The 144,179-nt window shown below is 41.0% G+C and overlaps 6 protein-coding genes across 13 annotated transcripts in view; 3 read left to right on the top strand and 3 right to left on the bottom strand.

Moving 5' to 3' along the window:
* LOC144206587 (exocyst complex component 3-like protein 4) overlaps positions 1–17,889 on the top strand; it is a 38,849-nt gene extending 20,960 nt beyond the window's left edge. For both annotated transcript variants that reach the window (XM_077731637.1, XM_077731636.1), the window contains exons 11-15: positions 1,797–1,923; positions 7,985–8,107; positions 9,503–9,655; positions 9,724–9,845; positions 16,444–17,889. In XM_077731637.1, coding sequence (XP_077587763.1) covers positions 1,797–1,923; positions 7,985–8,107; positions 9,503–9,655; positions 9,724–9,845; positions 16,444–16,660 — 742 coding nt within the window. In that variant the 3' untranslated portion in view covers positions 16,661–17,889. The remainder of the gene's footprint in view (positions 1–1,796; positions 1,924–7,984; positions 8,108–9,502; positions 9,656–9,723; positions 9,846–16,443) is intronic.
* A 4,400-nt stretch (positions 17,890–22,289) lies between these two features.
* LOC144206322 (tumor necrosis factor alpha-induced protein 2-like) lies at positions 22,290–38,602 on the top strand. 3 transcript variants are annotated; one of them, XM_077731250.1, is made up of 14 exons: positions 22,290–22,403; positions 22,962–23,126; positions 26,097–26,427; positions 26,647–26,973; positions 28,288–28,393; positions 28,462–28,584; positions 28,650–28,744; positions 29,507–29,599; positions 30,829–30,955; positions 31,030–31,149; positions 34,361–34,516; positions 34,634–34,755; positions 37,479–37,640; positions 38,355–38,602. In XM_077731250.1, exons 1-13 carry the CDS (start codon positions 22,394–22,396, stop codon positions 37,618–37,620), a joined length of 1,917 nt encoding a protein of 638 aa, XP_077587376.1. In that variant the 5' UTR covers positions 22,290–22,393; the 3' UTR covers positions 37,621–37,640; positions 38,355–38,602. The 3 variants fall into 3 exon arrangements, with proteins under 3 accessions (XP_077587376.1, XP_077587375.1, XP_077587374.1); XM_077731249.1 differs by having other exon boundaries at positions 38,321–38,602; XM_077731248.1 differs by lacking the exon at positions 38,355–38,602 and having other exon boundaries at positions 37,479–37,769.
* Positions 38,603–41,645: 3,043 nt separating this feature from the next.
* LOC144206041 (uncharacterized) lies at positions 41,646–79,809 on the top strand. Of its 3 annotated transcripts, none has more exons than XM_077730729.1 (21): positions 41,646–41,885; positions 42,578–42,712; positions 42,793–42,901; positions 49,172–49,554; positions 50,098–50,237; positions 50,329–50,491; positions 54,621–55,163; positions 55,256–55,347; positions 57,285–57,508; positions 59,198–59,580; positions 61,085–61,225; positions 63,183–63,326; positions 66,023–66,258; positions 68,698–68,931; positions 69,009–69,099; positions 71,335–71,478; positions 73,753–74,021; positions 74,140–74,233; positions 75,990–76,047; positions 76,124–76,223; positions 79,423–79,809. In XM_077730729.1, the coding sequence occupies exons 2-21, from the start codon at positions 42,616–42,618 to the stop codon at positions 79,477–79,479; spliced, it is 3,702 nt and encodes a 1,233-aa protein (XP_077586855.1). In that variant the 5' UTR covers positions 41,646–41,885; positions 42,578–42,615; the 3' UTR covers positions 79,480–79,809. The 3 variants fall into 3 exon arrangements, with proteins under 3 accessions (XP_077586855.1, XP_077586854.1, XP_077586853.1); XM_077730728.1 differs by having other exon boundaries at positions 55,232–55,347; positions 73,756–74,021; XM_077730727.1 differs by having other exon boundaries at positions 55,232–55,347.
* A 1,928-nt stretch (positions 79,810–81,737) lies between these two features.
* Positions 81,738–124,048, bottom strand: LOC144206040 (dynactin subunit 1-like). Of its 3 annotated transcripts, XM_077730724.1 has the most exons (28): positions 123,900–124,048; positions 120,863–121,102; positions 116,005–116,083; positions 115,852–115,883; positions 113,582–113,602; positions 106,006–106,029; positions 104,616–104,738; positions 103,152–103,349; positions 101,111–101,315; positions 100,975–101,053; positions 99,530–99,689; positions 98,698–98,802; positions 98,261–98,452; positions 98,060–98,176; positions 95,883–96,035; positions 94,653–94,813; positions 94,344–94,581; positions 94,066–94,278; positions 92,259–92,423; positions 91,287–91,418; positions 91,090–91,218; positions 89,813–89,955; positions 89,623–89,756; positions 88,844–88,944; positions 87,155–87,344; positions 83,900–83,973; positions 83,738–83,827; positions 81,738–83,509 (listed from the first exon to the last, which is right to left on the bottom strand). In XM_077730724.1, the coding sequence occupies exons 1-28, from the start codon at positions 123,930–123,932 to the stop codon at positions 83,372–83,374; spliced, it is 3,669 nt and encodes a 1,222-aa protein (XP_077586850.1). In that variant the 5' UTR covers positions 123,933–124,048; the 3' UTR covers positions 81,738–83,371. The 3 variants fall into 3 exon arrangements, with proteins under 3 accessions (XP_077586850.1, XP_077586851.1, XP_077586852.1); XM_077730725.1 differs by lacking the exon at positions 113,582–113,602; XM_077730726.1 differs by lacking the exons at positions 113,582–113,602; positions 115,852–115,883; positions 116,005–116,083; positions 120,863–121,102; positions 123,900–124,048 and adding an exon at positions 106,882–107,179.
* A 4,975-nt stretch (positions 124,049–129,023) lies between these two features.
* On the bottom strand, positions 129,024–133,398 carry LOC144206796 (putative N-acetyltransferase family 8 member 5). Its single transcript, XM_077731954.1, has 2 exons — positions 133,213–133,398; positions 129,024–130,090 (listed from the first exon to the last, which is right to left on the bottom strand). The coding sequence occupies exon 2, from the start codon at positions 130,084–130,086 to the stop codon at positions 129,433–129,435; it is 654 nt and encodes a 217-aa protein (XP_077588080.1). The 5' UTR covers positions 130,087–130,090; positions 133,213–133,398; the 3' UTR covers positions 129,024–129,432.
* Positions 133,399–137,224: 3,826 nt separating this feature from the next.
* Positions 137,225–144,179, bottom strand: part of slc39a8 (solute carrier family 39 member 8) — a 19,568-nt gene continuing 12,613 nt past the window's right edge. Inside the window, exons 5-8 of the mRNA XM_077731337.1 lie at positions 142,514–142,669; positions 138,276–138,468; positions 138,021–138,205; positions 137,225–137,812 (exon numbers count right to left, since the gene is read on the bottom strand). Coding sequence (XP_077587463.1) covers positions 137,666–137,812; positions 138,021–138,205; positions 138,276–138,468; positions 142,514–142,669 — 681 coding nt within the window. The 3' untranslated portion in view covers positions 137,225–137,665. The remainder of the gene's footprint in view (positions 137,813–138,020; positions 138,206–138,275; positions 138,469–142,513; positions 142,670–144,179) is intronic.

Raw genomic sequence — 144,179 nt, 5'->3', positions numbered from 1 at the left:
CCGCTCAAAACAAAACAGGGAATGTCTTCCGTGCACAGAAAACACTCCATGTCTCTTCAGTCCTAGGGAAATCATGCCTATCCTAAATTAATTATTTTATCTAAACCAGCCAGGTACAATTTACCTAATAATTTGCATGAATTCTATTTCCGAATTGTTATTTTCATGTTGCATATCATTACCAACCAAATAATTCTTAATACTTAAGGTCTATTTTGCTAATCACCACCATATTGCTAACCCACCCAAGGATAGCTAAATTCACTGGCTGAATTCCTGTTGCAACCAATTCGTCTCACCCTCACCAAGGAGACGTTGTTTACTCAAGAGAAGAGCCATTTTCTGTAGCTAAATGTTACCAATATTAAAATCTACAATAAGTGAATTAGAGAAAATAACCTTCTACTAGGCATTTTCTAATGACGTCTTAGGTAAGTCTTGTCCTGGTGTGATGAGATTCGTCACTGAACCTCGGGCGACGGGGACCAATCCCTAATGGCCCCTTCCCTCAATGAGGGATGTGTTATGATCCTGGGTAATGGCCCCAAAGCAGGCGAGATAGATAGTCGAGTTCTTAGTGCACCTTTATTGAAATATGCTTTGTCAGCAACAATATTCAGTCCGTGTCCTGGTAACTATCCTGGCGGGTCCTTCTCCTTTCTTAGTCAGTATCTTGGCGTCGTCCTTTTCCTATCCTGGTCAATATCCTTGGGTCGTCCTTCTCCTTTCCTGGTCAATATCCTTGGGTCGTCCTTCTCCTTTCCTGGTCACTTGCTTGGCGATTCCTGGGCATACATGGGTCATAGAAATTATACATGGAACAATGGTCATTTACGTGAAGGTACTTCAGCGTGCTGAAATGACGATCCGGCAACTGGTTCAGTCTCCGGTGGCCTTATAACTTGGCAGACCGTTGATGGCCTCCACCTGGCGCCACTCTGCTCGTTGGGGCTGGGCCTGTGATTGGTCGAACTGGAACACCCAGCCACCAGTCACGTCGGAGGCCTGACAGGATGGCTGACATCAGTTTCTTGGCCTCTCGATTCCCCGTCGCCCCGATGCCACAAATCTTGAATCCCGGATTTCAGGACAAAAATGTCCATTCCATGATGAACGTTCAACAAGGTCGCCAAGTAAGCACGCCAAGACAGATGAGTGAAATTTTGATGCTTCTGCAAATGGAGAGCCAAAGGGAGAACAGACAAAGTTACTCTGCGTAAGACTCCGGTCAATGTTTGACTGTTTCCGTTCTCCAATCTCTGACTGCTTTCTGCATCAACAGGTTAATTAGGGCAAGATTGCGTGACATACAAAGTCTCTATGACTAAGATGCAGGGCTGTGACACCGATGAAGGCTGTGACACGGATTGAAGGCTGACACAGGTTGAAGGCTGACACAGGTTGAAGGCTATGACACGTGTTGAAACATTCTTTTTGTTTACTTAAGATTATTTGACAGTATACATGTGCATCTATGCATATATGTATATATATATATATATATATATATATATATATATATATATATATATATATATATATATATATATATATATATATATATATATATATATATATATATATATATATATATATATATATATATATATATATATATATATATATATATATATATATATATATATATATATATATATATATATATTTCAGCAACACGGTTATTTATTTATTAACATATTTATTACATATGTATGTATGTCTAAAATGTATTTTCCTGTGTCTGTATTCTTACCCTCTTAATCCTGTGACATTGAAATTAATCTAATGTTCGTTAGGCGCCATTTGGAGGACGTGTACGCTGAGTCCACCCCGCTAATGGTAGAAGAGGTGGGCAAGGAGGTGCGGCGTCTCATCCTTGGTCTCCTGGAAAGTGTCCAACATCAGTTCAAGGATGACGTCAAGGTGCAACAGCGTCTTTTTCTAGTTTATTTGTTCCCATTGTTTTGCAATAGCTTTAATGTAGTCATTTTGTTTAAATTGGCTTTTTACTTCAAGAAAATGGTCCTAGTGCAGTTTTATTTAAAGTATATACTGTGCACTTTTATTTCATTTTTCGTTATTGCAAGAAATGTTATCGAATTTATTTGCTTTTATATTAAAAACTATTTAATTGCTATCCCTAAAAATAAACTTTGTTTTCGATTTTCCTTTTAAATAATTTTGTAACCATTATTTTTTTCTCTACATTGTAAACTCATTGGCGGCCTTTGATGACAGATGACGTCACACAAATATTATGCAAACGCTCCAAAGAAAACTGTTTCATCTCATTTGGGGACATTGATGGCATTATTTAATTGCTGCTAACCTTACCTGGCCAATTGTATTGGATATCGATCACCATCAATATCAGTCAATGAGGAAATTCAATTTTAGCTTGATTTTGTAGCAAGGAGGGATTTGAGGTGACTTTATTCCTCTGATCTCTCCCATCTCATTTCATAAACCGATTTATCTTCACTAGGGTCCTGGGGGGTGCTGGAGCCGCTCTCTGTTCGCTGTTGGTCACCAGTCTTTTAGTCGCCGTTAGGATTAGGGTTATGGTTGTCAAATGTACTTAGTTATTTAACCCTAACCTTAACCCTAACTCTAACCCTAACCCTAACGGCGACCAAAAGACCGGGGACCAACGGGGACCAAAAGAGCAGCGACCAAAAGACCCGCGACCAAACGTCCGGTCACGATGGCGGGGGACACCCTGAATTGGTGGCCAGTCAATCGCAGGGCACAAGGAGACAAACAACCATTCATGCTCACACTCATCACTAGGGGCAATTTAGAATGTCCAATAAGCCGACCGTGCATGTCTTTGGAATGTGGGAGGGAACCGGAGTACCCAGAGAAAAACCATGGGGAGAGCATGCAAACTCTACAGGGGGATCGACCTGGATTTGAACCCATGTCCCACAGTTTGAGGCCGACGCCCCGGGCCGCCCCATTTTCATTCCTCTTTACTAGTTAATTTACAACCGTGGCCATATTATATTTTTACTGTGGCATACCTGTCAACTTAACTCAAGTTTTTCCCATATTTTATACGTTTTTTGATCTTTTCAAATTGTGTACGCCATACATGAACTTTTGTACGAGATTTTTAAAGTACGTTCTAAAACCGATCTCGTTTTACCCATTCTGGTTCAAATCCGGATCGTCAAAGTCACTGGCAGCAGAGGAAAACGTCATCGGCGACTACTAATATCGTCATGTTTTAAGCATGATAGGCGCACGTGTATCCAATCATTAATAAGGGGAGCAATTGGCCGAGCTTGACAGGTATGCTTTGGAAGAAGCAGAAGTCAGAAAATGTCACAAGAGTAAATTGTTTTTAGAGAGGAATAAAAGTGGAAGTTTGCAGAAAAGGGAAATTCCTACTTTGAGAAGGAATTGATTTTGGACTTCCCCTTTTCCCTACTGTGCAACTTGTGAGCTAGAGTTACCCACTGATAGAATTACGTCTAAGTACTCCCAAATTCAACTTTCAATAATGGATGTTAAATAATTGTAAATGAAATGTTAAACATACGTATTCTACTCATCAGGCAGAAATGACGCCGTACTACCAAAACTCTGAAGTGTTATTGTTGTGTAACCTTGACTGTTAAGGACGATGTCTGACGAAATGAAATCAATAAATATAAAATTTCATTAAGATTGCAAGTGACTATTTTTGTTAATGAAAAAAAATTAACTCCGACCTGATCGTATTAACAATTAGTCGACAATTGTGCCCGCCGTGCACATACGTATATGGATGCCAGTGTGTGTGCATGTGTGCGTGAATATAATCATTTTGTTTTGTGAATGTTTTTTGGCTGTTGTTGTTGTTGTTGTTGTTGTTGTTGTTGTTGAGTCACCCAGGGCGCCTGAGGATAATCCTCAGAAGCGCTAGACTCGCGTGTGGGAGGCTCCGTAGTTCTCCGAAGGAGAGTCCCAGCCGGCGGTGGTAACGGGCATTCTGAAGTGCTGGGCACCGCAGCCAGAGATGCTCGGCCGATTCTTCTTCTTCACCGCAGAGACGGCACCGATCGTTTTCGCACTTCCCCGTCAGATGTTGCCATCTTCGGAGGGAGGGATGGTGGCCGGACCGGAATCGAATAAGGTCATGAAGGTCTTTCTTGGATAGCTGGGACTCTTCCTCCGGATTGGGACGGGAGGATGTGAGGGAGATGACGCGGGGATGTGTTGGTGAGGGGGGTTTGCAGCTCCTGTGAATAATAGCTAGGTGTGTTTGTTGTTCTAGCGGAGCCGTTGGTTGGGGGAGGGTGGAACCAAGTTTCGCCTGTTCATCTGCTATATCATTGCCTGTGAGATTGCAGTGCCCAGGGACCCAGATTAGCTGGATCTTTTTGGATGGGGGAAGGGCCGCAAATTTGGAGTTTAGGGCAATGGTGGGGGGGTCAAGGTTGTTCAGGTTATTGAGGGCTAGGAGGAGACACTTGCGGAGAGACGGGGGCCGAGGTCCAGTTGTCATTCTGCCCGAGCCAGTCAATGGCTGCGTTCAGTGCAGTCTTTTCGGCTTGGTAAGAGCTGCTAAGGGACCCCGTTGGTGCGTGCCAGGAGTGGATCAGGGCGTCGCATCGGAAGACTGCTACTCCTGCTCCTCCATTCTCCGTACCGTTGTGGGTGGAGCCGTCGGTGTAGATATATAAGTCCGTTTTATCTAGTGCCGCAATAGTTTTGGTGGCTGCGTCTAACTGTTGGGTGGGGGATGAGGATTTCTGTGTGGGTGTAAAATGAATAGGTGGAGGGAGGGGCGGTGGCCACGAGATATTAGGGTTGTGTACTGTCTCCGCGCCTGCCGGGATGAGGTTGAGGTTGGTGAGTGTAGGGGTGGTAAGAGTTCGCCAGTCACCCCTCTTAAGGCGTTTAGGGCAGGGTGTTTCGAAGAACACTCTCCTGTCATCATTGGGGGGGAGGTGGGACCAGTCGTCCGCCTTTTTCAAGCTGGCTAGTCTTAGGCGGTTGGATAGAGGTGGGAGCTGGGCCTCGTGGAGGACGGCATCAATGGGAGTTGTGCGTAGTTGACCCGTAACGGTCCGTGCCGCGTCCGACTGTGCCCTCTCTAGCTTCTGGATGTTGGTTGGCGAAGCCCATGGTGCCCACGCAGGAGCTGCATATTCTGCGAGCGATCTGATGGTTGCGATGTAGATCGTCCGCATGTCCATAGGTCGCCATCCCCAAGACGTCCCCGTCAGTTGTCGCAAAATGTTGGTGCGTTGCCTCATGACTTGACTCAAGTGCCGTATGTGTTCGTTGAATGTGAGACGGCGGTCATATTGGACCCCTAGGAAGGTAGGGGTTGGGTTGAGCTTGAGTCTGGCACCCCCGACGGTGATGTTTGGGCACCATGAGGATTCGGCAGCGTCCATTGTAAAGAACGCTACCTCCGACTTGGATGTATTGAGGGTGAGGTGGTTATTCGCAGACCATTGGTGGACTTTGGCGGCCTCGGATTCTAATCTCGTCGCCACTTCTTCTTTGTTACGACCGCTACAGACCAGCGCCAAGTCATCAGCGTAGCCGGAGACGAGGGTGGTAGACTCAAAGGAGTTAAGCAGGTCGTTGATGTAGATGGTGAAGAGAAGCGGTGACAACACCGATCCTTGGGGAAGGCCTTCCTTGAACGTGCGGCAGCGTCCTGTAGTACCGTTGACCCTCACGCGTGCCGTTCGGTTAGTGAACCAGGTTTTGATCCACTCAACATACCGGAGAGGAACACCGATCGCCAGCATCTTCTGGAGTAGGTTGGCACGCCACACCTTGTCGTACGCTTTGCTAAACTCGAAGAACGCAGCAATGGAGCGATGACGCTGCTTAGACTGGAACCCATCCATGACGAATTGGGACAGCCGTAGGCATTGGTCGGTGGTGGAGCGGCCCTTACGGAAACCCGCCTGCCACGGGCTAAGAATGCCCTTCTCCTCCAGCCAGTTGGACAGGCGGTTTACTATGAGTCTTTCCAGGGTCTTGCTAATAGTGGAAGTAAGGGCGATTGGGCGGTAACTTCCGACTAATTGAGGGTCCTTGCCTTTTTTGTGGATCGGGATGATCTCCGCCGAGCGCCAGGGTTGGGGACACCATTGGGTGGTCCAGCTGATGTTGAGGATCTGGAGCAGAATAGGGTGTGCTTCAGGGGGGAGGTACTTCAGCATCTCTGGGGCGATTCCATCTGGGCCAGCAGCTTTGCCTGGTTTCAGTTGGTTGAGAGCTCGGCGGAGTTCATCTTCGGAGAATGGACACTCGGGTGATTGCCGAGGGGAACCCTGTAGTCTACGAGCATCCCTTCGAAGCTCTCGTACGGTCCTCCTACTCGACTTATCACTCTTGCGCCCACTCACCTTTGCGTACTCAATGACGAAAGCCGTTGCCTTGGCCTTGCAGATGCGTACTCACGATCGTTATAGATGAGCGTCTTGCTGCCTTTGCTCGATTGTGGTCTCGTCAGGGATTTGACCACCGCCCATGCTTGTTTGGAGTCCCTGGTTTCCGAGATTTTTTGGAGGTGTTTGGCTGTTGTTTAAGTCATTGACATCCAATTCAGTTGTATTAAATGGACATCTATTTGGCATCATTGACGGCGCTACACAGGTCTGAATCTAGATATGACTCTAGCACTATCAATGGCAGCCAAATGAGTCCCCTATGAACTGTTAATGGTGCTACTGGTAGATCTGAGAATACTACTTCAGGTACAGGTTAAGAAAGAGTGAGATCAATTTTAATACGAAATAGATTTGTTACCGGACTGCAAGATGGTTGGAGAATGCTCAAACAGCTGTAAACCTCTCACAGTCTGTCGTCCTCGCAATTCTCTCTCAATGAACACTGGGTCAGTCTTTATATAGGAACACAGGGTAAAATTTATAAGACAGGGATGTAGGACAGAGTTTATGTAAACAAAAAACTAGGCTAATATGGTTAGACATTTGCAGGTTTAGGTTGTATGCAAACCAGATATTTTTATAGCTCATTTTTATAACATTCTAAAGCGAGTTGGCCATATTCCAAAATACAAGGAAACAATTGCAAACCCTGTTAGCCAGCCTATGTTACATTTAGTCAGGTGAACAAACAATTGCAAGGCCAGCTAGTTAGCTTATCCTACGTTCCACTGTCTTAACAAACAATTGTAAAACCACTTTGGCCACATGGCTCGACATGAACAAACAATTATTAAGCTAGTTGGCAGGTCTACCCCACAGCTACAGCAAATGACTTTAAAATGATAGCATAACATATTTCTGAGGGACAATCATTCGGAAAAAAAAGTAACAGAAAACACTTAAAATTAGGATCTTAATTATTATTAAAGTCTGACTTTAAAAAAATTAATCCTCATAACTGAAGATGTGTTGGGGTTATTTGGTGTTTTGATTGGTTTGTTTGCTTTTCGCCTCTAGTATCCCTCCAGGCTTTCCTTCTTCTTGTAACCAGCTGCGTGTACTTTTTAATCATTCATTGTCTCTCCATTTAAACCCTGTTTTCTTTAGCCATTATAGGATGGACTGCTTTGTCTGATTTACCCTGCTCTGTTTGTATCATGGCAAGTTCTCGTGCCATGCTCTGTTTCAAGTTCCTCTTTTTCCCGTGTCTTCCCATCAGGGTTTATTTTGTAAATTGATTTATAACTCCTTGTTATTTTCTTAAGACATTTTGGTGTTTTCATTATTGTTATTATTGGTATTGTTATTATTGTTATTATTGTTGTTGTCAGTATTATTATTATTTGTATAATCTTTTCTTATTTTAAAGAAAGGGTTTATTTTTATTTCAACGATATATTTTCTTTTTTAGTCATTTTAGCAGTACTCGTGTTGCTCTGTAAAACTAGATATAGGCACATCATTTTTTGGTAAAAATCAAAAACAATTATGAGTTTTACCAAATGGGACATTTTGGAAAATATCAAAAGACTGAACTTCAAATATTGTGATGACAAATGTGTCGTACTTTTTTGTTGCAGCCATTCTTACGGAGAATGATGACGAGAAAATGGCTGACTAATGACGATGACTTTAAAAACCTTGCCGCTCGCACCGAGATTCTGGCACAGTACTGCCAAGCCATGCGGCCACCACATGGCCAGGTGAACCCTTTAACATTAGGGTGTCGAACCCTTTTTTTTTTCTTGGTCCACGTTGTCACGGTTTCATTCAAGAACCATTGTCTCCCTACTAGCCAGCCACAATTAATCAATTGAGAGCATTAGCTGATAGTCATTAGATCGTTTATAGACATATTCTCTTAATCCTCTTTTTTGATCTTTTTAATAGCAAATATTCCGTTTTTTCCTCCATTTGCAATTTTTAAATAAAAATGGGAAACAATAAATAACTATCTTTTAATATTTTCTTTTTATTAAAAAAGAAAACCATTAAATAAAATATTCAGTTGTGTTTTTAATGTTTGACTTAATGTATTTTTTAACAAAAAAGGGAGAAATCATCTATTTTTACATTTAAAAAAATGTTAGTTTTTAAAAAATATATTTTTGAGGATTTAAAAAACGTTGCAATTACCCCATGACTACTCTGATTTTAGATTAAACATTTTTTTCAAAATGTAAAACGGGAAAAGATAGAATTTTTAAATTTTTATGTTTTAATCCATTGATTTTCAAAAGCTCAAAGTGGAAAACGAGAAATATTCAGTTTTAATTGTTCCCTTTGCGATTTTTTAAAATATTTTTTTCTAAAAAAGATACTGCAAAGAACTAAATATTATGTTTTTGATTAAAAATTTATGTAATCCATTTTCTGAACCGTTTTATCCTCACTAGGATAGTAGGGGGTGCTGGAGCCTATCCCAGCTGACACCCTAAATCACTGGCAAGCCGATCGCTGGGCATGAGGAGACGGACAACTATTCACGTTCACACTCATACTTAGGGGTAATTTAGAGTGTCCAATTAGCCTACCATGCATGCATTTTGAAAGTGCGAGGAAACTGAAGTGCCCGGAGAAAACCTACGCAGGCCTGGGGAGAACATGCAAACTCCACACAGGTGGACCATCCAATCCATTTGGCCTGTAAAGGCCTCCCATTCAAAATGGATTGACCATTGATCACCATCTGTGGCATTGATAACATGATCATACATTGCCAAGTGTGCATCATTGTCAACAGAGGTGTGGTTGTCCTTTTTTTTTTAAATTAAAATAGCTAAATTTAAATTCAATTTTTTTTTTAAGATTTTAAAGATTTTTTTTAATCTAAAATATTATTTTGAAATACCTCAAATTAATTTAAAACTGAAGACATAAATTTTGAAGAAAAATATATAATCTAAAATGAATAAAATAATTAACTTTTGCATGTACAAATGGATTTGATATTTATCATAGTTAAAGTACTGAATATAAATTCATTTATTGGAAGGTTAAATTTGTGGCTGGCCTGGCCTTATCTGCAGTTCGTGCCACGTGTTTGCCAACTTTGGAGGGATGCTGTTTTACAAATGCAGAGTCCATGTTTTGGACAGGAGATGGCGAGCCGGGCGCACTACCACGTGGTGAAGGAGTACGTAGGCCAGCTGATGAAAAACAACTTTTCGTGTAAAAATCATCAACACGACAAGGCAGCCGCGAAAATCCGAACCCAAAGCTCCAGGCTGGCAGACCTCTTCCGGCGCATGGTATGACAGCTCTGACTTGATCGTCGGCAAGACAATTTGTACAGACAATTTTGCATGTTGTTGGGCAGGGCTCATGTGAAGAGTGGCTGGACCCGGTCGGCGAGTACCTAAGCGACATCGTGGGCCAGAAGAACAAAGGTGACATCAAAGACCACCTGCAGCCGCTAATCCAACAATACCCTGATTTTAGGTAAGCGCCATTAACTCTGACTGCTACAGATGATGATAGATGGCCAATCGTGTGTATTATTTCATTCTACTGCTTTGATTGGAAGTTGTTCATTGCTAGTAGACAGCCAATTCAATTGAAGTGAAATTGTTCATTTACTGCGAGCCCTCCCACAGCCGATGAATTGGATGTCGGTTGCCGTTGATGAGAGCCAACGACTTAAGACAGCTTAAGAGGCAAAATCATCATCTGCGGCCTGAGGCATTTTTTAAAAAAATATTAGCGTAGTAGCCGTCAAACAAATAGATGCCTTGATACTATACATTTAACAGAAACCTGCAAACGTCTAGTAAAGTCACATTTTTGGATTGGGCAAGTAAAGTAAAAGCTGTTGTGAACCCTGACAAATTTAAATGAATAGGATTCTGTAGGTCATACTCAGAAACACGGTGTCTTTCTTTCATTAAATGATATTCTGGCTCTGATGGTTCAAACTCGCACAATTGAGTTGACAGAGAAAACATGCTAAGCTAAACTAATGCATAAGCTTCACTGCAAGTGAGCGCTGGGCGGGTGATTGACTTATGGCAGGGACACACCTACAAAAACATAGCACTGATAGTACAAGGTACTAATTTAAAAGTCTTATTTCACGTACTAAATATTTTTTTATTCATTCAAATCTTTCTATGTTGATAACCTCAGCTTTTTACTCCAATATATTCCTTTTAATTTGACCTTACTAGAACTAATCTCATCTCAATTTCTGAACCGCTTCATCCTCATTAGGGTTACGAGGGGTGCTGGAGCCTATCCCAGCTGACTCCGGGCCAAATGCGGGGGACACCCTGAATCAGTGGCCAGCCAATCGCGGGGCACGACGAGACAGACAATGATTCACCTAGGGGAAATTTGGAATGTCCAATCAGCCTACGATGCATGTTTTTTGGAATGTGGGAGGAAACTGGAGTACCTAGAGCAGGGGTCTCAAACCCGCGCCCCGCGGGCCGCATTTGGCCCGCGGGACAATAATTTGCGGCCCGCGTCTTAATATGCAAGATTAATGTCCGTGCGGCCCGCAAGATTGATATGAATGACATGTTCAAAGCTGGATGAACCAATCACGGTGAAGTATATGGCTCTGGAGGGTGGGACATTGGCCGGGCTGTCCAGTGCCTCGCTCACTCCGCTCGGTTCAGAGAGCTGCCGTAATCCAATACGATCAGAGAGCAAAAGTGCGCATGCGCCACAGACCCGCGCGACTGAAAGTTAAACGGTCAAATCGAAAGTGCGCATGTGCCACAGAACCACGCGACTGAAAGTTAAAAATTCAATCCGAGACTCATTCCTAGTGTAAACACATATTACAGCCCCAGAGATGTCTGTTTCAAAGCCTGCCGTGAAGAGAAAGGTCAGTGATGAGCACAGACAGTTTCAAGACAAGTGGGGAGTGCAATATTTCTTTGTTGAATATGGGGATGTGCTCTACTTCACTGAGGTACGTTGGCTCTGCAGGGGAAATGTATTGAAGATATTTTTTGAGTTGAGAGCAGAAGTAAAAGACTTCATTGAGATAGATGGGGTTGCTGTTCCTGTGCTAAGTGATCCCAAATGGCTCATGGACTTAGCTTTTCTTGTTGATATCACACATGAGCTTAATGTACTGAACAAGAAGCTGCAAGGCCAGGGGCAACTTGTCCGTGCTGCCTATGACAACGTGAGAGCATTCTGCACTAAACTTTTGTTATGGAAAGCCCAGTTCTCTCAGGCAAACCTTTTCCATTTCCCGGCATGCAAGGCTCTTGTGGATGCAGGCACACCATTCAGTGGTGAGAAATATGTGTTTCGAAGCTGCAGGAGGAATTTGATCACAGATTTGCAGACTTTAAGACACACAAAGCCACATTTCAAATTTTTGCGGACCCCTTCTCCTTTGATGTGCAAGATGCCCCTCCTGAGCTTCAAATTGAGCTCATTGACCTGCAGTGCAACTCTGCACTCAAAGCCAAGTTCAGGGAGGTGAGTGGAGAAGCAGACAATTTTGGGCAATTTTTGAGATAGTTGACCCCCAGTTTCCCTGAACTTTCCCAAATGTTCAAGCGGACCATGTGCCTTTTTGGGAGCACAAACTTGTGTGAGAAACTCTACTCCTTGAACTACTTGAACTTCAATAAGTCCAAGTATAGGTCCAGACTTACTGATGAGCATCTTCAAGCTCTATTGAGGGTCTCCACTGCTTCCTCCCTTAAACCAAATGTGACTCAGCTATGTGAGAAGAAGCGCTGCCAGGTCTCTAGCAGCAAGAAGTAAGACAACCTGTGTCCAGAATATTTCATGTTCAATGTTCCATACAAGTTCAGAATGTTATCTAAAGTGTAAAAAACAGGGAATGCCTTCCGTGCACAGAAAACACTCCATGTCTCTTCAGTCCTAGGGAAATCATGCCTATCCTAAATTAATTATTTTATCTAAACCAGCCAGGTACAATTTACCTAATAATTTGCATGAATTCTATTTCCGAATTGTTATTTTCATGTTGCATATCATTACCAACCAAATAATTCTTAATACTTAAGGTCTATTTTGCTAATCACATTTATCAATGTGTAATCCAGTGGGGAAAGAAGTCAATCTTTCTCTTCTTCACTGGATGGTTCAGGATCTCCAAACTCGGGTGTAATCTAAAGAGCTGTTAATACAGACATTTGAAACGGAATAAAAATAATTAGTTTTCTCTACTTAGCCAGCCACTGTATATCTACCGTATTCTCATTATTATTATTTTTTTTTATTACTTATTGATTTATTTTTTATTAATATTTAAGTTAATTTATTTAATCCATTATTTTTCGTTAAAAAATAAAGATATTTGATAACGTTGGAATGTTTTATCAGCGCTTTTCTTGTGGAAATACTGATGCTGCCCAGTCTCACTCAGACTCTGTCTCTTGCGGCCCTCAGGTAAATTGAGTTTGAGACCCCTGACCTAGAGGAAAGGGGAGAACATGCAAACTCCATGCAGAGCTGTAAGGCTGATGCGCTAACCATTCGCTCCACCGGGCAGCCCGTTTAAGAGCTTTAAATCTAAATTCAAAGATCAACAAAACAAACAACTAAAATTAATTCATATGACATAAGAAATCTTAGTTAGTAATGAAAAGATAACATTAATTAAGTTTGGAAAACAAAGAAAATGTTATTTTGTGGTTAAAATAATATTCAAAAAGTTTTTAGGTTGAAAGTGCAAAAATAAATAATGTATTTTCTCGCATATAAGCCGTATTTGTAACTCCAAAAAATGATGACTGAGTCAAGGGTACGGCTTATTTATGCACAAATTAGACGTGACATGCACAAAACTGCAAGGTGACAAAGATTAAATGCCATAACGCAAGACAATGTGGCCAATATGGTCTTTCATCTCATCTCATTTTTTGACCTCCTTTATCCTCACTAGGGTCGCGGAGGGTACTGGAGCCTAGCCCAGGTGACATCGGGCCAACAAAATTAATTTTGACGTCTATTAGTGAAATTGAATGAAAAAAAATCGTATCTCGCATAAAACATGAACGAACTTACTTGTGGCTGGCATTGCTCGCTCAGGGCGCCGCCATCTTACCTTTTACCGGTAGATAAATGTGCTCTGACTGGCCAGACACGAGTAATCTTGATACATGTGTTTGTAATGTTTACCATGTCAGCACATCCCAATCCCTTCAATGCAACACACCTGTATACCTACATATACACCTACATGTACACCTATATATAAAGGCACATAATACCCAGATGCAGTCAATATGTAGGTAAATACGGTAAATAAAATTTGGCAAATCTTACAGTAAAATACACAAAAACAAAGCTGAAATATTTGGGAAAATTATCTCAAAAAATATGTAAAAGTTTAAAAAAATATTTTTAATTAACTTAACTTGGTTGAAAGTATTCATTCATTCATAATTTTCCATAACATACATCCTCACAAGACTTGTTGGGGCTGCTGAAGCCTATCCCAGCTTGGTACTGGGACCATTAAAATATGGAAGTTGTCTAATAAAAAAAGGGAAGGGTTTGAGATTATTACTGCAAGCATGAAGAGATGAGGCAACTTGCTTCCTGTTTGTGGCAGCTGAAAGATGACTAAAAACCGAGGAGGAAGTGCAGATGAAATATCAACACTCTCACATAGGCATACAAAGAAAATCAGAAATAACAGTTAAATGCCTACTCCTCAAATCAAATAAATAAAAACAATCCAATTAAAATGTATAAAGAATATTCCAAAGGTTTTCATTTTTTGTTTTGTTATTTGTTCATGTTATGAACCACTTTATCCTCAAAAATTGCAGGGGGTACCTGAGCCTATCCCAGAATATATACAGTGTTCCCTCGGTCATCGCGGTTAATGGGGACCGGGACCACCCGCGATAAGTGAATTTCCGCAAAGTACGGATTCCCCTTCAAAAATGCTTAATTTGAATTTAATTAAAAAAAAATAAACATAAAACATAAAAAATACAAATGAAAAAAAATATATATATATATATTTTTTTTTTTCATTTGTATTTTTTAACTCCCCTGTATACAGTACACCATATAGAATACGGGTAGAGAGAATGAAATTCATGTTATAACAAAAAAAATGTAAAATATGTTGTTTCAATGTATTTATTTGTATTATTATTATTTTTTTCTTCCAAAAAAAGTCTGCAAAGCTCTGAGTCCGCGGTGGCTGAGCCGGGAAGAAGCAAGGGAACACTGTATACATATATGTCTGTATCTATGTGTATGTGTGTATGTGTGTATGTGTGTAAGTGTGTAAGTGTGTAAGTGTGTAAGTGTGTAAGTGTGTAAGTGTGTAAGTGTGAAAGTGTGAAAGTGTGAAAGTGTGAAAGTGTGAAAGTGTGAAAGTGTGAAAGTGTGAAAGTGTGAAAGTGTGAAAGTGTGAAAGTGTGAAAGTGTGAAAGTGTGTAAGTGTGTAAGTGTGTAAGTGTGTAAGTGTGTCTGTGTGTCTGTGTGTCTGTGTGTCTGTGTGTCTGTGTGTCTGTGTGCCTGTGTGCCTGTGTGCCTGTGTGCCTGTGTGCATGTGTGCATGTGTGCATGTGTGCATGTGTGCATGTGTGCATGTGTGCATGTGTGCATGTGTGCATGTGTGCATGTGTGCATGTGTGCATGTGTGCATGTGTGCATGTGTGCATGTGTGCATGTGTGCATGTGTGCATGTGTGCATGTGTGCATGTGTGCATGTGTGCATGTGTGCATGTGTGCATGTGTGCATGTGTGCATGTGTGCATGTGTGCATGTGTGCATGTGTGCATGTGTGCATGTGTGCATGTGTGCATGTGTGCATGTGTGCATGTGTGCATGTGTGCATGTGTGCATGTGTGCATGTGTGCATGTGTGCATGTGTGCATGTGTGCATGTGTGCATGTGTGCATGTGTGCATGTGTGCATGTGTGCATGTGTGCATGTGTGCATGTGTGCATGTGTGCATGTGTGCATGTGTGCATGTGTGCATGTGTGCATGTGTGCATGTGTGCATGTGTGCATGTGTGCATGTGTGCATGTGTGCATGTGTGCATGTGTGCATGTGTGCATGTGTGCATGTGTGCATGTGTGCATGTGTGCATGTGTGCATGTGTGCATGTGTGCATGTGTGCATGTGTGCATGTGTGCATGTGTGCATGTGTGCATGTGTGCATGTGTGCATGTGTGCATGTGTGCATGTGTGCATGTGTGCATGTGTGCATGTGTGCATGTGTGCATGTGTGCATGTGTGCATGTGTGCATGTGTGCATGTGTGCATGTGTGTCAGGTTTAAGACCATATACATTCAATAATATCGGAGCAGAGGAAACACACAGCCAGTCGTGATGAGAATTTAAACCACTTCATATGAAGGAGGACGCCAGTGTAGCCAGAGCAGAAAGATAGTCTATCTTCCTGAATGACCGTTTGGAATTCCTGGCGACTCCCTACAAACAACCTGGTTTTATTAGAGACAAGTCATAAAAATGGGAGGCGTTAATACAAATGAAGGAGGTGGAAAGCAAAAGGTGTAGTGCACATTTTAACCAATAGGTGTAAATTGAATTCTATTCTAGTAACTTAATACATCATAGTGAAAAGGGTGCAAGACTAAATATAAGTATACAAATATATTTCACAATGTGTGCATGTGTGCATGTGTGCATGTGTGCATGTGTGCATGCGTGTATGCGTGTATGCGTGAATGTGTGTATGTGTTTGTTTATGTGTGTGTGTGGGCGTGTATATATATATATTTTTTTTCCTTTTTTAATCTTTGTATGTGTGTGACCATTACCTGACATTGCTTAACTCGTTGGATGGGAGATATCGAGTCCATTATAAATTAAATAGATTGGATTTCTATTGACGTGAATAGGTCTTTTTGATACCAAATTCTCTCTTTTACTAACTACCTTCACACATACTCTCTAACCTGACCTTTCAGTGTATGAGTCAAGCTATGATTTTTTTTTTGACTTTCGCTGAACAGTTTAAAAAATGTTTGTAGTCATGTTTTCAAATGAAAACCAAAATGTAAAAACTAATGAAAAAAAATATTTAAAAAAATTATTTTTTGTGACACTGCTAGCTCGAGGCACCTGGTGTCCTTACTAGCCTTCCGCGGCATTATGCGCGGTCGCGAGCATCAGCGCATCCTGCTGAAACTCCACCTGCTGAAGAGGACAATGCCCGCCGGCGACCCTGATGAACATTCACTCTTCCATGACATGGAGGCCACGGTCCGGACTAACTTCTTGTCCAACCTCTCCCTCTTCTGCTTTACCTTCGTCTTACCGGCTGACTAACTGTTGTCATCCTCCTCACTGGCTGCAATTAATGGCAATACGTAATTCAAACTTAAATGGCAGAGGTAATTCTACCATACATCCTTTCACCTACAGAGCACCTGAAACCCCAAAAATATGGGTCAACATCTCTCAACATCATGTGCATTTTTTCAAGACTTCTAAAATTGTATTTTCTGTTCTCAAGCAAAATGTTCTGACGTAAAATCTATTTCAGTGCTTGGAAAGACATGTATAGGTGAAACTCTAAGGTGAATTTCTATGCATTGTTTTTATCAACATTATGTTCAATTCCAGATCAAAAATTACTCTCTGAGTTTAAATATTACATTTGCCCATTATATATCCTTATTCTCCTGATTACCAGGAAAAAAATGTTGTAGAATCACATTGATTTTGAACGTCCCCAATCTATGTGAAGTAATTGGAAAACTGCAAAAGTATCGTTCATTGGAAAGCTCTAAATGTCCTCTATACAGCACAAAAGGAGTTCATGTGATTGGATGCACTGGGTGAGAGATATTTAGGTTCACAAAGGTCCTCTACAGAGGACAAATTTGAACTACTGGGAGTCAGGAGGATAAACCCCACAGGGAGTGTGTTGGTTGAATATATTTTCTTTATTATAGTTATAAAGATTCATTAATTTTCCAAACAACTTATCGTCACAAGGATCATGAGGCACAAAATTCCAGTTGCTTAGTTGTTTATTTCCTTTTGATCGTTAACTAAAGCATTGACGTGTGTGACTGCTATGTCGAACAACTTCATAACAAAGCTAACCAAACTTGAATCTCATTCACACACTAATTCACACAGACATACACACACACCTAGGGGGATTTAGTTTGAGTTACAAACATTTTAATGTAAAATAATAGTGATTTAAATTTCCTATTTGATTGATGGATGACTAATCACAATCTAGTAATCAACCTTAGCAAACTAAGAAACATTGGAAGTTTAATGTGTTTTTTATCAAGATTGCAAAAATATTTGAATCTTCTGTCATTGTAATTTTGGTTATTTTTCACCTTTTGTGTTTATAAATTATAGAAAATGTCTGACCTTTAACCTCCTAGGACCTCCTAGGACATGTGTGGACATGTTCATTTTTGGTTGTCAAAAGACTACAATGTTAAATTTTGGACTCCAAGGGCCTGGCGTCCACATATTATGTGGACATCATTTTTCTCAAAAACTACATCATATAAAAGGACAATTCTTTTTTTTTTTTTACAGTCATCAGGTCCCACTTATCTTAAACATCAAAGAGATAATAAAATGCATGCCTTGCAAGAATCTGGGTCTTAGAAGGTTAAGATGTTTCCATTGGCATTACATTTTAATGCAACAGGAAATTGATTTTGGTGACTTGACGCTGACTTTGTAGCAAAATTTCTATTTTTAAAATTGTCGTTTGATTATTTAACTGCTGTGATTTATTGTGTAGTATGTTTTTTTTAAATTGAAAGAATGTTTATATTTATAATTAAATCCTACCACCTGGAGTTTGAATTTTAAATTCTATAACAACTTTTTAATTTTCTGCCATTGATCTTTTGTCTAGTAATTAAATTGAGGAGTTGGGAGTGAATGATCATATATCAGTCTCTTTGTTAAAAATATCTATAAAATCTGACAAAATAAGAAAAAATAACACTGGATACAAATATTTTCTCAATAAAATGTAAAATGAAAAAAATACAACAAATGTTTAGTTTTTTGTTACCCGTTTTCTCATAAAAATACATACATGAGTATTTATCGAGTTCACCCCTTACTTTAAAGTGAAACTAGTGAATAAATTCAGGTCAGCCTCATATTCGAGCATCACCTTTTAAAAATTATGCAAGTGGTTGGAGTTGGCTATGAGCTTCTGCTTACCATGACAGATGTTTCATTTCCCTTAAATGTTAGTAATGACTCAGGCATGTGGTGAAATAACTGTTTTTGTAGCTTTCTCTTTCAGTTCTAGAGTGCAGGGGAAAGTTAAATTGTGTTAAGTTAATCACTAAAACTTGTCAGATTTCAAAATGATGGAATTTCCCCTCCATTGACCCTATTTTATGTCTTCAGCTAACACCAAACCAAAAGCATATGCACTGAAGTTGTACATATGATTATGAATCTGCAAACTGATGGATCCACAACAGCTAAGGAACGGGTTGATATTCACAAAAACTAGAATTTATTAGACAAAAAGAGGACGTCAAAATCGGGAGTATCAAAAGGAGGTGACGAAACAGCATGACTTGAGTCCGCAAATAAACTAAGGGAGAAGAAGTACAACAAAAAAAGGACGATTAAGTCGGCGAAATGAACTAAGGTTTTCAAAGTACAAAAAACAATACAAACGTCTCGGAGAAGTCACAGGTGTTGGATAAGCAGGGCGGTAAACAAGGGCAAGGAATGCAATACCCCTGACAAACTGCTGGCTGTGGCAGGTGTCCTTTAATGTGTCAATCAGCTGCAGGTGTGCTGATCCTGCCCCACCTTGATGGATTAATCAGCTGCTGAAAAGACAGGCTACAGAACATGGCACATATGTCATGATAAATAGCTCCAAATATTTGTGACCTTGAAAAATGTCAGCTTCTCGCTAAGATGGCGGGGCAAATAAAGCCAAGCCGGGAGACGAAAGGTATCAAATTTTAAAACAAAATTAGAATAAAAATTATTGTAAGGTTAGATTAAAGGAATTTTTGAGTGTGTCTGCATTGCAATCCAAGTTCATTTACATTTATTTATTTTATGTTACGAGCGCGTTGCGGTGCAAAAAGTCCCCCCCCTCTCTGTCCATCTCTCTCTCTCCCCTCCTGCGAAATCTGCTTAATTTTAGTACTATTAAACACATTTGAGTAATATTAAACCACTAGTGATTTGTTACTCTGTTAATAGATGGCAAATTAGAAGAAATAAAAAAAAAGACTAATATAATATCCTGTTTTGGGGTGTTTTTTCAGAGGCTTGTAACGAATTAATTTGTTTTCAGTTTATTTCTATGGGAAACGTTTGTTTGAGTTACGAGAATATCGACATACGAGCTCAGTCCCGGAATGCATTAAGCTCGTATTTCGAGGTATCACTGTATTTGATTCAGGTGAGTTGGTGGCGGGAGACATGGAAAACAGAATGATAGGAGCTCTCAAGGACCAGAGTTTGCAACCCCTGGGGTTGGAGCTATTGATCTAAAATCTTTCAACTCATTTTCTGAATCCTCATTAGGGTCGCGGGGGGTGCTAGAACCTATCTCAGCCAGAGGTGGGGGGGGGGGGGGGGGCACCCTGAATCATTGGCCAGCCGATCGCAGGGCACAAGGAGATAGACCTATTGATCTAAAAAATGTGTTTTTGTTTTTTTAAAAGCAGAATGGCCATACATTTTTGGGCATGGTTTAGGGCAAACCGGTCCTCAAAAGGTCGCAATGGGGGCAGCTTTTCATTCCAACTCAACAAGAGGATACCTTTTATAAGTGTAAGACACCTGATTGGTTAAAATGTCGGCACTGGATCGGTTGGAACAAAGACCAGGACCCACTGCGGTCCTCGGCGGAATCGGTTTGACAAATGTGGTTTAGGCAGCGAAACTTTTATTGGTCCACTCATAATGAATCTGTCTACCTGAGCTCATTTTACTACATAACACAAGGTTTGGGGGCTGGATTATTATTGATATATTCTGCAAAACCATATCCACCCAAATTGGCCACTTCAACCCAAAATGAGTTAGCGCCTTGGTGTGAGCCTTTTTTTCTTTCTTTCTTTAAATGATTAGTGAGTCTACTATATTTGTTAGGTTCTAGTTGGCACTATCGAGTCAAAATGGCCAATTGAACCTTCCTTATGGCTCAGCGGACGAGTGGTGAGCTGCCAATCTCACAGCTCTAAGATCGAAGGTTCAATCCCAGGTGGGTTCCAACCTTCCTTTGTGGAGTTTGCAAGTTCTCCATGCATACCTGTCAACCTCTGCTGATAACTGCCCTTATAAATGATTATGATTCCCCATACAAACCCCCAAAAAACCTTACAAACACCGTACGACGCATGCTTACTCGCGATAACTCGTTTCTTACTAGGTGGCTCCTCCATGCTTGCCGATATTGCACGATATTTACTCCATGTATATCTAAGCATGTGCATGTTATCCTTTATCGATATTGCCGTAGGCACCTCTAAAAATATACATACGATTGAGGATAATTTTTGCTGGTATACCGTGACAATAGTATCGATTAATGACAGTAGCGTCGTTGGCTACCAGCCTACGAGACTTTCTGGATTTTAGCCAAAACGGTCTTGTGGAGATCGGTTATCATAAATATTGGCAATTTAAAAAAAAAAATCCCCGTACAAAAGTCGATGTACGGCGTACATGATTTAAAATGGTAAAAAAAAAACGTATAAAATACGTATAAAATACGTATAAAACGTACGAGTTGACAGGAATGTCCATGGGCTTTTCTGGGTTTACCCTGGGTCCTACATTCCAAAAACGTGCACAGTAGGCTGGTTGAGCACTATAAATTGCTCCTGCGTGTGAGTGTGAATACTTGTCCGTCTTGTGCTCTGCGATTGGCTGGCCTCCAATTCAGGGTGTCCCTGTTAGTTTCTATTTGTTTTAATTGCTGGTATCTTCCCATTGGTTTTCAGTTATCGCTTCTTGAGGCTTTTGTTTTGTGAGTTTACTCTTGATAGGCATGCCTACCAAATTTCATGATGCTAGTACAGTTTTCTCACGATTATCACGACTTCACTTTTTGAGAATTAACTTCTTCATGATTTATTTCTGTTATTAATTGTTTACTTTTTAAAAAAAAAGTTCATAAAAATGTGAAAATCCACACTGAAACTCGCAAGTGGAAGGCACTCCCCTGTCTTCCGCTTGCTACCTGGACTCAGCACTGAAGAAAAAAAAAGGTAGATATAATTGGGGTGTCCCACTTTGCGATTTTTCGATTATCACAGCCATGTCTGGTCTACATTAACCGTAATATTCGAGCAATTTCTGTATGTGGCAGGGCAGCCCAGGGGATGAGTGCTTAGCGCGTCGCCTCACAGTGGGGGTCCTGGGTTCAAATCCAGGTGGGTCCACCTGTGTGGAATTTGCATGTTCTACCTGGGCCTGTGTGGGTTTCCTCCGGATACTCGGGTTTCCTCCCATATTCCAAAGACATGGATGGTACGCTGATTGGACACTCTAAAGTGCCCCTAAGTGAGTGTGCACCTGAATGGTTGTTTGTCTCATTGTGTGCTGCGATTGGCTGGCCATCAATTCACCTATGGCCTCAAGTCAGGTGGGATAGGCTGTAGCATCCCCGCGATGCTAATGAACAAAGTGATTCTGAAAATGAAAATAAACACGTTGTGGCACTGTCCTTAAGGGAAGACTTTTTAATCGGCAAAAAATTATATTCTTACCCATTTAGTCCAGAAAAAAATGATTTTTCAAAATGTTATTTATTTTATTTATTTTTATCACCATATACTCCTAAATATACGATATTCTAAAATGCTTTCCATTTGAAATGTAGCCTGCTGGTGGCGCTTATTGAACACGAACGCTCACTATTATACGGCAAACTCAAGCCGCGCCTTAACAACAATTACTACACAAATATTAACTCACCCACACACATACACACACACGGACATATAAATAGTCCAGGAGATTCCCAAAAGTGTTCAATAAGCGGGAACCAGCAAGCTACACATTGTACCTAGAGTGGCGACAATGAGTTCGGGTGAGTCATATACGTACACTTAATGTGCTCTTTTTTAAATGTAAAAAGTGGATGTATGTGGGAAAAGTTTGGTTTGAAGGAGTAACAGATACTTTAAAAAAATACCCTGACTTTTGTAATCGTGTTTGTTTTGGTGTTTCTATGATTCTTTGACTAATAGGAAAAATTAGACAGAAAATATTTTCCACACTTTCAGATATAACCAAGTTATTTTATTTTGAAAGTGTACAGAACTGGTCAAGATGAAGTTGTAAGCGATTTTTATCAAAACCATATTTGAAGAGGTCCGATTGAATCTTTTCCAACTATTTCCATTATATATATTCTATTTGTTTTATTAGGACACTAAACTGATTTAGTGAAAATTCTTTTTAATAAATTGTTTGGATATGACTTATTAAAATGTAGATGCCAATGATTTATCAAACGAAGAGCTGTATCTATTATTTTACGTTCCATTGAAGTGTAAAGATGTTTTGAAAACGAAACTACTCTGAAGATTTTAAAGTGTTTTAGTGTTTAAAGTGTTAAAAGTTTTCCTTGCATGCCATTAATCAGACTCGGCACAGAAACACGGAGCCTTCAAGTGGGGGGCATCCTCGTCGTCGCCATGGAGGGTATCTAAACTAAGACAGAAGTTGTTGGGAATCAACGTCAGGCGTCGCAGCGTCCCCTCAACACCGGAGGAAAACGCACCAACAACACACTTAAAAGTGGAAACAGGTGGAGAAAAGTCTTGAAAGTGGGCTAATGTTGAATTTTTTTTTTACACTTACAGTGTCGTTTGAAACTTGCCCATTCTTGGAACGCTATTTTAAACCAGAGCGTGTCTAAAAACGCTCATCTTGCCTTGAAACTGAAGTGGGTTTCATATTGAAATGTGTATTTTGCCCGTTTCTACCAAATGTTGAAGGAAGAGCGCTCTGTCTTCCTTCTCGGATTCGATTAATTTCGGATGTGGAAGATGTTGGTTGTCCAAATACAGGTTGGAGGCGATAAACCGTTACTTCGAATGTTTTATTACAGAATATTCCGGTTAAAGGTGAACCACAGGCAAGACTGTCGTCCACAAATGCGCAGAGACAGACAATTTACATTCACCTTTTATTATCTCAAGAGGGTGGTACTGAAACCGAACAGGGAAGGGGTTTTCCTCTACTTCATACAGGAAGCTATTTGTAATGAACCGGCAAATAGAAGATAACGACAATGTTGCAAGTCTTCAAGGACACATCTGGCTACAGGAAATATCTCTCCTAAGGAGAAGCTTGAGAATCATGGAGTCATGACTAGAAATACATATTTCAATATGAGACCCAATTCAAAACCTCACTTTAACTCTTACTCCTACCCTCTAAAACGGTGTTCCCCAACCTTTTTCTCGAAAAAAATCTCAAGGAACACCACCGGCTGAAAATCTTCTCATTTAAAATGTGTCACCCATATTTACATTATAAAGTCATTTTCATCAAAGTTTTATTAACAGGAATTAAATAATCCCCAACCAATTATTCCAAAATCTATTTTTTTTTCACACTGATCTAAGTCATCAAAGTTGATGCCCACAGACCCCAAACAGCTTTCAGTTTGACTGATGTTAAAATAATTAATGCTACGTTTTTTAACCTTATTTTATTGTTTGACTTTTTCTCCCTATATTACGCAAAAAAAAAAATCTGCTCACAGATACTTTACGTCACCAGAAGTTGATGCTCCGGAAGCCAAACAACTTTTGGTTCACGTACCGTGAAAACAGGAAAATTACTTAAATCTCGTAATATTACCACATTTTTTTCTTCCCAATATGACTTCAACCACCTAACATTACGAGAAAAGCCATTTTGTGCTTTTGTGTGTGAGTTTAGGGTTTACGTAAAAATAAGCACCAAAATGATTTAAATCTGATATTATTACGATTTTAATCTTGTTATAGTACAATCTATAAATTCATACTTTAATTTTAACCTTGTAAAAGTTCTATTTAATCTCTTAATATTGAGCTTTCTCTATTGGATTACAATGTATGACTCCTTGTAATTTCCAGCGGCACACCTGAGCATCGCTCACGGCACACTGGTTGCGAAACACTGCTCTAAAACAGGGGTGGCCAACTCCGGTCCTCGAGAGCCCGTATTTGGTCTATTTTCCATATCTCCCATCACCAACACACTTAAATCAAATAATCTGGTTCGGTATGAAGCTTCTGGACATCTTGCTGATGGGTTGATCATTTGATTCAAGTGTGGTAGAGGAGGGAGATATGGAAAACAGACTGGATAGGCGCTCTTGAGAACCGGACCTAGCCACCCTAGCTCTAAGACTTGAAACTTTACTTAGAAACCTAACTCTGTTTTGAAATCACTTTTTACCGTTGAGCCCTAACCTTAATGCATTCATTTTCTGTTCTGGACAATTTGAAAATTTGAAGATAAATGGGGACAGCAAAGAAAACAGCCTCAGAGTGCATTCAGAAACATAAGCAAGGATTTTAATTAAATAAGCACAGGATTCGACATCCGACTCTAGTATATACTGTGCCTCGTGAAAGTATATTGAGCAGACTTGAACTTTTCAATCTTTTGCCACATTTCAGATTTCCAACACAAACATATTTTTTTTCTTCTCAAGAATCAACATGGGGCACAAATGTAAAGTAAACTGAAATTTACTAGGTATTTTAAACTTTTTGAGCCAATGAAAACCTGAAAAGTGGGGTGTGGGATTTAATCACCCCCTTGCATTTATACTTTTTAGTGCCACCTTTTGCTGCAATTTGATAGATCTGAAATACAACTTCAGGAACAGGTTAGGAAAGAGTGAGATCAATTTAATAGGAAATAGGTTTATTACCAGACTCCAGAATGGGGAGAGAGCTCACAGTCTGCCGTCCTTGCAACTCTCTCTCCGAATGAACAGTGGGTCAGTCTTTATATAGGCAGACAGGGTAATATTTCTAAGACAGCGATGTAGGCATTTACAATCACAGGCAGTCAAGGGAGTCAAAGTCAAGAATCAAGAGTGAACTGACAAATGAAAGGGTTTAAATAAGGACAGGAAGTGAACCTTGATTGGAGGAGGGATGATGGTTAAGTAGTCAGCTGTTTTGGCTTGGGCAGGACTTTGTCACAGGGATGGATGTAACTATGTACCCGCAGATGAAAAGAAACAACACACCCTACTACATAGTGTATCTAGGCTGACAGCCGTAACAGGTAACTGACATCAAAACTTTAACCCTGTCTTTGGAACCTGAGCTCGAAACCTTTACCCTGTGTTTGGAACCTGACCTTCAAACCCAACTCTGTCTTGGGAACCTGACCTCGAAACCTTTACCCTGTCAATGGAACCTGACTTCGAAACCTTTACACTGTCTTTGGAACCTGACCTCGAAACCTTTACCCTGTCTTTGGAACCTGACCTCAAAACCTTTACCCTGTCATGAAATATTATTTTCAAACTTAACCCTTATTTGATATAACAACCTATGTGTGAAATCACAATTTAAAATCTAAATTTAAAACTGTAAAACAGTCTTGAAACCATAACCTTCGTCCTTAACCCTGCCTTAAAACGCTATTCTTGTCGCCAACTTTGATGTGTCTATCTACCAAACCTAATCTTGTCTGAAAAATGTAGAAATTAAAACCTCAGTTGGATTTAATTGATCGTGCTGTGCTACTACTCCTTCCAAAGAGCCGCTGACACCAGCCACAGCACCGCCAGCAACCTTCGAGCAGCACCTAGCATCGCTGGCTCTGAGTGAAGCAGGCCGCATGCTACTGCTTCGAGAGGAGCAGCTTTTTGTCCGAGAGTCCCCCGAAGTATGGCAAATGGAGGAGGTGGCCGCCCTGAAAGCTGATAGACTGGCCTTAAAGGAGACCGTGCTGCAGATGCTTAGGAGATCCCTTGAGCCAACGATGGACGTAGACGTGCTAGCATCGGCCGTGGCCTTTGTGCAGCAGGAAGAGGAGCAGGACCGCCTCTGGGAGAGGCGCCGGGGCACGTTCCCCCCTTGGAGGCTGAGGTAAGGCACGACATTGATACTTCTACATACGAATGCTTCTACACATAAAATATTCAGGTTACGAAAAGTAACGAAGGTTCGAAGTCATAACCTGACAAACCTGGCGACTTCTTCGATCGAGGTTACAGTATGTTTAGTGACCGATCCTTTACAATTCCACACCATTCGCAGATTTTCAAAAATTCAACAACTTTCAACTTTCTGCTGTTCTACTTTCAGTGGCTGGAGGAAAACACATGACGATACGCTAGAAACGATGGTGGAAGAGCGCTTGGACGCTCTAATTACACCCCCTGCTACTCCTCCAATGGGCCAGTCGTCCATTCAATCCGAAATGTATCAGGCGGGTCAGCGACTGAGGCGCGACCTTTTGATAGTGTCGGAGCGTGTCAAGGCATGCTACCCACAGCACTTTTGCATTTGCCAGCTTTACGCTGCCTCCTACCATCATGGCATCAGCTTAAAGATGAGGAGGCTGGCTGACTTCGGGTTGGACGACCGCGACTGCACCTTCCTGTTACGCTGGGTCAATGATTTCTACCCCAGGTCTTTATTTACCCTTTTTTCTACCCAAAAGGGTTTTTCCCTGTAAATGCCCACACATAAAAGCTTTGTATTTTGACATGTCAGAAAGACCAAATGTTTTGGACGGATCCACACCATTCCAAACCCAACACTTAGAAAATGGCCACACGACAAAATGTACTTCTAGTTACCTTCCAACAACTTAAAGTTTTCCCCAAGATTCAGGTTTTTGACAAAAAAAATCTAAATCTATGAAGTCCAACAGCTTTATTTCCACCCACATCGGAAAATATTCTCAAAATTGTATTAACAATTGGCCTAAATTGTACCATTCCAGTAAATTTTGACAAAACATTTACGTTGAATGGCGCATTACACATTAAAATTTGCAATACATCTCACACTGTCTCTGATAAATGAAGAAAAATAATTCAAAGATATTGCTTACTTTGACATCGACTCAATTTTTTATTTATTTTTTGGGTGCAAAAATTTTTTTTTTAGCTTATAATCATATGCTACCACCTCTTCAACCTGCTCCCCCCTGGCAGGCGTTACCGGACCATAACAGCCAAAACAAACAGACTCGAGGACGGTTTTTTCCCAAGAAATGTCACCATACTCAACTCGAGTTCTGCACCTAGGAGGACCTAAACTAAATTAATTTCTTATTTTGTACTCGCACTAAAACTCCTTAGGCTGCTTACCATTTTGCTCACTGTACTTGACTACTTATTTATGTGAATACTTCATTCATGTTGACTACCTATCTATGTTGAATACTTACCATTTATGATTATGTATTTGTGCACTTCATAGTGAAACTTTAAATCTCCTTATACTTGCATAAAGTCAATGAAGACATTCAATAAAAAAAATGATTTACTTTCAACTCAAACCTGGCACACAATATACAGTGTATGACCCACAATCTTAAGAAAATCACCCAAATTCAACAGGAAAGGAACCTGTTAATGGCTGAAACATCGGCTGGGCCTAAAATTGAATCAAAATAATAATAAAGTGAATCAAAATCATAAAGTGACCCAGAAATTCACCAAAAAAATACAGGAAGTAAACTGAAATTGTCGCAAAAACTATAGGTGGCCTAACATAATCAAGAATTCACATGTAAAAGTCCAGATATAAAAAAGTGACATGGCCCAGAATCATACAAGTTACCATTTACAGGAAGTAACTTGAAAACATTGAGAAGCCATCAATGGACCAGCTTGTGTTAAACTGAGTGAAAAACTATTTGTCTTGGAAAGCATGTTTCACGTCTTCAATTCATTTTGCTAATTCGTTCACACTTTTCCTTTGTTCCCACGTCAGATTGCTTGCAGATCCTCAGCTGGAGATCAACAGGGAAGCGCTTGAGGCGCTCTTACCTGAAGAACTTCTCTCACCTCTAGAGGAACAATACCTCAGTCGACAACAGGTAGCCTTGGCGTCATTCATAATTTCCACAATCCCTTTTTGCAATCTCCACGCTGTCCCTACATCCAGAGGGAGCTGAGCAAGTACGTGGCATGTGTCCTGGACGAGGCCCGGGCGGCCTGGAACAAAGGGGAGGAACCGCCCGTCGAGGATGGATATTTTGTCAGTCCCATAGCCTATGACATCATTCAGGTAGCACACTCCTGCCTTAGCTGCTTGTGCGGTATCATATCGCTCATATCATAACACACTTTTAGATGATCAACGGTATGGTGAGTGCAGCCGAGACGGTGATGGGCGACCTGAGGAAGGCTCAGCCTTTGACCTGTGAGCTTCAAAACTTTCTGCAAAGGTAGATCAGGAATAAGAGTTGCTGTTTGGATGTAACAAACTACACAACACAAACTAAACAAAAACTATGTGTTCAGAAAAGTTGGATATGATTCATTCATTAATTTTCTGAACTGCTTTATCCCGGCAAGGGTTGTGGGGGGGGGGGGGGGGGGTGCTGGAGCCCAACCTAGCTGACTTTTGGCCAGAGATGGGGGACACCCTGAATCGGTGGCCAGCCGGTCGCAGGGCACAGAGAGAGAGACGGACAACCATTCATACTCACACTCATACCTAAGGGAAATTTAGAGTGTCCAATTAGCCTACCAGGTTTTAAGGGACTTTAACTTGTAAAAGATTTCATAACGCAGAAAGATCATTTATAAACGTCTCCTGCAGGGATTGATAACAAACTGCTCTTGAGTCCTGTGACTTTTTTAATGTGCCCATCTGGATCTCAGTTGCCTCCAAATAAAAATTTGGATGTTTAGTTTTTTATGTTACACAACTGCTATTTGTTTTTCACTGTACATTTTGATAAAAATTGCACTATTTAAAATTAAACCTAATCAGAGGTTATTTGATTTAAATGGTGTCCTTTTAGGGTTCTAGACACATTTTATGCAGAAATTGTCAGGCATATGAAGATTAATCTAAAGAAAGAATCATGATAAAATCATCATTGTGTTTTTAATTGATTTTTTTTTTACAATTGGATTGGATTGGATTGGGATATGATCTTCCATAACCCTCCACTAACTTCAAGTCACTAACTCCTTCTCAGGTTCCAGACTCTTCAGGATGATGTCATCAAATGCAACAAAGTTAACAGCGTGGCCTTTGTCAAAGCCAGCCTCGGCTGTGTGGCGGACTTCAGGTGAGGCATCACAGGCTTGCATTGACTCATCCATCGGTTTCCTCCATATAACATTCATTTATTGATTCAGCCATCCATGCATTTATTCATTTATACATTCATTTCTTCCTTCATGCATTCTTTATTTCATATACATTGATACCTCTACATACAAAATTAATTGGTTCCAAAAGATTTTCGCAACAATAATTTTTCGTAACTAGAGTAGCATTATACATTGAATTAGCATAATTCGTTCAACAATCTTTAATAGTACCTTCTATAAACCCATTAAAATTTAAAAGTATACACGTTTTGTATGAAATGTATGCACATTGGAGGTAAGATCTTCAGCCCAACCCCGATCCCTAAAATATCAATCATTACTTTGGGTTGGGCTTAGCTTCTCTCTTGCTGAAAAAAAGCACTCTACTTAAACCATTTGTGGTCTCTCTCGCTGACTTTGAAAAATAAATAAATAAATGTTTTTAAAATGTATCGTAAAACGAAGTGTGGATACTAAACTAAGGAATACTTGTTATGAGATAATTTGGAATTATGGATAAAACAGAAGGTGCTGTAATGTAATTGAAAATAAATAAAAATCCCCGCCCAAAAAACGTGATGTAGTGAAGTCGGGGTATTCGAGGGATTACTGTAAATATGCATCCATTAACCTTTAAAATAAATCAATTTATCCCTCATCTGTAAAATATGCCATCTTAACCTATTGGCATATAACCTATTGAGTGGTTAGTACATCGGCCTCAAAGTGGGGGACCTGGGTTCTGATCCAGGTTGGTTCACATGTGGGAATTTTGCATGTTCTCCACGAGCCTGCGTGTTTTTTTCTCCAGGTGCCCCGCTCTACACCCACATTCCAAAGACATGCATGGGTGGCTTATTGGACACTCTAAATTGCTCCTAGTTATTGATGTGAGCGTGGAGGGTTGTTTGTCTCCTTGTGCCCTGACATTGGCTGGTCACCAATTCAGGGTGTCCCCCGTCTCTGGCCCGAAGTCAGCTGGGATAGGCGCAAGCACCCCCTGCGACTCTACTGAGGATAAAGCGGTTCAGAAAATGAATGAGATTAGATGGTTTGACTTCAAATGGATTGGATGTATACTTATTACAAACTCATTTCACTTCTGAGCAAAGAATGAAAAGTTATGTGATTGGATGTCTGTCTTTGTTTATTGTGTTGAATGTTAAGTCATTCCTCTGTTCCTGCGTGGGGGTGTCGCTTACAGGAATTTTGTGAAAATCAGGCAACGCTTATTCCCGGAGGAAGTGCTCCAAAGCTCCCTGAGCATATTAACACATATGAAAGGCAGTGCGCACGAGTACCTGCTGGCTCCAGTACGCAAGAACCTCAAGGTGACCGCACGCTCTTCATTGCGTTTTGATATTTTTTTTGTCTTCATTGTCTAGTGTGTGGTTTCACCTTGCAGCCCCACTACAGGAAACTCTTCAGCCAAGATTGGTTGAGGAAACCTCCGCTGAAGAAGCTGCACTCGTGCCTGGACCAGGAGATTCTTGGGCTAAGGGGAACACCTCAGTCGTCGTGCCAAGTAGGTGATATTATGGGGATGGTTAATCAACTGAGCCCATAAATTGATGTCTTACTCTAGATTTCTCAGGCCGTTCTCACTTTGAGGGCCAATTTAGGACATAATAAATTAACCTCAAAATGAAAGAGCTTAGATTGTACGATAACTAGAGATTGTTCAATTTTGTCATGGCAGGCTTTGACAGAAACATCATAGATGCATTCATTTGACTTCATTCTTTACATTTCTTTAGTTATTATCAAAATCCAGCCTTAACCTTATTGCCGTAGCTCTTTTTCAACCTCATACGCTTTTTGGAAGATAGGTGGAGACACAACAGGGACAGACTGAGGCTCTCCGTATCCGGACGTTTCGCCGACAGACACTTGAAAAGTCCGGCGACGATTTGTCCGTCAAAAAAAATTCTGTTCGACAAACTGTCCGGCGATCAAATGTCCGTTCGACGAAACGTCCGGGGACGAGGTGTCCGTCGACCAAGTGTCCGTCATCGAAATGTCCGAGTACCAAGCATTCAGGGTAACCTGAGACCTAACCGTAATAGCACTGGCTACAGGAAGCAGCCCCAGACGCTATTTCCGGTGCGCAGTGACTGCTGGGATATATGGTTCTTTTGTCAATTCACCCAGGTTGACGGCTGTTATAACTTCGCACTAATAGTATCAATATACTACAACAGCGAACACACTAATTTGGTGCTACATGCACTAAATGCACGCTACACCCACACGCTAAAAACACGTTTTTAAAAAGGCAACGGAAGCAAAACTGAGTTTGGTTGTACTTTATTTAGCCATTTTACAATGTACTCATGTCATCATCACCCACAAAACCATCAAAGTCCTCATTTTCTGTGTCCGAATTAAACAATTGCCCAAATAAGTCTTCCAAAACTCCGGGTCTCCTCTCCACTGCTCCCATGCTGCTCGCAACTTTGCTTTGAAAGCCCATTTGATGCCGATGTCCAGCGGTTGTAGTTCTCAAGCCTCGGGGAATGACGGCAAGCTCAGAGTTTATATAAATAATATTTATAAATAGTTTTCGGTCTAACTTTGAATGCTCTGTTGACGCCATCATCTAGCGGCAGGATTTCTTTTGTAAATATAGCCGAAATGACGGCGAGCACCAAATTAGTGTGCTCGCCGTCATACTGGGTGTATTGAAGAACTGGGTGTATTGAAGAAGTCTATATCCAAGCAGTTACTGCGCTATAGTTTATCCACAGGAAAATACTAGAGTCCGGGCCTGCTTGCCGTAGTTGTCCTATCGACTGATTTATTTTATTTTATCGTGATAATAATTTTAGTATTGGTCCATATACAGATGCTCCCCTACTTACGAATTAGTTACTTTCCAAGCGATTGTTCATAAGTTGAATTTGTTCGTAAGTTTATTCAGTGCTATATTTTGTATTATAATTTATGTTTAAGGCCTATATAAGTATATTTATGGTTTATATAAGTGCATTTGTATGTTTAAGGCTTGTATAAGTAACCAGCATTGGTTTGTACTGAAAAGAACAAATAAAATCGGGGAATACATACAGTACATTAGAGAGAGAGATTTACTATGCCGCTGCTGCTGATCCTCGAGCCAAATGGTGAGAAGTTTCTCCCTCTCTTCTTTTGCTAATAATCGTCGATTGCATCGGCACTGCACCTTTTACGTGTTCCCCTATACGATCTTTCTGTTTATAAAACAGGTACTGACGGTCGAACGATTCAAGTTGTATTCCCGTGCAATGCTCACCACTTTCTCACACGCATCAAGCTTCTTTATTATTGCCACTTTTGTTTCAAAGGAAATGGCTTGCCTCTTCCTTGCACCTCCCTCACTAGAAACCTTTCACTTTTCACCAACCATATTGAATAATGGATGCACGAGATATTTAAATTATAGAAATGAAAAAGGTTCTTTGTGCACTGGAGATATGTTCACGCACTTCCGCACTACAACGAACTGGGCAGAGGAGGGTGGGTGCTGGGTGAGCTGAGCTATCACAGCGCTAGGCGGCGGTATTAGCGGCGGAAAGGAGCACCACTCGGAAAAAGGCGCGCAATATAAAATCGAACTTACGCACATTTTTCGACATAAACGCAATTTGCAGACATCTTCGTATGTATTGTTGTTCGTAACTCGAATGTTCGTAAGTAGGGGAGCATCTGTATAAAACGCACTTGATTATAAGGCGCCCTGTCTATTTTGGAGAAATTTTAAGACTTATGTTAGTCGTGAAAATACATTATATATGTGTATGTACGTGTATATATATATATATATATATATATATATATATATATATATATATATATATATATATATATATATATATATATATATATATATATATATATATATATATATATATATATATATATATATATATATATATATATACATATATATATATATATATATATATATATACATACATATATATATATATATATATATATATATATATATATATATATATATATATATATATATATATATATATATATATATATATATATAAATATATATACATACACACATACACACACATACACACACATACACACACATACACACACATATACACACATATACACACATATACACACATATACACACATATACACATATATACACACACATATATACACATATATACACACATATATACACATATATACACATACACATATATACATATATATACACATACACACATACACACATATACACACACATATATACATATATATACACATATACACACACATACACACATATACACACACATACACACACACATATACATATTTTTTTTCTTCATATATATATATATATATATATATATATATATATATATATATATATATATATATATATATATATATATATATATATATATATATATATATATATATATATATATATATATATATATATATATATATATATATATATATATATATATATATATATATATATATAAATATATATATGCACACACACACACACATACACATATATAATATTTTGAAGGGGAGACAAAAGAAGAGGTTCCTAATAAAAAATCCAACTAAAAGTGAAGAGAGAATGGTTCTCCATAATCTAATGTGTTATTTAATTTGTAGCAAAAAAAGAAAAATGATGCGTCATGTCCCAAGATGGCTCCCACTTTCAAACACATAACACATGTCATATCTCTGATTGCGCCTTTTAGGAGCTGATCAGTCAGCTGCACCAAGAAGTGTCGCTAGAGTATGTTCGCAGGCTTCTGGAGGGTGACCTCAGGTTCAAGGACAAGCAGCAACAACAGAAGGCTGCTACCAAAGTTGAGGATGATGCACACTCTCTGCACTGTTTCTTCAGCACACGTGTAAGGCATTTTTTTGCTAATCTGACACAAAAAAATAAGCGTGTCTTATTGCTCTGCTGCAGTGAGTCCCAGACTGATCTCGGGAAATTGATGTTTACTGTTTGGATTGGCGCTCAGGGTTCAGAGGAGATGTGGCTTGAAGAAGTTTTTAGCATGATGGCAGAAGTTCTCAAGCTCCAGGATCTGCCCGCCATCCAGTGCCAGGTGGCTTCACTCGCCAGTGCTTTCCCTGATATCTGGTAACTATAAAGTGAAGTTCATGATTATTTTAATTGTCGATTAGTCACCATTTATTTTGGTTCATATTTAATCACGTTATTTCTAGAGGGGCTGTTAAGTTTGGCCACGTTGGTTCATTTAAATACAACTGAAACCATGTAAATGTTTGTTAGATTCCAAAGCAGAAACATGTTTTCTCAGATTAGAAGTGAGATCTTTTTCCCAAGCCCTACCCGACCTGAAATTCAGGAGCACCTCAACGCCACAGCTGCGCCTATATATTCTGTCCATAAAAGGTGATAGAGCAGCCATGGCGCAGTCCAACCCCCACTGCAAACAGATCTGGTATACTGCCGGCTCCTGGCCAGAAGTTTGGTCGCTGGACGTTTGGTCGCTGTACGTTTGGTCGCCGGACGTTTGGTCGCCGGACGTTTGTTCGCCGGATGTTTGGTCACCGGCTGTTTGGTCGCCGGACGTTTGGTCGCCCAGACATTTGGTCCCCCGGTCTTTTGATCGCCGGATGTTTGGTTGCCCGGACGTTTGGTCGACAGTCAAATGGTGACGGAGAGTAAGTACCGTTGAAAACAGCTCTCAACAATAGTTTAATATCTAAATATCTACTGTTGATTCATGAGAGAGAGAGAGGTTAATATCTAAGTAGCGTTGAAAACAGCTCTAAACAAGAGTTTAATATCTATATATATATATCTACTGTTGATTCATGAGAGAGAGAGGTTAATATCTAAGTACTGTTGAAACCAGCTCCCAAAATTATATTCACAAGAGTTTAATATCTAAATATCTACTGGTGATTCATGAGAGAGAGGTTAATATCTAAGTACTGTTTAGATATTAAACTCCTGTGAAAATAATTTTGAGAGCTGGTTTTAACAGTACTTAGATATTAAACAGTACTTAGATATTAAACTCTCCGTCATGAATCAACAGTAGATATTTAGATATTAAACTCTTGTTGAGAGCTGTTTTCAACAGCACTTACTTTCTGTCACAATTTGACTGGCGACCAAAAGACCGGGGACCAACCGTCCGGGCGACCAAACGCCCGGCAACCAAACGTCCGGCGACCAAAAGACCGGGGACCAAACGTCCGGCGACCAAAAGACCCGGGACCAATGGGGACCAAACGTCCGGGCGACCAAACGTCCGGGCGACCAAACGTCCGGCGACCAAATGTTCGAGTATCCTGCCGGCTACACAGCCCAGATTTTGACACCGATCATAAAGGGACCGGGCCCAGCATATCAGGGGTTGCAGAAATCTCATATTCCTGGAGAACCTTCCACCACACGCCCTAGGGGACATTTCTTCCCAATCACACCCCTCCAGATCTCACGGTGGTTGCCCACGTGAGCATTGAAGTCCCCCAGCAGAACGAGGTAGTCCCCTGAAGGGGCACTCCCCAGCACCCCTTCCAAGGACTCCAAAAAGTGTGGGTACTCTGAACTGCTGTTTGGTGCATGCAGACAAACAACGGTCGGGTCCTGTTCCCCCCCAACCGAAGATGGAGATATGCTACCTTCTCCGAGGTCAGGCTTACCGAGGTAAACCCCAACATCCACGCACCGAGCAGGGGGCAATAAGTATGCCCACACCTGCTTGGCCGGAATTTATCGACCTCACAAACTAGATCAGGCTCTTTCCCGACCAGAGAGGTGACATTCTACGTCCCATGAGCCAGTTTCTGGAGCCGGGGATCCGACCGCCAAGGATCTGTCCTCCTGGCGAGCGATATCGTAGTCCATAGTTCTATTTTATCATAAGAAGTCATCTGAGCCATTCTTTGTCTGATCCCTCACCTCAGTTTTGCATGGGAAACCCCAACCATGGGTACAAGGCCCCAGACAACATTGCTCCAAGGATCACTGGGATACACAAACCCCACCAACACGATAAAGTGATGACTCGTCTGGGCGAACAATGTAGTGCATAATGACAGAGGTAAAAATGGACATAGGTGGTGCAAACAGTCAGACATTTTGTTGTTGTTGAAGAGCCTGGCAGTTGAGGGGAGAATTTGCGGAATCGCTGCTTATTGCATTGCGGGTGCAGCAAGATGGACATCATCTTGGCCACCATCCTCTTATTTCGCACTTCCTCTACAACCGCCATTGGCATTGACATTTATAGACCCCCAAGAAAATCTGGTGTTACTACTAATATTTTTCCGTTGTCTGTCGTTATTAAATAAACTGGGAGAGTGAAATCGCCGCTTTTGAGTAGTGTTGATGGCAACACTTAATGTGAAATTGTTTGTTTTTATCAGCCATATAAACATGTGGTGTGATCGAACAAGATGGCATGATCAAAGGACTTGCAACTGCAAGCTTGTGTGGTCCATTAACCTTATTATTACATCTGACTGGTATAATGGAGTGATGTGATTGATTTTATGAGATTGGTGAAACTGTTAGTAGAAAGACAAATCTAACATGTAGATTGAAGAGGAAAAATGTAAACAACTCTAGTGTAGCCCAAAGTAGCAAAGTAAGAGTGGTGTTTTTACCCAAAAATCTCAAATAAGGAAAAAGTATAGCTATCATATAAATTTGGTCTCAGAAGTACATTTTCCCGCAAAGCTTACTGAAGTAAATCTAACATGTTACCGCCCATCTATGACTATAAGGAATGAGTTATTCATTAGTATGACAAACAAATATGCCCTAAAATGGGCTTCATGCCAAACTTACAATCTTTTCCCGCCTCCTTCCTTCCTTTGCTTCAGTGAGAAACATGTGTCGGCTTTGCTGAAGCTGAAGGGCAACCTCAGCAAGGAGGAACGGAACAGCGCCAAGGCTGTCCTGTCAGAAATTCCGAATAATTCTGCTCAATCACGTACCTTTTTCTCATTGGTACATCTCAGATAGAAGTGCTGCCTGCCAAAAAGGTACTCACTGCAAATGTCCTTCTCATTATTCTGCAGCATTCTGCTGGGTGAGTGACATCCAGCCAGGTTTATTGTTGTAGAAGCTGAACTTGTATATATGTATTGTTCAATAAAGGGAATTTAAGTACACCACAGTTGAATTTTATGATATTAAGAATCACAATCTTTTGGCGTTTTTTAACTTGGTAGATTTTTACAACTATGGTTTGATTTTTAAAAGTTGTTTTAATTCGGAATAGATCGTGTAAAGATGCTAATTTTTGTGTGCTGCAAAAAACAACCAGGGCGGCATCTAAATGCTAATTCTTTAATTCTCTCAAGTAGACAGAAGCAGAATTTTTAAAACAAGACAACAAAACATAGCAAAAGAAAAAATAGAACACAGAAACTGTTTATCGCGGCCTTGTCTGGTCTACATTAACCGTGATAATAGAGGGATTACTATATCAGCCTTGATACCTGCGTAATGTGTATCAAGATGGCGCCGTTCAAGCGGGAGCCTGTGGCAGTAGCTCTGCTCCAAGGGTGTCAGACTCTTATGTTTTTCATGTTTTACAGCCCCTCTATCTTTTTTTAAATGCCATTTTGATATTTCCTAATACATTTACTTACTTTTTTACTTTACTTTGTACTTTATACTTTTTACTTTAATGTTTTTACAACTTTCCTTGTTCTGTTAGCCTGGCATCTTTCGGCCACTTCTTTTTTTTTTAGGAACCAGCCAGCAATGCCTACGCTGTCACACACATGGAACTAGCTGTTACAATACGCAGCAGAAGGAGCAACACCTCGGTACCGCCGGAGGTCTGGAGCTGGACAAAAGTGCTGGGAGAAGAGGCAACGCTTCTGACCAACCATTCCATCGTGGGATGGGATGGAAGAGCTGTGTGTATGTGTGTATGTGTGTATGCGTGTATGCGTGTATGCGTGTATGCGTGTATGTGTGTATGCATGTATGCGTGTATGCGTGTGTGCGTGTGTGCGTGTGTATATATATATATATATATATATATATATATATATATATATATATATATATATATATATATAGAGAGAGAGAGAGAGAGAGAGAGAGAGAGAGAGAGAGAGAGAGAGAGAGAGAGAGAGAGAGAGAGAGAGAGAGAGAGAGAGAGAGAGAGAGAGAGAGAGAGAGAGAGAGAGAGAAGAGAGAGAGAGAGAGAGAGAGAGAGAGAGAGAGAGAGAGAGAGAGAGAGAGAGAGATAGATATGTGTGTGTGTATATTTTTATATATATATACATATATAACCTCATAAATACATACACATAGATGTACATGCATACATACAGTTGGTCCTAACACAGCCACTTTTTTTGTTAAAGAGCCTGACAGCTGATGGGAGGAAGGATCTGCGGAAGCGCTCCTTCCTGCAATGAGGTTGCAGCATTTTGGAACAATAGTTCGCATATCAATGATGATAAGACAGGAGATCTGCGTGGTACACTACATTTTTGCGGAGCAGTTTATTGACTTTGAGCACAAGAATATGTGAAACACCATTTGTGTTTATAAAAATTATATAATATCAGAATATATATTATATGCTGTGCATTGAGACCATGTTGCTGTCTCTGTGTGTCACTATTAAACTGTTGTAAGACTTTTACCATATGAATGAAATGTATTGAGTTTAGTTGGTGTGTGTAAACTGCAGAGTATCTTTTCTATAATGAACAACTGTATGTGCGTAACGTTTTTCTTGCGCTAAGTGTCATTAAACTGGTGCACACAGCTACAGAGTGAGGCACGCAGTTCAACCTTCTCATCTTAGGAGTGCCACAGCATAACAAAAACTTCTTGGCACAGTGATGAGATTCCACAGTGAGGGTCAGCGAGCGCTCGCCTCTTAGTATGTCAAAATTCTGTGATTTTGGGAGGGAGGGAAAAAAATCAAAAAATTGTGATGTTAAATTAAAAAGAAGCAGAACATTGAATAAATATGACTACTTAATATTTTTATTTTATATTTCCATGATGTGCCACAACTGGGGGCAGCCCGGTGGAGCGAGTGAGTGGTTATCGCGTCGGCCTTACAGCTCTGGGGTCCTGGGTTCAAATCCAGGTCACATCCACCTGTGTGGAGTTTGCCTGTTCTCCCCAGGCCTGCGTGGGTTTACTCCGGGTACTCCGTTTTCCTCCTACATTCAAAATACATGCATGGTAGGCTGATTGGACACTCTAAATTGGCCTGAGGTATGAGTATGAGTGTGCATAGATGTCCGTTTCCTTGTCCCCTGCGATCAGCTGGCCACCGATTTGGGGTGTCCCTCGCCTCTGGCCCGTAGACAGCCGGGATTGCCCCTTTAGAGGATTAAGCAGTCTTGAAAATGAAATGAGATGAGAGGCCTCAACTGCCTCCCATGGCTGAATGTGACATCCATGAAGTGACTTAACTGTTTGAAATGGAAGCAAGGCAGTGATTTTTTACATTCTGAATCTTAAGAGAATAATTTATTTCTATGATCCCAAATGCACATATGTTGTATTATTCTTATAGCTCTATTCAGTAATATGGACAGTGAGTTGATGTTATATTTATAGGTGTATCTCTGTACAGTAGTGTAAATATAGCAGGACTAGAGAAAGAGTGAGCAATAACTTGAGACATCCCTCCAAGAGGTATGTAAATATTTTTTTCCCTATGGGTGGTTTCCTTTTCATTATTAAAATTTTCATTCACAATTTTTTTTTATTTAGCTTCTCCCAGTACCAATGAATTGGATGCATAGCGCCGTCAACGCAACCAATGATTTGGTGAGTTAAAAAAGGGTTAATACCAGCATTGTGAAACACACTGAGCTGCTTTTGTAAGCAAATTTAAGGCCGTTTAACACTGCCCCTCTCGTACAGCATCGGCATGCTCCAAATGTGTGCCAAACAATTCCCGGAACTCATTTAACGCTAAAGTGGGAATCGAGGCCCATTGGAGGTGTTTCCACGTTTGTTTTACCTTGTCCGTAAGCGACTGTGAGTTTTCCTGAATGTTGCCCTGTGTTGGTGTGCATTCCGGCAGGAAAAGGGATTAGTCAGGTCAGGGGGCGCCTTCTGTTTGCAGGCGGAAGACGGAAAATATCCTTAAAGCAGTCAGGGTTAGCATGCCAGGAAGTGTGACTCTGAACCTAGAAAGGAGATTAAATGGACATTTAAAATGTTTAAATATATATCATCTCATCTAATTTTCTGAATTATTTAATCCTCATTAGGGTCCCAGGGGTTGGTGGACCTATCCCAGCTGACTCCGGTTTAGAGGCGGGGGACAACACCCTGAATTGGTGGCCAGCCAATGTCAGGGCACAAGGAGACAAACAACCAATGATGCTCACACTCATACCTAGGGGCAATTTATAGTTTCTAATCAGCCTACCATGCATGTCTTTCGAATGTGGGAGGAAACTGGAGTACCCAGAGAAAACCTACATAGGCCCAGGGAGAACATCCAAACTCCACACAGGTGGGCCATCCTGATTTGAACCCAGGTCTCCAACTGTGAGGCTAATTTATTAACCACTCGCTCCATCCTTTTTAAATAGAATGTATTTATTTTCATTTATTTATTTTTCCATTCATTTTCCAAACCGGAAATGGTGGCAGGTGGTGCTGGAGCACCTTGAATCAGTGGCCAGCCAAGCAGGGGGCTGGCGTGCTAACCAAGTTTAAGTTTGACAACATCGAAAATCTTCTGGTGGACTTAATGTAAAAATAAGTATTACAACGAGTATTGTCACTACTTCCCAATATTGCTACACCAAACGCAACTCACACGCCCTATCTAAAAAAAAAGTTAAAGCTCCTGAAAGCATAAAACCGGTTTGCGTATGTGATAATTTTGTAAACACAACTCATCTCCGAATATACAAGTAAACTCCAGGGGTGGAATTAAAGAACGTCGCCAGAAAGAGGCAGCAATATGCCATCGCGGCCGCTGTGTCTACCAAAAAATGCATAGAAGAAGATTAATATCCAATAGGAAGGGCTTTACACGTCAACAAAGGAAGTTCGAATAAGTAACATCAGATGCAACTGAGTGCATTCAAATTGTCTTAAACAAAACAGAAGAATGAAATAATTATTTCTAGACTATTGAGTTCAGGGCGTTCGCTTATACTTGCCTTAAATGTAATGCAGTCCTTAGCAACGCTGTTTTGACGAAGTGGAGCCAGGAAGCGCGCGTCTTTTGGCGGAAAACAAACAAAAAAGACCGCCTATCAAAGGCTTTAGTTTCAAAGGTATTCAATGGCTATAAAATGGGATTGAATGCATTTCATTTAGATTTGTCCATGTGATATCTTGTGTTTTTCGACCAAACGAGCTGTACTCGACGCCACCTCTTAATGACGGGCGAACATTCAAAAGAAGTTTTGTTGTGAGCATAGCCGCCACATTGACACATGGAGGCGTCGCATCTTTTATAAAATTCTCCAAAAAATATTTGGCGTCACAAAGTTCTGACTAAAGAGGCTTACACAAAGCCTTAAATTGGCTTGACAGATTGGACATTTCTTTCCCTTGCTTGTTGCGAACAACTTGTTGCTCTCAGGCTAGTCGTTAGCTTGTCAAAGATGGCTCTTTTCGGTACCTTATGCACATTATTACTCGCTAACACGGCTCCAGTTCATACAAACAACCTAAGTGGCCATACAGTACATATAGACTAATCAGCATGTTTAAAATTGTACTTTGTAGTGGTCGGTTCCAACAACATCTCGTGGCCTCTTGGTGCATAACAGTACTACAGTATATTCAGAGTCGTGTGATTTTTGACTAAAGTTGAATCACCCCTTGTAATGTATCACATATATACCGCCCGATGTCTGTTGAGTTCAGTTAGACAAAGTATTCTCCTATAATTTATCCAGAAACTGATTTGTCTTTTAAAAAAAAAAAAAAAAAATCCTCTATTTTTGTGTGTGTTTCATAGCATAGTGGGAATGTCCCAGGGAGTCAGGCGATGAAGACATGAGTTCTTATGGAACAGTAACAAGTAAAGTGGATGAAGATGGTAGTTCCCAGCCTGACCCGCACAAGAATGGTACTCCTCTGCATTCGCCACTTGGTAAGAGAGACTGTTATTTTTTTCTTTTTTTTTTGTAATCGTAAATATTGATTTGATTTTCTTATATTGGTGACAATCAGAATTCCAGGATTGTGCTTTGTCTCCGTCACTTGCCCTGTCACCTACAAAGCCCGATATGACGGAATACTCTTTACTCCAAAAAAGTGATGCAGAATTTATGCCTTTAAGGTAAGAAATGAATTATCATCATATTTTACTAAAACTCCTACCAAGTAACACATTTTCATATATTCTGGACCAGGGTTCAACAACCCGCGGCTCCGGAGCCGTATGCGGCTCTTTCGTCCTTATACTGCGGCTTTGGGTGGCTTGGAAAAATAAATTACAAAAAAAACCCTAAGTTGTTAGGTTTGGGTTGTTATTTCATTTTCATGTGTGCGTATGTTCACTTTTTACCATTGTTTGTCCCTCCTCCCATGCCCTTCCTTCTCCTTTCCAGCTGCCCATCATTGACAATTATTTCCGGTCTTGTCTATTTAAAGTTCACGGGTTGTTTGTTATTTGTCAGACCGTCTGATTTACGCTACGTTGTTTCCATGTCCCCCTCCATGTATTTTCTCTGTCAGGTTTGAGTGTAAAATTTGACGCAAAGTCTTTTGTTCTTTTCTTAGCCTCCAGTTTAAGTTATTAAAGTTTCGTTTGAGCACTCATTCCCTCGTCTATTCCCTGTTTCTACGCACTCGTGTCCACTCCACGTTTCCAAGCCACGACGTCGCCATAGATGTAACAAATATTTAACTGAAGTGTAATTAATTTGTTAGTTCTTTGATATTTTTGTTCGAAATTAGAAGCTTATTGTGATATTTATATATTAGAATGAATATATTTTATTGTTTGTCGTTGCTCAAAATAAACGTAATACTCGCAAAATCTGGTATATACGCCAAAATGCTGTCTATTTGTCGCGACTTTCAACTGAATAAAGGCCAAGTATAGAGAAATGAAAGAAAATAAAAATATCTGAAGAATATAGAGCATTCAATGAAGCCTGTGCAGATTCATTGGCATTTACCCATAATGAGAGTGACCTACCAAGATGCCTAATCTGCGGAGAAAAACTGTCTAACAAGAAACATTAATAAACACTAATAAGTGTACAGCTGGGTTTTTGTTTTAAAAAAAAAAAACTTTTTCCTTGTAATAGATGCATTCATACATAAATTCATTTTAGATGTCAAAAAGTATTTGTGGCTACCAGTATTTTGTTTTCCATGGAAACAAGATCAAATGGCTCTTTCGGAGTTAGAGGTTGCCGACCCCTGTTCTGGACTACAAGACACTTTTTTTAACATTTTGGCTGGTGGTGCGATTTATACTCCAGTGCGACTTGTGCGAAATTATGAAATTAATGAAATTATTATGAAACACACTATGACAGGGGTAAGGACCCTATGGCTCAGCTCCATATGTGGCTCTTTTGATGGGTGTAAATGGCTCCCCGCGAACCTGCATGGTAAAATATGGGAACCGCTGGTGAGAGACCTAAGTCTCGGACACACCAATGGGAGTGTCACGCCCGCACTGTGGCGCCGAAACTATCTCTAGCACCTTTTTAGATCATAGTTTTTCTTCATTAGACTTTTGCATGCATCCTCTCATTGATACTCATTGATTAGCAACAGTGAAATAATGTTCTCAAAACAATTCAGACTTTTTTTTTTACTTTCCAAGTGGTGAAATGAATAAGAAATCTCACATTTTCATGTATTTTTACTTTTAAATTCTGAGTATGGCTCTCAAGGAATAATGTTTGAATATATGAATTGTTTATGGATCTCTTCGTCAAAAAGGTTCCCGACCCCTGCACTATGATCTCATTCTAACTGTGATTTTTACCCCAAATCACAAGAGGGCACTCCACTTTTTGTACGACACATGCTCGTGCACTTGGATTACGATGCAGACACACTCAAAAATAAATTAAATCTAACCTTACACTAAACTTAATTCAAATTTTGTTTTAGATTTTTCCACCTTTTTTCTCCGAGTCGGCTCTATTTGTCCCGCCTCAACCCTGACTTTCGGATGCAACCTATCAAGGGTTGTTTGCTTTTGTCTTTTTTTTCAAAATATTCCGAAAATGATGCACGCAAATGTCCTCACAATAGGATAACGTACGACCACTTGCCAATTTGCCCCGGAAGTAGTATCAGTGAGCAAGCTCCCCCATTCGCACTGACTAACGGGGGGGGGAAAATACTGAAAAAAACACAATGCTATGCCCATTGCTCGTAGAGACATTACACGAGGGAGTTGTGACCAGAAAGACAGTGCCCATGATGTTCATATGAGCAGCCTCGCGTCCACTGTATGCTCGTATATGAAAATGTCTCTCAAATCAAATCAAAAGCCTTTATTGTCATCATACACAGCTGCGTATAACGAAATTGGCGGTGCTACTCCACAAAGTGCGTTTTCCCAGTAAAAAACAAATAATATACAAATATAAAAAGTCACATCCTGGCAAGGTAAATTCTAAAATATTGCACAATCTCAGATATTGCACATTGTTATTCCCTGACTGCTGTGGTGTTGGTAGACCAGGAGAGCTTGTCTGTGACTGGACGGCAGGAATTTGAAGGACTGGACCCTGCCTACGCATACTCCATTTATGAGGCGTGGTGCCGGATCTGTGCTGCCGGATCTGTGCTGCGTTTGCGAAAGTCCAGGATTGTTTCTTTAGTTGTCGTGGTGTTTAGTGACTTGAACCCCCAGTAATTCGAAGGACTGGACCCTGTCTATGCATACTCCATTTATGAGGAGTGGGGCCAGATCTGTGCTGCGTTTGTGAAAGTCCAGGATTATTTCTTTAGTTTTCGTGGTGTTTAGTGTGAGATTGTTCGCCAAACACCACGAAGACAGTTTGTTGACCTCATCTATGCTGAGGTAGCGAGGGCTAGCAATGTCATCCAGTGAGGGCAGAGAGCAGCCGATGTTCTTCTGGGCGATGTTGATCACTCTCTGCTCTCTGCGTGGCCTTTCTGTCTGCTGCCTTGCTTCCAGCGTATCACACTGTCATGCATTATGCCAAGATGCTCTCCACGGTGGCTTTTAAAATGACACGGCTGTATAAAAAAAAATCTGGAAGACCTTCGTCCAAAACTTCCACACGTCTGTTGTTGGGCCTTCCTCCCTCGACTCACTGTGACAGTGCATTCGGTAACAGTAGTGAAGGGAAATATTTCTTATAATCACACTGTAATGCAGTATGCAAGAATGCTCTCCACAGTGGCTCTGTAGAAGGTTACCAGAATGGTAGTGTCCAAGTTGTTCCTCCTGAGTACCCTTAGGAAATGGTTGCTTCTGGGGCTTCTTTACCACTGCTGTGGTGTTGGTAGACCAGGAGAGCTTGTCTGTGACTGGACGGCAGGAATTTGAAGGACTGGACCCTGCCTACGCATACTCCATTTATGAGGCGTGGTGCCGGATCTGTGCTGCTGGATCTGTGCTGCGTTTGCGAAAGTCCAGGATTGTTTCTTTAGTTGTCGTGGTGTTTAGTGACTTGGACCCCCAGTAATTCGAAGGACTGGACCCTGTCTATGCATACTCCATTTATGAGGAGTGGGGCCAGATCTGTGCTGCGTTTGGGAAAGTCCAGGATTATTTCTTTAGTTTTCGTGGTGTTTAGTGTGAAATTGTTCGCCAAACACCACGAAGACAGTTTGTTGATCTCATCTATGTAGGCAGACACATCGCCCCATGAGATGAGTCCGAGCATAGTGGTGTCATCGGCTCCATTTGATGATGGAGTTAGACTGGTGGGTCGATGCGCAGTCGTATGTGTACAAGGAGTACAGAAGAAGACTCAGTACACAGCCTTGAGGGGAGCCAATGCTCAGTGTAATGGAGGAAGATAGGTGGGGACCAAGTCTTACAGTAGATCTCAATAATATTTGCTAGAAATTTTACTCGTATCTCAAATTGCCTAAAAGTCGGGAGACTTGTATGTCGAGGTATTACTGTACAATGATACATACCTATCGTTTTTACGAAAAAAACTGAAGCAAACTACGGGTGCGACTAATACATGAGATCTTCGCTTTCAACTGCCCTTTGCCTGTGAAAAAGTCCTCTCAGAGACGTAAACCCTGTCTTTGTCCACCAAATGGGGCACGATAGCCTGTTCTATTGACCAGTGCTCACACTTAGAAAAAAATATTCAAGAAAAATGAAATCTGTTGTTTGGTGAATCTGATGATGATGATGAATCAGACATTCAAAATGTTTAAATATTATGATGAGGAATTAGAAATGACCGTATTTTCCCGACTATATGGTGCATCGCATTTAAAGCCGCAGTGTCAGTAAGGAGTGCTATTTCTGTATTTGACACACAAAAGACGCACCGCTTTTAAAGACGCAGCCAGGCATGGCAAATATATACCATCTTAACGTGACCGTACATTTCGTCGACGGACAATTCGTCGCCGGACTCGCGAATGATTGTTTTTAAAATAAAAGGCAAAAAATAAAATCATTTGATTACATTTAAAAAAAGAAGCCAAAGGAAATTTACATAATCTTCGTCGTCGTCTTTTTTTGTTTTGTTTGGCATTCCCATAGGCATCGTGTATATTGACAAGATTTCCGATGCGTGTTGATTTCAGTTGATGGCTGTTACAAGATCCTGGACCATCCAGTCCTGCAACATCCATGAGGGCTTTTAAATCATCTGCTATACCCTGTAGGGCCTTGACAGTTTGGTTAATGAACACTCGTAACAATTCAATGTCTTTACACAAAGCATAACTTTATCCACTCCATGTTGGGGAAGTAGTGACAGTATGATTTGGGGGGGGGGCACAACTTATGGTCACCAGGAACATTGCCACCCCAGATTGAATCACGTGGTTTGAATTGCACTGATTTTGATCCCTTATCTCTTACTATTACGTTCACTTCCCTTAAAAAGAATGCATCTCAGACCATCTGCACCACTGCAGATTTAAGTGTGATGTCTAGTCCCAGTGAATTCAGGATGTCAGGATACCTGTGGAAATGGGTAAATGACTACACACATAACGTTCATTCACAAAAATCATTTTTTTATGGAACACCATGAAATTATACCAAACATAGATTGTTCTTTTCATACCACTTCACTCTCCTCTGTGATAGGAGTCTGTGGGATGGGCGTTCAGAAACGCACAGGCTGTCACTGTCAGTGCAGTCACTGTGATGTGGGTAGCAACAGCTTTCATTGCGGCTTCTGTGTAGAGGTGCAAAGTCTATGGGAGGTCAAGGTTAAATGAACAATTTTGAATCATTGAATTTCTTTACCTTTTGTGTAAACTCGAGCTTTGACCATTTGCAAGTATTAGCGGTGAGTATGCCTGACCTGAAACATGTTAGCTTGCTGCTCTCTTGTTTACGTTAGTCTCTAGTCCGACAACCAAAAGACCGACGACCAAAAGTCCGACAACTAAAAGACCGGCGAACAAAAGACTGGCGACCAAAAGACCGGCGACCAGAAGACCGGCGACCAAAAGACCGGCGACCAAAAGACCGGCGACCGAAAGACCGGCGACCAAAAGACCGGCGACCGAAAGACCGGCGACCAAAAGACCGGCGACCAAAAGACCGGCGACCCAAAGACCGGCGACCAAAAGACCGGCGACCAGAAGACCGGCGACCGAAAGACCGGCGACCAAAAGACCGGCGACCGAAAGACCGGCGACCAAAAGACCGGCGACCAAAAGACCGGCGACCAAAAGACCGGCGACCAAAAGACCGGCGACCAAACGTCCGGTCACGGGCACACTTTCCTCACAGAAGTCAGGCCGGTGAGCTTTTACACCACGAGTCGGCCTTTAAAAAGACCTTGTGAGCTAGACAGACACCAGTGTAGACAGTGAGCTCGATATCAAGTTTGTTTTATTGTTTCTACATATGAATATTTTATATGAAATGTCTTTTTTTTATCAATTAAAATTGTCCCTGCTCGTCAATTTTTCCGCAGTTGAGATACAGTCCTCTGTCTTCCGCCATTTACGTAGCGGCAAGCAAAAGTGGCGTCTCCTTGCGAGTTACGGCGTGGATTTTGCCATTTTTCTGATTTCTTTTCTTTTCTCTTTTCAGAAAAAAAAATACATTCAGAAAAAAATTGCGTTCAGAAAAAAATTGCCTTGAGAAAAAAAATTGCGATCTAGTGTAGCCGCAAAGTGAAGATGGATCACAGTATAGCACAAACAATTGTGGAATGTCTGAAATTCCCGCAGTTGATTGGATGAAACAGGTCTGGCATTGTAAAATGTTAGTTCACAGAAATCTTATCCTGGAAATATTAGCTTTTTGCCCAGTTCCACTGCACATGCATAAAAGTTAAATTCTCTTTTTTTTCTTTTCAGATTGTTAAACATTTTTTCTCCATGAATGGAAATGATCCAAATGGTGAATAATTAATTACTTTTCTTTTTTGTTAAATTTCTTTTTTCATAGTGCGTGTCCTGACTATTCAGCCATACATGAGGATGATGAGAGCTCCTTGTCTCAGTACCCTTTGGACCAGGAGACCGTGACAACATTAAGAGAAGCTGACCTGGTCGCCGAGGCCACCAGTGTGAATGTCTCCTCTGGGTCTAGTGACACACTACCTGACGCAGTCAGTGGGTTGCCGTACCAAGAGTTGACGTTGCAGGGCAGCAAATCCTCTGTGGAAACGTCGAGTGCCACCGGATTGGAGCGTGATGATGATGATGGTGATGATGAAGAATCCTCCCATGGTCTTCTGCCACACTCTCAATCCACACCAGGGGTTCTAAGTTCCAAGTCTACCATCAAATCAGAGACGCTGCCCACCCTTACTTCAAATAACCAAGAAGGTTGTTACAAAACCTATTTTTAATGTATTTAGACACTCTTAGTACTGTCTAATATGTCCCTTTTTGTTTTATTGGTTATTTGTTGTATCCCCTTCTCACATAGTGTCTCATAGGTAAAGGAATTTATTGATTTTTAATATAAAATCAAATAATAAAAGACGTTACCAAATTTTGTTTATTTAGTTTTAAACCTAAATTTCCTTTTTTACATTAAAAAATATATATTTAGAAAATATCAAACTGTTGCCAATTGATTTGATGGCTATTTTTAAGAAAACATTTCATTGAAGTAAAAAATAATGAGAAAAAAATCAGAGTCAAGACAACGTTTTCCTCAAACACTCAATTATGTTATTCTCAGATTAATAAATCATTAAAAAAATATGCAACAAGTAAAAGATTGAACTAAATTGACATAATTCAATGGCTGTCGGCCATCAAATTAACCCGGCACGTTTTATCATCAATGGCATCTAATCATTTAGCAACTGAAAAACTACAGATTGTTTCAGTCAAGTATTTTTATTTTGTTCTTTTTTTCAGTTGACCACGCCAACTCCTGCAGTGACTTGTTAGTGGTATCAGACACGTCCTCCAGTATCAAGTTGGGTTCAGAGGTCCCAAGCTCCAAATCCACCGCATTCCCAACACAGGCACATCTCAATATCGAAGACAGGAATCCGGTACGTGGAATAACAAGCTGATCATCATCATACAATTTTTTTAAAGGTATTAATGTAAGAAACATCAACGGATTCCACTTCTGTTATTTAGTTGTATCTCCAAAATTTGGGCATTCACCGTTCCCCCGCCGAAATCTTGACCCCATTTGGGCCCAGTGGACCCATCAGAGAGCCCGAATTCTCCCCCACCGATTTGAGCACCATCAAGGATTCGGCAGGAGGGACACCCACAAAAAGCACACAATCATCTCATGGTAAAAACATTTAATTGTCTCAGTTAATTACTAGGCATTATGTCGAGGCATGTCCTTAAGTTAAATAGGCATAAAATTCAAACCCATGTTTTTATTTTTTAAGTCGCTATAAGTCGCAGGAGCCAAAAATGCTAAATTAAAGGGGAAAAAGTGTTTTGCGAAAGTATTCAGCCCCGTTTAAGTTTGGGGGCATTTGTAGCGTCACCTTTTGCTATTAGGTGAAATCTTTTGGATTCAAATTTTTTTATTTGGATGGAAAAGGATTTGCGTGAAGATGGCGGCACTTTTTTGGAACCATCGTTCAAAAGAATTAACAGGCAAAAGCAAAGGAGAAGGACTTTGCATGATTATACACATTGAATGGTGTTGTGATAGTAGGATCATTGACACTCACTGTTCCCCGGATTTAGAGCTATTGGCTATACGATGTAGTCCCTATTATTTTACCGAGAGAGCTAACGGTCGTCATCGTAACGGCGATCTATATACCTTGGAATGCGAACGTTAACAAACAAAAGCTTAACCACCCCGATGGAGTCTTTATTGTCGCTGGTGACTTCACCAAAGTGTGTTTAAAGACTGTTCTACCTAAGTTTATTCAATACAAAAAGGCACTACTAGAGGAGACAAAACTATTCTAACATCAAACATGCTTATAAAGCCTACTTCGCGGAAATTCAGCTATCGCGGGGGGTCCCGGTCCCCATTATCCGCGATAAGCGAGGGAACACTGTACTACATTTATGATGAGTGGGGCCAGATATGTGCTGCGTTTGTGAAAGTCCAGGATTATTTATTTAGTTTCCGTGGTGTTAAGTGTGAGATTGTTCACTGAGCACAATGAAGACAGTTTGTTGACCTCATCTCTTTCGGCCGACTTATCCCCTCCTGAGATGAGTTTGACCACAGTGGTGTCATCAGCAAATTTGATGATGGAGTTAGCCTGGTGGTTTGGTGTACAGTCGTATGTGTAAAGGGACTACAGAAGAGGACTCGGTACACAGCCTTGAGGGGAGCCAGTGCTCGGCGTAATGGAGGAAGAGAGGTGGGAACCAAGTCTAATAGTTTTTGGTCGGTTGGTTAAGAAGTTCTTTATCCAGTAGCAGATCGAAGAGGATAGTCCAAGGTGGTTATAGTTGTCGGGTTTAAAACCATATACAGTCAATCATTTTGGATCAGAGGAGGCACGTGGAGAGTCGGCTTGATGAGAATTTCAAAGACTTCAGCTGAAGGAGGGGTCAGAGTAGCCAGCGGTGGGAGATGTGTCCATCCCCCAGCCTGACCAGTTCGAATCCCCTGGCTACCCCCAACAGCTGGTTTTATTAACATAGGGTCATGTGACCTAGGTACAAACTTTAGGCGGGAAGTGGTGAACAAAGAAATGGGCGTGTCTTGGTATATGACACGCCCCTAACTCATAGGTGTCATGATGTAAATTTCGACTAGGCTACACAATTCTATCCTAGTGACTATATTGAATGAAAGTATAAAGAATACATTCTATACTCCACAATAGTGTTGAAGGCTGAGCTATAGTCAATGAAAAGCATCATCACGCAATTCCCATGGTGCTCCAGGTGGCTCAGTGCTCTGTGTAGACTGTAGAGCAATGGCGATAGCATCCTCAGTGAACTCTTTTTGCTCTATGAGCAAACTGGTGAGGGTCAACTGAGGGAGGGATTGTATTCCTGATATGGCGGGCGACCAACTTTTCAAAGCACTTCATGATCAGAGTGCAACAGGCCTAAAATCATTCGGGCTGTCATTGGTTGGCTTTTTGGGGACAGGGATAATGGTGGCAGATTTCAGGCAGATGGACTGTTGCAAGGAACAATTGAACATATTTGTGAAAACTCCAGCCATCTGGTCAGCACAGGCTCTGAACACCTTTCCAGGTCATCCGTCAAGTCCAGCAGCCTTCCTGGTGATCACAGACCGCATTACCAGTCTCACTTCCTGTTCCCGAAACTTCAGTGTACTGCTGCAAGGTGGTGGTGGGGGTGTTGAGACTGGGTCTGATGTTACAGTCTCAAAGCGGGCAAAGAAACGGTTCAGTTCCTCAGCTAGTGAGGCATCTGCGTTAACAGACATTATTGTTATTGTAATTAGTAATATGTCGTATCACCTGAAGTGCTCCTCAATTTTCTTTGTATATGCTGCCTTGGCCTTTTTAATGCCTCTCTTCAGCTCTTCTCTGGCATTGTACCTTGTCCCCTGATCTGAAGGCGGTGTTACAGCATTTGATGATTGCCTGTGTATCTCCTTTGTCATCTAGGGTTTTTGGTTAGGTAAAACCTGTATCCATTTATTAACAGTGACGTTGTCCGTGCAGTTTTTGATGTAGGAAAGTATAGTGCCCGTGTAGTCCTGGAGGTTGTGGTGTTCGTAAAGTTCCCAGTTGGTGTGGGAAAAACAGTCCTGCAGCTGAGAGAGGGTGTCCTCGGGCCAAGTTTTTATTATCTGTATTTGTGGCCTTGTTAGCCTCCGGAGTGGAGTATATGCGGGAGTGAGGGATAGGCAGAGATGATCTGATCCAGCCAGGTGAGGGAGGGAAGTGACTTTATAAGCATGTTTGATATTAGAGAATAAACATGGTCAAGAGTTTTGTCTCCGCTAGTGTGACACTTCACGTACTGAATAAACTAAGGCAGAACAGTCTTTAAACACGCTTTGTTGAAGTCACCAGCGACAATAAAGACTCCATCAGAGTGGTCAAGCTGCTGTTTCTTTCGAGCCGTTAGCAGGAGGTTAAGTGCCGTGTTAACGTTCACATCCGGAGGAATATAGATCGCCATTACTATGACGACTGTTAGCCCTCTAGGTACATAGCAGGGCCTGCACCATATTGCCAATAGCTCTAAATCCGGGGAGCAGTGAGTGTTAATGATCCTACTATTGCAACACCATTCATTGTGTATAAACACCCAAAGTCCCCCTCCTTTGCTTTTGCTGTTGAATCTTTTGAACGATCGTTTTGAAATAGCATTCGGCTAGCTAGCGATACCGCGGCGTCGGGATTTCCGGGTGTAGCCACGTTTCCGTGATGACAATAATGTTGCGGTTCCTAACAAAGCTGTTGGTAGCAATTTGAAGTTCCAACTCATTTATTTATTTTTTGGGTGATAGATCTGGCATTGGTCAAAAAGATACTCGAAAGGGGTTCTCGGTGTGGTTGCTTCCTTAGCTTAGTAGCTAAGCCCGCCCGGCCTCCGCGCATTTGCTTTCTCTCTCATCGCCGCCTCCGACGTATTCTGAGTGGACTATCCATGGATATCCCAGAGGTCTTGAGATGTCCTCGGAGATATAAGTAATGATACAAACTAAAAATCAACACACCCTCTACCAGGAGATCCTTTTCCATTTAAATATTAAATTAGGTCTCTTAAGATAAATAAGAGGTGGTAAAGCTTTTTGCAAAACACATCAAGATAGAAAAGCAAATAAAGCTGCTGCAAAAAGGAGTCCTTCACACAGGAGTTGGTACACCTGCACGGATCTCTGACCTTATTCACAAAGATGGATTAAAATTGCAAGTATTGCTCTGCATAGTCTGTTGTGACGGATATATCGCATCTCCTTCCGAAATTAATTAAATCCTGGCGACTGTAGAATAACGAACGACACCAAACTGGAGAGCATAGAGCTGCTGCACCCGAGCGCGCCGCCATCTTGATGATCTTTTCTTTTTATGATCAATTGTTAACACTGTAATTTGCAAAGTCATTTTAAGAATTCACTTAATTTCACAACTAAAATCATAAGTTGATACTAAATTCCCATTTTCCTAAAAAAAAAAAATGCCTACAAAAATGATCAATGATCTGGCTCATACTCAACTGGATTTTAAGCGGGAAGCCCTTCCAACCACTTGGTGTCATATCCATTCCTAATTTGACGGCATGCATGAACAAAAGCAAAGAAATCTTTTGGAAAATAACAAAGCTAGACACAAATTTCATGACAAAAATTTTAATCAAACCATCCAATTTTTTTCTAGGAGCCATAGTATTTAGACATCTTTTCTATTTTGACTAGGAGGTGGTTGATTGGCCCCTTCCAATCAAAATGGACATTGAACTTCGATAATTGCAGCCAATAAGTTACTGACGGCTGCCCTGTTTCATTCCAGCTGGCAGCCCCTCTAAAGGAGATCTTTCAGATGGCATTGCATCTTCAGCTTCTGGCCATCACGGTTCCTTGCTTACTGCATTACCTCTGGAAGGGACAGCGACAGCCACATTGTCGACCAATAGCATCAGTCCGGAGCTTCCTTCTTCTCATAGTAACCACTCAAGTAATCTTTCCAATCAGCAAACACTCTCCTCGCTGTTGCCGGTCCAGTCCGAGGAACCCAGAGAAAGTTCTCCGTCGGTAAAGGTCACCGTTGTTAGCGAGGATCCAGTTTCACCGATGCGTGCTGAGCCCGAAGGCTGCAGCGCCGGCCCCCGTTTGCCGCTAACTACTGGACCGTCGTCAGCTCTCGACGTCGGGGAGTCCCATGTCTTGCCAGATGAGCCGTTGCCACCAGCTGATCATGAAATGGCCCTCGATGTCTCAGATCATCAGTCGGTCATGAGTGAAAGGAGTGTGGAGAGTTCGTTGACCCTCAGGGTTGAAGAGCTGCTGCGGGCTCAATCCCCGCCTGCCGGTGTGTCTGACCCCAAAAACAAAAGTAAGATCCTTGTGGTTGTGTCCGAGCATTTTTAGTTTCCGAAGTGCTGAAATGCCTTTGCCTCACAGAGAAATTCATCTTCAACTTATCAGAAGGTCAGTTTGACTCTCTAGAGTTGGGCAAAGAAGATCGGCAACGTGTCGAAGAGATCAAGGCGGCCATGCATGCCAACAACTTTGTCACGGTGAGAATCTTAGACCGGCCTACTTAACACATTCACCTCCTTTGATTGTGATTGACGTCCAATCCTTTTGCGGGACTGTCGAGTCCTCCACCTCAATAAAATGGATGTCAATTTAATAACAATAATTTATAATACACTGCCAAATGATGACAAGAAGCACATTTAGCTCTGGAGTGGTATTTTGTAAGCATGCGTTATTGCCAGTTGCACCAAAAAGCTTAAAAACATTCATAAAGCTTAAAAAAACACACATTTTGAAAATGCTTCGATAATAAAGATTTTTGTGAGACATTTTGGAAAAAATAACCTGCAAAAAATTCACATCATTTTTTGATAAATGCTTTAAAAATGTAGTTTAATTTAGTTAGTGTGTTTGCCCCACAGTTTTAAGATCGAGGGTTAAATCCCTGATGGGTTCTTACCTTCCTGTGGGGAGTTTGCATGTTGTCCCCGGCAGGCCTGTGTGGGTTTTCTCCCACATTCACAAAATATGCATTGAACACTAAATTGCCCCGAGGTATGAATGTGAGCGTAAATGGTTATCTTTATCCTTGTGCCATTTAAAGTGTCCCCCACCTGCTGCCCATAGTTGGCTGGGATAAGCTTCAGCGCCCGCTGTGACCTTTGAGTGATAAGCGTTGCGGAATATGAATGAATGTTCAAAATTAACACACATTTTATATATAAATATATATATCATTATTAAAAAATGTAATATCATTATTAAAAATTTGAGCACTTATTAATGTGATCTTCAAAAACAAACCAACAAATTTGTATATGACTTGATTGAAAATAATAACAAAAAAATGATCACCAAATTTATAGATACACGATTCCCCCTAAAATGGAAAAACCTGCAATTTCCATTTTAGTAGGAATAAATCCAATCCAATTTTGTAATTAGAGGTACGACTGCATTTAGAGTCTAAATGCAGTCGTACCTCTACTTACTAAATTGGATTGGATAACTATTCATCCCGTATTTGGGAAATTTCATTGTCACAAGAATGCAGATATAGGAAAGGCAATATTGACATAAATAGATAGGTAATAAGTAAGTTATTAGATAAATCCATACAATTAATTGGTTCCAAAACTTTTCGTAACTTGAGAAAAAGTAGCGATTCATTGTTAGAAATTTTGGTTGATATTCTGATAAGAAAATATCACCACAAACGTATGCCTTAAAATTCTAAACATTTGGAGTTAATTCTTCACCAAGAAATTAGAAACTAGGTGCTTCTTAAAAAAAGACATCATGAAATTTTTAAACGTATGATTTGATTCAAAACATTTGTTATGTTGTTATTATAATCTCCCCCCCAAATTGGCCAAAGATGAATAATAAAAATAAACCAGATGGATGCTATTATGAAAAATAAACCAGATGGATGCTTAGAAAAACATTTACATTTTGCACTGCATGTTTTAAAAACTAATACATACATATTCATATTTAGAAGGAAAACCCATGGTATGAATGTTAAAATTGTTAAAATATATTTTAATGATCAAATCCAGGTCAGTCCATCTGTGTGGAGTTTGCATGTGCGTGGGTTTTCTCCAGGTACTCCGGTTTCCTCCCACATTCCAAAAACAGGCATGGTAGGCTGATTGGACATTCCAAATTGCCCCAAGGTTTGGGTGTGAGTGTGCATGGTTGTCCGTCTACTTGTGCCCTGTAATCGGCTGGCCACCAATTCAGGGTGTCCCCTGCCTCTGGCCCACAGTCAGCTGGGATAGGCTTTAGCACTCCCTGTGACCCTAATGAGGATAAAGCCTTTCAGAAAATGAGATGAGATATTTTAATGCATCTGAAATAACTTTTTGTATCCTCATCCTTGATAATGCAGGAAAGTGTTGTGTTGTTGCGGCGAGACTAAACGCATAATTTCTTCTTCTTTAATGACATTATCACCTCATTACTCCTCTAGAGTGAAAGCAGTACAGACACGGAGAGCACGATGGCGTCCGGCGTGGCAGAAAATATCCCCCTTGACCTTACCAAGGCTGACCAGGCCCACCACGTGCGGGAAAAGACCAGCACCAACGTCAAGGAACCCACGTCCATTACTAATGGTGCCCGCAAACGCCCTGATAAGCCCTCTCTGGCCGGGCCCCCCCTCCTGGAGGTTGGGTGCATTCCCTCTATTTCTAGGCAAGTTTTACCTCATTGGCAGCCGTTTTTAAGTGACAAAAGTACTATTCCTTTTCCTGATGCTGTCAGTGTGATCATTCACTGCTAGCTAAGGCTGCCAAAATTAGCCAACTAACTGATTTTTTAAATTGGATTCATTCATCCACTATCAAAATAATTTAGTTTTGTTCGTCTAAAACTAGAGTGCTCAAAAAGTTGATCGCGGTTTACCAACAGATCCTCTTGGTTGATTGAACGACAGTAAAATTCGATCGAGTGTTTTGTTTTCTCAATTACGCTATTACTATTTGGCTTCTCTGCAGCCAATCAACTCACGGGATGAAGCCACTCTTTTTGGTGGTTTCGTTGGTCATTGGTTCACTCATTGGTCAATCCCGTGCCAGGAACCAATCATGTACCTTATATGAGTGCCCTTGAGTCATGTTAGCCATGCTCCAAAACTTACTTTCTCGCACCAGAACATGAACCAATGCATGTTTTATTTTGATATTTAATTTTTAGAATGCCACACTGCAGTGAGCCGTAAACTATCAAGCGATAACCTATATTGGCTCATGCAGTGATACAAGGTATGTCAACGTACATAAATGAGCTTTGTCCATGGCTTAAGAAAAAAAAGGTAGATAGCGGGAAGTTGGTCCTTGAAAAGTATATCTAAAAAAGTTTGGGCACTGTTGGCAAGAAAACATTTTGATGTTTCCATTCTCTTTTTTAGCCTCAACAGTAAATATTATTTTTAAATTTCTGATGTTTTAAACTCTTAGCATTTTAAAGATTTGAAAAACATTTTTAGAGTCATACTTTCAAAGATGTTCAAAACCAATTAAATTATAGAATAAAATCTTAGATTAATCTAACATTATTAGAAAATGCTCAACACACACAATACAGTGCCAACAAGGAGACAGACAGGCAAATAACAATAATTTATTAACACCAAAGTCAACAGAAAACCGGGACCATGGGGGAAGCAAAAGATACTAAAGTGGCACCCTTAAATGAAAAAGGTAAAAAAAAAAAATAGGCGGATTCAAATCAGGGCAGGATGTGGACCGTGATTGGAGGAGGGATGATTGGGAAGTCGTTACAGCTGTGTTGGCTTGGGCAGGGCTGAAATGAAAACGTTAATTGACCACCAGAAGGGCAGCACCATGAACAAACACCTCTGCCACAGGTGTGGAGCCACAGTTCCAGGCAACTGCAGAACAAAACCAAATTTAAAATAATATAATCTACAACATAATGTGTACTCAGGCTGACAGCCGTAACAACAATAATACGACCCCCATGACTTATAAAAGGAAAGACAGTTCAAAATACAACTTTAAAAAAGGAAAAGCGGTAAAAAAAAAATTGGAAATATTTTTAGGATAGAAATTTTGTAGTTTTTTTTAATATTCGAAAATGTCTATACATTTGAGGTATAAAATGAATTGTAGTTCCTTTTTATTTGGTTCCCATGTAAAAAAAAAAAAAAAACAATCATTTTCTTTTTTTATTGACTCATTGGAATTATAACACTGATTTTGTCATGTGCCCTGCAATTGACAATCAGCAATTCAGGGCGAAACAGCCCGCAGTTAGCAGAGAGAGGGTTCTGGCACCCTTGCAACTCATGAATAGAAATGGAGGAGGATAGAATACTTGTTTTTTTTCATTAATCTTATTGTGTGGGTGTCCTGTTGTTAGAAAGTCACCAATGGAGGAAGAAAGAGAGATGGCAACTGAGGCAGAGTCAGATGACCCGTCCAACCGCCCCAATATCGCCGAGGACACCACAATTCCATTGAACCATGTGTCGCGCACCCGCCTCACCCCGTTGCCAAAGCCCGTTCCGCTGGGCCGTTCGCCGTCATCTTCATCATCGTCTGGCACACAAGCGTCATTGGAGCCACCTGCTGACATGTTTGTCCCGCTGAAGCGCTCCTCGCCTGTCGTCAGCAGCGCAGACGAGGGCGTTGGCTTGTCCGGCCCCCTACCTGAGCGGGACCTGCAGAGTCAGCCCATCTCATCGAGTCAGCGCCAGTCTTTCAGAGGCAAGACCATGAGGAGCTATACACCTGAAACTCCAGGTAACTCATTATGATCCTCATTTTCAAATGTTTCCTTTCATGTTCACAAATGAATTAATTATTTTTCAAAGAAATGAATTTGTTACAGAATTAAAAACAGATTCTTTAAAAGGTACTTTTTACATACTTGCATTTTTTGAAAGAAAAATACATATAAATATGATTAAAAGATTAATCTAATGGTATTTTAAATAATTTTATTAAGTTAAATGAAGAAATCTGAATGTCAACATATAAATAATGTATCTAGTTTCATCTTCATTTTAGTGGAACCACTATAATAAGGAAACTTGTGTTGCATGATTTTGTGAAGGTATTAAAAGTAGACTGCCTTAAAGTAGAAGTAAGAGTAGAAGTAACAGTCTTTTGAAGTAAATTGAAACATTTAATTAACTTTTTTTCAGTCAGTTTTGTGAAATAATTTTAAGATGAAACTACATTTTATAGTGAAAGAACAAATCTGGACATCAACATAAAATGATACCGCTTTCGCTTTAAACAATTTTGTTTGTGCACTTGATATAGAAAAAATAATTAACCGTGTAGCTAAGATTACAGTACTGCATAGAGGTTCAAAATTCATAAGACATCAATGAAATAAAATGTGGAACTCTGTTGAACATTTTCTATCTTTAAATATGCCTATTTTAAAGCATGAAAATTTTTTACTTGGTATTAGTCAAAAGGAGGTCTAATTTCATTCTTAGGCAGCAATGATTAAGTTGATTCAATTTAGAATTATATTATTTATTTATTTATTTATTTATTTCATTTAAACCCCATGTCTTTGGCAACTGGTGTCGGAGTACAGTCATACATTGAGATACGAGCTTAATGGGTTCCAGGACTGAGCTCGTATGTCAAGTTACTTGTATCTCAATTCAACGTTTCTCATAGAAACAAACTAAATACTTCTTAATTCAAAATTAGGGTAGTGGGGGGTGCTGGAGCCTATCCCAGCTGACTCTGGGCGGGGGGCACCTTGAATCGGTAGTCAGCCGATCGCAGGGCACAAGGAGAACAATCATGCTACAATAAACTTGTTTTTAGAAATTAAAAAATCACAGAATTTCAGAAAAAGTTCAAAGGTTTTCCAGGTTCAGCTAATTTATATGGAGACAGCCGGTACTATTTGAACTGATCAAATGTGAATATTCCAAATTACACATCTTAATAGCATCTTGTCAAACCTAATCAAGGCTATTCGTGTATATGTATTTGTGTGGGGCTAACTGACATTACAAAGTGCCTGCGCTCTTAAAATTTGTCAGTTTTGTCAACATTATTATCAAAGGTCCTAAAAAAAATTCTATTTGCATACAAATATTTTGAGCAACTGTTTATTATGACTCACCTTTATATACTAAGTTTTGTTTGCTGAAATTAAAATATTAATGCAATGACATTATTACACTTAAGCAAGTTAGTAGTATGTGATATTTAATTAGATATTAGAAAATCATGAACAAATATAATAATAAAAATCTCGTTTTTTCTTTGCTAGTAAGGGATGAGGGCAATGACCGTGCAGTGGCACTGCATCCTTACAAGCCTCGTGGTGCCAACGAGCTCTTCTTCATGCCTGAAGTGGAAGGCCGCGGCCCTGTGTCATCTTCGTGCACCACCATGGAGAGTTCGCACACAGGTAAAGCCTCCAAACCAGGCTGGTCCCCTGGCGCAAAGGCACCCTTTTGAAAATGTTATGAATAGGATCGGCTTTCCAGCATGCTGCGCAGATGTTAGCAAAGCATGCTCAGCTTGCCGTTTCCTGTTTCACACTCTTTCTTTCCCTGAATATTTTATACAGTCATTCAGCTGCTGCTATGGAGAAGTACCTTTAACTCATTCATTACCATTAACAGGATTGGAAGTGGGGTATCGTGTTTGAGTAGACATTAAATCCATTCAGACAAAGTGCTTGCAGCGTTACCGCTTATCCTCACAAGGGTCGCAGGGGGTGCTGGAGCTTATCCCAGCAAACTAGGACAAAAGGAGATAGACAACCAATCATGCTCACTCACACTCAGCTAGGGGGAATTCCGAAGCAGTCCTGAACAATGTTTCCTTTAATTTTATGTTTGTCTAGACAGAAAGACAACCTCCCTGAACACACTGAGTTCCAATGTGAGCAACATCATCATTGCTCGCTATGGGCACACACCATTATCACACCTGCCATTCAGGTGCATGTCTACTACACATAAATTATTTAGTAATAATAAAATGTAATGATTAATATCTATGAATAGGTGGCCCGGCCGGTGAGTGGTTTGCGCGTCGGCACTGATTGGACACTAAAATTTCCCCTAGGTATGGGTCTGAGTGTGCATGGCTGTCCGTCTCCTTGTGCCCTGCGATCGGCTAGCCACCGATAAAGGGTGTCCCCCGCCCCTGGCCCAAAGTCAGCAGGGAAATGCTCCAGCACCCCCCGCGAGTGATAAAGTGGATAAAGCGGTTCAGAAAATGAATGAAAAAATATCTATGAATAAAACATCTTCATATATGCCATTAGAATATGCACCAATCCGACTTAAATTTTACCTTGTTTTGAACATCTGTCTTTCTCATTCTCGTTAAAATGACTCTGCTGAACGTATCACTTGAGATAGTCAAGTTTACATTTATAGGCAATATTTTTTCATTTTTTCATGATTTTGCTTTGATTTATTTAATAAGGGATAGCACATGTTAATGAACATATTAATATTCACGTTAATGAACATACATATGTAAGATTGTAGCCGAGGGCTGATTTCTATTTATAGTCCATTGTGTAGGTTGAAAACAAATGATCACACATACTAGGCATGCACGCACACAACCACACACACGGCAAATTTAGACAGTTCTCACCCGATTTCACCGCTTGTTCTTCTTTTTGCACAGTAAAGTAAAAAGGAATGTATTAACAAATATTAAAATGTAATTAAAAAAGATAGAAGGGCTGTAAACACACAAAAAACATAAGAGTGGACAGGGCTACTGCCACTGGCTGCCGCGTGAACGGCGGCATCATGGGGAAAGGGAAAAAAAAAGTTAAAATTTTATTTTGTGCGCGCCATATGATTGCTGCTACGCTGAGATGACGATAGTAGGGCGCAATTGCGCACGTGCACAGCTTAGAGGGAACATTGGTCCCGAACAATGTTCTCTCTAATTTTTCGTTGGTCTGGGCAGAAAGACAACCTCCCTGAGCGCACTGAGTACCAGTGTGAGTGACATGATTATTGCTCACTTTGGGCACACCAGTATCACACCTGCCATAAGCATGTCAATGTTCCCTCTAATTTTTCATGTAAAACATGCTGTAAAACACAAAAAAAAACACATAAGTGGACAGACCTACTGCCACTGGCTGCCGCGTAAATGGCGACATCATAGGGAAAAGGGTAAAAAAAACATTTTTTTTTTAAGTTTGGATTTTGTTTACTGCATGCCATATGATTGGTGCAGCGCAGAGAAGACGAGAGTAGTGCGCAATTGCGCACGCACGCAGCTCAGAGGGAAGTATTGTCCCCAACCACTTTATGTCCATGTCCATGCGCTTTAAAAAGAATAGGAAGTCCTTTTACATTACCATCAATGTTTCCCCTGCCTGCTAGGTCTGGATGATGCAGTGCCGCCGGTGTTCGCGCCAGAAGTCCTCGGCCAATGTGATGCAGGCCTGGATCGTGGTGTGACCATCAAACATTCCAGGGGCATTTACAGCAAGAAGAGCTCCAACGCGAAGGCCACACGCTATCCAGGTAACATTCATTTAAAAGCTGCCATTCGTTGCGATGGATGTTTATTACATTTAAAGAGGAGCCCTGAAGTGTGACCATTCACTGTTTCTAAGTGTGTTGTCTTTAACATACTCACCTAGGGGCAATTTAGAGCCGCGTTCTCCAACCACCTCAGTCATATAAATGAAAATTAACGTTTTAAAGCTCTCACACAGAAGGCACTGTCGACGCTCTACTATGGGGATCATGAGTCAATGGCGTGCTGCACCTTAGGTGTCAGATCACAAAGGCAATCACATCGACAACCATTCATGCTCAAACTCGTAACTAGAATCAATCTAGTGTTCAACCAGCCTACTCCACTCCAACAATAAGCCGTGGGTCACCAGGGATCTAAGGGCCCTCCTGAACGAGAAGGAGAGTCTTAAAACGATCCAGAAGGAGCTGAAGAGAGAAATAAGGAGGGGAAAGACCAGCTACAGTGGGGAGGCTAGAGAAGCAACTCCAAAGAGGCAACACCAAAGAGGTCTGGAGGAGCTTGAGGACCATCTCGGGCCATGGAGGCAACAGTGGGAGAAGCCCGGAGACGGGGAGTGGGCCAATGAACTGAATCAGTTTTTTTAACAGATTCAGTCCTGCCCCCCGCCCCGGTAGCACTAACCTCTCACCTGATCAAGACACTGGAGAGGATCATCCTCAACCACCTCAGCCCCCTGATAAATGCAGAGCTGGACCCTCTGCAGTTCGCCTATCGTCCAGGCATTGGTGTGGAAGATGCTACCACCTACCTGATGCACAGGTCTCTTTCACACCTGGAGAACTAGGGAAGCACGGTGAGAATTATTTTTTTTTACCTCCAGTGCATTCAACACCATTCAGCCGGTCCTTCTGAGAGGGAAACTGGAAGAGGCTGGAGTAAGGAACTACCTAGCCGCATGGATCATCGACTTCCTCACCGACAGACCACAATATGTGAGACTCCAGGACTGTACGTCTGATGTTGTAACTTGCAGCACGGGGGCCCCACAAGGCACAGTGCTTTCCCCACTCCTCTTCTCCCTCTACACTTCAGACTTTAAAGATAATACAGATACCTGCCACCTCCAGAAGTTCTCTGATGACAATGCCATTGTTGGACGAGTGACTGACGGGAACGACCTGGAGTACAGGGTCATCACAGCCTTTGTCGACTGGTGTAGGCAAAACAACCTCTACATCAACACCAGTAAGGCAAAGGAAATGGTCGTCGACTTTCGGAGGACACCTCAACAGACCACTCAGGTGAACATCCAGGGTAAAGACATTGAAATCGTGGAGAATTTGAAGTACCTGGGTGTTCACCTCAACAGCAAACTAGACTGGTCCACAAACATAGATGCCCTGTACAGAAGGGGCCAGAGCCGCCTCTACCTATTGAGGAGTCTACGGTCCTTTGGAGTGTGCAGGTCACTGCTGAGGACCTTCTACGTAGGACACTGTCGTGGCATCTACTGTGTTTTATGCAGTGGTCTGTTGGGGATGTGGGAGCACGGAGAAGGACAGGAACAGGCTGAACAAGCTGATCAGCAGGGTCAGCTCTGTTCTGGGCTGTCCTTTGGACTCTGTGGAGGAAGTGGGGGAGCGGAGGATGCTGACCAGGATGATGTCCATCCTGGACAGCACCTCCCACTCAACGCTAATGAGGTTTATTCACAATCTCAGCGAGTACAATTGTACCTCGAGATACGAGCCTAATTCGTTCCGAGACTGAGCTCGTATGTCGATATTCTCGTAACTCGAACGAACTTTTCCCATTGAAATTAACTAAAATCAAATTAATTCGCTACAACCCTCTGAAAAAACACAAAAAACAGGATATTGGATTGGAAAAAAATGTTTTATTTCTTCTAATTTGCCATCTATTAACAAAGTAAAACCACTAGTGGTTTAATATTACTAAAACATGTTTAATAGAACTAAAATCAGACGGATTTCGCGGAGGGTAGAGTCCCTGTCCTTTGTGTTATTCTGGTGGTGTATTTTCAGTATTTATCTATCCACTTTGATCGAGTTTTCTTTTTATTGTTGAGAAAAAATATTTGATGATTAATCCCATATTGGCCCGAATATAAGACGGTCCTGATTATAAGATGACACCCTTTTTCCCAAAACTCAAGTTGAAAAAATACTTTTTGAACACCAAATTAAATTTTTATACAGAAAATAATTAAAGTACATCTAAACCAAATCATTATAACAATATGTTTGAGACAAAAAGCATTTTAATTTGCCTCATTCAAATCATGCAAAATCTTTCTGTCACATCTGAACATCTAACGATGTAAACTGAAGCGTAATTACATTTGGAAATGTATGACTAATGCTTTTTGAAAAATTGCAATAGGTCTCTTCCATCAAAGTGTTCAGCAATCGCTTTAAAGATATTGGATTGGAACGTTATTTCATCTCGTATTCGGGAAATTTCCAGTTGCAGTAGCAAGACAATAGCAAGCAAAGCCCAAGCCACGTGACTGGTTGGGGTCGAGTAGCAAAGGTCGCAAAACAGCAAAGCAAAAAGGACAAAGTAAAAGGCAAAATATATGGGAAGCATTAAGAAATATTAAAATGCAATTTAAAAAGATTGAAAAGCAGCAAAAACATAAAACAAGCATTCATCAGAAAATTCATTTTTTATACTTTCTGAGCTCTTATGTGTTGATGTATGCTTGTTCCGCTAGGTGCTACTGTGGCATTTGATGAAAAACATTTTCAGGCGAGCCAGCGAGAGACATCGGTCAAGGCAGGCTTCCAAGTAGGGGGCGGAGCCACAAACACCCAAGTGGAACAATTGCCATTGCTACACGCCGACAGAGAGGCATGGCTCCTGGAGCAATTGCAGCGCCTTTCCAATCTCATTCTTGCCACTAGGGGTGACAATGTTCCCCATTACGGGAGGCATTACAACGAAAACCAGGTTACTTTTTTTATACAGTCATACCTCTAGTTAGGAATGTTTCTACATAAGAAATATGATTACCGTATTTACTCGCATATAAGCCACATTTGTCGAACAGAAAAATTATGACTTAATCGAGGGTACGGCTTATATGCGTATAAAAAAACGACATGCAGGAAAAGGCATGGTGGCAATGCCATAACACCATGACGCCATGACACAAGACAGTGCAGCCGATAGTCATTTATATCAAAATAGAGAAAATAGAAACAGATAAAACACTGAACAAAATGTATTTTTACGTCAGTAAATGGAATTCAAGAAAAATAACTATCTTCCATAAAACGTAAAAAAAAAACTCACTTGTGCCTGTCACCGCTCGCTTGGGGCGTGGCCATCTTAGCTAGGGTGGAGTGCCGCTATTATACCTAGAGCCCCGACGTCTAACCTGGTTAAACGTGGTCTGACTGGCCAGACTCGAGTAGCCTTGATATTTGTGCTCGTTTACCATGTCAACACATCCCAACTGTTGTTAAGGCTGATCGAAGGTCCTGCAGCTGATCGCTAAAATATCAGCCTTCATACCTGCGCAATGTGTACGTATCTCATGCTATTATTGCACCCACCCACAGAGCTGGTGAAAAGTAGACCGCTACGGACACACCTCCTGTATATACCGCTCAAGTGAATTTTCTTTTGAATGGAGGTTTAGCTGCATGATTGTACATTTGTGATTTTGAAATTAATCAAAATTCCACTTCGGATTTTTTTGCGTTTTATTTCTCGTTCGAAAGTGAAAACTATTGTACTAATATGAATATCGAAGGAATCGAGATATTTTTACATTAGAAGCAATATGGCCACACCATCTTAAACTTCTGATAAGGAAATTGCAATTTCTGTCAAATAGCATCAGGTTCTCATCAAGATAGACTTATTTCTTGTTTTCATATTGAATAATTTCATATTTTGCATTCACGATGACATGCATGTTAACTTCCTTATGATATGGACCCTAACAATGTGCTTTTGATTCATTCAGTATCTCAGAAATACCACGTAATTCTTCTCGAGTTTCCCTTCAAAGTAACACATTTGTACTCCCTATTAAAATCGTGAATATGGAGGTGAATATTGTGAATCAGGGGGCAGCTTGTACTTGAGAAATTGTAAAATTCAACAATTTTTGGGCAATTTTAAGGGTGCGGCTTATATGCGGGTGGCTAATATGTAAATAAGTAAATACACTAATTTTGTATGTCATTGCTACATTTTAGGGTAATTATATATAAATAAAAATAAATATAGACACCTGTCAATATGGATCTTTAATTGATTTAGAAAAAAACTATTTATTTTTTTACATTGAAATTATGTACCGCATTTACTCGCATATAAACCGCACTCGTGTATAGGCCGCACCCTTAAAATTGCCTTAAATTTTTTAAATTTACAATTTCTCCCAGATTCACAATTTTTTATCAGGGAATACAAATGTGTTACTTTGAAGGGAATATCTTAAGAAAAATGATCACGTTTTATTTCTGAGATACTGTATGAATCAAAAGCACATTATTAGGGCACACGGTCTACTTGCCGCAAGTCATTTAGCCGACTGACGTCTGGCCGAACATAGAATTAGCCGACTGACTATCCAGCCGAAGGACATTTTGCCGACGTGCTCGCTCCGCCCCCGGTCGTGTGTGTGTACAGTTTTTCAAACTCGGCCCGCGGGCCATATCCAGCCCGTTACTGATAACAACATTCATTTAGAATAACAAGTTACAGATAACAACATTCATTTAGATTCTAAATGAATGTTGTAATCTGTAACTTTTTATTCTAAATTTTAGAATAACAAGTTACAGATAACATTCATTTCGAATAACAAGTTACAGATAACATTCATTTCAAATAACAAGTTACAGATAACAACATTCATTTAGAATAACGAGGGCATTTATTCACGGCCACACCAAGTAGTCATAACAGTAAGTACTATAATGACAGAAGAAAAAAAGCATAACAGTAGATACTGTAATTTACACCAGCATAGAAAACATTGAGATTAATCTTTGAATTAAGGTTCCCAGCAAATCATTTTGAATATATATTTCCTAAAATAATGGGAAATTATTTAAAATTAGAATTGTGTTCTTATTTACTTATGTACTCTTTTCAGGCAGCTAATTACATTTTGACAACTATCCAAAAGGGCAGGTAACGGTTTGATTATGTAATGTAAAATAAATGAGGAAAATCACAATTGCTTCATATGTTTTTTTTTTTCATTTCATTGGCGTGACCATTTTGTGACGCATTTTCATCTTCTGCGCTGCAATGAATGTTAGTCCCCAGTCCAAACATCTATTGCTCACAATGACAGCTAAATAGTTCAGTCCAAATCTTCTGGTCGTCTCATTGTTGTCATCTTCACAAAATGACCTTTACTTTCAGACATGGATTCCTCGACCGCGCACTCTGTGCCCTGCTGACAGAGATGAATCCAGCACCACCACCTCCACTCTGGACACGGATCGCCTGATTCGGGCCTTTGGAACCAACCGGGGCCACGGGACCAAGAACATCAAAACCCCCGCCCGCCTCCGAAAACTCTATGGCGATGTCGCCAAGCAGAGGGAGCGCTGGGAGGAACGTGGCTTCCGTGACATCGTCGCTGAGGCCTCTGACGTACGCATGCTGGATGACCTCGCGTTTGGGGTCTGGTGGCGGTTCTTGATGATGTGTTCTCATATCCTGTGCGACAGGTTACCGGCGAGTCGTCGGCAGCAGGCTGTTACACCCAGACACCTCGGGTCTCCACCTCCAGGATGGCTGTCAACAGAGGCAGCCAAGCAGGCAAGTTAAATCATGCAATCGCACCTTTCAATTTTCTTTGCTCATGGAAGGCATGTTTCCGTTCTAAGCATTGGGACAGTCAAACAAACACTCCTTTATTTAATATCATTCTTTATATTCAAATATTCATGCGTTTGCGTTTGTGTGTTTACACAAAGCATTTCCAAGGGATGTTGACCCACTTTAAAAGCGCTGGTTTGACAATTTCAAGTATCTTAAATTATACCCAAAAAATCAAACAGTATTCTGAACAATGATATCAGTAAATAATTGTCTATCAAACATCTTGATATCAAGTGTCACTCATGATAATATCCCTGATCATTACGGAATCAAGCACACCACCAAATTATATATTTCAAACTGTCGACTGAAAAGTGGTTTAGCTTAAAGTGCGATTGCCAGACAGTGGTTCATCGACATTTGAGAAATTTGAGATACGAGTAAAATTTCGGACAAATGCACATCTTGAGATACAGTGGACACGAGAGGCTGTCCGTAAGAACATCGTAGACACTGTCTCTCTCCCCGCAACTCCCTCGTGTAATGTCTCTGGTCGCAACTCCCTCTAGTAATGTCACCGTCAGTGTTTTTTTCCCGTTGGCCATTGCAAATGGCTAGGCGATCGCTAATACGAGAGTTATATACTACTCATTGGCAAGTGGCCGTACGTTATCCTATTGTGAGGAATTTTTTGTGCATAATTTCCAAATTATTTTGAAGGGAATACAAAAGCACCATCGATAGGTTCCATCTGAAACTCAGGGTTGAGCCGGGGAAAACAGAGCCAACCCGGCCGGGAGAAGAAAGGTATAAAAATGTAAAACAAAATTAGAATTATGTTTAGTGTAAGGTTAGATCTAACTTATTTTTGAGTGTGTCTGCATCGTAATCCAAGTTCATTTAAGTTTTTTTATGTTATCTTACGAGCGCGTTGCAACGCTAAATCCCCCCCCCCCCCCCCCCCCCCATCAACCCCTCTCTGTCCCTCTCTCTATCCTCCGCGAAATCAGTCTAATTTTGGTTCTATTAAACACATTTTAGGATACTAAATATGAAATAGTAGTTATTTGATACTTTTTTAATAGATGGCGAATTAGAACAAACTAAACGTTTTCCCCAATCCCATATCCTATTTTGGGCTTTTTTCAGAGGGTTTGAATGAACTAGTTTGTTTTTAGTTGATTTCAATGGAAACGTTCGATACGAGAAAATCGTCATACGAGCTCAGTCCCGGAATGGTTGAAGCTCGTATCTCGAGGTACCATTGTATCTGAGAAAAACACAATTTTCAACACTGCCAAATGTTAGGAAAACATCTTACAAAATTACGAGCAAATATTTTCCTTGGAATACGAGACAAATTTTGAGATACAAGCATTCGGGACGCCCAGGTGGCCATGCCGCGAGAGGCTGCTTATGAGTTCAGCGCACTGTCTTCCTCGCCGCATCTCCCTCGTGCAAAGATCTCTATGAGCACTGGGTGGAGCGTTGCATTTTTTTCCGTGTTAGTTAGTAGAGAATTAAGGGAAACAATGGATCCAAAGCAAGCCGTTGCAATGAAGGGTAATGCGAAGAAAAGGTATATGATCACAATTGATATTAAGCACTAAATAATCAAAAAACATAAGTAGTGACTGAGCTGGCTCGCCAATATGTATGGAGATGCCTCGAAAGCCACAGTGGAATACATTAAACTCTTTGCCTTGGTTATTGCACAATGTTTAAATTTTGTGTAACGTAATATTAAAACTTTTTTAAGTGTGTTTATAGGAATCTAAGTTCATTTAAGTTAAATTTAAAGTTTATGTTACATTACGAGCGCCTCTTTCATGTCTCTCTCTCCCATTTGCGTGGTATTGAATTTTATTCATAAATAAGAGTTTTTTTATTTTCTCCAAGGTTTAAGTATTAGTGTTTTTGTGACCCAGGAGTAAGTCTTCATTGGGTACTCCTAGGTGCAGAACTCGAATTGAGTATGGTGACGGCACTCGGGAAGAAACTATCCTTGAGTCTGTTTGTCTTGGCTGTTACGATCTCGTGGCGCCTGCCAGAAGGCAGCAGATGGAAGAGGTGCAGGCTGGGATGTGTATTATCTTTTATGATGCTCTTTGTCCTTCCGAGGCTCTGGGATTCGTAAATGTTGTTGGAAAGGTTTCACACATAAACTCAGCTGAAGTTCTCATCAGGTTGTTGGTTTTTGTGTCATCATCCCGTTTTTTTTTTTTTTCTCAGCTGATGTGGAGGTCAAGCACGATGTGACGCGCCTTCACACCCGAGATGTAGGAACCATGTTTCCGCCGCGGCCAGGACATACGCAGAGGAGCCTAAATTCAGCCAAGCATAAGAAGATGACCGTGCTTCCACGGCAACCCAAAGGTATTTCAATGCTAGTTTAGATGCCTTCACCTCCTGTTTTGAGACCCATCCGTGTTATTTGATCAAGTTAAATTGAAACCACTGGCCAAAAGGGTGAGATTATAGTTAAACGTTTAAAATCCCACTATTGCGAGACTTTACACACTAAGTGAATCCCGTCAAAGAGTACCGTATTTCCACGACTATACAGCGTATCGTATTTTTAGCCGCAATGTCATTAACGAGTGCTATTTCTGTATTTTACACACACAAAGGACATGCCATTTTTTTAGACGCAGCCAGGCATGGCGTATATATATTATATATGGATGAATATCGTACCGCAATAGCCCAGGCTACAGAAGCAGCCCCAGGTGCTATTTCTGGTGCACAGTGACTGCTGGGATATATAGTTCTTTTGTCAATACAGGATGATGGCGAACACACTAATTTGGTGCTATTTGCACCCAATGCACGCTACACCCACGCGCTAAAAACACGTTTTTAAAAAGGCAACTGCTACAGCTGCAACACATAAAAAACATCAATAATAACCTCATACAATTCAAATATTATTTAGGCATATGGCCACATTTTACTCACAAAAAATCCTTTTTATTTGTACACTTTGCTGGTACCACCTGCTCGTTTAGAACCAAAAGACAGTTGTTGCGATATTAAAAATGCTCTTTTGAAAAATGGGTTAAATGAGAAAGGAAAATTTCAGCTTAAGTTCCTGCAAATAAAGAAGGGAAAGAAATTTCAATCACTCGTATTTTAGGATTCCACAGCCGTTTCTGGCCACCATCAATTCAAGTCTCTACGATGCATGGTTTGGACAATTGTAGACTGAGAATGTTAACATAAAACATCCACCCATCCATAAATCACCCTTGATGTATTATATGCTCCCCCAAACCCTTTTTTTACGGTCGTGATGGCAAGACTTGGCGAGACACAATGGTGCTAGATGCGCTGACCCATTGTAGTTGTAAAGTGGGACATCTTTTCACGTCATTTACAAATGTCATTTTCAGAAGAATTTCTGCAGGCAAGTTTCTAGATGCACACTCATCCATATATCACACTGTATAAGGATTATAGAATGCATAAAGCGTGATTTATGGATGGGTGTATGTTTTATAACTGCCGTCACAACAGAAAATGTTCCATGGAGCACCTAGAAACTCGGTGGCAGAGGTTCTTCTGAACATGACGTGGTAAGTCGAGTGTTCCTTGGACCCTATGAGCCTTTTCCCGGTTGTAACAGAATTGCTAGCTTCGGAGTTGTCCGACCATTCTTAATGATATCCAGCTTTTTTTTTTTTTTAGAAGTCCGTCTTGAAAATGGCTTTCACAGTAAATCTGCAACCAAATAAATTTCTTCTCCAGCAATTGTGGGTTGACAAAACTCAATAAATCAACACAATATATTTGCAAGAAATTAGGCGCACACAGCACTAATAAGTCTTATCAATTTGCCTCCTTGGAATAAGCGCAACATGGATCGAAATTTGGATCAACCTATTATGAAATCCAGACACTAGCAGAAGTATATTGCTTCTTATGCACCTAAATATCCCATGTTGATGCCGTCTTCAACATGCATGTGCGACTTCAGCGTGACACATGGTTGAATTACTGACTAAAACACGTTTGCAAAAACTAGATATTTCAATTAATGTAAAACATGATAATGACAGTTTGATTTAAATTGTCCTACGTATTTTACATGTTGTATATCAATTTTGCATTCTGTCCTCTGAAATACTCAAGGAAATTAAACAAGGGTACTACTGAAAATGGGATTGGTAGCTCTTATTATTGCCCCCCAGGCTTGGTGCCTGTATGTTGGGATTCATCCCGGTGGACAAGTGGGTGTCATTCCTTCCTCTTCAGGTCGGGGCATGGGACCTGACTGTTTTGAGCGTATTCAACAAACGGCTTTTTGGAGTCTTTGGAAGGGGTGCTGGAGAGTGCTATTTCAAAGAACTCCCTTGTTCTGCTGGGGGACTTCAATGCTCACGTGAGCAATGACATTGAGACCTGGAGTGGGGTGATTGAGAAGAATGGGCCCCCTGATCGAAACTCGAGTGGTGTTCTGTTTTTGGATTTTTGCACTTGGTTACTTAAAGTAAAGAGAGGGGCGGTGCGGTGAGTTTGCTCCAATGGTGGGGGCAGGTGAGGGGTTCCGGAACTTCTGATACGTGGGGGTCCGGTCCCTCCATGTATCAAATCCTTAAATGGCAATAATTTGTCAAATCCTATTAAATGTTGATTATGTTCCGTTTTTAGCAGTATGGTGGTTCATCCCACTCCAAAACGATGACTTTAAGGAGAACCGTCCTGAACTAGAAAAGGAAGGAGCAGAACCTGAGCAAAGTACCATGTGGTATCATAGCAACGACATCGAGAACCCCACAAGGGAAACTCTCAGACCACAACAAGACAAAAATGACGACGATGTGCTTCCCGAAAGCAGCCATGAGGTCAACCCGCTTCCCGAAAGCAGCCTTGAGGTCAACCCGCTTCCCGAAAGCAGCCATGAGGTCAACCCGCTACAGGTTAGCAAGGGTTGCATGAATGTTTAATATATGATACACTATTATTCAAAAGTATTTTTAAAAACGTGATGTATGTGTTAGTTTGCGAGAATTATTATTATTTTAAATATAATTTTAGGATGCTCTGGCTGCACGACGAGCCGACTTCATTTTGAAGTCACAGAGACGCACGGAAATCTTGAGTCTGAGGAGGATCAACGGAACTCTTCCAGGTCACCAAATGCTTCTGAACCGCTGCCCTTTTTGAGAAAAGAGAGAGACAGACCGAAAGAGAGACAGACAGAGCGTAAGAGAGACAGACAGAGACAGCGAGACAGAGACAAAGAGAGAGAGAGAGAGGGGCAGAGACAAAGAGAGAGGGACAGAGACAAAGAGAGAGAGAGGGGCAGAGACAGAGAGAGAGACAGAGAGAGAAGGAGGCAGACAGACAGAGAGAGAGACAGACAGAGAGAGAGAGACAGAGAGAGGGAGGCAGACAGACGGAGAGAGGCAGACAGACAGACAGAGACAGACAGACAGAGAGAGGCAGGCAGACGGACAAACAGAAGAGGCAGGCAGAGAGACAGACAGACAGAGGTAGACAGAGGCAGGCAGACAGACAGAGGCAGGCAGACAGACAGAGGCAGGCAGACAGACAGAGGCAGGCAGACAGACAGAGGCAGGCAGACAGACAGAGGCAGGCAGACAGACAGAGGCAGGCAGACAGACAGAGGCAGGCAGACAGACAGAGGCAGGCAGACAGACAGACAGAGGCAGGCAGACAGACAGACAGAGGCAGGCAGACAGACAGACAGAGGCAGGCAGACAGACAGACAGAGGCAGGCAGACAGACAGACAGACAGAGGCAGGCAGACAGACAGAGGCAGGCAGACAGACAGAGGCAGGCAGACAGACAGAAGCAGGCAGACAGACAGAGGCAGGCAGACAGACAGAGAGAGGCAGGCATACACAGACGGACAGAGACAGACGGACAGAGACAGACGGGCAGAGACAGACGGGCAGAGACAGACGGGCAGAGACAGACGAACAGAGACAGACGGAAAGAGACAGACGGAAAGAGACAGACGGACACAGACAGACGGACACAGACAGACGGACACAGACAGACGGACAGAGACAGACGGACACAGACAGACGGAAAGAGACAGACGGACACAGACAGACGGACACAGACAGACGGACACAGACAGACGGACACAGACAGACGGACAGAGACAGACGGACAGAGACAGACGGACAGAGACAGACGGACAGAGACAGACGGACAGAGACAGACGGACAGAGACAGACGGACAGAGACAGACGGACAGAGACAGACGGACAGAGACAGACGGACAGAGACAGACGGACAGAGCCAGACGGACACAGACAGACGGACAGAGACAGACGGACAGAGACAGACGGACAGAGCCAGACGGACAGAGCCAGACGGACACAGACAGACGGACACAGACAGACGGACACAGACAGACGGACACAGACAGACGGACACAGACAGACGGACACAGACAGACGGACACAGACAGACGGACACAGACAGACGGACACAGACAGACGGACACAGACAGACGGACACAGACAGACGGACACAGACAGACGGACACAGACAGACGGACACAGACAGACGGACACAGACAGACGGACACAGACAGACGGACACAGACAGACGGACACAGACAGACGGACACAGACAGACGGACACAGACAGACGGACACAGACAGACGGACACAGACAGACGGACACCTACAGACGGACACAGACAGACGGACACAGACAGACGGACAGATGGAGACGGACACAGACAGACTGACAGACAGGCAGAGACAGACGGTTCTCGTAAATATAGTACATATTTTGTGCATCTATTACTTATTTCTTTAGACACAAAAGGTTAGATAACCTTAAAGCCTTTTGAACATTTTCGGGAGTCGTTTTGTAGTAAGATTTATTATCCCTCTTTTTTTTAGGTAGCGTTGGTTTGAGGCGGGCGGTGCCTTGGAAGGAAATGATACAGCGCACCAAACGGTAACCAGATTTTCATACGGCTCTACCTAGTTCTTATGTTTTGTTCTAGAACATATTTGAATTGTTTGTCTTTCAGAATGTACGAAAGACTTCCAGAAGTTCTCCACAAGATGGAATGTGAGGTGAGGGAAAAGCAAATGCAGCTCAATCGACTCAACCTGCAGATCTACAACAAGGTACAAGCACACATCCAAATTTATTAATGATTTCTTAAGTTTGAAAGCAATATTAAAAAATGCTCTACAAATTAAGCCAGAAATTAGATTCATACAAATGTCAAAACATTAAGTGTTTGCAGAATTTTGTTTTTTTTTAATCCTTAGAAGAATATATTTCTTGTGTCAGTGTCCAAAAATATAAGTATTGTTCAAACAAGGGAAAAAATGGTAATAGAATTAATACAGTCATACTTTGTAATATTGCAAGAAAATATTCACTTAAATATACACAAAAATGTTCTCACAGAACAAAAAAATCATAATTTACGGAATAAAAGTCATAATATTCCCATATTATAGCACTCGTATTACAAGATTAAAGTCATATTACTGTCATCCCTCACCACTTCGTGTCTTCAACATTCGAAGCTTCAGTCTATTGTGATATTTTATCTTAAGTATCCAAATAGAAAATGTTCATAAAAATGTCAAAATTGACACCAAACGCGCTAGCGGAAGACAGGGACCGTCCAAAGAAGAATCCTGCCGTGAATAATGCTGTGCCGAATAATATAAATGACTGACGACGCCTTGCCTTTTCCAGTTTTGTTTGGATTGGATTTCGCATCGTGCCTATCACCTTGTGATGGAAGACAATGCAGTTTTGCTTGTTTTAGATTTAGCATTTCTCACATAACCTCATGGAGGAAGATGACGCTGAGCCTATTCCAGCTTTGTTTGAATTTCGGATCGCCTCCTCTGTGTCCTGCACCATATAAGGCATCCAATCAGACCAAGAATAAATGAAAAGTGATGACAGTGGCCGAAAAAATGGAGTTGCTAGATATGCTAAATACCGGCAGTATGTATGTATGCTATGCCACCATGTAAATTGCCATTGCGGCACAAATGTCAAGTTTTGTGAGGGAGCGTGGTGCATAGAAGGACCCAAACAGAGGGAAGTAGGCGAGGACAGGGAATGGATCGCACTAAGAAAACTTAAATATACGTATACGTATACGTACACGTATACGTACACGTGTACGTACACGTATACGTACACGTATACGTACACGTATACGTACACGTATACGTACACGTATACGTACACGTATACGTACACGTATACGTACACGTATACGTACACGTATACGTACACGTATACGTACACGTATACGTACACGTATACGTACACGTATACGTACACGTATACGTACACGTATACGTACACGTATACGTACACGTATACGTACACGTATACGTACACGTATACGTACACGTATACGTACACGTACACGTACACGTACACGTACACGTACACGTACACGTACACGTACACGTACACGTACACGTACACGTACACGTATACGTACACGTACACGTACACGTACACGTATACGTACACGTATACGTACACGTATACGTACACGTATACGTACACGTATACGTACACGTATACGTACACGTATACGTACACGTATACGTACACGTATACGTACACGTATACGTACACGTACACGTACACGTACACGTACACGTACACGTACACGTATACGTACACGTATACGTACACGTATACGTACACGTACACGTACACGTACACGTACACGTACACGTACACGTACACGTACACGTATACGTACACGTATACGTACACGTATACGTACACGTATACGTACACGTATACGTACACGTATACGTACACGTATACGTACACGTATACGTACACGTATACGTACACGTATACGTACACGTATACGTACACGTATACGTACACGTATACGTACACGTATACGTACACGTATACGTACACGTATACGTACACGTATACGTACACGTATACGTACACGTATACGTACACGTATACGTACACGTATACGTACACGTATACGTACACGTATACGTACACGTATACGTACACGTATACGTACACGTACACGTACACGTACACGTACACGTACACGTACACGTATACGTACACGTACACGTACACGTACACGTACACGTACACGTACACGTACACGTACACGCACACGCACACGCACACGCACACGCACACGCACACGCACACGCACACGCACACGCACACGCACACGTACACGCACACGCACACGTACACGTACACGCATACGCACACGTACACGTACACGTATACGTACACGTATACGTATACGTACATGTACAGTGTTCCCTCGCTACTTCGCGGTTCAGCTATCGCGGACTCAGAGCTTTGCGGATTTTTTAGGGAAAAAATAATAATAAAATACAAATATTACATTAAAACAACATCTTTTACAGTTGTTTTTGTCATAACAAGAATTTCACTCTCTATACCCGTATTCTATATGGTGTACTGCAGTGTATCCCAACCTTTTTGAGCCGAGGCACACTTTTTGCATTGAAAAAAATCTCAAGGGACACCACCATCTGAAAATCTTTGTCGCCTATATTTATAATAGTTATTCTCATCAAGTTTTATCAGCAGAAATCGCATCCAAAATTATTCCAAAACTTAATTTTTCACAATGACCTAATGTCACGGAAATTTGGCCTGTGGACCCTGAACAACTTCCGGTTTGAGTGATGCAAATAACCAAGTAAAGTTATTGATCGCATCATTTTATGATTTTTCTCTAAATATTACTTAAATCTCCTAATATTCCGCAAAAAAAATTGTGCTCACACAGACTTTACGTCGGCAAAAGTTGATGCGCTAGAAACCAGACAACTTCCGTTTCGACTAAGAGAAAGAGCAAAAAATTACCGTTCGACAATTTGAATCAAATAATTGCATAATCTACAATTTAACGTCCATCATATTTTGATTTGAACCTTGTAATAGTTCCTTTTTAATCTCCTTATATTCATATGAATTTTTCTCTCTCAATATCACATTGTATGACTTCTTGCAATTTCCCACGGCACACCTGACCATTGCTCACGGCACACCAGTGTGCCGCGGCACAGTGGTTGGGAAACACTGGTGTACTGTATACAGGGGTATACAAAAATTTGGAATTAAATTCAAATTAAGCATTTTTGAAGGGGAATCCCGACTTCGCGGAAATTCACTTATCGCGGGTGGTCCCGGTCCCCATTAACCGCGATAACCGAGGGAACACTGTATACATATGCAAACTCCACAGTGTTGACAGAAACAACCTCTTTTTGTGTGATTTTTGTCCAACTAATGTTTTGTATCCAATTTTATTTTCAGAGAATGAACAAACATCGTCTGGAGAAGCAAGACACTCTCCGACATCAATATCTTTGATTTTTTCTTTTAAATAGAGAACTGTAGAACACACATGTTTGTCATTTTTTAATGTAATCAAACATATCGGAAGACAAAATGTTTTTAAACAATCCACACTTTAATAATTAGTGTTTCATATTTGATGCACTAACCACACGCTGGATAAAAACAAATAAAACAGCTTGAATGTTCTTTTTTCACATTATTGAGCTGCTGTCTGGTTGACTTTTAGTTTAGCACTATCAGATGGAACCCATGCAACTTTCAGCCATTCGTTATTTCATCTACTTTTGCAAAACAAACCTGATTCTGTATCGATTTTAAGTGTTAATAAAAAATTGCATTTTTCTCCTCTTTCTTGATTGATAATTCAAAACAAAAAGTGAGCCTTAATGCGCTCTTCAAATATTCGTTTATTGAACACAAGTCACGAAATGAAATACGACCAATACTTTTTCCACCAAGTTTGCTATTACAGAATTGTAATATTTTGTAGCTGCAACACAGTGTTGTCACCCCCTGGTACCAACATTAGTTTGCGTAGGTACTCGACAAACATTGGCTTTGGACGGTATTAACAACCTGATTGTGAAAAAAATCAGGAGCTACATTCCCACTGAGCTGCATAATTGCGCACTGGTCGCACACTCTCAGCGCATATAACTTTTTTTCTATATAATTTTGCCCAGTAATTCATTGAATGACGGATGTCCAGCCAATCAAAAGAGAAACTCACCATCGCTGCGGCGTCCGCATCTGATTTCCGCATTTGATTCAACTGCATTTTAAACTGAATGAATTTGGTAACACGAGTGCATTGTGAATCATCCGAGTTACAAGTTGTGACAAATGATTCGCCTTGTGCGACTTCAGCGGGGCAATTGATTTGGAATTTATTGCGTAGGTAGCCTCTGTCGCTTTAACATTTTCGTTTTAGTTTTTTTTCATAAGGGAAGTAAGTATCATTAAGCCTGACTAAACCAAAAGTTTTTTTTTTTTAAACAAATCCCATCATTTGTCAAGGAGGTAGGTGTATACAGAATTTGTAAGTCTTATCAATAAGCCTGCTCGGTTTAAGCACAAAACGGATGGCAATTTGTATGAAACTTGTAATATGAAACCCAGACACTCGCGAAAGTTTTTGGTTCGTGTTCGACGAAATATCAGCCCATGTTGAAGCCGTCCCCAAAAGGGCACATTGCACAACATTTTTGTGCGACCTCAGCGTCGTGACCGGACACTTCGTCGCTGGACGCTTCGTCTCCGAACGGTTCATCGAACGAACACTTCGTCGCCGGATTCACAAATGATTGTTTTTAAAATAAAAGGTAATAAATACAATTATTTTATTCTAAATTTTAACAAAAAGAAGACATAGTAAATTCACATATTCTTTGTCGTCTGACTTCTTTTTTCTTCTTCTGGTATTACCATAAGTATCGTGTATACAGACTAGATTTACGATGCGCGTTGTGAGGCAACGGAGCTAGACGTCGTCGCTTGTCGGGCCTTTTTAAGAACAGGCCCATTCGCTTCTATTAAGAGAGTCAATAGAATTTTTTTCTTTTAAAGGACAATAGATTGCTTGATTTAAAATCAAGTATGTGAGTATCAAAGTCAGATGCAGTATTTTTGACATACTTCACAGTGTTCTCGTTACCTCTGCGTCCTGCGTCTGATACGCACAGCTTTTCTTCCAGACGCACAATTTCAAGTAATGTGCTTTTTTCGGACGCAAAGAAATTTTTATCAAAAAAAAAACCAAAACACATATATCCGATAGCAAACCAATTTATTCCACATAATCTTTGCGAAATAATTCTCGCGAGACTAGCAGACACTAGCAGACGAAGGAGAGAAAGCGATAGCAAGAGTTTCGTAATAGTGTAAGAAAGATAAAAAATGTTTCAGAAAAAGCAAAACAGTCTGGATAGTTATTTCGCAGTTAAAAATACAACTAGTAAGAAAAGAACTGCAGAAGATTCGATCGATGATCATGAAGCAAAACGGGGGAAGCAAGGAAAAATACGCACATTTCAAAAGACTTTTGGCTGCAAAGAGAGGAGGATCTACGAGCTGAAAGACTAGTACAATGATAAATAAACCCTAACCCTAAACCATATAATAAATAAATGAAATCTGAATGTTTATATATCGTTGTTTATGTTTTATTTGCATCCGTAGTATGTTGGGACTCGTGACAAGTTTCCTGGGACGCACAGTTTTCAGACAAGCGAATCCCTGGGACTCGCAGTGTGCCAATTGTAAAATTATCACTGACTTCATAACAAATATCAGCATCCAGTCAGAATGGTAGCTAAATCGCGATTAAAAACCAAACAGTTAATAGTAACTTAGTGGAGTCAATAAGTGCCACTGAGAACTTGTCTGTTGCAAGATGTCTCCCTATTTGGTAAGTTATGTCACGTTGATTCTTTTTGGGGTCTTTCCAAACGTGGAGCGCTCAACGTAGGAACCGTTTCATGCACAGCATGTTTAGAGACGAGCACATTTAGTACTTGCACACACCCAAATGTTAGTGTTTGTGTTGTCAAGCAAGTTTTTGCTGTTTTATTTTCTTTAATAAAGAATGTGATTTTCCTTTTTCTTCTTTAAGAGTGATTAAGGTTAGGCGAACTGTCTGGCGACGAAATGTACCGGGTATCCCTCAGCGTGACACATGCTGGAATTACTGACTTTAAAACGCACATAGAAGGACCCAAACACCAAGATAAACTAATTTTCAGAATGCTGTACTTTTTTAATAGTTTGCAATAACACAATATTTCAATTAATGTAAAATCATGATAACAGTTTGATTTACATTGTCCTACGTTTTATATCGATTTTGCGGCCAATCAGAATTCGATTTGGTGACACCAAGGCCCTTTCGCAGGCGGAGGGATACGTCATCGCTTTCACCAACTATGATTGGCTAGTAAGCGGACCAAAGCCAAAGTGAGCCAGCCAGAGATCGCAAACTCCACCCACAATGGCAGATGGAAAAAAACAAATGGATTTGGTTGCAGATTCATCTGTTCGGTGAAATATCCTGCGGCGAATCCGTCGATCAAGCGTCCGTTCGACGAACTGTCCGGCGACGAGACGACCGGTCACGATATATGCCCACACTTAAAAAATTAGAGGGAACATTGCTCACAACTACATTTCACAAAATAGCTCCACCCACATGTTACCAATTTAGCTATAAGGGGGCGTTACGCCTGTTTTTCTGAAATACGGGGAAAACAAATGGCTGGAAGATTTGCGGACCTCAACCTCCAATTAGTTTGAACAGTTTTTGAATTGGTTTGACGTCTATTACGTTTAACGTCAATCAGTGAGTTAAAAAACTTAAAACACTATTGTTGACCAAGTGCCAACGGCATTAGAACGTCCACTTTGGCTTTCTGACTCTTCCATCTTGCAAAAACTGGTGGCCTCACAAATAAACTATTAGACAACATTTGACCAACTTGATTACCGTATTTTCCAGACTATGAATCGCACTTTTTTTCATAGTTTGAGTGGCTCTGCAACTTGTGTTTTCTATTTTTTTTCACTCTGACCGCCAACAGCTTACGTTGATTTTTAGACTGTAGTTATTAACAAATCTTAATATGTTACATTAACAGTTTCTTACTTTGTCTTTGTTGCTTATTTGCTTATCTTACTATTACTTAAACGTATTTTGCATAACTTATATTCCAGTGCGACTTCTATATTTTTTTCACCTCTGTGTATACATAGTTTTTCTCATTCATTCTCCATTCTTTGGCTAGTGCGACTTATAGTCGAAAAATACAGTACTGTAATGTGCAAAGTTAGCTTCAACATAAAATTTTAAAAATCCACATTGATATCTTGGAGGCATCCCAGGCGAGAATGCTGAAGAAGAGTACCAGTCGGTTTAGGCACGCAAGAGTCCGTGGACGTAGAGGAGTTGACGTTGCGTCAGTAGCAGCCGGTGGACTCGCTCTTGGCCCCGGGGACATGGGATTAGCACGCGGCCCGCCAGCACGCAGTCGTCGTACTTCTCCTGGTTTGCCTGAGCACGTCGTCCGACGCCAAAAATTGAGGGAAAAAAATGAAATACAATTGGATTTATGTTTCTCTGATTCTACTATTATCCTTCAATACTACCAATCTAAAAAAAAATAGTGTACCAAATGAAAATTATTTTAAACATTATAAAAAGTTACTTCTTCCACTAAATATCTTTTGTGATCAGGATCATGTTTCACGTTTCAAGGAGGAAGCAAGAGCACGCCCTGACCTTGACAAAGGAGGCGGTAGGGAAGGTGGCAAAGTTTGACGGCATGCGAGCGCCAGGGTGCCGCTGAATGATGTGGTCAGCCACCTCGTCCTGAAAAGTGGAAAAGAAATGGGATAATGGGCGAGGGAGGGAATGGCGCATGCGGATATTTAGTGTAATCACCTTGAGCTTGTGCAGTGTTTCTCGCAATGACTGCAAGCGAGCCGTCTGCTCAATCAATTGGGCACTTGGACTCACTGCCCGAAAGAAATCAAACAAACACAATGCTATTCAAAGTAGTTGTTTCAAGCCAGCCTCACAGTTCTGGGGTTCAGCGTTCAAATATAGGTCAGTCCACCTATGTGGAGTTTGCATGTTCTCCTTGGGCCTGTGTGGGTTTTCTCTGGGTACTCTGATTTCCTCCCACACTCCAAAAAGATCCATGGTAGGCTGGTTGGACACTCTAAATTTCCCCTGGGTATGAGTGTGAGCATGAATGGTTGCCTGTCTCCCCGTGCCCTGTGATTGGCTGGCTTGTGCTTGAAGTCAGCTGGGAGAGGCTCCAGCACCCCCCACAACTCTTGTGAGGATAAAGCGGTTCAGAAAATGAATGAATGTTTCAAGCCCAACTGTGACAGCATATAATGGACACGTGACCGTTAATGGTAGCCAGTGAGTTCATAGCATTTCAGCGCATTTTTTGTTGATTTTGGGGGGATTTACAAGTCACTTTCTGTTTCTTTTGGTTTGCTGAATAGGAAGTGACCCAGGAATATGCTGAAATGAATAAGAATTGACCTCGGAATGTCCAAAATGTATTAGGAAGTGACCTTTAATTCCCCAAAGTCATCAAAGTATCGTATTTCTCCGATTGTATGTTACACTCTTTTTCATAGGTTTGGTTTATGTCTTAATTTTTTCACTCTGACCGCTGACAGCTTATGTTGTTTTTTAGGCGATAGTGAACCAGAAAACTGTTAATACGTTACATTTACAGGTGCTTATTTTGTCTGTTGTTGGCTTTATTACTATTACTTAAATCTATAACCTGTACGTATATTTTTCCATCGTATCGTGTATTTGTTTGGCTAGTGTGGAAAATAAGGCAGGTTCCCAAACCAGGAATACTGGTTTAAAATGCTGTGGTTACAGTGACAATGAAGATGCTAGATGTTGAATAATTTTGATTGGGATGAACGGTTGGTCATTCACTCCCTATCAGTCGATGCAATGAAAGTATTGAGCCTGCCAAGCAACAGGATGGGCTCCCAAAGTAAGCACCATAGAATTAATGCACATCTTAGCCGAACATCAACTACATTTTCGGTGTGACGAAGCTGGGGGAAATTATTTATATTCAATTTTACTTACAAAAAATTCCAATTCACTTACGTAAAAATAGACAACGAGGATGAGCAGAGGGTGGGTAGGTGGCGGATTCTGTTGATACAATATGTTTGTATGCCACTGGTGGCAAAGATGCTGAGACACTTGGGATGGAGGCTCTGTGAAAATGTATTCACATCATGAGACCTATTTTCATTTGTGACAATGCTCATATCGAGGTGGGGTGCTTTTATTATGCTGTTCCACGGTACCTACAATGGTACCTCAACCTACGAAATGTATTGGTTCTAGAAGTAGTTTCGTAACTTGGATTTTTAATTGGAGAAATATATTTTACAATGAATTAGCATGATTTATTTCATGATCTTTGATACTAACCCCTGAGTCATCAAAATAAAGGTAACATGATAAGCATAATCGACCGGTCGATCAGGTTTTTTATTTTATTTTTGTGACTATTCATGATCTTTGATACTAACCCCTGAGTCATTAAAATAAAGGTAACATGGTAAGCATAATCGACCGGTCGATCAGGTTTTTTATTTTATTTTTGTGACCATTTTCATCATATGCTTTTTTTGTGGGAAAATCGCGTAGAATTACGTGGACAAATATTTTTGTAACTATTTTTTGTAAATCTGCAATACTAAAAATATATTTTTGTACTCCCGTGATTGAGTAAGATTCCAAATTCCTAAAAATAACCATAAACCACTAAAAATGAACCAATTGAAAGAACCATTCATGAGTTTTAAGATGCAGATGGGGCGCAGACACTTACAGAATCCTAGCAATTTAAGAGTTCTGTTGATCGTCGATGCGATACTGTAGTGACGCAGCAAGGGGTGCGGACAATCTCGCGACATTCGTCATCTAGTGACCAGCCAATCATGAATTTTACGACGTGCAGGCGGGGCGCAGACACTTACAGAATTCTGCCTAACAACGACCTCTGGTCGAATAATAAGACATGCAAGAACATATCGTCATGGGATGGAATTGCAAACGGCAGCTCAGTAAACATTGTAACATCGAGTAGAAAGTCGCCAGCTTTGTCAAAATTTTACCCATTCATTTTGGGATTTGAAAAACACAACACGGCTACTGTGCACTGTGCCGACGCCACAATAACACCGAGCCAAACCAAAGCAAAACCAAAAACGTTACGTCCAGATTATCCATACGTCTTGCTCTCTCATCACGGACACAGGGCACTCAAAAACAGCGTACAAATAAAACCTCAAAATTAGAACCCGATTCATCACAAAATTTACACTTAAAATGATGTTACTCAAACTTCTACTAACAACTTTATGACGAAGACACACAAATCAGGAACTTACTGCTAGGCGGAGCTAATTAGCCATGTTCCTGAAGAAACTGCCCAGAAAGAGTTTTTTTGTCTAGCTGTCGTACTGCCACCAGTGGCTACTATTAAGCCATTTCCCCGAAAGAGAAGAAAAGTGACTAGAGAGATGTCTATGCCGTGTTATCTACCGCTTATAAAACGCTGTCGGGCACAGAGATGCGCGGGGGGACAACTTTGAAGAGTAGGAGAGTAGACACATTCTCCAACTTCTGCATTGTCCCCACCCACCCCCCGGATAAAAAAATGAGGCGGGGGACAACACCCTGAATTGGTGGCTAGCTAATCACAGGGCACAAGTTGACAAGAAAACATTTCCGCTTACACTCATACCTCGGGGTTATTTAGAGTTTCCAATCGGCCTACGATGCATGAGATGGAGGAAACCCGTAGAAAACCCACACAGGCACAGGTAGATCATGCAAACTCCACACAGGTGAACGGACCTGGATTTGAACCCAGGTTCCCCACGGTCAGGCCGACGTGCAAACCACTCATCCGCCATCCCCCACTATGACAATTTCAAAATAAAAAAAAAAACAGATACCAGAATTTATACTTCAAATGATATTTGATGTTTTGTAACTTGGAATACTTATCTTACAGTAAAGCCTTCATAACCTTATTATTTTATATGTAGAAGTATTTGTAAGAAGAGATAACAAAATTTAGTATTTTAAACATTTTCTCAATAAAAATATGGATTTTATTGGCGTGACTCTTACTGGGACATTTTCCAGTTATGTCGACCACTTTCACGTTGGCGCTCATCTGCAGCAGCGTCTGCAGCAGCTGCTCTGTCTTCCTATAGAGAGCTCCGGAGAAGGGCCCCTCATCCTGGCCACGCCCATGTATTGGCAGCTTGGTAAGGTGTAGCGGAGGCAGCGCAGACAGCTGGTCACGCATCTTTTCTGCCTGGAGGGCAGGCGAACAGATTAATGTTAAGAGTGACGTCTCAAAGGTTTCATTCAGTCATCATTCATGTCCCCCAAGATTTGCAGGATCCTATCTAAGATGGCTTTGGGCGAAAGGCAGACTACACCCTCAACTGGTCGCCACTCAGCCGTACGGCACACAGAGAGACAGACAATTCATTATTCACATTCACAATCACATCATCACCAGGCAGGATCCATCCAATGCATGCCTACACTGAAGTCAGACGAGTGGTAACAGTTTCAAGATGATTTAATAATTATAAAGAGAAAAAACAACTAAGTGTTATCATCATTCATATAATAATGTTAGGACCTACCATATATACTTCAGCAACACGGTTATTTATTTTTTTATATTTATTCATGTATTTATTTATTAACTTGTTACCTATCTATTTATGTCTTAAATGCCTTTCCTATTTTTGGATCGTCACCCTCTTCCTACGGTGACATCGAAATTTCCCGAATACGGGAGGAATAAAGTTATCCAATAATCAGACAAAGGTTTTATCACCATCAGAAGCCTAATTGTAATCATACCCAGTTGCGTATGACGAAATTGGTGAATTCATAGTCCATGAGACACAGAACTTTTGTCATTGTTTGAACATGTTGGGTTTATTCTGTGTTACTATTATAAATATATGTGGAGTAATTCATTTCTTTGTTAAATCATTAATATTGTTCGGCTCGAGGTCATAAACTGCCACCTAGTCCACTCGCACATGTTCTTCTCCAAGGATTGTTGACGCTACATCTCACCCAGTATCGGGCTGTGAGGGTGGTTGATCGGGCAAGGACTCGGGAAATCTTCCATTTCCATAACAAAGATGTTGTTTCTGCCACGTCCATAACACTCGTGACGCACTTCGGGCTTCTTTATGTAATTGTTATATGATTGTTAGGTCAAATGAAGGCGTGATTGTTTTTGTTTTAATGCCTTAAAGCTGTACGCAAAATACTGTTCGAGAGGATACTTTGGAAGATCTCCTCCCTTAAGGTTACTTATCCGTGATCCAATCTATTTAATTAAATGTCAATGATTGAATAAGATATCTGCCTGCAGTTATTGATAATTACAAAGGGTAATTATTAATGAACCTATCAGAACATCTCCTACCTTTATCAATTATTCTGCCTAAAAATGAAGGTCAGTGTATTTTCCAAAAAAACTATGGCGACTTTAAATACATTCATTGGTTGTTCCATTTATTTAGTGGGTAAGTACATTTTAATGACTGTTCAGCTTTCATTTATTCATTAATTTTCTGTCCGACTAATCCTCACAAAGGTGGAGAGGGTGGTGGAGCCTATCCCACCAGAATTTGGGCTGTTGGCAGGGGACACCTTGAATGGGTGTGTACCCAATCACTTGGCACAATGAGACAAGCAAGCATTCACACACACAGCAATTATTTTCAGAAGATCTTGTTTTTCAAACGCAGGCAATGAGTTAGAACACACATTCCAGCTTACCTTCAGCCACATGTTTTGGTTCTTCATTTGCTTGATACAAAGTCGCTGAGCTTCAAGCTGCCGTGTCATGAGCGGTGAGTCCACCACCTGTATAATGTGGGCTGTTTCAACGACAAACAAATTGATAAAATTCAGGTTAAAAAGGACTATTCATTCATTTTCTGAAACGCTTTATGCTCATAAGTCTCGCGGGAGGTGCTGGAGCCTATCCCAGCTGTCTCCCAGCATTTATCATCAGGGTTAGTGTTCTCAACTAAAGATTAAATTACACACCACACTGTAAAACCTTGGAATTATGTACATTGTACGTGTAATAAAACTATCTATACACTATCTATACACTTCTATCTATACACTTGGCTGGTATTCCAGAATTGTGTCGGCATTTATTTAAAACACATGCAATGAACAGCCTATTTCTCTTCAGTTGTTCTCATTTTATTTCCTGAACCGCTTTATCCTCATTAGAGTTGCAGGGGGTGCTGGAGCCTATCCCAGCTGACTCGGGGCAGTGGCGCGGGAACACCCTGAATTGGTGGCCAGCCAATCACAGGGCACAAGTACACAAACAACCATTTCCGCTCACACCCTTACCTAGGGGCAATTACAGTGTTCAATCAGCCTACCATGCATGTTTTTGGAATGTGGGAGGAAACCGGAGTACCCGGAGGAAAACCACGCAGGTATGAAAACTCCACACAGGTACAACACGCGCCATCGGGCGGCTATTAAAAATGAATTTTGAAAATTCTATTTAGTAACACACAGGGCATTCTCACCGGGCATCCCGACTGAGCCTGGAGCGTCAAGTGGGGACGAAGGGCCAACACTAGAGCGCTGCTTTAGCTCGACCTTCTCTGCCTCCAGCTGATCAATGTCCGCCTGCAAGGCGTCCATCGTCTCTTCAAAGTCCCTGTGGGCGGAAGGAGACAGGTGGCTCGGGTTTAGTATAATTCCAGGTCATCTTACTTCTCTTTCTTTCTGAGGAGTTGGTGAGCTTCGTCCAGCATGGTCTGGATTGTCTCCGCACGCTCATCAGCATCTTTGGCAGAGCTGTCCAGCTTCTTCTCTAGTAGGCTCAGACGAATGATGGCCTCACTTAATTCTTCGCCCTGAAAGAGACCTCCATCATTACTTTGCTGCAATGATGAATCGACAAAACAAATCTATTTTTATAAATAAAAATAATAATAGAGGCATGGGACACCCTGAAATGGTAGCCAGCCAATTGCAGGGCACAAGGAAACAAGCAACAATTCACATTCACACTCATGCCTAGGGGCAATTTAAGGTGTCAAATCAGCCTACTATGCATTTCTTTGGAATGTGGGAGAAAATTGGAGTACCCGGAGAAAACCCATGCAGGCCCGGCCGGGGAGAACATACAAAGTCCACACAGAAAGGTCCGAATGTGGATTTGAACCCAAGTCCCCCAACTGTCGCCGACATGCTAACCAGAGAAATTATTTCCTCTTATTTCTTAGATTCAATAAAATTTAATAAATTATTTGTGGTTTAAAAAACTTTTAGAAAGAAAAAAACGTTTAAATAACTATCTTTTTTAATTAAACAAATATTAATTAAACTTCATTTAAAAATCAATATAAAAGATGAAAAAAGTAAGTGGCTCTTTAAAAAAAAACCCATCTATTATAGTACATCTATTCTTCTTAAACAGAATAAAATAAATCTGATTCCACGTTTGCCAAAAAATGCATTTAAAAAAATATATTTTTATTTGCGAGGATTTAAACCATGTGGTGTCAAACATACGGCCCGCGGGCCGGATCCGGCCCGTCTGGTGGTCTGGTACAGCCCGGGGAAGAAAGCTGCATTGTATAAAAAAAATATGAATTTTCTTTAAAATTTGTAGTTCCTGTATTATCCACAGTGTTTTACACTTAAACACACTTAAATATATGTTTAACTGTGTAAAAGTGGTGTTAAAATTGCACATACTTTATTTATGTTCTTATGTTATTCTCTTGTTCATAATATATTGTTCATAAGGTAAAAGGAAAATTCTGTTAATAAACATTTTGATAATTTACTCATTCTTTGCACTAATTATTAGTATTAGTAACTAATACAAAGGTAAAAAAGTGGGCTTATTGTTAGTTCTATGTAATTTTGCAATGAGTTTACTGGTCCGGCCTGCTTGATCTCAAATTAAGCTGTATTCGGCCCGCAGACCAAAGGGAGTTTGACACGCCTGATTTTAAACATTTCTTTAAGTGTATCCTCACCTTAATTTTGAGCGACTTCTTGAGTTCTTTGATGACGGTTTCCCTGTCTTCCAGTTTAATCCCCAAGCCTTCCATGTCAGTCATTTCCGCGCGTACAGCAGCTGCCCGAAGCACCACAGGAGGTGGGTTCTAATGAGAATTTTTTTTTTAAATCAGCGTTGGCTCTTTTAAAAAAAAAACAGGTCACCTCAAGTCACCTTGTTGTTAGGGCTCTCGGCATCGTACTCTCCCTCCTGCATGCCGGTGGCCATCATGTTCATAGTCGCAATGACAATGCGGCACGACTGACGCAAGCACTCGTACGGGTGGGCGCCTATTTGTCCGTAAATCTGCACAAAAACATAATAAGAACACTGTTATCACACTGTATTATTTCTGTAGTAAAATTTTCTTTAATTGTTACAATTTGAAAAAAAATCTGTCAAGTTTTCCCCAACAATAATTTAGGTGATTTCTGTCTTGAATTTTATAAGTAAACTTTTTAAAGCTAAACAATTGCTTAGCATGCCGGCCTCACAGTGGTGGACCTGGGTTGAAAACCAGGTCGGTCCACCTGTGTGGAGTTTGCATGTCCTCCCCAGGCCTGCATGGGTTTTCTCCGGGTTTTCTGGTTTCCTCCTACATTCCAAAGACAAGCTTAGTAGGCTGATTTGACACTCTAAATTGCTCCTAGCTATATGTGTGAGCGTGAATGTTTGTTTGTTTCCTTGTGCCCTTCGTTTGGCTGGCCAACAATTCAGGGTGTCCCCTGGCCTGAAGTCAGCTGGGATAGGCTCTAGCACCCCCCACAGCCCTGATGAGGATAAAGTGGTTCAGAAAATGAGATGAGATGCCACCTCACAGTATACTAGGTATGACTGTGAGCGGGAATAGTTGTCCATCTTCTAGAGCCCTGCGATTCGCAGGCCACCAAATCAGGATGTCCCCTGGAACCCGTAGTTGACTGGGATAGGTACCAGCACCCCCGGAAACCTGATAAGGATAAACTGTATGAAAAATTCATGAATGCGTGTACGAATTTAGTTCGTTAGTGAGTTAATAATGAGTCAAAACATAAACCTTAAAGATATCCACAAAGGAAATATAAAATTTAACTGAGGCGAGGTAAATTTGAGAGAAAAGAATAATAAAAAAAAAATTCTTTACTGATGGAGAAGACCTATGAGCACCTGCTCTCCGGCCTTGAGGGCCACATTGTACAGCTTGGCAGCTGGTAGGCCTCCCTCCTGTTCGCCCAACGGTGACATCATCTGCGCCCCCGCCGCTGCCACCTCCTGCAGAAGTGCCACTGCCCATGTCAGCTGCTTGCGGCACTCGCGCAGTGCCTCCGACACCTGCCATGTGCAAAAAAAGACTAAAATTGACTGCTGACCCTCTCTCCAAACAGATAGTCTACAAGATTATTTTCTCAGAGAAGACAAAAAAATTGATGATTCAGTCCATTTTTAAGAAAAAGTTAAGTACTAATGAAAAGGGATATTTTTAAGGCAAAAAAAAAAACATTTAATATGCCTGCCACCTGTGAGGGGCACTTTACTGAATGCGATATATTGGACTTTGGTGAGCCCCAACCCATAGTTTTTTTCTTTGCAAAATTAACCCCCCAAAAAAGGGAAAAAACCAAAAAAGTTTAAAAAAAACCAACAACAAAACAACAGTTTTAATCCCATTTCACTGTTGGCCAGAAAAATACAGTTCTTACATAGTGACCGTCACTGGCAAATGGGGTTTTTTTGCGCACAATGTCCTCTTTGATTTAGTTTCATTACGGTCATGGCTGTGGCTTTTAGTTTTTCCCCCGAAGAAATCAGTTTCATCATAAAATGGTGAATAAGTGTAGGAAACTGGCCCAACACAAACACTGCCGATATAAATGTTTTTGTTTCCGTCCGACTGAGTGCTGAACTGAGAGAACTGAACACATAGACGGAAGAAGAGCAGCCAGTAAGTAGTCTATACGGTTGTTTTAATCCAAATATTTGCCTCAAAACTGCTTCGACCATTGGTGGACTGTCAGTGTATGCAAAACCTTCTCTGCTGGGTTAAAAAAAATCTGAATCACAAACTGTTGTTTTGTCCATGAATATTTATTAAATAATTCCAAATTGTCTGTCAGCTTCCTTTCATTGCTTTTCCCTTGGTTGCACTGCTTCTTGATGTGTGTTTTTATATCTAAGCATCTAACCAATCACATTTCAGCTGTTATTCTTTGTCAGGGTCAGAAATCTGCCTTGAAGCCTTCACAATCAGTTCTGCAGGCTCCTCTGTATAAAACAAGCGTCAATAAAACTGTTGCTTTAACCAATCAGATTTTGAGTCGGCGAGACCAATGCCTACTCGCAGGTATAGGGAAACGTCAGCGTTTTCACAAACTATGATTGGCTAGTGATAGGGTGTAGTGAGCAAGCCTGTTACAATCAGTAACGGATATTTTAGCCCTAAATCAAATAAAAACTTGTGCCAGAAATACAACAAGACAGGTTTGATTTTCAGTATTTGCTTCGATGGCAATAGAAAAGAACTTCTTGATGGAACTGAAACGCATGGATAATCTGTATGACAGAGTAATTGGAATCTTCTTGAGGAAAGAAAGGAGGATGGATTTTGTGTACAAATAACAAATATTTTTGGTGAGTAAAATGTGGCTTTATTCCGAAATAATATTTCAATTTTATGAGGTTATTATTGATGTTTTTTTTATGTTTTATGCTACAGTTAAGGTTTTGTAGCTATAAAATACTTATTGAGGCTTGGATTGATTCAGATGTCGCACTACTGAAGGCCTAGGTGTGAAATGCATGGCCCACCACTGGCTTTGACCAATGACAAATGACGTGTGGCCAATGACTTGGGTTGTTTTTTGGGCTAAACAGCAGAGAGTAGAATATAACTGTGTTGGAAGTTTAGCTTGCAGGTTAGCTGCCAGAGCTAATGGCATAAGAACCAAAACAATGTGGCTTTGGGGAGCACACTCACCTGCGGCCCGAAGGCGAGGGCGGACGGGATTCCCAGCGCGTCGGTTCCCGGCATACGTCGTCGGATCTTCTTGCAAAACTGTTGCGCGTCGCTGCAGGCTGTCTCCAGTTCTTCCAACAGCATTCTAAGGTCTGTCTTTTCCTGGCCGGCATGTAGGAAGGACCTTAGGCGTCCGGCTTCCACACGCACGCAGTCCAGCGCATTCTGTGTGAACTACCACCATGTCGTCCCGGTTAACATTAATCGAGCTTTGCTAGTCAGCTGCTTTTGGCTCTCACCTTAATGTGGTCGATTAGCTGCACGGTGCAGTCCTCGCTCTGCTCCGACAGGTGAACGGAGTAGAGTTGCTGGTAGTAATTGACGGCCTTGGTTAGCGCCTGCACATTCACAGTCTCGTCCAGCTGGTCCTTGCACAGGAGATCCATCAGGAACTCGAGCGAGCGTTCGTGGATGCTCATCTCCGCATACAATGAGCCAATTTTCTTGTACACCTCCACGCTGCATTCTGACAAGGCCCTCAAACGTGCGCACACACTCAATGTCAAAGGGTTTGTATTGACGGCTTGACAGCTAAATATTCAACGTACTGTTCATATTTGTGGAGGGTGGCCTGCAGGAGGGTCAGTGTGTAGACTAGACCCGCAGCGAAGCTCAGGCGATCGCCTGCAGACCCCCGCAGTTCAGCAGGCACCGCTCCATTCTCCTTGAGATCAAATTTTTCCTGGGCTTGTTTGCTAATCAGTTCTGCCTAAACAAACATCCAAAAGACAAATAACCTTTGGCCCTCATTTGCCCATTGACCAATCATATACCCTAGCAACTTTTGTTACGTAGGCATGGTCCATCAAAAGCTTGCATGCCTGTCCATTTCATAAAATGTTTTATAACATGAAGATAGTTTTCTGCAGTAATGGTATCTTTCGAGGTGCACAGGCTACCCATGCTACCATGCTCATGCAGCACCATCAGGAATACAGGCTATAATCCGGACGACATGGCATCCCAGGTTGGCATAGTAATCTTGGAATTGTGATTCAGCAAAATACATAACAGTTTAACACTTTTCCTTGTGCCTCCTCGCTCAGAGAAAAGACTTGCTTGTGCTCCTTGGTCTAGTTCAGGGGTAGGGGTAGGCCTAGGCCTAACCCCAACCCCCTAAACCCTAACCCAAACCCAAGCCCTAACCCCCTAAACCCTAATCCCCCTAACCCCCTAACCCGCTAACCCTAACCATCCTTTCGCCTCGGCGAACTGTCCTTAGTTCAAACATCCGTCGGCGAAACCTATTTCGGCGAATCGTCCAGTCACGATGACTCGGGAGCCATATGTGGCTCTTTTGCTAGGGGAATATGGCTCCCCGCTAAACTGTGAGGTAAAATATGGGAACCGCTATTGAGAAAGCACAGTCCTGAATGCATCAATAGGAGCATTGCGTGAGCATTGTGGCGCCGACACTACCTGAAGTGCAGCTTGAAACTTTTTTTTCAATTAAATTATTCTGCATGCTTACTCCCATTGATTATCATTGATTAGCAACAGCGCGACTATGTTGTCAAAAGATCTCATTTGTACATGAAAAGTGGTAAAATTACTACAAATAGCTAACATTTTAGTGTATTTTTACTTTTAAATTTTGAGTATGGCTCTCAAGGAATAACATTTGAAAATATGAATTTTTTTATGGTTCTCTACGTCAAAAAGGTTCCCGACCCCTGGTCTAGTGTATATAGACAGTGGTGTCTCCACTTACGAATGCTTGTACATACAAAATATTCATGCAAGATTTAATGTAATTCAAAGTGTCAAAGGTTCGCTACCTTGCAGACCATCCTGGGAAGGAGCAGCAGCACCAAGATTGCGTCATGGTCTCCGCCGCACCGAACAAAGGAGTCAGGCATAAAGGATGTGAGCAGGGACAAGTGCCGCTTGGCCTCTGTCACCTCCATCTTTCGCAGCTCCATCTCCATGGCCTGAGTTCAAATCACATTTACCATAGAAATTAAATAGAAACAAATTAGGTTGTTCTAACCATCTGAAAAAAACACCAAAAAACTGAATATTGGAATGGAAAAATATTTTATTTGCTCTTATTCGCTATTTATTAACAACAAATAACTAGTGGTTATGAAGTTTAATGGTACGAAAATTAGACTGATTTTGTGGAGGGGAGACAGAAAGAGAGAGAGACAGAAGAGAGAGAGAAAGAGAGAGAGAGAGGCAGGGACAGAGAGAGACAGAGAGAGAGGGGCAGAGACAGAGACAGAGAGAGACAGAGAGAGACAGTGAGACAGAGAGAGAGACTTTTTACACGGCAATGTACTCGTAAAATAACAAACAAATTTAAATGAACTTGGATTACGATACAGACACACTGAAAAAGAAATTTAATCTAACCTTACACTAAACTTAATTCTAATTTAGTTTTAAATCTTTATAGCTTTCTCCTCCCGGGTTTGCTCTATTTGCCTTGCCTTCACCCTGACTTTCAAATGCAGTTTTTAAAAGGAACCTACCGACGGTTGTTTGCTTTTGTCTTTCCTTCAAAATATCCCGAAAATGATGCACACAAATGTTCTCACAATAGCACGACCACTTACCAATGGGAAGTAGTATACTCCTCGTATTGGCGAGCAAGCACCATTCTGCATTGACTAATGGGGGGACACTGAAAAAACCGCCCGCCCAGCACTCAGACATTTACACATGAGAGCCTATCCTATCAAACTATGGGTATCAGGACATTCTGAATTGGTGGCCAGCAAATCACAGTGCACAAGGAGATAGACGTGTTCTCGTGTACCCGTTCCCGATCCTGTGTTCCCGTTCCCGGTTTACCCGTGTTCCCGTTCCTGTGTTCCCGTGTTCCCATTCCCGTGTCCCCGTGTCCCCATGTTCCTGTGTTCCCGTTCCCTTGTTCCCGTGTTACCTTTCCCATGTTCCCGTGACCCCTAGTCCCCGTGACCCCTAGTCCCCGTGACCCCTGGTCCCTGTGTTCCCGTGTTTCCGTGTTCCCGTTCCCGTGTTCCCGTTCCCGTGTTCCCGTTCCCGTGTTCCCGTGTTCCTGTTCCCATGTTCCCGTGTTCCCGTTCCCGTGTTCCTGTTCCCATGTTCCCGTGTTCCCGTTCTGGCTAACCGCTCATGTTTCCGTTGAGGTTAGCGCCCGTTTGTTCCTTTTGCGGCTAGCCGCCCATGTGTTCCCATTCCAGCCAGCCGACGATGTGTTCCCGTTTCGGGGCCCTGTCCCTGTGTTCCCATTCCAGCTAGCCGGCGATGTGTTCCCGTTTCGGGGCCCTGTCCCTGTGTTCCCATTCCAGCTAGCCGCCGATGTGATCCCGTTTCGGGGCCCTGTCCCTGTGTTCCCATTCCGGTGCCCCGTTCTGGCGCCCTGTTCCTGTGTTCCCATTCCGGTGCCCCCTATCCCGGTGCCCCGCTCCTTTGCCCATCCCGGCACCCCGCTGCTGTGACCACATGCAGAGACAGGAGGCGACAGTTCTGAGATCAAGGTTTAAATCCCTGGTGTGGAGTTGGTTTTGTTTTCCAGTTTTTATCAAAGTACCCAGGTTTTCCCCCACATCCTAAGGACATGCATGCTAGGCTGATTAAACACTCTTAATCGTCTTTAGGGATGAGATTGAGTATGAATGGTTAATTGTCTCATTGTGCCGTGCATTTGGCTGGCAACCAATCCATGGTGTCCCCAGCTTACTACAATAGTTTTCATAGGCCCCGGCAGTGCCACAACCCTTGTGAAGATAAGCGAATGGAAAATATATGAATAAATATGTCATTCCAGTTTATACTTCCTCGTAACTTTATTGTATAGGACTGCATTGTATAGTACCCAACAGCATCCTACAGTATCCAACTGCATGATGATTTAATTTGTATGCTAGTGACAAGTGTAATTTTGTTTAAGTGAAAAAACCCACAAGAGCACAGCATACGTAATAAGAAACACGCCTTCAAACATTGTTAAAAATGTATCAGTCCTGACCTTTGCATGGGCTTTGGTCTCTGCAAACTTGATTTTGAAGTCAAAAATCTCTGCGGGCAGCTGCTGCTGGAGCTCGACCGATGCTTCCTGCTGGCTGGTTAGCTCCCGGTTCACTTCCTATCGATCGGATTAACACAAGAATCATCCTTATTAGCACCTGACTGTAACACCCAGTTCATATTTAGGGGCCGAGCCAGTAACCTGCAGGTGAGCGGTGAGTTGTCGGTACTTGCTGATGGTTTGCTGGTAGTCTGCCACTGTCTCCTGCGCTGCTTCCACCCGCTGGTTGGCCTCACGCACTCGGGCACCGCTCATATCCAGAAGCTCTCTTAGCTCTAGCTCTGTCTCACGACCGTTCTCCGCCAGCTCGTCATTCATCTCGTTAATGGCCTCCTGCAACGATAAGCTTGTTGGAAGTCAATGATCCTCTTTTAATGCCATTGAAGGCACTAGGCATCCAAATTATTTGGACTAAAATGGAAGCTTCTCGTACCAAGTGGGGATGACATCTAGCACTACCAATGGCAGCCAATTAGTTAGGACAGTTATTTTTGGGGTTAATTCTTTGGTTCCCATTGGTGGACAAACTTTAACTGCTGATATAAAAACCCATACATTTCCATCAAATAGCCATTTACCAAGTCAGTCACAGTTTCACGGAGCTCGCGGACTTTTTCCTCAAGATCCAGGTTCCTCTCTGTCAGAGTCTCCAACATCTCCTCAGATCCCAGAGCTGTGTCCACCTGAATATAATCAGCATTGTCATACATGTCTTATCTTCACATTTGTGTTTTTTTCTGGGTACAGTTTGCTACAATTGTATGGTTATTTCCTTTTTGCAGTAATAAGGCCACCAATTCCAAGTACTTAAATAAATTTGATGGATTGTGTGTTTACATGAATGTGTATGCATGTTGAATTAGCTAGCACTAGGAATTCCACCCCATTGGAAAATGTATTTACATTTTATATTCACTTTAATGGGTTTATAAATAAGTTTCTTTTTCTTTTGCAAACATACATACATTTGCATACATGCCATAAAAATTGGTATAGTACTTTTTTAGAGCGATTATGGCGTAAGAGTTAATGATTCTGGAACAAATTACACTAATTCAATATAGAATATGTCTTTACTTATGCAAAATATAAGTCATAACCCCCTTCTGGAACAAATTAATTTTATAAGTAGAGAGATCACGAGATATTGAAAGATGGACAATTTAAAAGTTTTGGCTGAAATGTGTACCGCACATATAAATGCATTACACTGCACTACTGCATTTGTGGGTTAATTATTTTTGTTCTCCTAAAAACAAGGTGGTTTCTGAGCTCTGTCCTTTGTTGATTTGCTCTTTTTATTGATGTTGAGATCGTGGATTTAAATGTGTGGTTTCTTGCTGGCTCATGAGACGCCTATGTTGAGAATGACAAATGAAATACTGGAGGTGTTGGTAAGGTGAGCGCGACCTGTTCTTTGAGCTCATCCACGATCTTCTCAGTGGCTGCCAGTTCATCTTGCAGCTTCTCCCGTTGGATTCTGAAAGCGTCAAGCTCTGCATTCTTTTTCTCCATCTGCTTCTGCAGCTTGGTGTGCTCCTGCTTCTCAGACGCCGATAGATCTCGCATCCTGAGCACCATTGAAAAGCCATTAGGACTGGGTGAAACTTAATTTGTTGACCGCGAATGTGGTTCAAGTTACTTTTAAAAAGTGCAGACTGTTACATCTTCAAAATGTATACTCTCGCCTGTCTGTATTTTGTTTGTATGACCACTCAAGTCATGTATGTATTCACACAGGTGCTCCTTTGTTCTCCATACAGAGCTGCCAATAATACAAATAAGAACTGCCCCACACTGTTAGATTGTCTCTAATTGGCTTAGCATGGCATCTTACTCTATGTTAGCCAATCAATAACGTATTTTGGGATATGCTTGCTGTATTCAAGTGTGTGAAAGGAGCCATGTGGACTACAAGGGTTGTTTAAAGTACACAAAGCAATCAGCAAAGAACACCAAAGATACAGAAATCAGCAAAGACGTCTGTAAAATCAGTCGTGTCATCGAACATTACCAGAAGGCAAATGGATTGGGAGCAATGAGGTTTGGGTACTTAGTGTTTTGTGATGTGAGAGTCCTGGTGAAGTTCAGTTAAAAAAAAATCAATGTTTGTGCACTGTTTCTCACATGCATTCATGAGAACAGTACACTACATGGAGACTTCACTTGGTTAACATAACATAAGTGACCCCAATAATGCTTATTTAATAACTAGGACCGTCCGTTATAGATTGAGAATGTGTAAGACATTAGTTTGAGGTTAGAGTGAAATTAGTTGATTAGAAAAGTTAATTTTATTTTTCATTTATTTTATTTTTCAAAAACACTTTAATTGTTTACAGTTTTAGTTAGGGTGGCATGTACTGAAATATATTATAAGCCAACAATAAAATATGAGGAAAAAGTATCTAAAGGAAAAAAGTTGCAATTGATTGTAGTGGACAAAAAAGGCATCTTTTTAAAATTACCCCATTTTCCACACTATAAGGTTCACCGCATTATAAGGCGCACCTTCAATGAATGACATATTTTAAAATGTTTTCCATATATAAGGCGCACTGCACTATAAGGCGCTACAGTAAAGGCTGGGGTTACGTTAATATGCATCCATTAGACCGTGGTGCGCTAAATGGAATGTCAACAAAACATTTTGTAACTTCGATCTTTTTTGTATGTCGCATATAAAACACTGAAACTTTCCCACCTAGAGACATTCGTAAGAAGAGGTATGACTGTAATTATTTATCAGATATACATTTTTCATTTGTGTTAAGGTATTTAACACAAAAGGGAAATAGTAACAGAGATTGAAATCCGAAAGGAGTAAAAAAGAAATAGAAGTTGTGAGAACGAACCTGACCAGAGCTTCCTTGAGCCTGCCGTTCTGCTCCTCCAGCTGTTTGAGGTGATAACTAGACCCGGCCCCATCAGAACCTGACAGGGAGAGTCGTAAATAGACGAGCTGGGTCAGAAGGAGGTCGGAGAACACACCTGTTTCCTCTATCTCATGCTTGAGGATCTCCAGGTCGACAGTGAGTTCTTCCACCTTCTCCTTAGCGGCATCCAGCTCCAACTGCAGCGACTCAGCACGCTCCTCAGCCATCTCCTTGTCCAGTGTGGCCATCTCAACAGCGTCCGCTGTGTCTGACATTTCCTCCACGTAGCGTTCCTTGGCTTCCAGGGCTTCCTTAGCCTCCTGTCGGCAAAAGCTCGGGTCATGATAGAGAAGTGCTTCTCAAATAGTTGGGCGGGCCCCTATACCTTGCAGATTTTGCCTCAAGAAACAAAGAAACATGCTTTTTGATCTTCGCCGGTCTACCTGCCTAAAGACTGACGTCTGGGCGAGGGCCAACTCACCGAGTGGGCATCTGGCCGATCGAATAATTATCTGACCGACTAGCCAGCCGAAGGACGTTGTGCCGACGCACTCGCCCCCGGTCGTGTGTGTACATGTTTTTCAACCTCGGCCCGCCTTGTTTAGAATAACAAGGGCATTTATTCACGGCCAAACACACGCAGAACAGTACGTTACAGGAGAAAAAAAGTATAGTTATAACAGTGAGTACTATAATCACAGAAGAAAAAAAGTAGTTATAACAGTGAGTAGTATAATCACAGAAGAAAAAAGGAGTTATAACAGGAAATTGTAATGCTAATCCAGAAAATTTACACCAGCATAGAAAACATTGAGAGTAATCTTTGAATTAAGGTTCTCAGCAAATCAGTTTGAATATATGTTTCCTAAAATAATGGGAAATTATTTAAAATTACGATATATTTCTGCGTATCTCGAACTCCAAAGAGTTATCAATTAAACAACTACTACTTTGTCTTCATTTGTTCTCACGGCTGCAGGAAGATTCCACATTGCAAAGAAATTGAAGGGGAAATATCTTTTATTTTTACATTGACAAATGCATGTCTTACAAAGTTCAAATTTGGTGCTGCTGCTTAATAAAAATATTCCTGAATTCTCTTTCCGTGACAAGAGTCACGTGACAAAAAAAAAACAGCCATGAGAGGCAAAACGTCCAAATGCGTCCGCGAAAAGCCCCAAAATGCACAAAATGACTTTAAATCCAGCCGAAAACAGCATTAAATGAATAAACACGAATACTGCAGCATTAATAAAAGTACTGGTGGTTTTTAGAGACTAGAACCGAGCCCAGGGTGCTTGATTCCCCATTTTTTCTTCTGTCATTATAGTACTTACTGTTATAACTACTTTGTTTGGCCGTGAATAAATGCCCGTTATTCTAAATGAATGTTGTTATCTGTAACTTGTTATTCTAAATGAATGTTGTGATCTGTAACTTGTTATTCTAAATGAATGTTGTTATCTGTAACTTGTTATTCTAAATGAATGTTGTTATCTGTAACTTGTTATTCCAAATGAATGTTGTTATCTGTAACTTGTTATTCTAAATGAATGTTGTTATCTGTAACTTGTTATTCCAAATGAATGTTGTTATCTGTAACTTGTTATTCTAAATGATTGTTGTTATCTGTAACTTGTTATTCTAAATGAGTGTTGTTATCTGTAACTCGTTATTCCAAATGAATGTTGTTATCTGTAACTTGTTATTCTAAATGCATATTAGATATGAATATTTGGCCGTATATGGCCCGCGGGGCGGGCCGTATATGGCCCAGGGGCCGAGGTTGAAAAACATGTACACACACGACGGGGGCCGGGGCGAGCGCGTCAGCACAACGTTCTTCGGCTGGCTGGTCGGTCGGCTAATTAGTCGTTCGGCTAATTCTACCTTCGGCAAGATGCTCCCTCGGCAAGTTGGCGCTCGCCCAGACGTCAGTCAGATAAACGTCTTTGGGCAATAGACCGTGTGCCAGGGGACTTTTTCACCAGCAGAGGGCAGACCTCATGTATAACGTGCACACAAACTTTGCTTCGATTTTTTGTGCAATCCACTCAAATAAATACGATTTTTATCTTCCAGGCGGGGGCGCAACAGAAAATAATTGAGTAGCACTGTCATAGAGACACAAGTGAATAGATCACAATGGATTGTACCCTTTTGGCCTCCTTGAGTTGCTTCTGCAGCTCGGCCTGCTGCTCCTGCATTTTGCTCCTCCATTCTTGAAGCTGCTCCAGCTGAATCTTGTGCTTCTCCAGCTCCTTCAACCTGGATTTGTCCTCGCCGCGTTTCAACTTCAGTGTCTCCAGCTTTTCCTCCAGGCCCTTCACCTGAGCACGAAGAGCTTCCTCCTCCTAAGCACAATGACATCCAGAAAAAAATGCACTACATTAATGTACTACAGATTGAGGCATCTTTAACATTAAATGCCATTGTAGAAAAATAGGCTCCCATTCCATTTTGTTTGGGAGGATTGGCAGTCTTTGCAGTGGTACCTCTAATAATAATACTAATAATAATATAATAATCGGACACAGGATTTGTCATCATCATTGACTCGAGAAAACCCAAATTGTCATCATACACAGCTGCGTATGACAAAATTTGTAGTGCTTCTCCATAAGGTGCGTTTTCCCGGCAAAAGACCCAAAAAGGTGATAATTTTGCATTCTGCCATTATGGATACATTGCATCGTTGCTTTTACGGCGCCTAGCTGTCTTGTTCACCAAGAGGTTTCTATTCTCGGGTGAGTGACAGCATCCGCCCGCTGCCCGCACTCATAGGGGAAATTTAACTTTCTCTCCACTCGTCCGTGGCGCCCAGGTGTCCTGTCCGCCCAGGTATCCTGTCCGCCCAGATAACTTTATTTTTGGATAAGGCCAACGGCATCTGCCCGGCGTTCACCCGGCATTAATGGCATTGTCCTTCACGTGGCTATTCTTATTCTGTGGTGGAATTTTTTTTTAAATTGGTGGATGTTTTTTTTTTCTTCAGAGGAATTTTTCTTCTTTCTTGACCTTTTTCTTCTTCAGCACTGAGTTCATTGGGCGATCCGTTGTCTTTTGCTTACATGTTCCAGTGTCAATTTTGACAATTTTATGGGTACCTTTGATTTGGATACTTAAAATAGAAAACAACTCAACAGACTGAAGCCGCAAATTTGTGAGTGATGACAGTAATAATATACTAACTCCAGCAAAAAATAAAAATAAAGAAAAATATCAGATATAAAATGTGTATTACCGCTTGTGATGGGTACTGCACTCATGACTCTAAATAAGTATAAGTAATAAGTGGCAATTAGCCTATACTGCATTGATATTGTGAATGAGGTGAGTGGCAAGCTAGCTAAGTCCAGCGAGGGCATTCAAGATTAACACAGATTTTCGTGACTTGGAATAGTTATTCTGATATAAAAGTCTTTCATAACCTAAGAACTTTGTATATGGAGGCATTCGTAAGTAGAGGTATCACTACCATTTATTTTTACTTTGAGTAAATTTCATCAAAAATGTTTTTACTTGAGTAAAATTGAATTGTGAGAGTAGATGTTTTGGTACTTTCTCCACCATTGTTAAAATCCCATATTGAGTGCCCAAGACCGACGGTATAGTGATACCTTATTGGGGTTGGGTGGCGCTAATGGCATCTTTCCGGGTGTGCTGGTCTCGCTGCTGCTCATCTCACTGGCCAAGCCAGATCCTTGTGCCTTCCCAACGGAGCCTGCCAGACGGTTCGACTCCTGAAGAAAAATAGCCTGAGTCACATAAAAACTGCTGAGTTTCAAATGGCTTTTTGTGATGTCAAACATTAATTCATTTTCCGTACTGCTTATCTTTACAAGGGTGCGGTGGGTGCTGGAGCCTATCCCAGCTAGCTATGAGCACCAGGTGGCCAGCCAATCGCATGGCACAAAGAGATGGACAACCATTCACATTCACACTCATACCCAGGGGTAACCCTCGTAGTTTTGGGATGTAGAAGGAAACCAGAGTACTGGAGAAAGCCCATGCAAGCCCAGGGAGTACATGCAATCACCAAACAAGAAAGTCCAAACATTGGATTAAACCCTCGATCTCAGAACTGCGAATGAACCGCTTCACTAGTGTTTCCTGACCTTTTTTGGGCTGCGGCACACTTTTTGCGTCGAAAAAAATTTCATGGCACACCACAAGTTGAAAGTTTTCTAATTGTAAACTAAGTCGCCTAAAGTAACTACATAAAGTCGTTCTCACCAAATATGTATCTCCAGGGAACAAATAAACCCCCAAAGTATGTCAAAAATCTACTTTTTCACATAAACCAAATGCCAGTAAAAGAAATTCCGGTTCTCGTGATGTAAAAATCAGTGTAGTAATGTTTAAATCTCAGAATCATATAACTTTTTTCTCCAAATATTACTTAGATCTTCAAATATTAAGCGAAAAGCAATGTTGTTCTCACACATACTGTATTTCGCCAAAAATTGATGCACAATATTATACATTCGCTTGCAATGAAGTATAACCTTTACTCCTGGAAGTGCTGCTGTCATTGCTTCTTCCTTTCTTCCTTCGTTCGGTAGATTTATTATTGGATGGCGCAGGACGCAAAAGGAGGCATTTGAAATGGCGATTCAAAATCCATACAATGCTGGCATAGGCTTAGCGCAATCTTTGTGTGCATGATGCAAAAGTTGAAAAGGCAACACGACGTCCTTCTCGACTATTTGTATTATTCTGCACGCCATTCTTCTAAGGTGAAATTTCGTTTCTTGTTCTGCGTCAAGTGCATGCCATTCCAGCGCCGTAGAAGAAGCGGTGCCCTTAATCTTGATAATTTTCATCTCCTGTTTTCCGTTTCCAAGTCTCAGGGTGAATTTTGACGATTTTAGAAACTTTAAAAAAAAAATTAATATATAAAAGAAATGTGATATACTGAAACAGCGAAAGTTGAAGCTGTGAGGTGGCGAAGGATCACAGTAATGACTAGGTCGAGCTGTGTTTTCTCCAAATAAAACACTGACTTACCTTGGGCCTTTTGGCCAATGTTGTCTGAGGAGGAGGATGAAGATGCAGAGTGGAAAGAGGGAGATAGAGGGGGAAGGAAGGACATAAACAAGTAGGGTTAGTCATGGATGGTAAGATATTTTCTAGAATTCTATATGGATCAATAGACGGAAAAGAAATTGAATATTGCATCAATTTCGCTGATCCATTAGGGAAATGTTTTAGTTGCATTGATGGGGCTAGAAGTCCAATCCATTGAGACAGGAAGTGCCTGGTAGTGATAGAACAATCGGTTCCAGACGCTTCTAGTCTCAGTGGATTGGGGGACTACATTAGTTAAAAGTCAAAGAACTGGTTTGTTTTGTTTTGTCCAATATGGGAGTCGAGCTAACTGGGAAATATTGGACTATAATTTTCACGTTATTGACATATGCATTTGATTGGCCAATAAACCATTTTTCCATAATAATCTAGTATTTTGTGTTTTTGTTATAATTGCATTGCTGACAGCGATCGAGGTTTAAATTGTTAAAATGAACTTGTTATCCTTTTGGAAAATATCTATCTGCTTCTTCTTGAGAGCAAAATAAAAGGAGGAATAAGAAGAAAATAACTTTGTATTTTTCTTTATCTCCTCAAACCAATCTCTTCTGACATAAAACTTCCCTCATCTTGCTCATTTGCTTCTTACGCATGGGATGCTTTATTGATTTAGCGTGAGATCAAACATTGGGCGGAATTTAGTCCAGGCAAAATGAGAGCTCACAGCCTCTTAAACAGCAACAGAGATAAACCTGATGAGTAAAAATTGGAAAAGAATACCTGATACAAGCAAAATTAGGAATCCAAGACAACTCACTGGCAAACGCACGAGTATCGAGACCAACGGGTTTGTACCTTTCGGGAAGTTGGCGTCGCCCTCATCATATTTTCCAGAGAATACTGCACTAACGCAAAGGCAGGAAGATGGGAGACTATACAGACAGAGGGAAAACGGTGAGGCGCAACTGAGCGAATGCGGTTCTATTTCCAGCAACACTGTGACATCTGGCTACTTTGCTTCCGTTAACCTTCCTTGCGCTCCCGCATTACATCAATGCGACCGCCCTCTGTCCTCCCCACCGTTTCCTCGCGGTGACCATCACTAGATGGGGCGGTGCTGTGAAATGCTCAGGGCCCGAGGGTGATGCAAACAATGTAAAAAAAAAACACAGACACAAGAAGGGAGGGAGAGTGCAGAAATGAGGCGCGACATCACCGTTTCTTAGCAACCCCATTACCCCCCTGAATCATTGTCTGCCTTTGGAAGCTAAGCCAGATTTTGATGGAATCATTCACATATTCATACATACATGTACAAACTCTTTGTGGTCAAAGGATGAATTGTATGGACTATATGTCTTTTCTGACACCACGTGAAGAACACATCAAATTTAGCATGATAAATATTTAGATAAAAAAACTAATCAGAGTTGCTGAAAACACAAAATATGAGCAAAAGGCTTTGTTTTAAGTATATTTTCTCATACAGTATCTTGTCTCTACACTGTTATTATATTCTTCAATTGTATTTATTTTTATTATGTAACTGGTAATAAATATTTTTTAGAATTTAATGTCATTTTAAAATTTTATTTTAAGATGGAAAAAAGTAAATATTGTTTTTATCTATATTCATTTGAAAAATAAACTTAAATAAAGAGAATAAAACCGTTCATATTGGAGGATTACTTTCTAGTATATGAATAAAGTGTTTTTTTTCCTACATTCATTCATTTTCTGAACCGCTTTATCCTCACTGAGATTGTGGAGGGTGCTGGATGACTTCGGGCCAGAGGCGGGGGACACCCTGAATCAGCGGCAAGCCGATCCCAGGGCACAAGGAGACGGACAAACATTTACGCTCACATTCATACCCGTCGATGCACACTTGGTCGACGGACACTTCGTCCCCAGACGTTTCGTTGAACGGACGTTTGGTCGACGGACAATTCGTCGCCGGATTCGCCGTCGGACATTTTGTCAGACGGACAATTCGTCGCCGGATTCGCCGTCGGACATTTTGTCGGACGGACAAATCATCTCCGGATTCGCCGGCGGACATTTTCTCGGACGGACAATTCATCGCCGGATTCGCTGTCGGACATTTTGTCGGACGGACAATTAGTCGCCGGATTTGCTCGCTCTCAAAATTACAATCATGAGAGAGAGCGAGAGAGAAAGAGAGTTTACTGTTGAAGTGATCAACCAGGTAATCTCTAGCCCTCAAAATTATTTGACCAGAGGTCGTTGATAGGCAGGATTCTGTAAGTGTACGCGCCCCGTCTGCGCGTCGTAAAATTCATGATTGGCTGGTCAATAGATGACATCACTAGATGACGAATGTTGTGAGATTGTCCGCACCCCCTGCTGCTTCACTATGGTATCGCATCGACGATCTACAGAACTCTTACATTGCTAGGATTCTGTGTCTGCGCCCCGTGTGCGCGTCGTAAAATTCATTTTTGTTGGTTTATGGTTCTTTTTAGGAATTTGGAATCTTACTCAATCACGGGAGTACAAAAATATATTTTTAGTATTGCAGATTTACAAAAAATAGATACAAAATATTTGTCTACGTAATTCTACGCGATTTTCCCGCAAAAAAAGCATACACGGAAAATAGTCACAAAAACAAAATAAAAAACCTGATCGACCGCCTCTGGTCGATTATGCTTACTATGTTACCTTTATCATACAGGGTGACCCAAAAAGATGCGTACCCATCAGTTTCGAAAACGTTTCCATTGGTACGCATCTTTTTGGGTCACCCTGTACCTAAATATCTAATATGAAAATTATCAATAAGTTACATTTTATTGGTGTGTGTGTACATGTTTTACAATATGTGTTCCCGGGTGACCGAACGAAAAGTCCTGTTCTAGTGTGTGTAGACAAACTTACCTCGCCCGTGCCCATCCCACATTTTAGACTAGTTTACAAGAAATTACAATTAATATACTAATAGTTTCAATGTGTCTGTTCGTTGAGCTGTCTGGCGTCGTCGCGGGCTTTTGTGTTTAATAAAATAATAAATTAAACACTTTAGCATGTCACATATTCGCACACACACACACACACACACACAGTTTACAAGAAGTTACAATTAATATACTAATAGTCTCGATGTGTCTGTTCGGCAAGCTGTCTGATTATAATTTTGAGAGCTAGCGAATCCGGTTACGAGATGGAAAATAAATGAATGGATAAAACTGCTAGTCCAACTTTTCTCAGCATATAATAATTGCTTCCAATGCAAATTTAATGGAAAATGTCATATCAGAGTTTACAGAAGACGCTATCGCCATAGCTCTATATAGCACTGTGCCACCTGGAGCACCACGTGAGGGTGCTTTGCATTGACGATAGCTCAGCCTTCAACACTATAATACCGGACATTCTGGCTGGCAAACTCTCCCACCTTGAACTATTCTCTTCCATTTGGTGCTAGATAAAGAACTTCTTAACCAACCGACCACAAACTGTTAGACTAGGTCCCCACCTCTCGTCCTCCATTACACTGAGCACTGGCTCCCCACCTCTCTTCCTACATTACTCTGAGCACTGGCTCCCCTCAAGGCTGTGTGCTGAGTCCTCTTCTGTACTCCCTGTACACATACAACTGTACACCAACCCACCAGTCTAAATCCATCATCAAATTTGCCGATGACACCACTGTGGTCGGACTCATCTCAGAAGGGGATGAGTTGGCCTACAGAGATGAGGTCAACAAACTGTCTTCGTGGTGCTCAGGTGAACAATCTCACTGAACACCACGAAAACTAAAGAAATAATCCTGGACTTTCGCAAACACAGGATAAAACTGGCCCCACTCCTCAAAAATGGAGTTTGTGTAGACAGGGTCCAGTCCTTTAAATTCCTGGGGGTCCACGTCACGGATAAGCTCTCCTGGTCTACAAACACCACGGCAGTAGTGAAGAAGGCCCAGAAATGACTCCATTTCCTCAGGGTACTCAGGAGAAACAACTTGGACACTAAGCTTCTGGTAACCTTCTATAGACCCACTGTGGAGAGCATCCTGGCATACTGCATCACAGTGTGGTACGCTGGAAGCAAGGCAGCAGGCAAAAAGGCCATGCAGAGAGTGATTAACACTGCCCAGTAGATCGTCGGCTGCTCTCGGCCCTCACTGGAAGACATTGCCCGCCCTCGTTACCTCAGCAGAGCCAGGAACATCATCGGGGACCCATACCACCCTGGTCACAATCTGTTCCAGCTGCTGCCCTCTGGCAGATGCTATAGGTCTCACAAAGTTCGGACAAATAGGCTTAATGACAGTTTTTCCCACATCCATCAGGACTCTAAACTTGCGGTAACACGACACACAATCCCTTCTGTGTAATAACTTTGGGGTGAGGTAACATGAAAAGACGTGCGGTGATCTGCCTCTTACTGTCTGACTGAATGTAAGTGAAAGACAGTGAGAGGCAAGTGATCCGCTCAGGGGGTGATGCGATGTATCCATCACGGCAGAATGCCAAATTAAGAGTCTGAATTATCACTTATTTGGGCTTTTTTCTGGGAAAAAGTAACTTATGGAGAAGCACTACCGATTTCAACATACGCAGCTAGGTATGATGACAATTAGGCTTTTGTCGAGTCAATGATGATGACAAAGCCTATGTCCGATTATAATTATTAAATGATAAGAATTATCTGTGACGTAACCAATGACAACTATGTACACAATGGTTGATGGTAGCTTTAGGACAAACAAATACCTTTTTTCGAATTACTACACTATGCTTATTGCCAACTTCATATTGCACAAAATAAATACCATGTATTAAAAAAACAAAAGTGAAACAAAAAAAGCGAGTTTGTTGCATTTTCTATGAAATCATGACCTTACATGAAGGACGGTAAATTAATTTTGCAACACTTTTGCCTGTTTAGAAGATGCAATCCCAGCTCCTTCTTCACGATGCTGACTTCCTGTTATCTGTTTTGTTTTTACTGCTGTGGAAACTTGATCTGCCTTGAGTGCAGCACTTATTTTCTGACTGGGATATTTCAACAAAACACATTGATCTCAAAATGTGGGTTTACGCTGGGTACTCCGGTTTCCTCCCACATTCTAAAAGCATGCATGGTAGGCTTATTGGACATCTTGAAACATGGATAGTGGTTATTTTGAGACAGCTAATTAAATTGAATGCTTTTATTGACATTATGTGAGATAGAATTAGGATTCAAATCCATAAAGATGAAAATATTGAAGAATCAACAAGGGTGGCACAATCATGAAGTTTAACGAAATTTATTGGATATGTTAAACTTTTTTAACAATTAAAAAACCTGAAAAGTGGGATGTGGAATTTTCTTCAGCCCCCTTGCATTACTACTTCGTAGTCTTACCTTTGCTGCAAATACACCTGCAAGCAATGTTCCCTCTAATTTTTCGTTGGTCTGGGCAGAAAGACAACCTCCCTGAGCGGACTGAGTCCCAGTGTGAGCGACATCATCATGAAAAAAAAAAATGAAAATCAGACATAGGCATTGTCGTCATCATTGACTTGACAAAAAGCCTAGTAGTCATCATACCCTCAGCAGCGTATGACGAAATTGTATAGTGCTTCTCCACAAGTTCGTCTTCCCAGGCCAGACACATTTATGACATTTATTTATGACATATTCATACTTGTTAGCTCTCCGCCTTGAGCACCATTTTCCGGCGACTACAAGTTGCCTCACCGATGCCAACAAGAATAAGATCATTGCTCGTTATGGGCACACCAGTATCACACGTGCCATAAGCAGGTGCATGTCAATGTTCCCTCTAAATTTTCATGTAAAACATGCTGTAAAACATCAGAGTGGAAAGAGCTACTGCCACTGGCTGCCGCATAAACGGCGCCATCATGGGGAGAGGGGTAAAAAAAAAAGTTTGGATTTTATTTACTGCGCACTATATGATTTCTGCTGCCCAGAGAAGACGAGAGTCGTGCAAAATTGCGCACGCGCGCAGCTTAGAGGAAACATTGCCTGCAAGTCGTTTGAGGTATGTCTCTATCAGTTTTGCACACTGATGGACTGAAATTCTTCCTTCCGAAAAGGATTTTTGAACAGCAATCTGCAGCTCTGCCCACAGATTCTCAATTGGATTCAGGTCTGGACTTTGACCTGGCCATTCTAACACAAGGATACGTTTATATGTTAACCATTTCATTGTACATTTGGCTTTATGTTTGGGATCATCGTCCTGTTGGAAGACTGGGGCGGAGATTTAGGGCTTTTGCTGACTGTCTCAGAGGTGGCTTTGAAAAACTTTTATGAATATCTTTGAGAAATGGCTTTCTACTTGCCACACTTCCATTAAGGAAGTGTACAACTGATTGTTGTCCTATGGACAGACTCCCCAACCTCAGCTTTAGATCTCTCCAGTTCCTCCAGAGTGACCATCTCTAATTAGGCTTCTCCTTGTTCAAGGTGAAAGTTTACGGTGAGGGGCGGGTCACAGTAGATTTGCAGTGGTCTGAACTCCTTCCATTTCAATATGATCTTGAACCCTGCTTGCGCAGTACTCATTGAGACTTTTGGGGAAATGTTTTTGTATCCAAACTTCTCCACAACAGAACCAGCCTGGTGTATTCCTTGATCTCCATGATGCTCTCTGCACTTTAATGAGAACCCTCAGACTATTACAGAGCAGATGCATTTTCAGTCAACATTGGACCATTCAGAGATCCTCACTGAACTATTCACACCACATTCTTCGTTTTTTTTTAATCTATAATCCTTATAAAGCGTGATTTATGGGTGTGTGAGTGTGCGTGTGTATGTTGAGATTCTCTCGCTTTGTTTATCCAAAACGTGCAACGTAGAAAGTTAAAAAACATTTATGGGGGCCAGAAACGGCTGTCGGATCCTAATAGACGATTGCATTTTTTTACTTAAGTGTGTAAACTCAATCTTTTATTTGTTAAACACCTCTTTCCAAAAGAGTTTTTTTTAATAGCGCAACAATTGTGTTTTGGTTCTGAACAAGCAGGAGGGACCGGCTTAGCAGGTCCCCCCTGCAAGTTTGTAAGTGTAAAATATCCAATATACGTCGTTCCACTTCATGACTGTGTCCCACTTATTGTTGATTCTTGACAAAAATTTTAATTTTATATCTTGATGTTTGAAGGCTTAAATGTGGACTAAGGTTCAAAAGTTCAAGAATGAGGAATATTTTGTTTTTGTCTAAATTAACTTGTTTTAGGTTATCTTTCAAGTATGTCCCTCTCTATCCCTTGACAAGGGTGGAATTTACAGCATTTCATTCCAGTTGATGCACATGATTCACTATTGCCAGCCACTCAAAATAATGTGGGGGGCCATGAGACAAGAGTGATATACAGCACAAGTTGTGTAAAAGTGCAAAAATGAATAAAAAATATAAGAAAGCTAAGAAACAAAGTCAAGCAAAAGTCAACAGCCCATGTTGACGGTGACGGTGTGGTTACTTGACAAAAGCGGCGGGTGCAGCCTCTTCCCGTCTATTTTTGCCATGACGGTTTTGACGGTAGAGTGAAGCCGGGGAAACATGTCCCACCTTTTTGGTCTTGACTGCTCGCTGCGTGGGGGAAGGAAATCAGGAAAGGAAGAAGCGCAGGCAAGCCCGTCATTGGTAATCACAGACAAGCATTACGAGTGGCTTTAACACAAATAAATGCTAACAATTCAGCTAATAATATTCAACCAAATGCATCTCTAAAATATTTTTTAACATTCTCAAGTGAATTTTGTTCATCTCTGCTCTGTTAACCATTTATTCAGCCTACATTTGACATCAATGTGCCCATAAATGCATACACAGACAAAATTCAGTATACTGTATACCCTTGACTTGTGCAGATCATGTACAGCAGACATGGCCACGATAATCAAAAAAACGTGAAGTAGGATCGCACTATTATTTCTACCACACGTGTTTTCGCTTCAGTATAATATCAAGGAGAGTAGTTATTAAAAGTTACGTATGCATATGTAAATACTGCAATATATTAATATTTAAATAGAATGTACAGTCATACCTCTACTCACGAATGCCTCTAATTTTGAAATTTTCAAGTTATGAGTGCCTCGAGATGCGAAAAATCTCCAAGCTACGAAATCCCCCAAAAAGTAAATGCATTTCCTTGTCCGTTATTTTATTTTAAAGATACTGTCGCTGATGCATTGATTCTCACTTTAGAACCTCGCTACACTCTACTGGGCTTTCATTGGCTCTCTCACAACAACCACTATCCATGTTTCAAGATTCTCTCTTTTAATTTAACATACCTTTCAACCTCGTCTAAATGTTCTCCTTATTAATGATTGCAATTCCCCTCATTAAGCGATACAAAAACCTACAATGCAACGCATTACATATTTACAAACAAACACACATAGGGCAGATAGAGCACATGTTCATTGATTCATTCATTTTCTGAACCGCTTCATCCTCACTATAAAAGTCTCAAATTTACTACAAAGTGGACAGCTTTCTGACGCAGACAGGTCAAAGGGGAATGTGTGCACATATCATATCAACCTGGCACATATTTACACACATAGGACACATTTACCCACATGGGGCAGGTAAAAGTATATAAGTGGTCGGCTTTCTGACGCAACTGGGACAAAGGAGAATGCGCATGCGCATATCATGCCCTGTCAACCTCGGCTAAATGCTCCCCTTATTGATGAGTGCAATTCCCCTTATTAAGTGATAAAAACCGTACAAATGGAAGGTGGCAAGTATTTTAACACACACACAAAGGGCACACGCAAAAGTCTAAAGTGTACTGCAAAGTGGGCGGCTTTCTGACGTCATCGGCTCATAGGGAAATGATGATGCGCATATCATGCTTCAACACGAATAGATTTTGTATGCCCGTTATTCATTTTAAGACATTAATAAATCATTTTGTTATCATTTTTCTCTCATTTCTCCCATCTTTCATACAAAATTGGGACACTGACCAATTTTAAAGTGTTGTTTGAGGACCGTGGAACGAATTAGAGTTTCCATATAAAGTATTGCTCTACTTATGAAATGTTTACGTTATGAAAAAAGTTCTGGAAACAATAAAAGTTCGTATCTAGAGGTACGACTGTATATATTATAAATACTTTAAGTACTGTACTCACCTCTGACAATGGGTCTTCTCTGCAAAAAGAAAATGAAGATGAGAGACCTCTGCAGTATGAATAAACTGGATTGAAAATGATGAATTGAGAGCTCCATTTAAAGTCAGGCTCCTGGACATCCAGCCCGCCCACAGTGCTCTATTTTTTTATAAGGATCATGGCATTTTCGTGAGGTCGCCCATAGCTGGTACATTGAAACATTTCTGGGAAAATCCCCCTTAATTTCCACTACCCCGCGATATCTTGTCCACTCAGAGAACTCTATTTTTAGATATGAGCGACAGGGTCCGCCATAGGGTTGCCCAGACCTCGCACTTCTCAAAAAATCTACCCTCACCAAGGCTCCCGGACGTCTAGTCTGTCCAGAGCGAATCAGATAAGGGAAACAGCATTTGACGTAAGGTTGCCCGGAGGTCGCACTTTTGTAAAAAGCTTCCGAGTATCAGCGTGAATTATGACATTTTAATCTGAGTACTTAATATAAAATACTGCAACAGACTAAAGCCTTGAATGTTGATGCCGTTAAGTGGTGAAAGATGACAGTATTAAGGAATGTCATCATGTCTGTTTCGAGATAAAATGCCGCTATCGGCTGGCTACATATGACTCTATAATATTAAATGAGTCCTCCTTGTCCTAAAAATTAACAACTCTCTTAACTAGTCAGATATAAGGGTGTACACTTACCAGCTTGTTCGATTTGGGTGTGTCCAGGTTGTCTGCAGAGATAGAGAAAGGAACAAGGATGTTCATGATTCTGGGGCAAACAATAAACCTACAAAGTGACCACGTGGACAGTTCTTTCATAATTGGCTGGCAGAATGAGGAGGTTTTCGTTACCTCGCTTGGCCATCTTGGTTAGGCCGAGCTCGGGATTCTCTGGAGATGGAGTGTCCCCGCTGTCTTCTAAAACTTGGAGCTCGTACAAAAACCAACACAACATTTTTTTTTTACATTCTACTTGAATTTATCATTGTTGTTTTCATTGAGGTATATAAGTTAAAATAAAGATACATATGTTAAAGACGGACAACCATTAACACTCACACTCATACGTAGGGGCAATTTAGAGTGTCCAATCCGCCTACCATTCTTGTTTTTTTGGAATGTGGGAGAAAACCTACGTAGGCCCTGGGAGAACCGGCAAACTTCACACAAGTGGACCGGCCTGAATTTGAACCCGGGACCTCAGAGCCGTGAGGCTGACATGCTAACCTCTCAAGCCGCTGGGTCGCCAGAAATTGACTATTTAAGCCTAAATATATTATTAAGAAAAAAAAGAAAAAGAAAATAATATTTTTTTACAAGTATTTTTTTTATGATTTCATGTTCCAGAGACAATACTGGTATAATGAAAATACAAGATTTGGACAACATGAAAGCCTTAACACTTCACCTGGGTAAATAATTGATATGAAACATGTTAAAGTCCAAGTACGCAAGTAAAATGATCATGTACCTATTTAATACTACAGTTATAAGCATATAAAAAAGACTTATGAATTTAAATATAAATATAATCCGTAAATTAAAAAAATCTAAATACTTTAAAAACTGTACACACAAAGAAAAAAATTGTTAGTCTCTGTTTTATATTAATCCGCCAAAAACAGTTTAGTGTGAGTTTTAGTCCAAGTCCTCTGACACAGTGAAGACCTTGAAAGGCACCTCCCTTTCAGCGAGGTTGAGCTTCGTATTTGGGATGAAACAGTTTAAGACCCAGTGAAGTCTTTTGTGATCCATATTTTCCATTTGCTCATCCAGTAGACAGGCAGCAAGGCTTTGTTCTTGATTTTTAAAGCATGAGGATGGTCGAACTTGTAGATTAAGGCTGGCTTTACCATGAAGCCAGCAGGAATCCCACACATGATGATGATCTGCACAATCTGTTCATCTTTAAATAAGATTGTCCATGAAGACATCCTCTTCCAAAAGAGGTCTGCCCCATCTATGTTAAAAACTTGCTCCGGAAAATAACCAATCATTCTCTTGAATTATATGAGGGAACGTTTCGCTGCCTCTTGGTCTGCCGTGGAGGCTCACTAGCGGCACTAGAACTGATGCTCAGCTTCATCTTGTTGTGGGCCACAGGACCGCATGGAATACCAAATTACTTACGGCCTGCGCTGACCAACTAGGACCAGTCTTCACAAACAACCCTCCGTCCCAGCTTGTCTGAAATCGGCCACCATCATTCCGATACCCAAGAAGTCACTCGCTAACAATCTGGGCGACTACCACCCAGTAGCTCACACACCAATCATCAGTAAGTGCTTTGAAAAATTGGTACTGAAACACATAAAAGCCTGTCTTCCCCTCATGCATGACCCACATCAGTTTGCATATCGACCGAACAGCTACACCGAAAATGCAATAACCGCCGCCCTCCATGTTGCACTGAGCCAGGGAGGAGCTATGTCAGAAGGCTTTTCATCGACTACAAGTTAGCCTTTAACACCATAAGACCGGACATTCTTATTCCCTGGGCTCCCACCTTACACAAGCTCCTGGATTAAGGACTTTCTGGTGAACCGAGCCCAGCACGTGGAGCTGGGTCGACACCTGTCAGCTGCCTGAACGCTCAGCACCGTGTGCCGAGTCCATTACTCTACTCGCTCTACACACCCGGCAACATACCCACGCAGCTTGAGAACATTATTGTGAAATTTGCGAACGATACAACGGTGGTGGGGATGATCACAGGGGTGAAAGAGACGGCCTACTGAGATGAGGTCCTTAAACTCAGCGAGTGGTGCGCTCTCAAGAGGAGCAAGTCGAGACTTTCAAATTCCTTGGAGTCCACATGTCTTCTGATCTCACTTGGACTACAAACACCACAGCACTGATCAAGGAAGCGCAGCAGAAGCTACATTTCTTGAGTACTCAGGAAGGAGCAACTGAACACCAACATGCAGACGATGATCAACACAGCCCAAAAGATCAACTGCCCCCTACCTGCCCTGTCCAGCATCTCCAAATCAGCGTCAGCGAGCATCATAAATGCCCTCTGGGAGACAGAGGGCATTTATGCAGAGCAATAACTGTCAGGACAAACATACTCGAGGACAATTTCTGTCACCATATGCAACTTGAGTTCTGCACCTAGGACCTCATCAAGACTTATTACTACTACATATACTACTTATTTATTATGTTGAGCACTTATTTATCTATTTCTATTTGTTGATTACTTATTTATCATTACTTATATTGATAATCTGTCTTTGTTTGTCTGTTGCAGAATCCATAGACTCAGCGAGTGGTGCGCTCTAAACAACTTGGCGCTGAACCTCTCCAAAACCATGGAACTCACCCTGGACTTCAAATGGAACAAGACCGCTCCACTCTGCTGATCTCACTTGGACTACTTATTTATTAATTATTTACTGATTATTTATTTGTTTGCTTGTTGTTGTTATTTGTGCACTATGTGGTGAAAGCTTTAAATCTCATTATAATAGTATAATGACAATAAAAGCATTCAATTTAATTGAATTAATTAAGCGGAGGAACCATTTTCACCCTGAGTACAGTATTTAAAGTATTTACATTTTTTATATACTATAGATTCGATTTATTTACCCTATTTGTTCGTCTGTTTGTTGTTGTTATTTGTGCACTACATGGTGAAAGCTTCATGTCATTATACTTGTTTAATGACAATAAAAGCATTCAATTCAATTCCCATTCAATAAATTAAGGGGAGAGGAACTATTTTCACTCTGAGTACAGTGGTTAAGACATTTACATTTTTTATATATAGATTAGATTTAGATATTATTACATTAGTCCTATGCTTCTTGCTGTAATATTGGATAAATACAATTTTTGATAATTTTACCCGAGTACTTACAGGGGTAGCCCAGTGAATGAATGGTTAGCACGTCAGCCTCACAGTTCAGGCGTCCGGGGTTAAAATCCTGGTCGGTCCACCTCTGTGGAGTTTGCATGTTCCTGCTTGCCTGAAAGTCAGCTGGGACAGGAATGAACTCACCATGGTCAACGTGCCTGCCTTTATTTGACCATCGGTTTGTGTAAACTCTTCACAGCAATGTGTGAACACAGTATCTCTAATTTTTCGATGGTGTGGGCAGAAAGACAACCTCCCTGAGCGCACTGAGTACCAGTGTGAGCGACATCAACATTGCTCGCTAAGGGCACACCAGTATCACACATGCCATAAGCAGGTGCATGTCAATGCTCCCTCTAATTTGTCATGTAAAACATGCTGTAAAACACAAAAACATAAGATGGGACAGAGCTACTTCCACTAGCTCCCGCGTAAACGGCGCTATCATGGGGTAAGGGGTAGAAAAAAACAAAAAATAAAAAGTTTGGATTTTATTTACTGCGCGCCATATGATTGCTGCTGCGCAGGGAAGATGAGACTAGTGTGCAATTGTGCACGCGCGCAGCTTAGAGGGAACATTGGACATTGTTCTCCTAAAACCAATGCCCTCTCATTACTATAAATGTTCTTAACCGCTTCATCCAAGTCCCTCCAGAATTAATTTTTCCCCTAACTCACATCCTACCTTAGAGAGCATGCACACTAACAATGTTCACCGTAATACACAAAATCTACAGCTTAAAATAGTCTCGGACACACTATTCACCTCTAGACTGATGTGAAAATTGAATACAATATTTAAAATATTTTTTAAACAAAGATTTTACGTAAGTAAAGTTGACATGTCCCAGAGTGCAATTTGTATTCTGGTGTTTTCCAAAGCAAGCATGTGTGGACAATATTGCATGTCAGTTGAGTACAGTAATACCTTGACATTCGAGTGCTCTGACATACGAACAATTTGAGATACGAGTAAAATTCCGAGCAAATGTTTACCTTGAGATACGAGCATTTAAAACAGCCAGTTTGCCAGAAAGCAAGATGTTCTTGATGATTTCACTGCACTGTCTCTCTTGCCGCATTTCCCTCGTGAAAAGATCTCGAGCACTGGGCGGAGCGTTGCATTTTTTTCCGTGTTATCTCTGCATTAGCCGGTGCAGAATTTAGAGAAACACAGTGTATCCGAAGCAAGCTAGTACAATTAAGAGTAGTGCGAAGGAAAGGCGTTTAATGATAATCGATATTAAGCACAAAATAATCGAAAAGCATGAGTAGTGTACGCGTGACTGAGCTGGCTCGCCAACACGTATGGAGAAGCAGGAAGTCCGCCGGTGGAAAACATTAACCTTTTTGTCTTGGTTATTGCACAAGAAGGTTTGAATTTAATGTAACGTAAGATTAAAACTTTTTTAAAGTGTGTATAGGAATTTAAGTTAATTTATGTTCAATTTAAAGTTAAGTTACAAGCGCATCCATCAAGTGACTCTCTCTCTCTCTGTCTCTCCCCCATCCAGGAAATACTCGTATAAAATAATGCCTCTTTTTGTTATTAAAAATCATAACCACTAGTTATTTGTTACTCTGTTAGTAGATGGTGAATTACAACCAATAAAAATATTTTTCCATTGAAATATCCTGTTTTTTGGTTGTTGAATTTTTTCAGACGGTGGCAACGAATTAATTTGTATTTAGTTAATTTCTATTGGAAACGTTGATTTAAGATACGGGTAAATTGACATACAAGCTCAGTCCTGGAACACATCAGGCTCGTATCTCAAGGTATCACTGTATCAGAAAAATACTGTCACTTAAATATAACAATATAGTTATTCATTTTTTTTTAAGTACCTGCGACTGTCGAACAAAAATGCCATGGCTGTCGCGACAGGTGAAGTAGCGCTTTCCTTGCACAGTGCCATCGTTCTTGCCTTTGGCTTCGTTCAGGATGACACCCACCCACTTGCCTGATGCGAAGAGGGTTGCGCCCACATAGGCCACCATACCATGCTGACCTTTGCCGATCACCTCCACTTGGGAGCCAACCTTGGGCATCCGTCCACCACCACCATCAGACCTCATTCTGCCCGTCTGAAATTAAACGGCAAGTGCAACCAACAGATTATTTATTTGTTCATCTTCCGTACCACGCATCCTCGTAAGGGTTTTTGAAAGGAATCCCAGCTGACTTTGGGGCAAAAGGCAGACAACTCCCTAGACTGGTTGCCAGTCAGCTATAGGGCACGATCATTCACACTCAGAATCATAGTGCCACCAGCGGGAATGGAGACAAGCCTGCCTGTACCGGAATCAGGCAAGTGAAATTTTACACCAGGGTTGTCAAACTCATGTCACGTCGAAGTTTCAATTTCATCTGGAGAGCTGTAATGTCTTCCAACTAGGCTGCCAAAATTAATTCATCAATTAATTGACAGCTTTTCCGATGGTGCTGATCAAAAGATCAATTTTGGACATTCTAATTATAGTGCAAATCGTCTGCAATCATTGATATAAAAAGGGAAACAGGAAATATTTGCTGTACATTTATAATTTTCATTTGAATTTTATCATAAAACCGAAAGTTAGCAATCATCAATTACTTTCTCAGGCACTGCAGAATGATGTGGCGGGCCAGTTTTGGCCCGTGGGCCGCCATTTTGAACTTTGTGTTTTTTTTACACCATTAGGCGGTTCCAACAGGTTACTTGCAAAACAAATTATGGCTTAATTTAACAGAAACAGATTTCCAAAGTCTGGGATTGATCGAATGATAAAAGCCAGCATGAATATATTTTAAAAAACAAAACTATAATAAGTAATACAAATGTCTAAATACATATTAAAAGGCATTTTTCCATATGACAAATAAACTAAATATTTTTTCAAATACAAAAATATATGATATACATTCATTTTTGGAACCACATCCTCACAAAGGTCACGGGGGTGCTGGAGCCTATCAATGCTAACTACGGTGGATACTCTGAATTGGTGGGCAGCCACTCCCAGGGCACAAGGAGAGTAGGGCAATTTAGAGTGTCCAATGAGTCTAACGTGCATGTGTTTTGGAATGTGGGAGAAAACCAGAGTACCCGGACAAAACCCACGAAGGCTTAGGGAGAACATGCAGACTTCAAAGAGTTGAACCAACCTGGATCTGAATCCAGAACCCTAGAGCTGTGCGGCCGACATGCTAACCACTCATTCACCGGGCCGCCCCCTGTGGCCAATGTCTCATTTCATTTTCTGAACCGCTGTATCCTCATTAGAGTCACGGGAGGTGCTGGAGCCAATACCAGCTGACTCCGGCCTTCAACCAGTCTAATCTGCATGTTTTGGGGAAGTAGCCGTAGAAAACTCACACAAGCCCGGGAAGAACATGCAAACTCCACACAGTGAAGACCAACCTGGGATCGAACCCTTGACTGTGAGGTCGACGCGATAACCACTCGACCGTCGAATCGCCTTATATATTATTCCATTGGAAAAATATATTTCATATGTATTTGAATAGATTTTAAACAATAAACAGACGTGAATTTAAAAGAAATATAGAATAAAGTTAAAACAAATTGAATTCATTAATCATTTTAAAAAACGAATATTTTAAGTCTCTCATCATTGATTCATTAGCTTGCCTTGAGTCAAAATGGAATGAAAATTGACCATCAATGGCACTCATCTCATTTTTTGAACCACTGTATTGTCAGTTGGCTGGAGCCTATCCCAGCTGACTCTGGGCCAGGAGCGGGGGATACCACCCTAAATTGGTGGCCAGCTAATGGCTGGGCAATCAATGGCACTGAAACATGATTATTCACTGTCAGGCTTTCCTCGTGGGTCTGGCTATGACATCACGGTCCAACTGGCTTCCAATCTAGGATGTGGCCCAGTTGGGAAATAGTGACTCAGCACTTTACTCTAACTCTCCTGACTTTCCATCAAATAAAAATAGCGCTACGCTGCTGCACAACATCACTAGGTTGACAAAAAATTGCCCTGGGGGAATTAGACAATAAATGAACTATTTTTGAGACACTGTTTTGCTACTTTTGCTTTTAATTTTGCTAATGACTGTCCAGATTCAATTTTTTTTCTACATTTCAATTATTAATTCCAAAACTGATTTTCATTTCTAATCAAACATTTATTATCAATTATTTAAAATAAGTATCACTATACAATACATCAATACCAAATCAATATAAAATACAGGGGGGGGGGGGGAATCACTGAATCTACTACATAGAGCTGACACATTCATTATGGCTGCCAGACACCCACAACGGGGCAGCATGTTCAGCTGGTAACTAAAAAGGCTAAACCACATTACACAAATATTGAATTGAATGCTGTTATTGTCATTATTCAAGTATGACTAGACTAGACTATGAATACGTATATACCTACACGCACACATGTGTACACTAATCGTCTACTATTTTAAAAAAAATCAGACATAGGCATTGTCATCATTATTGACTTGACAAAAGCCTAATTGTTATCATACAATTTGACGATTGATTGGTTAATCATTTACAGATACTTTTTTACCTCTGCACCTCCTTACTGACTTTTTTTCACTTGAAAATTTGACTTCCTAAAGTAATTTTTATTCTTATTTTGTATTACGAGATGTGTTTAAAAATTGTAGAATCTCTATCTCTATTCATTTTTATTATTTTAAAAATTGTAAAGAATCAAACATGCTGAAATGTTAGGGCCAGAATATCAGTAAAACATGTCATTTAGTATGTATGAAATAATGAATTGACTCATGGCAAAAATAATCAGTGATTAAGCCTATCTCTCGCTAATATTAAAAAAAATATGAGCAAAATGGGACAGAAAACAGCCAGGGCTGTTAAAACATTTGTCGCCCACTCACCCGTCCGAGCACATCCCTCCTGCTTTGCGACATGTTGACAAACAAGCAAGTCCACTACCAACCCTGCAAAGTAGCAAAACACTACGCCACTTTCGCTTAATGCCTGCGATGTTAATGCAGAGGCTAAAAGCACTGCATCACTGTGTGGTGCGTATGTGTCTGTGCGAGAGAGACAGGATGAACAATGGTCCAACAAAAAAAGGAGTGGTCCTAAAGCCTTCAGTTTCTGGCAGTAAAAGTTGCTTATGTTGAAAGTGAAAGTCAGTCCACCTGTGTGGAGTTTGCATCTCTCCAAGTGTGTGTGGGTTTTCTCCGGGTACTACGGTTTACTCCCACAAAATATAAGCATGGTAATCTGATTGGACACTCTAAAATTGTAAGTAAGTATGAGTACGAGTGTGGGAGTGAATGGTTGTCTGTCTCCTTGTGCCCTGCGATCAGCTGGCCACCGGTTCAGGGTGTCCACCCGCCTCTGGCCCGAAGTCAGTTGGGATAGGCTCCAGCACCCTCCAGGACCTTAGTTTAAATGAAGCAGTTCAGAAAATGGAAGAATGAATGAAGCTAGGCGGAACGGTGGAGGTGTTTAGCACATCCAACTCACAGTAATGAGATTGAAGGTTCAATCCCTGATTTGTTTTCCGACTGATGATATCCTGTTCCGAAATGCAGTATCAAACACCGATACTGACTATTTTTGGAGTATCGGACAGTATGAGATTTGGTCACAAGATAGAATCCATTCTATTACTCACGTAGTTTGAGCACCTTTGTGATTTTCGTCTGCTGTAAACTAATTGGCAAATACATTCGTCTATGTCTACATTTCTAATAAACAATCAACTAATGATCGGAACTGAGCATGATGTCTTTTTTTGTCAACAAACCATTTCTTGAATGCAAACAAGATGATCTGATGACCTTGTATTTTGCAATATTTTTACTGGTCTTTAATTTAGGACATCAGGCCAGAAGCAGCGGACACCCTGAATTGCTGGCCAGCCAATCACAGGCCACAAGGAGACAAACAACCATTCACACTCACACTCATACTTAGGGGCAATTTAGAGCAGTGATTTTCAAACTTTTTTGGCCACCGCCCCCTTCACCGCCGGGCCAAAATGCCAACGCCCCCCTCTTTACCCCTTTCCAACGAACGAAGCTTAAATAAATAGAAGACAGGCGCCTCAGATATTATTCGCTAATTTCGTTTCTTTTAATAGACCAATGCGCAGTTCACCTCGAATCATAAAAATTGATAGCTGATGCATTAAGCCGGTCGCTGTGCGCATACGTCTGTGGTTAAGCGTTGCCGGCGCGCTATTGTGTGCTCCTCTGCGGCTGACTGGATGGTGGTGGTTTCCCCAGTCGCCTGCATCGACGATAAACTCGCGACAATTAGTGATATACGGTATATGCGCGCTGCTCGTGAGCGCTCAAGCAGACAACGTTTCTTGTTTCAATAAAGCTTCTTTTTTGTCGACTTTTTATTACAGACAATCAATTTTTCCGGTCTTTCTACAAACACCAACGTCACATTTTACTGTAATTGCTCCATCGCCCCCTTCACTATTTCAACGCCCCCCATTCGCCTGTTTATTCGTCAGCGCCCCCCTGAAAGTTCACACCGCCCCCCGGGGGGCGGTACCGCCCACTTTGAAAACCACTGATTTAGAGTGTCCAATCAGCCTACCATGCATGTCTTTGGTAAGTGGAAGGAAACTGGAGCTCTCGGAGAAAACCCAAATAGGCCCGGGGAGAACAGGCTAACTCCACACAGGTGGACCCATCTGATCTTAACCCAGGACCCTCACTTTGACGCCGACGTGCTAACCAGTCAGCTGCCTGGCGGCCTAATTTAACATTTATCTCTAAAATCATTGTTTATGTGACATAAAAACAACTAAATTTGTTGTCTTAGTGATTTTGTCATTATTTTCAGGAAATCTCTTAGGTATATATTCTTATCATTATATTGTGTTCACTGGTCCTGAATAGGTTTAACATCATATTCTCATACTGTATGACCAAAACCTTATCAAGTTTAAAACCCACAGATCAGTAACCAACCCACGGCTCAGGAGCCATGGGTGGTTCTTTCCTCAATAGCAGTAAAATGCATTTCTCTGATGTTACTGTTTTTTTCAGTGGCAGTGACAAATACCAGTAGAAATGACTTTTGTTTCAATCAACGTAAAAAAAAAACCTGCACATTAATCAAATCCAATACTCATTTTTGGTGTTAATGCTCATCCCTCAATGTTTTCCTAGAAAAAAAAATATCAGCTAAAAAAGTCTTCAGTTGTTGCACAAATATACTACTATAGTTTTGGGATCAATGAGGTATGTCACACTGTCAGCAAACAGTTTCGTCTGGTATCAAGTGGAATCAGTGAAAGACAAAAAGCCATCATGCTCAGCATCAAACACAACACAAAAGCCAGTCAAGCCACAAAGCTAAGATTAACCTGGAGGCCATTTTGTCACTTTTGTGCCAACATCTCTCACAGCTGAGTCAGCCATCAATCCATTTTGCACAATGATGTGCTAATGAGCCACCATTTTGGATACAGAGCCATAACTGCCAAGACAAACAGACTCAAGGATAGTTTCTTCCCAAAAGCTGTCACCATACTGAATTCGAGTTCAGAACCTAGGACCCAATCAAATCTTTCATACAAAATTCGGACACCATCAGTTTTAAAGAGTTTAGTTGGTTAGGTTTTTTTTTAGCACCATGGGACGAATTTGAGAATTTACATATAAAATAGTGCTCAACTTACAAAAAAATCTAAGTTATGAAACTATTTCTGGAACCAATAGATTTCATAAGTAGAGGTAGCACCGTAGTGCTGTTAACCTTCATGACACTATAAGTGCTTTGATGGTAAACTGGTCATTGACCGATTGATGAACAATCCATCATAATAATAATAATTGAACATAGGCCCTGTCGTCATCATCAACAACGAAAGCCTACTTGTCATCACACCCAGAAACTGCAAATGACGAAATTGGTAATCATGAGCAAATTGGTGTTCAGTATCTTGCTCAAGGACACTTGGCTCACAGGGGCAAGCAATCAAACCAGCAAACTTTGCATTGGGGAATGATTAACACTGAGGTACACTGCTCCCATATTATTGCCAATAATAAAACATATGAATCAAAGTGAATTAGCATGCATTACTAGAGACCTGACACTTAAATATCATTGAACGTAAGAAATCTCTAGAGAACAGATTATAATACGTCATTATATACTGAAAATGTATGTTCTCGGAGGCCTGGGAGAATACACATTCCACCCTTATCTTGGGACTCATAATTATTTCTGGTTAGTCCTGGATGTCCAGGAAGGTAGGACCTATTTCAATTATAGCCTGAAGGATAATGCCATTATTCTCAAGGCCTGGGTGATAGGACACGTTGGTATAAAGGGTGGGGGTGCTCTGTGTTTTGAAGTTCCTTCCGGACTGAAGCACGCCAACTAATATTCAAGTTGGTGCCCACTTTTGCCGACTGGAAAACGATTTATAAGCAGTAGTTGGATATCAAGAAGTTGTCGCTCCGACATTAAAGCCATGCTGTTGTGAAAAACAACACTAAGTCTCAGTATGTCTACATCTACAGATGGGTTTGTTGCATCTGTTAGGATGAATTCATTGACATGAAGCAAGTTTGACTGTCAAACAACGACTGTCGATTGGCAAGCTGGTTAGCTACTCTTACCTTGCTTACCATTTCAAAAGATGCACGATTTCAATGCACACACGACCGAAGATGAGTTAAAACAGCCGTGGCTATGTTTTGTGAGGGCAAGCATTATTTCAACATGAAGCAAAATACCTACCTGGTGCCTACATGTTTTAATGTGGAAAATGTCGCATGCCACTCGGTTCAGCGTCCCTTCACGGAGAAGAACCAATCAGGAGTCCGAGCAAGTGCTTGATGACCAGCCCACGCGTTCAATTGGACGTCTAACACTGTCGATGGTGGCACATCAGTTAAATATTATGAATGATCAGATTTTTTAAAAAAACTGTTATGGGCCCATATTATTATAACTTTTCATCTTGATATTACATATGTACAATAAATGGTAACCCTTTCATGGTGAAGGGTCACTACAGTGGACATGTATTGACCTCTATTTTAACTCATTCACTGGTAGCCCAGGTCGGAGTATATATTGTAGACAGTTAGTAAAATAAAATACTGATTCAATTTTATTATATTGCAACTTATTTTTATTTTAGTACTTATTCATTTTTAAATAATTGATTTAGTTTACTGTATTTTCTCACATGCGTATAAGCCCTACCCTTGAAATTGCCTCAAAATTGTTGAATTTTACGATCTCTCGTTTAAGATGCCAGTTTCGTATAAGACGCCTGTTTCACAATTTCCCCCTCCATATTCATAGTTTTAATAGAGGGCACAAAGTGTTACTTTGAGAATATTTTAAGAAAACTTGTCGCACGTGGTATTTCTGATATACTGTATGAATCAAAAGGATCGTCTGCAGGATTTTCAAAAGAGTGTTGCCTGCGTGTGGACGAATTCGAAAAGGAAGTCACGTGAGCAGTAAAACCAGGAAGTGTGTCCGTAGCGGTCTAGTATTGTAATACCATTCCTAACCAGGTCTCAGGATGCAATAATAGCATGAGATACACACTACGCAGGTATCAAGGATATTGTAATGATCAAAATTGCACAATGACTCATTGGCTGCCATTGACATTGATTTGATTGGACTTGGAGGGTTTCATAGCGATAAATGATTAATGTATTCATCTAATATCATTTTCTGAACCCCTTTATCCCCACTAGTGTTGTGAGGGGTGCTGGGGCCAATCCAAGCTGTCTCCGGGTCAGAGGCGGCAATTTGGTGTCCAATCAGCCAACCATGCATATTTTTAGAACGTGGGAGGAAATCAGACTACCAAAAGGGAACCCATGCAATCCCGGGAAGAACATGTAAACTCCACACAGGTGGACCCACCTGGACCTGAACCCAGGACCCCAGAGCTGTTAAGGCAACGCGTTAACCATTCGCGCCACGGGGCTACCCATGAATGTATTCATTTGTAATTTAATAAATAAAATCACTACCTTTGGAAAAAATAAACATTAAATATTTTAATCTGTATCATTTCTCAGTCTATCTAAAAGAACAACTGTAAAAGATTCCACAATTGCAGAAATATACACAATGATAATCCATGACAAGACTAATAGACTGATGGCAAAAATAACCGGTCGACACTCAAAATAAACATTTATAATCCCAAAGTGTAAAGACATTCCATGGTGACTATTTTTAAATGGACTTTTATTGTGCTGCTTTTTGAACCAGATGATGAAGCTCATAAAAGGACATCAAATTGAAAAAAGTATTAAAACAATTATATATATATATACATACACACACACACACACACATATATATAAAAGAAAATTGGAGCAAGGATCAACCGCTTTCCTAGGGAATGCTAATCAAAATCTGGCTTTTCCGACAAACTAAAACTGACACTCACTTTTGGACGAGGTCTAGTCTGTACTCGAAAATAGAGAAGTTCATGAGCTTGGCGGCAATGTCAGACTCCACGAACTCTCGCACCTTGCTGTAGCCCAGGCCTTCATATAGCTTCTGCGCATCTGTCTGGACCACCGAAGTGACCAAGACCACACCAGCAAAGCCACGGGCGCGTGCGAACTCCGCCACTGTCCGGCACAGATTTTTGGCCACGCCGGTGCGACGACAGCCGCGCCTTACCGACATGCGCTTGAGCTCCAGGCAGTCCGGATGGCTAAGGCTGGGCAGGCAAGAAACCATGCCCAACAGGCGACCTTCACACACGGCCACCCAGAAACAGGCGTTGGGTGGGGACATGTAGATGTCGCTGATGTGGGACAGGTCAGCGGCACAGCACATGTCAATGTAGCCATTAAACTTGTGGACCAGCACCTGACGGGCGGCAGCCAGCAGCAGCGTGACAGCCAAGACGGGCAGCAGGAAAGACTTGGAGCTGGCAAGCAGAGCACAGAAGATGCACGCCAAAAACATCTGGCTCAACGGTTGCTTCAGGCCGTACATGAAGGATGTCGGGACGTGCTCGCTCATGCCCAGCGTGAAGAGTTCCCGCACGGTGGGGCCGTCGCCCTCACGGTACTCGCGGATCTCCATTTACCTACCATGAAAAAAACATTAAAAACAACAAATAAACAGCATTTTCGTTAAATTTGCGACTTGTTCATCTTCTAGCAGGGACTAATTTTTAATTTAAAAACCTATAAATATTTGCAACATGTTTTTTTTAAATGAAAAAAACATGAATAGGAAAAAAAAGAAATTTATTTATTTGAAATAAGTAATATATAAAAATAACAATTTTAAAAATCAATTAACTGGATAACTTAATCGGAAGAGATGATTTTGAAAAACTAACAATGATAAATAAAAGGTAATACAAATGAATTAAATCATTATTAAATTATTAAATATTTTAAGTAAAAAATTAATTTAAAATATAAATAAAATGACCACAAAATTATTAAAAATGCACCTGAGGTAAAAAGTTAAAATAAGAAAAAAATATTAAAAGAAGACTATTTTAAAAAAGTTACATTTATTTAAACCCAGCCAACCATGTGCAGTGGTAACTCGAGATACGAGCTTAATTCGTTCCGGGACTGAGCTCAGATGTTGATTTTCTCTGAACTCAAACGAATGTTTCCCAATGAAATGAACTAAAAACTTATTAATTCGGTCCAACCCTCTGAAAAAACACCAAAAACAGGATATTGGATTCAAATTTTTTTTATTTGTTCTAATTCGCCAACTATTACCAAAGTAACCCACAACAAGTGGCTTAATATTACTTAAATGTTTTTAATAGTACTAAAATTAGACAGATTTCGAAGGGGGAAGAGACAGACGGACATAGAGGGGTGGGGGGAGCTTTTTGCACGGCATCATGTTTGTTTCATAAAATAAACAAATTTACATGAATTTGGATTACGATGTAGACACACACAAAAATTAATTTAATCTAACGTTACACTAGACTTAATTCTAATTTTAAGTTTCATACCTTTCTTCTTGGCTCTATTTGCCTCGCCTCCACCCTGACTTTCACTATTGATGGGCTGTTTGATTTTGTATTCCCTTCAAAATATTCCGAAAATGATGCACACAAATGTCCTCACAATAGGCTAACGCACGACCACTTGTCAATGAGAAGTAGTCTCATATTAGCGATCACTCCACCAATGGAAGCTAACGGGCAAATGGGGAAAAAAAAACACTGAAAAAATTCAACACTGCTCGCAGAGACATTACAAAGAGGGAGTTGCGACCAGACATAACATAAGGTTGTGGGGAGAGACAGTGCCCATGATGTTTTTATGAGAAGCATCTCGCGTCCGCTGACTGCTCGTATATCAAAATTTGTCACGTATCTCAAGATGAATATATTTGCCCAAAATTTTACCCGCATCTCGAATTGCTCGTATGTCGCGGTACCACTGTATAAAGATTAAAAAGTCATGTTTTAAGTCCATCAATATGAAACTTTAGAAAGCAAGAAGTTAAAAATGACTAGCTACGTATCCACACCAGGAAAGTCCATAGTCTGCTTTCTTTGGTAGTCCCGACCAAATGTATTTTGGTCTTAAGATTTGAAAACAACCCTACGCATTCGCAAACATCGTTCGATCATTGAACAAAAGGATATGTGCGAGGTCAAACGGAAGTAAACAATTACGGAGCTCCCACTTGCAGCACTTGTGCTTAGAAGGGTAACAAGCATTTGCGGGACTAACAGCAGGTATTGATGCGAACCTCCATTTTATAGCTCAATGTTGAACCCAGACTCAAACTCATGTTAGCAGACATACTGTAAACCAGAAAAAACATTTGTAATGTCTGTGGCTATAGATACCTGTTACTTGCTAAGAGGTGTGTAATTCAAAAATTAGTTCGAAACACAGTGTGGACAACACCTTTGCGACCAGGAGGTCTCAGAGTGGCTGTTTGACTGCACCAGTTTGCTGCTTTGTATTCACGCCAGCCTAAAACCGCAACTTTTTAGTTTTGATCCAGACCAAACAGGGCAGGTGTGAATGTGCCGAGTGACAGGACTCGTGGCCAGATTTACAGGCTAAACCACAAATGTCTTATCTGACCTCAAAATAACAAAGAACAATGTCTCGCTTTTACCGAGAGCATGAAAGTGAAAGGAGGATAACACAGAAAAAAATGAGCTATTTTGAGATGGAGGACAACACCGACCCTAACCACTAAAAGATCCAAGTGAAGTCTCCCTGTTTTGTACTTAATCTACCTAAAATTACATCTACCTGGCTACTCATATGCTCAAAATTATGCACTTTCACAGGTTAAATTTTCAAGGCTGCAGATATTATTTTTTTTAATACTGTAAAATAAAATCATAATTTCCAGGGCACCCCCCTGGAAATTATGATTTTTTTTGTTAATCCTAGTGGTAAATCTCTTGATTACTCACATACACAAAATTATGCAATTTCAGAGGTCAAATTTCAATAAAAAAAATAATTTAATTGCTTTGCCTAGGTTCTTTGTTATTTTGAGGTCAGAGGAGGACTTTTGTGCTTGGGCCTAGGTTGATGTTCTGCTTTTGGTGGTAACGTAATTCAACTGTTTTTAATCACTACTGACATACTCAAAAACATGTAAGTTCACAAATTAAATTTCAAGAAAAATTTGATTAAAATTGCAACATGCCTAGTACTTCAAAGGTGCACTTTTTGTTTTTGTGAAACTGTAAATGAAGTTATTTTGTTTAAATATAATTTCCAGACAAGGTGGATAGCATTGTAGACCTTCCTGACTATTCACATCCTCAAAATTATGCAACTTCGAGAAAAATGATTTAAAATTGCAACATGCCCACTATGATCAAGGTTGCACTTCTCTTTTTGTGGTTCTTACCGCAATGCTTGAATTTACGCGGACGGACTATTTTGAGCATTCGCTCATTTGACCACAAAATCCCGAACGTCCGCTGGCTTGACCGCAGTTTATAGCCTGTAAATTGCGTAAATAGGGTTTGTTTGCCAGGATAAAGCTCTCATATGACTTCAAAATAAGGAAGATAATATCAATTGTTTAGATCTAACCACAGTCCTTATAAAGTGCATATTTAGACAGATTTGTTGTTTTTTTTTCCTCATAGAAAACAAAGCCTACAGCTAGTTAGCTAGCTAGTTGACAAAGCAAGCTAACTTGCAATCACGTAGGTGCTTGTAAAAAAGAAGATGAACAACGCACCCGGTGAACCTCTCCCGAGGGGTCCAGTGCAAGTGGAAAACAAGAGTAAAGGTGACCCCGTGAAGTTGAAGGCAACCCCAAGAGAGGTCATCTCACGGAGTTCACTTTCGCGTTCTCGAAGTTGGAAGCGAGGATAAATGGTGATGCGTTCAAGGCTCCAAAACAGGATGGGGAAAAATGCCACGCTCTTTTTGCCATATACGTATAGTATATTCATATTTATATATATAGTATATTTGGGACCAACCTGTAATTCTTTTCTTACTTCTTACTTTTCTTACTTACCCAGCAAATTTGATCACGTTTTTCTGTTCACCCTTAATAAAGTCATAAAAGAACCGAACTTTAGGAATGTTTTTGTGACAAAGAGGTATCTGTTCCAATCACTCTATCAGAAAAAAAAATCTGAGTTGTTGAAATAACTGGAAACTCAAGAGAGCCATGACATTATGTTCTTCACAAGTGTATGCAAACTTTTGACCACAACTGAATATATTAATCCAAGTTAATTTAAATTAGTTTGTTCGGTTACGAGTGCGTTGTGGTGGATAAAAAAAATCACCAATAATAGCCTCATACAATTGAAATATTATTTACAAATATAGCCATAATTTACTCACCAAAAATTATTTTTACCTGTACACAATATCCGTCCTCCTTTCTCAGTGGTGTGCCGTCAGGCCCTTCCAGGCATTCTCTGGTGGCCTAAGAAATATCTGAATCACAGACTGATGTTAATTATATTTTGTCCATGAGTACTTATTAAATAATTCCAAATTGTCTGTCAGCTTCCTTTCATTGCTTTCCCCCTGGTTGCACTGCTTCCAGTTTTCATATTGAAGCATTTAACCAATAACATTTCAGCTATTATTTGTTGCCAGGATCGGAAATCTGCCTCAAGGCCTTCACAATCAGTTCTGCAGGCTCTGCTGCATTAAACAGGTGTCGATAAAACTGTTGCTTCAACCAATCAGAATTCGATTTGGTGACACCAACGCCTTCTCGCAGGCATAGGGATGCGTCATTTCCATCTCGCAGGCGTAGTGATACGTCATCGCTTTCACCAACTATGATTGGTTAGTGATGAAGTAGGTGGGCCAAGCCAGCCAGAGATCGCAAACTCCACCCACAATGGCCGATGGAGGAAAACAAATGCATTTGGTTGCAGACTTTTCCAGAAAAAAATGGACCTCATTTAGGAATGGCGGTCAACTCCGAAGCTAGCAAGCCTGTTACAACCCGGAAAAGGGTTAGTTCACCTCTTTCAGTTCGCTAACAACGAGCACTACTCCTGGGTCAGGGCTCAGAAGAACACTGCAAATTGTATCGCTGGGAGTGCTTGTTATTTGCCACCGATCGAAATGGTGTTTGGAGCAACACTGGATTTGCAAATTTGGCTTGTTTAACAAAAGCAGCAACAAGACACTTACAAGCAACGGTGCTCTCCAAAACTTTTGGGGAAACCTGAGTGGCGTTACAGTTCAACAAGCAAGTGTGCAGAAAAATGGAGCGCCACAACGAAAAGGTAAAGAAAAATAGGGAAATCTTACTGCACTCCCAAACAATGGAAATTATGTGGAACTTCTTTCTTTCATTGCTGAGTGAAATGCAGATTTACATTACCACCTGTCCACTAATAAAGGGTGTAGTGGCACGTCGGGCAAAATACAAAACAACCTGATCACTGCTATTGCTTAAGTGATGGAGGGAGAGATCAGAAGAGAAATTTAAAAAGTACTGTTTGTGTCTTTAATGTTGAATGAGATGACGGTCGCGAGTAATGCAGCACAGCTCGCACTGGTTCTGATTTATGTCACGGGCAAATGTGTCAAGGAGCGGTTCGTCAGGTTTGAAAATGTTACAGTGGGAAGAGAGCCAATGAAATTTTATCATTAAATTTTTGGTGGACAATGAATGTCTGGGTAGAGTTGTGGCACAGTGTTATGACGGTGCAGCGGTCATATCTTCTGGATTAAATGGGGTGCTAAAGTTAAGGAGAGAGCACCGTTAGCTTTATTCATACACTGCTATGCACATCGGCAAAATTTAGTGATGACTCAAAGCTTAAAGAATGCAAGATATTTTTTGCTCACCTTACTGGCTTTGCTGCATTTTTTTCGAGATCACCTCGATGTACACAGCCGCTGGACAAAATCTGCCAGCAGCGCCTGCCTTGTACGGCACCACATCCAGAGTGGTCAATACTACAGTAATGGAGAAGAGAGCTGCTCTAGAAGAACTGTATCATCACATCCTGGAGCATCATTACAAGTACGACGAGGTGTTTGTGCGGTGTGCTGATGGATTTAAAGCACTTCTAGATGATTGAGAATTTAGTTTTTTTGCTTCACACATTTAAAGGCATTTTTGTGCATTCAGACATGCTTTTTTCAATACTACCGAACAACATACTGGCTGTACAGTTTTGTCTTGCAAGAGTAAAGAAGTTTTGTGACACAGTTGAGCGCAAGAGGAGCCGATATGAGGAAATCTACGAGGCCACTGAACGCATTGCTGGTGCTCCAAGTGCACGAAGAGGTCAAGCGCAAGATTCCCACGCGCTGTACCACCAACTCCACGACAGGATACTGTGCCACATTCTGGACAATATTATTTGCCAGACGTGGACCAGATTTCAAGAACACGAAGGACTGATGTTTCTCTCCCTCCTCGACCCACAGAAGTTTCGGGAATACCAGAAAACTTTCCCACATGAAGCCTTCTCCATCTTAACGCAGAGCCACGATACACTTTTCGATCTGCCTCGGTTAAGAACAGAACTGATTGTAATGTATGCCACAAATGATTTTACAGAAAAATCTCCCACTGATCTCCTGGACTTCCTTCAGCAGAAAAATCTGAGTGAGAGCATGGGGTGGCTGTACACATTAGTGGGTTTGACAGTGACCATCCCTGTGTCTACTGCTTCTGTCGAACGGACATTTTTAGCCCGATTCAAAACTTATGCCAGAAATACAACAGGACGGACTCGACTGTCAGCATTAGCTTTGATGGCGATAGAAAAGAACTTCTTGATGGACCTGAAACGCAAGTGTAATCTGTACGACAAAGTAATTGAAATCTTCTTGAGGAAATAAAGGAGAATGGATTTTACGTATGAATAAAAATTTGGTGAGTAAAATATGTCTATTTTCTTAAATAGTATTTCATTTTTTTAGGTTATTATTGATTCTTTTTTATGTGTCGCAGCTGTGGCTGCATTCAAGGTTGTATAGCCATAAAATACTTGGCTATAATGATGACTTGGATTGATTCACACATAGCAGTACTGAAGGCCAAGGTGTGAAATGCATCACCTAAGTTTAACTAAGTTTATGCTTATAATCACAGGTTCAGAACGCACTTGTTCTAAGCTTGTGCCCATGCCTCCAGCACTTATTTTCAAACTGATTTCATATTATTTGAAAGTGAACAAATTAAATTTTCAAAGTGACAATTATTTTTTATACATAATCCAGTTGATGTCACTGTTGTAACAAACATCATTAATCTCTTTCGTTACACTTTTCCTCACGAGGATTGTAAGGGTGTCAGAGTCTATCCTATCTTTCTTTGGTAGGCGAAATAACTCCTGAATTGGTTGCCAAACAATCACATTTAAAAATGACAAAAACCACTAACTCCAAGTGAAGATTTATTTTTCACTTGAGAAGCAGCAGCAAAATGTATTCATCCAGAAATAAAGGAACATCATCCATTCATTAATTCATTCATCTTCCATACCACCCATCCACAAAAAGGTTGCGTGGGTTGCTGAAGCCTAACCCAGCTGTTGTGAGGCAAAAGGCAGACTACACCCCAGATGGGCTGCCAGTCAGTCATAGGGCACACAGAGAGACAAACGACCATCCACACTCCCTATCATACCACCACCAGCAGAAATCGAGCCCACGGCTGCCCGCACCATAGCTAGGTGAGTAAACCTCTACACCCCAAGGCTGCTATAAGGAAAATAATGTTTAGTTCATATTTAGCAAACGATTCCCAGCAATTTCCATTCCCTTTTGTCACTCGAAATGAAGAAAATGTAAAACTAAAAATTTATTTAAAAGCGGTAGAACATTTGGTAGCGCTACACCAATCATGGCATTATTTACAATACTGAAATTATTTTGTATTTGTATTTAAAGTTATCTTTTTTGCATTTGAGTCAGATTTACACAGTCACTTTTTTTCTCCATGAGACCCACGTAAACCCTGAACAAAGCAATATAAAACCTTCTCCATCATAAAATAAAATTAAACATAATTCCTTCCTAAAATTCAGTTTGATTAAAATTGCAAGGACAAAAAAAAACAAAGAAAATCAGAGGTAACGAATAAAAGTGTACAATTCAGCACCCAGCAACGGTTGCATTTTGTGTTTGTGTGAACTTTTGTTCGTACAAAACATTTTTGAAATGTAGAAGACAAAGGTTCTGTTGCAGGGTTCTTATCCGAAGTTGATGTCTCCAGCGAACACGGTGATGAGCAGGATAACTGCAAAGCCACTGAGGAGCCCAGCATTCTGAATCAGGAAGAAGAGTGCCTTGGCCCGTGTGCCCTCTTGTTGTTGGGAGATGGCGTACATCTCTGGTAACTGAGCAGAAAAGCAATTATTATCATCCCACTGACAGTCTTAAGCAGCTCTTATTTTGACGGTGATGATTTGGAGGTCATGAGCTCTTTTCATTACTTCAAAACTAATTCATCTAATTAAAAATGAATAGCACGCATCCAAAAAAACAAACATAACAAATCACAAAGCAAGCGGTAAGATAAAAAGTGGGCACGTCTACCAGACCCACCATGTCGGCCAACGCGATATAGAGGAACATGCCGCCGGCCACAGCGAAGATGGGGTTGGGGGCGAAGTTACTGCCCACCAGCACACCCAGCACCAGCCCCACGTAGCACGTCATCGCCGACAGGAGGTTGAAGAAGACAGCTTGTGGGACGCTCATGCCCGAATTCAGCAGTATCACAAAGTCACCTACGGCGGCACCCGCATTAATATATAGCCAGAAAACAAAGTCGCTGGCAAATACAAGTACTGTGTTTACCAAGCTCGTGGGGAAACTCTTCACAGACGATGGCAATAGAGGTGCTAAAGCCGGCAAGCGGCGACACGGTGAAGGAGGCGCCGATGGCCAGTCCATCGATGAAGTTGTGAACGGCGTCGCTCAGCGTGATCATCCATGCTACAGTCTTGACGCTTGACAAACGCCTGCCAGTCAGGCAGCAAGCCTGACCAACCTGCCAAGGCAAAAAACTGTCATAAATTTGCAATCACACTCGTTATTTCATACTTTGATCATACCAGTGGTGGACCGTCAGGGCCTGAGAGGCCAATAATGTTAACTTTGTGTTTTAGGTCCTGATTAGCATTTTCATTAATTCTTCTTCCATTTTCATTCTGATCGATTCAAACCTTTCAGTCTTTGTTTGATAGAAGTAGTGAAAGCGTTTTTTTGTCTTTTGTTTCTTTTTGAGGAGGTTCACCAACAGGAATGTTAATGGCAAAGTGAGAAGGGATGCTTTCTGACAAGGGTGTCTTTTTCCACACAAAGCATCTTTTCTTTTGTGCTGGGGCCAGACAGTCTCGCTTTTGACCAGGAGAGGGCAGGAGGCCCATGGGTTTTGCTTACAGTCCTGTTAAACATTAACCATGACCTCCACGTCAAGGACTTTTCCTCTCTCTCTCTCTTTTAAATATTTTTGACAATGTGACACAGTCCAACGTGTGGTCGTCCAGTCGCTACGTGCCTTTCAGATCAGCAAACAAATTATTACTGACTATGTTACTTGATAAGATCAACAGTGCTCTCTACGTGATTAGATATTAGGTGCTGGACAAAGTGCACTGCAGATCCGTGTAGCCCGAAGTGACTCCTACACTTTGGTCAATTCCAGACCTGACTTGAAAACTAAAAGTCGACAACCTTTGATCTGCCCTCTGCAAGTTGTTTCGTGTCATTAGCCTCTTTTTCAGGTGTGGAGTTCACAGAAGAGCTACCACAGATAGACTAATTACTAATTTAGCCTTCAATATAGTCTACGGCAGTGCTTCTCAAATAGTGGGGCGCGCCCCCCCTGGGGGTGGGGGGTTGTGGTGCAATACCTGTTGGGGGGGGGGGGGGGGGGCTTCTAACCCTGGGGAACAGGATTTTATTTGGCCGTACTAGTATAAAGTGTAATTGCGCATCCACTACAGTAGCTGGCAGTGGCGCTCTCATTTATTTTTTATTTCAGGCATTGATGCACTTAAAATCTTTTCTGTTGCAGACTTAAAACAAGATTTAATAAAGTTATTCTTTGTAAGTTTGACTATATTTCTTTCTTTTTTTCATTTTCTTTAATATGTTAATAAGGATAAAATGTTGTACTTATAACAATTTTATGAAATGATTTTATTTATAGTCACGGTGGGAAGTGGGGGGGGGGGCGAATAGTTTTCTTCTTGCTAGGGGGGGGGGGGGTGGCTAACAGAAAATAATTGAGAAGCACTGGTCTACGGAGAGGTGGGGCAATCACATATTTCATCAAAAGAGAAACTTAAGTGTGTAATTAGATGTTTATTTAAAAGCTACCCAGTGGTGAAGTGGATCATTTTCCCCTCAGTCAGTGCGGAGGGCATGAGGAGACGGACAGCCATTCACTCTCAGACTCATATCAAGGGGCAATTTGGATTGTCCAATCAGCCTACCATGCATGTCTTTGGAATGTGGGAGGAAAGCGGAGTACCTGGACAAACCCTACGCAGGCTCGGGGGGAACATGCAAACTCCCTACAAGTGGACCGACCTAGATTTGAACCCAGGTCCCTAGAGCAGTGAGGCCGCTGAGCTAACCACTCACGCCACTGGGCCGCCATTTTTTAATTATTTATACTGTTTTAATGTTTTACATATGCACTTTTGAACAAGCACATTTATAACCTCTTAGTCCAACTCATCTCATCTTCCGCTTACCTGAAGTCGTGTTGTGGGCCCAGCAGCTTTAGCAGGGACAGCAGACTTCCATCTCCCCAGCCACCTCATCCAACTCTTCCAGGAGGATCCCAAGGTGTTCCTGGGCCAGCCATGAGAGATAGTCTTCCGAACGCGTCGTAGGTCGGCCACGTGGTTCGAAGTCGCTTTTCCTCCGGATCGAGATGGGTCAGATTAGTTGGCTCGGGCATCTGATTAGGATGCCCCTTGGAGACTTCCTTGGTGAGGTGTTTCCGGGCACATTCCACCAAGAGGAGGCCACGGGGCCAACCTAGGACGTGCTGGAGATACTATTTCTCACGGCTGGCCCGGGAACACCTTGGGATCCTCCCGGAAGAGCTGGATGAAGTGGCTGGGGAGAGGGAAGTATGGGCTTCCCTGCTGAAGCTGCTGCACCTGTGAGCCAATCTCGGATAAGCGGAAGAAGATAAGATGAGATCATATGCCATTAATAGCGTGATATTCAGAGTCAGGTTTGTGCACTCGAATAGTTTGTGTAACCATACAGGGATGTAACAACCACATACCAAAGCTTGTTGCAATACGAACGCAAAATGACCACAATGGAACTATTACACACAATGCAAGTGGACTGAAAATATAAGCACACTCACAGCGAAATATACTCTCCCCTACTGTCACCTTCTCTGCTTAGTAGTCACCCTGTAGAGATTGTTGTATGACATTAGCAGCTAACTAACACTATTATCGAGTAGAGCTGAGTTGAGGCTCTGACGTTAGCTGCTAGCGTTATCTGTTGTAAGCCTTATAATGGTAGCACTTTCTTCTAAGAGACAAGATCCAAAAAAAATTTTTCTTGTTGTTTTTGAAATAAAGTGATACTGCATTTAATTGTATGACATAATTCATCCTCGTATGGGTTACAGGGCTTTGCCTGGGCCTATCCCAGCTAACTTCAGGCAAAAGGCAGAGAGACAAACAACCTTCCGCACTCATAATCATACCACCACCAGCAGGAATCGAGCCCATGGATGCCTTCACCGAAGTCAGGCAAGTGAACCTCTACACCACCAACAGTCAAATCCAATATAAACAAGTGTAATTTGTATTTAGATTGAATTGTTTTATTTCTTTCATTCGTTTTCTGAACTGCTTATCCTCAAGGGTCACAGAGGGTGCTGGAGCCTATCCCAACTAACTAGAGACACCAGGCAAAGGACACCCTGAATGGATGGCCAGCCAATTGCTTTGTCATGTTACTCTGTGTAGTGATTCCTTTTGGACATTGTTGAGCTAAAATAAAAAAAAAATAAAATAATATCCTTTTTCTTTAGCTTTTTAATAGTAAATATTCTCTCATTTTTTTGTTGTAAAGAATAAGCAAATAAGTAAAATTAAAAAGAAAAAAGTTAACATGCTATTGTTTATTTATTTTTCAATCATTCATTTCATTTTCTGAACCACTTTATCCTCATTTGGGTCAAAGTAGCCTATCCCAGCTGTCTCCGGGCCAGAGGCGGGGGACACCCTGAATCAGTGGCCAGCTGATCGCAGAGCACAAGGAGACGGACAACCATGCATACTCACACCCATACCTAGGGGTAATTTAGTGTTTCCAATCAGCCTACCATTCATGTTTTTGGAATGTGGGAGGAAACTGGAATACCTGGAGGAAACCCACGCAGAACATGCAAACTCCACACAGGTGGAGCAACCTGGACTTGAACCCAAGACTCCAGAGCTGTGAGGCCGACGCATCAACCACTTGCCCCACCAGGCCAACCTTTATTTGTTTTCTATACCGCTTATCCCCTCAAGGGTTGTGTGGGTTGCTGGACCTTATCCCAGACAACTACAGGCAGTACGCAGGGAACACCCTGAAATGGCTGCCTGCCAATAACATGGCTTTTTTTTCAGTTTTAATTTAATCTTTGGAAATGAAAATATGGGACAAAAACTTTAAATACCTTCATATTTGTGTTGTTACTTGTCCTTGATGAAAGCAGATGATCAGATTCGTAATGAATCACAAATACAAGATATTTGCAAACAACTAATTTTGCTTTGGAAAACAATCATAAAGTTGCATAGTTAGTAGTATTCTATTAAGTCCTACTTTTCTCAAATCATTATTTTTGGTTCCACTACAAATTTTCAGCTAAACTCTCAAAAATACTCTGGGATTTATTTATGTATACCGATGAGTTGACTCATAGCAGAAGCAATCAGCATTTATCAACTATTAAAATAATAATACCAGGGAGGTATAGACACATCTCAACAGTAAATGGCCAAGAATTTTGTTTTTTCACTCAGTTGTGTATTGATCTGAACGCTGTTCAGGTTTCTAACCTGGTCAGGATTGACGTTGTCAGTGTGTTGTGAGCTGACACTGCTGCCCTCGGCCACGCTGACACTGCTGACATTGGTCAAAACCAGCCTGGAGTCCTTCTTCTCGCCATTGGACAGCGGGTCGTCGACTGAGATACAATGCGAAGGCGGATCGTGCTGGTGACAAAATAAAGGAGTGATGACAGCCACATGAGAAAGAGCAAAACAGTCGCAAATAAAGATTCCAAAAAGTTGCATCAAATTGCAACAAGTTTAAAATTTGACCACAATTCATGAGCAAATATCATGGCCAATCTTGCAACAAAAAAAAACAAAGAAAAAAAAAACAAAATAAAAGACATCTCACATTTTAATGCAACGCAGCAACATACAAAATTGAAGGAATTAAAGACAAAACACAAAATTCAACGCTCGAGAGAGATTGTATGAAAATGTGTCTTATGAAGATTTGCTTTGGTCTCTACTAGAGGAGGAAACCTCTGGCTACATTCCAATACAAAACTATTTGCCATCCTTCAACTGATGAGTTTATCACGTCCACTTAAATTGGTAGAGTGGGAGAGAATGAATGGTCACTTCAAACAGATTGGATGTCAATGGCTGTCAATGTCAGCCAATGATTTCATTTTGCAGGATCTCAGGTTATTTCCTGTTTATTTGTAGTCACTTCCTATTTATTTTGGGGCATTTCCAGTGATCACCTCCTCTTCATTTTTAGGCTACTGAGCTAGAAAAGTTCCAAAATGAAGAGAAAGTGACTCATAACGAACAGGAAGTGACCTGTAAATGAACCCAAATCCCGGAAGGCTATGAATGTTTCACTGTCATTGACAGCACACGACCTGTCCAATCCATTTCAACTAGGAGGGACAAAATAATGTCACTCAAAATGAATTTGACGTCTAGCGTTGTCAATGGCAGCCAGTGAGTAAACATTTTTGTCAGCAACCTGTTGGTTTCTTTAAAAAAAATAGTAATGCCGTTTTAAAACAATATATTGATTCTTGGCAGGAACAGATTGATAACCTTATAAAGTATTGAGGCACATCAACAATTCAATATATTGTCACACGCCGAGTCTCTATGAGAATAACTCATCTCATTTTCTGAACAGCTTTATCCAACTCGGGTCGGGGAGCCTATCCCAGCTGATGTTCTCACTTTACTTTGTTCTTCTGCTTGGAGATGACATGAACTAAATTTTTGTATGGATCTTTAATAAATTTAGTAGGTACTGTCATCCTTCACCACTTTGCGGTTTCAGTACATCGCGTTTTTATATTAAGTATAAAAAAATGTACATAGAAATTTCAAAATTCTAGCTGCAAGCACAAAACGGGATAAAAAATGGCAGAAGTCAAGGCTCTGCTTCTTCTGCGCTGATTGGGTGGCACTCAGCGCTGAAGAAGAAATTTTCACCATATAAGAGGAATGGCGAAGAAGGACGACATCTTGCCTTCTCATGTTTTGTTGCAAGTGAATTTCCCATCGCCCATATCACCTGTGGACTCTGCCAAGCCTTTTCCAGTTTTGTTTGTTGAAAATGCCTCTTTAGTGTCCTAGGCCATCTAAGGCAGTGTTTTTCAACCTTTTTTGAACCACGGCACATTTTTTTACATTGGAAAAATTTGTGGCACACCACTAACCAAAAATTTTACAAAATGAC

This window comes from Stigmatopora nigra, chromosome 13, assembly GCF_051989575.1.
Source record: "Stigmatopora nigra isolate UIUO_SnigA chromosome 13, RoL_Snig_1.1, whole genome shotgun sequence".
In the NCBI taxonomy this organism is placed as follows: domain Eukaryota; kingdom Metazoa; phylum Chordata; class Actinopteri; order Syngnathiformes; family Syngnathidae; genus Stigmatopora; species Stigmatopora nigra.
The sequence above is the reverse complement of the archived record's forward strand: the minus strand, read 5'-3'. Positions and strand labels throughout refer to the sequence as shown.

Excerpts from the sequence above, each read along its gene's own strand:
- LOC144206322 (XM_077731250.1), top strand. Across the intron at positions 28,394-28,461 it reads AATACCTCAGTCGACAACAG|AGGGAGCTGAGCAAGTACGT; the intron begins GTAGCCTTGGCG and ends CCCTACATCCAG. Across the intron at positions 28,745-29,506 it reads CTTCAAAACTTTCTGCAAAG|GTTCCAGACTCTTCAGGATG; the intron begins GTAGATCAGGAA and ends ACTCCTTCTCAG.
- LOC144206041 (XM_077730727.1), top strand. The coding sequence starts at position 42,616 with ATGAGTTCTTATGGAACAGTAACAAGTAAAGTGGATGAAGATGGTAGT. Across the intron at positions 71,479-73,752 it reads GCTTCCACGGCAACCCAAAG|CAGTATGGTGGTTCATCCCA; the intron begins GTATTTCAATGC and ends TTCCGTTTTTAG. Across the intron at positions 76,224-79,422 it reads ACCTGCAGATCTACAACAAG|AGAATGAACAAACATCGTCT; the intron begins GTACAAGCACAC and ends TTTTATTTTCAG.
- LOC144206040 (XM_077730724.1), bottom strand. The coding sequence starts at position 123,932 with ATGTCGCAAAGCAGGAGGGATGTGCTCGGACGG. Across the intron at positions 101,316-103,151 it reads AACTCAAGGAGGCCAAAAGG|GAGGCTAAGGAAGCCCTGGA; the intron begins GTACAATCCATT and ends TTTTGCCGACAG. Across the intron at positions 98,177-98,260 it reads AACTCACCGCTCACCTGCAG|GAAGTGAACCGGGAGCTAAC; the intron begins GTTACTGGCTCG and ends TCCGATCGATAG.
- LOC144206796 (XM_077731954.1), bottom strand. The coding sequence starts at position 130,086 with ATGGAGATCCGCGAGTACCGTGAGGGCGACGGCCCCACCGTGCGGGAA.